The sequence below is a fragment of the Heterodontus francisci genome, chromosome 42, assembly GCF_036365525.1.
Source record: "Heterodontus francisci isolate sHetFra1 chromosome 42, sHetFra1.hap1, whole genome shotgun sequence".
NCBI classification, from domain to species: Eukaryota; Metazoa; Chordata; class Chondrichthyes; order Heterodontiformes; family Heterodontidae; genus Heterodontus; species Heterodontus francisci.
In genome coordinates, this window is record NC_090412.1 from 3508739 (window position 1) to 3645511 (window position 136773).

General features: G+C 43.5%; 2 protein-coding genes across 2 annotated transcripts; one reads left to right on the plus strand and one right to left on the minus strand.

Annotated features, from left to right (window-relative positions):
- Nucleotides 1-3599: 3599 nt before the first annotated feature.
- LOC137355304 (broad substrate specificity ATP-binding cassette transporter ABCG2-like) lies at nucleotides 3600-38139 on the minus strand. The gene is made up of 15 exons (XM_068020289.1): nucleotides 37988-38139; nucleotides 32414-32473; nucleotides 32200-32317; nucleotides 28631-28786; nucleotides 27257-27414; nucleotides 26105-26256; nucleotides 24858-24950; nucleotides 16742-16926; nucleotides 12498-12649; nucleotides 9130-9219; nucleotides 7900-8024; nucleotides 5813-5967; nucleotides 5630-5719; nucleotides 4825-4877; nucleotides 3600-3747 (listed from the first exon to the last, which is right to left on the minus strand). The coding sequence occupies exons 1-15, from the start codon at nucleotides 38137-38139 to the stop codon at nucleotides 3600-3602; spliced, it is 1887 nt and encodes a 628-aa protein (XP_067876390.1).
- Nucleotides 38140-62645: 24506 nt separating this feature from the next.
- On the plus strand, nucleotides 62646-63296 carry LOC137355305 (neurogenin-1-like). The gene has a single exon (XM_068020291.1). The coding sequence runs from the start codon at nucleotides 62646-62648 to the stop codon at nucleotides 63294-63296; it is 651 nt and encodes a 216-aa protein (XP_067876392.1).
- Nucleotides 63297-136773: the final 73477 nt, after the last annotated feature.

Sequence of the window (136773 nt, forward strand, 5' to 3'; positions counted from 1 at the left end):
GAATCAGTCAGACTTTGTTGTGTGAACTACTAACTGGTGTTTAGGAATTTGTGTTTGCAATGAAGCCAGTAGCCTTGTCTATAATGTACAAAGCAGTTGCTTTCCTTATAATCAAGATCACTGGTTTGTCATGACAGAATAACTGAAATTTTGTTTTCTTGGATGTTTGGGCAATTATATTCTACAATTATAAAAGCAAAATACTGCGGATGCTGGAAATCTGAAATAAAAACAAGAAATGCTGGAACGTTAACTCTGCTTCTCTTTTCGCAGATGCTGCCAGACCTGCTGAGTGGTTCCAGTATTTCTTGTTTTTATATTCTACAATTGTTGGTTTAAGAAAAATGAAGGCCACTAGCCTTGTTCCTGTTGTATAACTTGCCACGATGCTTACTATATGTAAGGAGTGGTAGATTTTCGAATGAACATCTGAATTGTAAGCGGGCACTTTTCGTTTTTGTGACTGGGAAACAATATATAGAAGGACAACAAAAAACAGAAGTGAAAAAGGAAATGGTAAAGTTGCACAGCAGTGTGGTTTCCTTCTGAAAGAAAGGGCTAAATATTTTGGATATATCTTTGCATTAGAAGTCTGATGAGCCCCACTAAAAATGTCAATCCATCTTTCTCCTTCAGATGCTGACTCATCCACTGTGTATTTCCCACACATTCCTCATGCAAAACACCAAAAATGCTTTTTATTGTAACATACTGGAGAGAAGTGGATCATTTGTTTCTATCCAATCTCTATTAAAGCAGATTTAAAATCTAGGCCAACATTCTCAGTGTAGTACTGCACTATTGGAAGAGCCTTCTTTCAGAGGAGACGTTAAACCGATGCCCAGTCTGCCCTGCAGGTGGACGTAAAAGATCCCGTGGCACTATTTCAAAGAAGAGCAGGGGAGTTATCCCCGGTGTCCTGGCCAATATTTATCCCTCAACCAACATCACTAAAGTCATATTATCTGGTCATTATCACATTGCTGTTTGTGGGAGCTTGCTGTGCACAAACGGCTGCTGCATTTCCTACATTACAACAGTATCTACACTTCAAAAGCACTTCATTTCTTATGAGCATTGGGACATCCCAAGGTTGTGAAAGGTGCTATATAAATGCAAGTCTTTTGGATTGAGCACAATAAATCCCTACAAAAACAGGATCTTATCTTTAAAATATTTTGGTATTTATTTGCAGAAAGAAGGAAGTGGAACTGGACTGCTGTTCTTAACAACTGCACATTTGCTCATATGCTTGCTGTCAGTTTCATGAAATGATCCCTATAATTGACATGAGACTCACCAACACCACACAGAGAAGTGAGAGATGATGTATTTTGGCAGAAGGAATAGGGAGAGGAATGTAGACTTAATGACACAGTTCTAAAGAGTGTGGGGGACAAAGGAATTTTGGGGTCCATGTGCATAGATCCTTGAAGGCAGCAGGACATATTGAGAGTGGTCAGCAAAGCGTATGGGATCTTGGGCTTCATAAATAGAGGCCACAACTAGAATATTGCATACAGTTCTGGTCACCATATGTTAGGAAGGATGTGAGGGTCCTTGAGAAGGTGCAGAGGAGATTTACCAGAATTATTCCAGGGATGAGGGCTTTTAACTACAAGATTAGGTTGGAGAAGCTGGGGTTGTTTCCTTGGAGCAAAGGAGGTTGTGGGGAGATTTGATAGACGTGTACAAGGTTTAGCCAAGGTAGACAAGGAAAGGCTGTTCCCTTTGACTGATGGTACAAAGACTAGGGGACACTTAAGATTTGGGGCAAGAGATGGGGTGGAGTGTGGGTGACATGAAGAAGAACCTTTTTTATGTAGCGAGTGGTAATGACCTGGAACTGTGTGCGGAGATGATGATTGATTTTGAAAGGAAATTGAATGGGTACTTGAGGGAAATAAACTTGCAGGACTACAGTGATAGAATGGGGGAATGGGACGACTGGATTGCTCTATACAGAGCCAGCATGGATTGAATGGACCGAATGGCTTCCTTCTGTGCCATTATGACTCTATGATATTTAAAAACAGGAAAAGCTCTGTGCCTGGTGCCTCTGCAGCCTCTGTTGGAGTAGCAATTTTTCTTCCTCCATTTTTGATAGTACGCAAGTCACATTGAATCTATCTCCCTCATTCCTTCTAAGAACCTCAAAACTTTGGACCCTTGTACCTCCCTCAGTCTTCCCTTCATCTTAGTCTACAGGTTTTAAAACTCAAGGCCACTGTCATCAATGCTTGTTCATTTATTTTCTAGTGACTTGCACTCTGCTCAGCTTTGCTGTCATTTATTGTGAACATCTGTTCTTTACTCAAGTTTCCCAATTTTAAAACAATAATAGTGAGAAGGAATCGAAATAGAAATTATCTGTGGAGAGAGAAACAGCTAATGTTTCAGATTGATCTTTTGTCAGAACATGATGTTTGTCCTGCTAAGTATTTAGATCATAAAGCTTTTCTGAGGTTGAAGTTAAGAATAGAACAGGTCATCGACTGAAAACATTAACACTGTTTCTCTCTCCACAGATACTGCCTGATCTGCTGAGTATTTCCAGCATTTTCTGGCTTCATTTCAGATTTCCACATTTGTTTTGCTTTTATAATCATGAGAACAAAACAGCTTTCATTGTGTCAAATTGACAGCTGCCAAATCAAATGTTGCAAATTTCTTGGACCAATCGTATTGCTGTGCACGATAAATGTTTGTATGTTAGCTTCATGTTCTGGTATCTATAATGGGCTGAATTTTTGAGAGTTTATTATAATACTGCCATCAATTTAAAAGTAATGAAACTGAACTCCCAGTACGTGCTTCAGTTTGCTCCTCCCATTCATGTGTTTTACTTTGGCATAAATTATTAGCTTGCTACCTTAAACACCAAATATGAAAATCAATGGATGAATAACCCTGTGGTCATGAGGACAAATCTCACCAAGGCAAATTGTGAAGTTGAATTTAATAAATCTGGTCATTTGTGAACTGGTGTCAGAAGATGGCAATGAAGGATACCTGATGGTCATAAAACCCAACAAGTTCATTAAAGACTTTCAGGGAAGGGATTTGCCACTTGACCAAGTCTGCCTACATGTGACTCTAATATTTGATACTTGACTCTTAACCTCCTCTGAAATGACCCAGTAAACGACTGCTTTGTGAAAGCCATCATGGGAAGAAGGCTCACCATCACCTCCTCAGGGTGACTGGGGATGGGCAGTAAAGGTGGCCTTGCTAGTGCCATCAACATCCCAAGAATTAATGGTTCTTGGTAAAGGAAACAGCTCTGCGTTTGGATATTTGCACCGCTCCCCAACTGCTGGTAAAGTTGTTAAGATTGGGGAAGGATTAATGAGATAAGATAGCTCTTTAACATTGGAACTTACTTAATGGGCAACTGCTTGTATTCACCAAATTCGGTCACTTAGCATTCGCATTAAAGTAAATTTCAACGTTGCCAGTTGGACAGCAAGCAGTGGGAACTGGATTATCATTGTTTTCAATTGTTATAGTGAGTTGCTGATGATGTGTTTTTTCAGAGTAATGAGAGTTCAAAGTACACCAGGTATACAGCCAAGTACTCTTACAAAATTAACCATGTTCTACTTCCACTTGTTAATTCTTAAAAGTTGTATGAAAGCCAGGAACATTAATATTGTCATCATACACAGAAGTGCAACTTCATTTTGCCAGAAGCCCCAGGTGCTGAAATCGATACCTTGCTCAATCATGTATATCTCTCCAGGGATCCTGCAAAATACAGAATATGGATCATTGCAGAAGGAATGGGACACACCAATCAGATATTAGTCTGCCTCGTAAGAAGCAAATGTTTTAAAAATTACCCAAACAGTAAATATCCCCGAGGACAATACTTAACACCCATATCCCATATGAAATAAGTGTCCTCCCTGAACATTTATATTTGAATTTTAAGATTATCTCTTGTTCTGGATTAATTCCCCATTAACTATCAATTTCATTCATTATTTTATGCATCAAATAAAATCAAATCCCTTGATCCCATCTCTAGGGAATATAACCCAAATCCCTCTCTCAGCCAAGTTCCTTCTATTCAACTAGAGTGCACTTTGTAAATGACTACCTTGATTTAGGGTTTGGCTTGTAATGTGTTAAATGGGAATTGATTGCCAAGTTAGTAAGGGTATGCTGGAGAAACTCATCAACAATTCACACAATTGGCAGACCTGAAAGCCTGGATAATTGCATCATATTGACTAGATGTGAGAATAGGAGATTTGATCAGGATGGAGCGATTTAAAATAGTGAATGGAATAGACAGAGTTGACAGAAAATTACTCTTTGCTTCCCCCCTTCAGAATATGAGATAAAATTTAAGAAAGCGAATCCAAAGCAAAAATTGTTCACATAAAGGATTACAAGAATGTGGAATCTGCTATTTTCAATGGCAATGGAGGGTACTTTGATTGAGGTCTTCAAAAGGGAGATACTAAGAAGTATGGGAACATGGAAAAAGAACAGGAATTGGGATTGGAAAGATTAGAGTTTTTTAATGTATTCTTTAATAATATATGGGCATCATTGGCAAGGCCAGCATTTGTTGCCCATCCCTAATTGCCCTTAACAACTGAGTGGTTTGCTAGGCCATTTCAGAGGGCAGTTAAGAGTCAACCACATTGCTGTGGGTCTGGAGTCACATGTAGGCCAGACCAGGTAAGGACAGCAGATTTCCTTCCCTAAAGGACATTAGTGATCCCGATGTGGCTAACTTATTGGACAACGCACAGATTTATTTTTTAAATTTTGAATTAAAAACATAGCTTCAGTTTTTAAAAGTGCACTCACTCTGTTGAATTCATGTAAAATATTTGTCCTTTTAGTTCATTGATCATCAGTGCCTATGGAAAGATGGGAAAAATGAAATATTAATGTTAATCCGTATTGTCATTTTTAAGGGTGTGGATACTTTGATTAAGCTTTTAAAACTAAAGCTTTATGACCTTTTCTAAAGTACATGAAGCGTACTTACTTACAGTGGCAGATCTGGGTTGAGCTTAAGTGAAAATATTTGTCTCATTACTCATCTGCCTATCTTCCCTAATTAAAACCCAAGGAACAAACTTGATGTCATATTTCAAGGCCATCTGGAATTATATTACCTGTACCCCCAAGTGACCTAATCATAGGCAATGCTTCATCATTGGTTTTCAATCAACAGTAAATGTAATAGCAAATATCAACTTGTTTCTATTTGCCCATTATTTGTTCCACGCTTTTGATCTTTTGCTCCCTATGCTCCTATCGCCAGTCCCTAACTCACTTTATGCCTCTGCCTCCCATCACAAACCACATCAGCATGCTTCCAAGTCTTCACCCACGACTGCATTTCCAAGGCTTTCTTGCTGTAGCTCACAACTCACCATCCACATCAATCCCCATTCCCCCCGACCTCCCAAATGTGCTGCAGCCTTTGAACAAACATCCCCAGCTGCTACCCTTATTCTGACCTTGATTTCAAGGTGACCTGTCTGCAGGGCTTTTACCAACTCGGTCAGAATAATTAAATTAATCCTCAGGTGGTTTCACAGCTTTCCTCTGGATAGCCATATTCACACTTATTCTAAAGTTTTTTTGAAAAAAAGTTTCTTACGTTCAACCCATAACGGAATATACTGATCCACTTCAGCCAAGAAAGCCACTGCAACATTCTGTTTAAGTTTACCAGAAATCCTCCAAAAACCTGCAACACAAGTGAACCATTCTTCAGAGTTTCCAAACAGGTAACAGGAACCAATAGAAGGTATAGGGAAATGGCTCAAAAACAGGCTCTTACCATCATGAAGACATATGGGATGGCGATCAGTGCATTGGCTATTGCAAAGGTGCTAACGCTCGCACTCACTAGGAAGGCCAAACTCACCGCCGATAAACTGGTAAGGCTGAGAGTCAAGCAGAACAAGAAAAAAGGTGCAGCATCTCTTTTCAACCCTGTATTGAGCACATTGCAATCAAGGGTTGAAAATGCATTGCGCAATGTTAGTTGACAAGCTAGTTCAATAAACGATTTCAAATAGGAGGGCTGCTGATTTTGTTAAAAGAAAGGAATTCTGCAGAAACATATAATTGTGTTCTCTAAAAGTATCATGGCGATTTCAGTGAAGTTTGTTAAAGATTTGGTTGCTTATAGTAATTGACTACCTGAAATACCACAAGTGGGGTGTGAAACACTAGAAACTAACAGCTTCCGTTGCGATTTCCAATCTTTCCAACACAACAACATTAGAATGTCTTCCCAGAATTTGAAATTAACTTTAGCCAAGCTTGGCCAAGACAATCTCACTGAGCAGAAGACAATGCTCTCAATGGACCAAATTGCACTGGACAACCCTTACACGCATTGCATTGTGACAGTGCACACCATGGTTGTGTGAAAAATATTAATATATGCATTGTGCAGAAGTAATGAAACAATTGTTTAAAAAGTCACTAGTTTTGGTGAAAAATTGAGATATTATTGAGTTGTCAAGCAACAAAGATCATGCCCCTTTTGTCCTTTTGAAGTATTTATTGATGGCCTATTCTCTAATGTAATTTGTGTTTTACAGTCCAATATTTTTATACAATGCACATGTGTCTGGTGGTCAATGAGGCACAGAGGAGGGACGTAGAGGCTGCAAAGTAGAGTGACAGGGAGACAAAGAGTAGATTACTAAGGAGAAACAGCAAAGGAAAGAACTACAAAAATGGTAAAGGAGAGTGAATGAGATAGAGATTGCTGAGGAGTGAGATGGATTGGGAAATGCCAAAAGAGACAGAAATAACTTCAGTGATAGTATAGGGGAGTGAGCGAAGGAGAGATGAGTGGAAGATGGAGGAAAACACACTGGAGTGAGATAGTTGAGCTAAGGGAAAATTAACCCTCAAGAAGGGAGAGGGATGATTCTTACCCGAAGGTGGTTAAGGGAGAGAAGCAAAGTGAAAAATAGAGCGGGTGAAATTGGTCTTGGGCAGTCGTGCAGAATTGGCTTTTGTGGCAGCTCGTTTTATACAGTGGGACTTCTGTTCCACTGAAACTGGTTTTGTGCTCCCACCCCCCGGACCAATGTCCTCCCCATTGAACCTGAAATCAAATATAATAAATAAAAATCTACAGCAACAGCTCCACTTGTGCTCTGCATGGAAAGCGATTACAAACTGAGCATGCCCAAAGGTTTCACCCTTCGAATCCATGCAACTTTATAGAATTATCCCAAGTTCATGAGTAGTCGATGAATGTCGGTCAGTTATGATTTATGTGATAAAATCAGGTGACTTGGCAGCGCCAAATCCTGCCCATTCATTTCACAGATAAGTATCCCATTGAGATAGTGGAGCAGGGGCGTGGCTAGAGAACTGTAAAAGATTCGGGCCGAATAGTTCCAATTTGCTTTCTATCTTTAACCTCTGCGTTAGAACTTGGTCTATCAGAGGCATCCCAGTATTGACCTCTTCCAATCTCAACCCTTGATTAAAATACTCCAATGGATTTATCCCCAGGTATCCATTATTGAATAAATAAGACTTTTAAATATTCTACACTACTATCTATAATTCAACTGAGGTATCAATTATATATTAATAAAAGTAAGGAATCAGTCTTATTGGTTTCTCAGTTCTGATGAAAGGTCACAGACCTGAAAAGTTAACTCCGCTTCTCTCTCCATAGATGCTGCCAGACCTGCTGAGTATTTCCAGCATTGATTGTTATTTCAGATTTACAGCATCCGCAGTATTTTGCTTTTATTCCTTGGTTTCATACCTTGTCACTGTATGGTTAAACTTGCCTGCCTACAGGTAAAGTCTGGTTATATTCAGGCACAGCTGTGTAGTTAATAATTATAACTTATTTTGATAATGGGCGAAAGTTACTAATGCACTTACCCATCATAAAGTAGCTAATAGCTGCAAGAATAAGAACTGGTATGATGCGATTGGGTATCACATCGGCCAGGATCTTGGACAGGAAGTATGCTGAAGTTCGATAATAGCCGCTCGCCTTTTCATGGCTGATGAAAGAATTAGAATTAAAAACTTCTACATCACCGCAGTTGCGAGGAATAACATGGTGGGATTTGAATGTCAAAATAATTCGCAGAACATAGTTTTTCAAATTGGGGGCCACATGGACCCATGAGTGCCCTCTGGCTCATTGCACATTGTTTCTGCATTGCTATATAACAATTAAATTAATCCTCGAGTGATTTCACAGCTTTCCTCTGGATATCCAACATTGTGGGAAATCTTAACTCAATCCACCTGGCAGGAATCTAACTTCAATGGAAAGTGAAATTGGGCAAAGTATAAACAAGACAGCCCAATCTCAGTGATGGTGCTACAACCACCAAACACTGGGGAGTAACATGTTACTTGCTTGTAGTGACATTATTGTGAAGCAGTTCATCTGTTAGCGTGCTTTCAGTTTGGTTATGACACTTTTTTTAAGTAACTGCAGAGCCACGCTAAAAGAGCCAGTGTTCCAGTGAACATCAACGCAAGCTCGAGGAACAGCACATCATTTTCTGATTGGACACTCTACAGCCTTCCGGACTCAACATTGAGTTCAATAATTTCAGAGCATGACTGGTCTTTTTTATTATCTTATTTTATCTTTTAACCATGTGCCTGCCTTAAACTTGTTTCTTCATGTTTGTGCGTTTGGACAGAGCTGTCTATTATTCTGTCATTCACACTCTCTCTGGAGGAATGCTTTGTCTTTTACAACTACCGTTACCACTCCCTTTGCCTTTGTCCCACGACATTTTTGTCATTTAATCTCTCCTGCCCTCTGCCCTATTACCCACCTTCCCTTTTGTTCTCTTCCCCCTCCCCACCCCTACTTCACTTAAAACTTATTACATCTCTAACCTTTGCCAGTTCTGATGAAAGGTCACAGACCTGAAATGGTAACTCTGCATTTCTCTCCACAGATACTGCCAGACCTGCTGAGTATTTCCAGCATTTTCTGTTTTGATTTCAAATTTCCAGCATCCACAGTATTTTGCTTTTATCTAAAAGACTCATGTCCCATTCTGAGGAGGCAGGGAACGCAATTTCCTCATTTTAATTCACTTGTTCATTAAATACTCGGGAACAATATACTTAGCTGCATACCTAAAGAGTGCTTTTTCTTGTATGAAAAGTTCCACAGCAGAAAGGTTGCCAAAAACCTGATTGATTATCAAGAAGAAGAATGCGCCGATTCTGAAATCAAAAATACACACTGAGACTTCAGAGTAAGGTAACTATTTGATAGAAATGCTACTGGAAATGTAGACTCCAGGTGCAATTCATCATGTCAATCCTACAAACTATTAGAGTTAATGGATACCAAAGTTCCTCTGCATCCTTCTTTTCACTTTCCTCTGACCCCATCCCTTCTTCCAATCACCCTTTGCCATGTTTTCACTATCCCTCTGACCTTCCCCTCTTTGATCCTGAATGATCTGTCTTCAGCAAAGGCCTCAGCTTCATCCCTTTACACCTCCACCTCAACAAATTCCAAGCTCAGCACAATGCTGACCTCTTCTGTCACCTTTGCCTCCACACCCACTTCTTTGACCAGGAGTCTTACCCCACTCCCCCCCCCCCCCTCCCCCACCCCTGACATAGCAGATCCTTTCTCCTGTCTTCAGAATTCTCATTCCACCTGGACCCCTCCCTCTGGCCTCGTACCCTCTCTAGGTTTTTTCATTGAGAACGGCTGGTGTAACATCAGTCGTCTCAATTTCACTGCTCTTCTCACTCACTCTAACCTGTCTCCCTCTGAACCTGCTGCACTCCGTTCTCTCAGGTCTAACCCAAACATTGTCATCAAATCTGCAAACAATGTTAATACAGTTGTTGTTTGGCAAACCGAGCTCCACCCGGCAGAGGCCCTAACGGCAACTCTCCAACACTTCCTCCTACCTCCCCCAGACCATGACTCCCCCACTGAACATCAAGCCATTGTTTTCCAGAATGTTGCTGACTTCATCTCCTCTGGAGATCATCCTTTCAACCTCATAGGCATATCCCTAAACAGCCTGCTTTGACCTCCTTCCGAAGATCCACAAACAGGACTGCTCTGGGAGACCCATCATTTCAGCCTGCTCCTGCCCCACTGAACTGATTTCTTCCTCTCTCAACTCCCCTTGTCCAGTCTCTTCCCACCTACATCCATGACTCTTCCGATGCCCTCTGTCACTTTAACAGTTTCCAGTTTCTTGGCCCGAATCGCCGCCTCTTCACTATGGACGTCCAATCTCTCTACACCTCCATCCCCCACCAGGACAGTCCGAGGGCTCTCCGCTTCTTCCTTGAGCAGAACCCAACCAGTCCCCATCCACCATCACCCTCCTCCACCTGGCTGAACTTGTTCTCGCATTGAACAACTTCTCCTTCAACTCCACTCACTTCCTTCACATAAAAGGTGTTGCTATGGGTACCCGCATGGGTCCTAGCTATGCCTGCCTTTTGTGGCATATATGGAACATCCCTTGTACCAGTTCTATTCAGGCCCCTCCCCCAACTCTTTTTCCAATATATTGATGACTGTATCGGTGCCGTTTCCTGCTCTCGCCCCGAAGTGGAAACTTTATCAACTTTGCTTCCAATTTCTACCCTTCTCTCACCTTTACAGGTCCATCTCCAACTCTTCCCTTCCCTTCCTCGACTTCTCTGTCTCCCTTTCTGCAGATAGGCTATCAAGAAATATTCATTATAACCCCATAGACTCGCACAGCTACCTAGACTACACTCCCTCACACCCTGCTTCCTGTAAGGGCTCCATTCCATTCTCCCAGTTTCTCCTTCTCCATCACATCTGTTTTGATGATACAGCCTTCCATCCTAGCACTTCTGATATGTCGTCCCTTTTCCTTAACCAAGGATTCCACCTCACCGTGGTTGACAGGGCCCCAAACTGTGTCTGTTCCATTTCCTGCACCTCTGCTCTCACCCCTTCCCCTCCCTCCCAGAGCCATGATCGGGTTCCACTTATTGTCACTTTCCACCCCGCCAACCTTCGCATTCAATGGATCATCAACCGCCATTTCCACCACCTCTGGTGGTGATCATCAGTCCACCAGACTGATGCTGCCATCATATTCCCCTTCTCTCTCAGCCTTTCGAATGGACCATTCCCTCTGCGATAGCCTGATCCACTTCTCAATCACCCCCAACCACCTCTCCCCTTCACATGGCATCTTCCTGTGCAAGTGCAGGAGATGCAACACCTGCCCTTCCACCTCCTCCCTTTCCACCGTCCAAGGTCCTTCCTGCTGAACCATGAATTTACCTCTACTTCTTTCAATTTAATATACTATATTAGTTACTCCTGATACAGTCCCCTCTACATTAGGGAAACCAAACACAGATTGGGTGACCGTTTTGCGGAACACCTCCATTCAGTTCCTAAGTGTGACCATGAGCTTTGGTCATTTTAACTCTCGGCCCCACTCACACTCTGATCTCTCTGTCCTCAGTCTTCTACATTTCCAATGTAGCTCAATGGAAGCTTGAGAATCAGCACCTCATCTTTTGATTAAAGACTTTACAACTTTCCAGACTCGATATTAAGTTCAACAATTTCAGGTTACAACCACTGCTCCCAATTTTTTGGACAGTAGCTGTTGGTAATGATTCTGCTGTTGCCATTTACACCTCCTCCAGACCCATCTTTTGTTTTTTTACTTGTCCCATTACCATCTCTTTTTGCCTTGCACTCTCATCCCTTTCGCCATTTAATCTCTTTGACCTTCCACCCTATCACAGGCCTTCACTTTTTATCTTTCCAGCCTCTGTACTTACTTAAAACCTGCTGCATCCTCTAACTTTTTTCCAGTTCTGACAAATGGTCATCAACCTGAAACATTAACTCTGTTTATCTCTCAACAGATGCTGCCAGACCTGCTCGGCATTTCCAGCATTTTCTGATTTTATTTCTGATTTCCAGCATTTGTAGTGCTTTGCCTTTGCACTTTCACAGGTCACAGTTTAGCACCAGCAGTGATTCTGAGCTTGGCTGTGCTTGTGTGTTTGGGAAAGATTGCAAGTGGAGGCAGATGGAGGGAAAGGTTCATTGGGTGAGCCACTTTAAGGTCTGACAACCTGCTCACAGGTGCAATTGACAGTACCTTTGGAGCAAGACGTGCCTACCTCCTTATTGGCATTGCTTTGCACTTGCAATTATCACCTGCTGAGTTCCTGATCCCCTCCTTACTAGGAGGGAACTCAGAGAAGTGAGCAGCCAGTTCCCTAATGACAAGGGTGAATTACACTTATCTAATGCTGAGTGGGTGTGTTGGTGAAGGACTAACTGATGCTCGGGACAGTTTATCTATTGAATTTGATTTAGTTATATAGAGTATGGAGACTCAATACATGCAAACAGGGAAATAAAATAGCAAAGAAGTAACCTACTCAGAAATTCTATAATTTATAATGTTGAATGAAATACATGTAATAATGTGTGGATTCAGCTATTCCTGTACTCCTCCCACCTGTTCTGCAAAGCTTCTGGCATTGTGTGCGGTATTTGATAATATATAAGTCCATTCAGTAGACCAAAGAGTATCATCATGAAGACTTGAGCCACTGAGGTCTGCGGATTTCTGATTAAGTTCTTTATGGTGCGGCCACACACAATATACAGCTGAAAGTACCAAGAATAAACAATGAATGATTTAGGTAAACTTAACCAGGAAACACACACACACAATGATCTTGCCTGTCACAACTTGTTGGTTTGTATTTAATATTCTCCTAGGTTCAGTACAGTGGTCCCTCCCATAAGTAGCCCCCTTGGTCTCTACTATCTGAAGTACACTTTTTGCTTTCCCCCATATCTTGCTAAATGACAGCATAACTCAGAGATTGTAACAGAGAAACCTGTGTCAGGTGAATTCTTGACAGCATGTGGACTGAAGAACATTCTATGAAGGTCACTAGTTTATTTTACATTTTTTGGAAAATCATTTATGGGAATTGGGTGTTGCTGGCCAGGTCAGCATTTATTGCCCAACTGTAATCGCCCTTGAGAAGGTGGTGGTGAGCTGCCTTCTTGAACCCCTGCAGTCCATGTGGAGTAGGTACACCCACACTGTTGTCAGGGAGTTCCAGGATTTTGACCCAGTGACGGAAGGAATGACGATATAGTTCCAAGTCAGGATGGTGTGTGACTTGGAGGGGAACTTGCAGGTGGTGATGTTCCCGTGTATCTGCTGCCCGTGTCCTTCTAGTTGTAGAGGTCGCGGGTTTGGAAGGTGCTGTCTAAGGAGCCTTGGTGCATTGCTGCAGTGCATATTGTAGATGGTACACACTGCTGCCACTGTGCATCTGTGGTGGAGGGAGTGAATGTTTGTAGATGGGGAGCCAATCAAGCGGGCTGCTTTGTCCTGGATGGTGTCGAGCTTCTTGAGTGTTGTTGGAGCTGCACCCATCCAGGCAAGTGGAGAGTATTCCATCAGACTCCTGACTTGTGTCTTGTAGATGGTGGACAGGCTTTGGGGAGTCAGGAGGAAAGTTACTCGCCACAGGATTCCTAGCCTCTGACCTGCTCTTGTAGCCACGGTATTTATGTGGCTACTCCAGTTCAGTTTCTGGTCAATGGTAGCCCCTAGGATGTTGATAGTGGGGGATTCAGCGATGGTAATGCCATTGAATGTCAAGGGGAGATGGTTAGATTCTGTCTTGTTGGAGATGGTCATTGCCTGGCACTTGTGTGGCACGAATGTTACTTGCTACTTATCAGCCAAAGCCTGGATATTGTCCAAGTCTTGCTGCATTTCTACATGGACTGCTTCAGTATCTGAGGAGTCACGAATGGTGCTGAACATTGTGCAATCATCAGCGAACATCCGCACTTCTGACCTTATGATTGAAGGAAGGTCATTGATGAAGCAGCTGAAGATGGTTGGGCCGAGGACACTACCCTGAGGAACTCCTGCAGTGATGATTGACCTCCAACAACCACAACCATTTCCTTTGCGCTAGGTATGACTTCAACCAGGGGAGAGTTTTCCCCGATTCCCATGGAATCCAATTTTGCTCGGGCTCCTTGATGCCATACTTGGTCAAATGCTGCCTTGATGTGAAGGGCAGGCACTCTCATCTCACCTCTTGAGTTCCGCTCTTTTGTCTATGTTTGAACCAAGGCTGTAATGAGGTCAGGAGCTGAGTGGTCCTGACAGAACCCAAACTGAGCATCACTGAGCAGGTTATTACTCAGCAAGTGCCGCTTGATGGCACTGTCGACAACACCTTCCATCACTTTACTGATGATTGAGGGTAGACTGATGGGGCGGTAATTGGCCAGGTTGGACCTGTCCTTTTTTTGCACAGGACATACCTAGTGTTGTAGCTGTACTGGAACAGCTTGGCTAGGGGTGTGGCTAGTTCTGAGCACAGGTCTTCAGTACTATTGCCGGAATGTTGTCGGGGCCCATAGCCTTTGCAATATCCAGTGCCTTCAGTCATTTCTTTATACCATGCAGAGTAAATCGAATTGGCTGGGGACTACAGGAGGAGGCTGAGATGGATCATCAACACAGCACTTCTGGCTGAAGATTGTTGCAAATGCTTCTGCCTTATCTTTTGCACTGATGTGCTGGGCTCCCCCATCATTGAGGATGGGGATATTTGTGGAGCCAACTCCTCCAGTTAGTTGTTTAGTTGTCCACCACCATTCACGGCTGGATGTGGCAGGACTGCAGAGCTTTGATCTGATCCGTTGGTTATGGGGTCGCTTAGCTCTGTCTATTGCATGCTGCTTACGCAGTTTGGCATGAAAGTAGTCCTGTGTTGTAGCTTCACCAGGCTGACACCTCATTTTGAGGTATGCCTGGTGCTGCTCCTGGCATGCCCTCCTGCACTCTTCATTGAACCAGGGTTGATCCCCCGGCTTGATGGTAATGGTAGAGTGGGGGATATGCTGGGCCATGAGGTTACAGATTGTGCTTGAGTACAATTCTGCTGCTGCTGATGGCCCACAGCGCCTCATGGATGCCCAGTTTTGCATTGCTAGATTTGATTGAAATCTATCCCATTTAACAGGGTAGTAGTGCTACATAACATGATGGAGGATACTGTCAATGTGAGGTCAGGACTTTGTCTCCACAAGGACTGTGCGGTGGTCACTCCTAGCTATCCTATCATGGACAGATGCATCTGTGTCAGGCAGATTGGTGAGGATGAGGTCAAACATATTTTTCCCTCTTGTTGGTTCCCTCACCACCTGCCGCAGACCCAGCTTAGCAGCAATGACCTTTAGGGCTCGGTCACTATGGTATTACCAAGCCACTATTGGTCATGGACATTGGAGTCCCCCACCCAGAGTACATTATGTGCCCTTGCCACCCTCAGTGCTTCCTCCAAGTGGTGTTCAACATGGAGGAGTACTGATTCATCAGCTGAGGGGGGGCGGTAGGTGGTAATCAGCAGGAGGTTTTCTTGCCCATGTTTGACCTGATGCCATGAGACTTCATGGGGTGCGGAGTCAATGTTAAGGACTCCCAGGGCAACTCCCGCGCGACTGCATATCACTGTGCTGCCACCTCTGCTGGGTCTGTCCTGCTGGTGGGACAGGACATATCGATGGTGGTGTCTGCGACATTGTTTGTAAGGTATGATTCCGTGAGTATGACTATGTCAGGCTGTTGCTTGACTCGTCTGTGGGACAGCTCTCCCAACTTTGGCACAAGCCCCCAGATATTAGTAAGGAGGACCAAAAAAAATTAATGAACAATACACAATTTTCACATTGACAGCAATCAATTTCTACACTCCTTCGTTATGAAGAACAATAAAAACACCAACTTACTAATGTTGGCTCACCCCCTGACTCTCGCTCACTGGCCTCAGCTTTTGAAACATGAGGGCACAGCTTGACCACTGTGTCTGAGGGAGATGGAGACCTCTCTGTGTGATTCCATTATCAAGCTGGAAATCGCAGCTACTCCTGTGAGTCAATGTGTGAACAGCAGGGTCCTGGATACCAATATTTGTTCAGCACTCGGCCTTACATTTTACATTATTTACAGCACAGAGATAGGCCATTCAGCCCAACTGGTCCATGTTGGTGTTTATGATCCACACGAACCTCCTCCCATCTTAATTCATCTCGTCCCATCAACAAATCTTTCTATTCTTTTCTCCCTCGTGTTTTTCCAGCTTCCTCTTAAAAGCACCTATTCTAGTCACCTCAACCACTCCCTGTGGTAGCGAGTTCCACATTCTCACCACTCTCTGGGTAAAGAAGTGTCTCCTGAATTCCCGATTGGATTTATCAGTGACTATCTTATATTTATGGCCCCTAGTTCGGGACTAATCTTCTCAGTGTCATGGACTGTGCAAGAGTGTAGATAACAATTCTCCCATTAAATAACTGACTTACACTTTAAAGGAAGAAAAAACTTTGATTTTTATCAAGCCTTTTATAACACCGGGATATCTCTAAAGTACTTTACAGCCAATTAAATACTTTTGAAATGTGGTTGCAGTTGTAATATCATTGTTCAAGCGAGGTTCAGACGAAGTTCAGACTGCTGGCTTATTCTGGAGATAAAAATGCTCTGTGACACTTTGAAAATTAAGCAGCTAAAGGCTGAATCAAACATCATATAACCATCATAACTTAAATTATTCAGCTAAAGCAGGTATAATTAAATGCATTACAATATCTTTGTTGTTGCCTGGTGCATTTACTAATATAGCTAACAAGAAAAAAACACAAGACAGTTGTATATACCTGATACCAAAAAGGAGTTGCATATGAAGATTTTATTTTGATTGAAAGTTTTGGCTCATCTGACACGAACGAGGACTTCAGTTCCTCACTGATTTGGTGATAGTACTTCGACTGTCGGAAATGATGGGTCAGGCGATTCTTTTCCATGGGCGGATCCACGGCCGTTTGAGAAATGATCACAACCTCTTTATTAAAGAAGAAACAAGTTTTTCGATTCAGATACCACACTGACTGGGTAACAGTGGCATTGCTGACAATGTCAACAACACCTTGGATCTATCTACTGCCTTTAGTGTATAAAAACATTCCAAGACCCATCAGAGACAAAGAAGGAAATATTTGGAGGGGTGGCCAAAAGCTCGATTAAAGAGGTTGGTTTTAAGGCAGGTCTTAAAGGAAGAAAGGCATGGGGAGATGTGCAGAAGTTTAGGCAGGAAATTCCAAAGCATCAGGCCAAGGCAGCTGAAGGCACAGTCACCAATAGTGGGAGGACGAGAAAGGGTGCACAGGAGGCCAGTGTAACGAGAGCAGAGAGTTTGGAAGGGGGGGTGGGGTGGTGCGGGGGTGGAGGTGACCGAATTGTAGGGCTGGAGGAGATTCTAGAGATGGGGAAGAACGAGGTCATGAACTGACTTAAACACAACATATGAACAAACAAATTAGAAGCAGGAGTAGGCCACTCAACCCCTTGAGCCTGCTCTGCCATTCAATAAGATCATGGCTGATGTGATTGTGGAACCATAGAACCATTGAAAAGTTACAGCACACAAAGAGGCCACTCAGCCCATCGTGTCTGCGCTGGCTGAAAAAACTAGCCGCCTAATCTCATCCCACCTTCCAGCACCTGGTCTGTAGCCTTGCAGATTATTTCAGCTCAACTCCACATTCCTGCCTACCCCGATAACCATTCACCCCCTTGCTTATCAAGAATCTATCTACCTCTGCCTTAACAAGGACAGCACAGTGGTTAGCACCGCAGCCTCACAGCTCCAGCGACCCGGGTTCGATTCTGGGTACTGCCTGTGCGGAGTTTGCAAGTTCTCCCTGTGACCGCGTGGGTTTCCGCCGGTGCTCCGGTTTCCTCCCACAACCAAAGACTTGCGGGTTGACAGGTAAATTGGCCATTGTAAATTGCCCCTAGTGTAGGTAGGTGGTAGGGGAATTGAGGGAAGGTGGTGATGTGAGAGGGAAATGGGATTAATGTAGGATTAGTATAAATGGGTTGTTGCCCTAGTGTACGTAGGTGGTAGGAAAATGGTGGGGATGTGGTAGGGAATATGGGACTAATGTAGGATTAGTATAGTTTAGTTTAGTTTAGAGATACAGCACTGAAACAGGCCCTTCAGCCCACCGAGTCTGTGCCAACCATCAACCACCCATTTATACTAATCCTACACTAATTCCATATTCCTACCACATCCCCACCTGTCCCTATATTTCCCTACCACATACCTATACTAGGGGGAATTTATAATGGCCAATTTACCTATCAACCTGCAAGTCTTTGGCATGTGGGAGGAAACCAGAGCACCCGAAGGACACAGGGAGAACTTGCAAACTCCACACAGGCAGTACCCAGAATTGAACCTGGGTCGCTGGAGCCGTGAGGCTGCGGTGCTAATCATTGCGCCACTGTGCCGCCCGTGGTTGTTGGTTGGCACAGACTCGGTGGGCCGAAGGGCCTGTTTCAGTGCTGTATCACTCTATGACTCTATAACAATATTCAAAGACTCTGCTTCCACAGCCTTTTCAGGAAGAGAATTCCAAAGACTCACAACGTCAGAGAAAAAAATTCTCCTCATCTCTGTCTTAAATGGGTGACTCCTTATTTTTAAACAGTGACCCCTAGTTCTAGATTCTCCCACAAGGGAAAACATCCTTTCCACATCCACCCTGTCAAGACCCCTCAGGATCTTATATGATTCAATCAAGTCGCCTCTTACTCTTCTAAACTCCAGTGGATACAAGTCTAGCCTGTCCAACCTTTCCTCATAAGACAATCCTCCCATTCCAGGTACTAATCTAGTAAACCTTCCCTGAACTGCTTCCAATGCATTTACATCCTTCCTTAAATAAGGAGACCAATACTGTACACAGTACTTCAGATGTGGTCTCATCAATGCCCTGTCTAACTGAAGCATTATCTCCCTACTTTTGCATTCAATTCCCTTTGCAATAATTAGCTTTCCTAATTACTTGCTGAACCTGCATACTAACCTTTTGCGATTCATGCACTAGGACACCCAGATCCCTCTGCATCTCAGAGCTCTGCAATCTCTCACCATTTAGATAATATGCTTTATTATTCTTCCTGCCAAAATGGTCAATTTCACATTTTCCCACATTATACCCCATTTGCCAGATCTTTGCCCACTCACTTAACCTCTCTCCCTTTGTCCTTATGTCCTCTTCACAAGTTACTTTCCTACCTATCTTTCTGTCATCAGCAGATTTAGCAAACATACCTCCGGTCCCTTCATCCAAATCATTTATATAAATTGTAAAAAGTTGAGGCCCCAGCACTGATCCCTGCAGCACACCACTCGTTACACCTTGCTAACCAGAAAATAACCCATTTATGCCTACTCTCTGTTAGCTAGCCAATCTTCTATCCATGCCAATATGTTACCCCCTACACCATGAGCTTTTATTTTCTGCAATAACTTTTAATGTGGCACCTTATCAAATGCCTTCTGGAAATCTAAGTACAATATATCCACCGGTTCCCCTTTATCCACAGCACATATAACTCCCTCAAAGAACTCCAATAAATTGGTTAAACATGATTTCCCTTTCACAAAACCATATTGACTCTGCCTGATTACCTTGAACTTTTCTTAATGCCCTGCTATAATGTCTTTAATAATAGCTTCTAACATTTTCCCTAAGACAGATGTTAAGCTAATTGGCCTGTAGTTTCCTGCTTTCTGTCTCCCTTTTTGAATAAAGGAGTTATATTCCCTATTTTCCAATCTAACGGAACCTTCCCTGAATCTAGGGCATTCTGGACAATTAAAACCAACGCATCAACTATCTCATGAGCCACCTTTTTTAGGACCCTAGGATGAAGTCCATCAGGACCCGAGGACTTGTCAGCCCGCAGCTCCAACAATTTACTCAGTACCACTTCCCTGGTGATTGTAATTTTCTTGAGTTCCTCCCTGTCTTCCATTTCCTGATTTACAGCAATTTCTGGGATTTTACTTGTATCCTTTATGGTGAAGACCAATGTGAAATACCTGTTCAATTTATCAACCATCTCCTTATTTTACCGTATTAATTTCCCAGACTCACTTTCTATAGGACCAACGCTCACTTTGTTAACTCTTTTCTTCTTTAAATATCTATCGAAACTCATACTATCTGTTTTTATATTTCTGGCTAGCTTTCTCTTGTACTCTAATTCTTCCTTCCTTATCAATCTTTTAGTCATTCATTTCTGCTTTTTATATTCTGTCCAATCTTCTGACCTGTCACCCAGCTTTGTGCAATTATATGCTTTTTCTTCATGTTTGATACTATCTTTAACTTTTTTAGTTAACTGGATGAAAATTTTAAATTGGAGGCTTTGGTGGACTGGGAGCCAACATAGGTGTGCGAGCGCAGTGGGTGATGGGTGAGCGTGACTCGGTGTGAGCAAGGAAATAGGCAGCAGAGTTTTGGTTGAGCTCAAGTTCATGAAGGGTGGAAGGTGAGAGGTTGGCCAGGAGAGCATTGGAAGAGTTGAGTCTGGAGATGACAAAGGAATGGATGAGGATCTCAGCAGCAGATGGGCTGACACAGGGGCAGTGACAGGTGATGTTATGGAAGTGGAAGTAACCTTCCTGAAGGAGAAAATATGGTCTGAGAAGCTCTGCTTGGGACTTGAGGAGGTTGCAAACAGGGTCCATCAGCCTGAGAGAGTGACAGGAAGGACAGATGGAATCAGTACCAAGGTTATGGAGCTTGTGGTGGGGCCAAGTTGATGCTTTCAGTTGTTAATGATTAGTTGGAGGAGATTGCAGCTTATCCCAGTGGAGTGGTTTGCAGAGGTAAGGGAGAGGTACAACTGGCTGTCATCAGCATGCTATTTGTAGATGATATCACCAAGGGGTAGCATGTAGTTGAGGAGAAAGGGGAGGTCAAGGATGGATTGGAGTCCAGGGGTGACAATGAGAAGGCAGGAAGATAATCCATTGCTCGAGATATCCTGACTACAGTTATAGAGAAGAATGAAACCAAATGAGGACAATCTCATTCCACAGAACAATGGAGGAGAGGAATTAGAGAAGGATGGTTTGATGGACCCTTTCAAAGACTGCAGACAGGCAAGGAAGATGAAGAGGGCTAATGCACCACAGTCATAAAGCTGTCATTTATGACTTTAGAGTCGTTTCAGTGCTGTGGCAGGGGAGGAAATCTGATTGCAGAGATTCAGACATTGAGTAGTAGAAAAGACGGTACACGTTTGGGAGGTGACAACATAGATTCATAGAGTCATAGAGTTATACAGCACAGAAACAGGCCCTTCAGCCCATCGTGACTGTGCCAGCCATCAAGCACCTAACTATTCTAATTCCATTTTCCTGCACTTGGCCCGTAACCTTGTATGCTATGGCATTTCAAGTGCTCATCTAAATACTTCTTAAATGTTGTGAGTGTTCCTGCCTCTACCACCTCTTCAGGCAGTGTGTTCCAGATTCCAACCACCCTCTGGGTGAAAAAGTTTTTCCTCAAATCCCCTCTCAACCTCCTGTCCCTTACCTTAAATCTGTGCGCCCTGGTTATTGACCCCTCCACTAAGGGAAAAAGTTTCTTCCTATCTAACCTATCAATGCCCCTCATAATTTTGTATACCTCAATCATGTCCCCCCTCAGCCTTCTCTGCTCTAAGGAAAACAACCCCAGCCTATTCAGTCTCTCTTCATAAGTGAAATGCTTCAGCCCAGGGAACATCCTGGCAAATCTCCTCTGCACCCTCTCCGGTGCAATCACATCCTTCCTATAGTGTGGTGCCCAGAACTGTACACAGTACTCTAGCTGTGGCCTAACTAGCGTTTTATACAGTTCCATCATAACCTCCCTGCTCTTATATTCTATGCCTCGGCTAATAAAGGCAAGTATCCCATATACCTTCCTAACCACCTTATCTACCTGTGCTGCTGCCTTCAGTGATCTATGGACAAGTACACCAAGGTCCCTCTGACCTTCTGTACTTCCTAGGGTCCTACCATCATTGTATATTCCCTCGCCTTGTTAGTCCTCCCAAAATGCATCACCTCACACTTCTCAGGATTAAATTCCATTTGCCTCTGCTCCGCCCATCTTACCAGCCCATCTATATTGTCCTGTAATCTAAGGCTTTCCTCCTCACTATTTACGACACCACCAATTTTCATGACAACTGCAAACTTACTGATCATACCTCCTATATTCACGTCTAAATCATTAATGTACACTACAAACAGCAAGGGTCCCAGCACTGATCCCTGCGGTATGCCACTGGTCACAGGTTTCCACTCGCAAAAACAACCCTCGATCATCACCCTCTGCCTCCTTCCACTAAACCAATTTTGGATCCACATTGCCCTGGATCCCACGAGCTCGTCCCTTCTGAACCAATCTCCCATGCTGGACCTTATCAAAAGCCTTACTGAAGTCCATGTAGACCACATCAACATGTTCAAGGACTTTAGAGAAGAAAGGATGGTTGGAGAAGGGGTTGTAGTTTGCAAAGTCAGAGGGGTTGAGGGTGGGGTTTTTTGAGGAGGGCATGATGATAGCAGATTTATGAGAAGGGGCAGTCCCTGAGGAGAGGGAACCATTTATACAGTTGGCTAGCATAAACGGGGAGGGAAGCTGTGTGGTCAGCTCTCTAATAGGAATGGAGTCAAATGAGCAATGGTGGGTTTAGTCGACAAGATGAGCTTCGAGAAGATATAGAGGAGATGTGATTCAGGGCTAAGTTGCAGGGAGACTGGGAACATGTGGCTTAGTGAATAAGGGAAAGGGGAAGCAGCAGAGGCAGGTGAATGACTGCTCTCAATCTTAGTGACAAAGAAGTTCATGAGTTCCCTGCATTTTATTGGAGGTGAGGGTGAATGGGGTAGGGGGTGGGGTTTAATGAGAGGATTGGTCGAAGGGAAAAAATGCCCTGGTTTCTTGTTTGTGCTCAAGAGCAATTTTGGCAACTGAGAGTAAAATCCAATCTTGCTTGATGTGGTCCAGTCAGATCTGGTGATGAATGGTTAAACCATATGTCAGATACCCTCATTCATGTCTGTGTATCCTGGGATGGAGGAAGCAAAGGTGGGGGCCGTACCAGGGAGAACGACTGGGATGGGAAAGAGGAAAGGTTTTGCTGGGACAAGGGAATCTAAGAGTGTAAGAGAGGGAGTGATTGAGCATACGGCAGCTGCAGAAGTATTGTGATGAATGGAAGGCCAAAAGCTAGGCAGTTGGCAGTTTCAAAGTCAGTTATAAGTGACAACCAATTGCCTCGTGAATATCTTAAATTTCCACCTCCACTAATGTACTCAGAAGCCAATCACTCAGTGTGACAAAATGCTTCCAGACAAACTGTCCAGAACTTGTCATAGAGTCATATACAGCACAGAAGGAGGCCATTCAGCCCATCGAGTCCATGCTGGCTCTCCACAGAACTATGTAGTCAGTCCCACTCCCCGACTCAATCCCTGTATTCCTGCAAGTCCATTTCTCTCAGGTGACCATCCAACTTTCTCTTGAAGTCATTGATCGTCTCCGTTTCCACCACCTTGTGGGCAGCAAGTTCCAGGTCATTACCACCCGCTGTGTAAAAACGTGCTTCCTCATATTCCCCCTGCATCTTTTGCCCAAAACTTTCAATCTGTGTCCCCTAGTCCTTGTACCATTTGTTAATGAGAACAGTTTTTCCTTGTCTAACATATCTAAGCCTGTCATAATCTTGTACACTTCTATAAAATCTCCCCTCAATCTCCTTTGTTCTAAGGAGAACAAACCCAGCTTTTCCAACTTAACCTTGTAATTAAAATCCTCCATCCCTGGAACCATTCTGGTAAATCTCCTGTGCACCCTCTCAAGTGTGGTGACCAGAACTGGATGCAATACTCCAGCTGGGGCCTAACCAGAGCTTTATAAAGGTTCAGCATAACTTCCCTGCTGTTGTACTCAATGCCTCTATTTATGAAGCCCAAGATCCCATATGTTTTACTAACTACTCTCTCAATATGTCCTGCCACCTTCAAAGATTTATGCACATGAACCCCCAGGTTCCTCCATTACTGTACACCTTTTAGAACTGTGCCATTAAGTATATATTGCCTCTCCCTATTCCTTCTGCCAAAATGCATCACCTCACACTTGTCAGTATTAAATTCCATCTGCTACCTCTCTGTCCATTCTGCGAGCCTATCTATGTCCTGTTGCAGGCAGTTCACATCATCCTCTCTGCCACACCTCCAAGTTTGTCGTTGTCAGCAAATTTTGGGATTCTACTCTGTATTCCAAGTTCCAAAAAAAAGCAGTGATCCCAGTACTAACGCTTAGGAACACCACTGTCTACCATCCTCCTGTCTGAAAAACAACCATTTACTACAACTCGCTGTTTTCTGTCCAAAAGCCAATTTTGTATCCAATTAGATACCAACCCTCCTATTCCGTGAGTTTCAATTTTCTTAACCAGCCTTTTATGTGGTACCTTATCAAATGCTTTCTTAAAATCCGTATAAACAATATCCACCGCATTCCCTTCATCAACCTTCTCTGTTACTTCATCAAAAAATTCAATTAGATTAGTCAAACATAATCTGCCTTTTACAAAACCATGCTGGCTCTCCTTAATTAACTTGAATCTCTCTAAGTGTCTGTTGATATGTTGCCTGAATATAGTTTCTAAAACCTCACCCACCAGTTATACTAATTTGTCCCTCTATCTCCTGCAGTGTAGTTTAACTCGAAACAATGACTAAGGCTTAACTTCTTCTGCTGCAGGTGAGTATAGATTAGGTCATTCACCCCTCTCTCATTCTTACTTTTCTTCTACCCCTTCAGTCCATACCCTACAGTTAAATTAGATGCCATGTAGGTTCATGCAACTAAAAGATAATCATCAATAAATCACAATCATCAATAATACCTGGATTAGGAGTTTCAGGCGAAGATGGAACTGCTTCATTAATGACATCTAGGAAGAAATCTGAGGGGTTGTTGTAAGGCTCACATTCATACCCTGCAAATTAACAATTTACCAACATTATTACCAGTAACAGTATGGATACTTGCATAAAGAAGCCAGGTGAATACAAATACAAAAGCAAAATACTGTGGATGCTGGAAATCTGAAATAAAAACAGCAGGTCTGGTAGCATCTGTGGAAAGAGAAACTGAATTAATGTTTCAGGTATGTGTGACCTTTCATCAAGAACTGGAAAAAGTTAGAGATGTCACAAGTTTTAAATTATTACAGAGACAGGCAAAGGGGTGGGGTAAAATCAAAAGGGAAGATCTGTGATAGGGTGGCAGGCGGATTGACTGTCAGTGATTTTACAGGTGTGAGGCTCAGATCCACATTGTGAAACAAATTTGTACCTGGAGCTGGTTTTTCTTTTGGTTGTTAATGTGGAGTATAGTGCTGGACTCCTGCGATAACTGGGAGGGACGTTCAGGCTGTGGAGCACTTTAAGTAGCTGATTCATCAGTTGATGTCTCTCTCCTCTTATTTAGTGAAATTCATTTATTACCACAGACGTACTTCCATTTGTCAAATCCCCAATTAGCACAGTGAGTGAAACTGCTCAGGCCTAACTGAGCATGTCAGATCTTTAAATAACCAGTTAGCATTGAGCACAACTCATGGGGAATTAGTTATTAAAATTGGTGGGGTTACTCTGATCATTTGGGCTACTGGATGAGTGAATCATTATAACTGATTTTACACCATATTCCAAGATTCATGAACGTGTTTAAACCAGTCAAGAAAAGAGCTGCAGTGGACTAGATACAAGCTGACCAATGCATAACCACTACTGAAACTGCATTTACATGACTCATGTTTTGTAGAACTGCCCTTGCATTTGCTGATATGCAAACAGATCTTAAATGCAAAACTTGACATAATGACCATGCACATAAATACCCTGAACTGAGGGTTAATAGCTCATCATTCAGACTTTGAGAGGGTAAAAGGGGATAATGTAGGGAAATAGGGAACTATATATTATTGGACCAACATGGATGATAGGTTTTGTATTCTGAAAGGCTTTCTGACCCTACGAGTACTTCAAATAACAACTTGGTACAAAAAGGAATGGGGAACTTCTTCTCCAGATGACCCTTAATCCACACAAATATATTAAAGTCTAGCATTAAATGTAACTTCCTTACCAAGGTCTTTAAAGTATTCGATGGTTTCGGTTCGTGGACCTTGATATACAATGTCTCCTTTGCTCATCAATGTTATATAATCCAGCAATTCATAGATGGAATACCGAGGCTGGTGGATTGAGAAGATTATGGTCCTCCCATGTCTGGCCAACCTAAAATTACAGAATCAGTTTCGACTCATCTCAGCCACAACTCAGTTCAGTTGATTTGGAAGACAAGGAAATTCAATACAGAGTGAATCACGACAGTGAGAATGAATCATTCATATTCAACATTCTACATGTCTTAATGCACATGGTCGCAGTTTTCATGTAATGATAGAGAGTGGGTGGTAAAAGGGAAGCTACAATATCAATAAGTCCCATCATTGATATGCATGTGGTATAAGGGCTGGTTGAAATGTAATTGGAGACATCATGAGATTCTGACCATTGCTTGTCCCAATCGATATCCAAAGCCAATCAGAGACAATAAGGCAATGCTGTTTTGTTATATGCACATACTCAGAGTACTTTCCCTCCTCATTTCAATTAAGAAACAATTATGTCAGGGTCAGTTGGGCACAATAATGAAGGTCTGGTGAACAGTATATTAAATATTATAATACAGGAGTGTTGGGTTCCAGGATATATGATAGCTATCAGATAAATGCTGCTAATGCGCACTCATTCTGTATTCGGTCTTCCAAAATCCATACATTACTGTGATGATGAGCTGGATTTATGTTCATGACATCACCATGAAGTAACTTGGACAAATGTTAAGAGATGGGTCTAACACCATAGTTCAATCAAGGTCACCAATTTTGTACTTTAGTTGGTGAATTCAACACGACACCAGATTCATTCTATTTTAAAACAGCTTGTCCTGTTTAAGATTCCAACACAAATCTGAATCACAAAACAATGAATGAATAGAATTTGTTAAAGGTTTCACTTTTGCCAAATCCTTGAAAACAAAAACTAACACCGATAAATATGATTAAACTATTGGTCACCTGACAAGTTGTATGAAGAGGGAAGAAATTCACAGCTCCCATCCTAAAATAGTACAAGCCCATCAAAACTTACATTTCTAAGGCAATATCATTTCATAGTTGATACCTTCCCTCTTTTTTTAAGGGCAGGAACTGTGACCATCACAAAGACTTACATGTGAAGCAGCTGCATGATGGAATTAGCTGTGTTTGCATCAAGCCCTGTGGTTGGCTCATCGAGGAAGAGCAGGGAGGGTGAGGTGATCAACTCCATTCCAATACTGCAACGCTTTCGCTCTCCGCCGGAAATCCCACGAATGAGTTCTGTGCCAATCTGGCATGACAACAATAGATTGTTAGCTCAGAATAACTAACACAAACGCACAGCAGCATCTTCCACACAGTCAGCTCCTGCCACCACCACCATCAGCCCTACAGCTGGTACCACAATCTCCAACTGCACATTAGTATGTGGACGTACCAAAATGTCCTCCCAGTTTAATGCTGGCAAAAGTGAAGCCAACCCTTTTTTCTCTCGCAATCACCAAAGTGACCATGGCCTTAATTCTGTCCATCTCTCGGGCTGTCGCCTCAGGCTAAGTGTAAAGGTGCAGAGCTTTGGTGTAGAGCTCAACTCTGAAGCTTACTGCCCACATCCAAGCTAACACCACAACCATTTTCCTCCATCTTATTTCTCTCCCTCTGCCATTGCAACTCCCGTCCACACTGTCTCATCTTGCAACTTTCCACTGCAATCCAATCCTTGTAGACCTGCCCAGTTCTACCATCAAAACACTTTCTGTGAAATATGTAACATAAAAGTATGAGAAATATGGTTTGAAAAGGATAATTGCACCTGTCACTGCAATAAAACAAAACAGAGAATAGTAAATATCATTAGAACATATACAAAATGTAGTACCTCTGCAAAACAGGGTGTATTATTATATAAATTAAATTAAAATTGTACACTGACTGCAGGAATACACAGAACACTTTTAGAACTCTGTGAAACACAGGGGAGTGGTATATAATATAACATGAGTATTATGCATCTGTAAAATAGAGCACATACATTATCTGTTATATCAACAATGGTGATCTCAATCATAGAGCTTAGTACAAGCAGAGGGAGTATCACCCTGAGCTAACCCTAGTGATTGGCATCACATCAATGTATTGATAGGAGTCTGGAAGCAGATTATAGAATTGAAACTAAAAGACATCTGTTTGTCAACATAAATAAAACTGTTCTGGATTTCAACACTCCGGGGCAGAATCTGATTTACAAGATCAGCAACTTGTTCCAGGAGAACTCAGGGAGCAGTGAGAATGTGGAACTCACTACCACAGTGGGTGATTGAGGTGAATAGCATAGATGCATTTAATGGGAAGTTGGATAAACACATGAGGGAGAAAGGAATAGAAGGCTATGTTGATAGAGTGAGATGAAGTGGGGTGGGAGGAGGCTCATGTGGAGCATAAACACTGGCACGGAGTAGTTTGGCTGTATGGCCTGTTTCTGTGCTTTAAGCTCTAGATTAAAATACCTTGGTGTTTGCGCAGTCTTGTAACCCAAGTTCATCGATGACTTTGTTCACCTTAAGTTGTTTCTCCTCAAATGTATATTCTTTCTTGGATAGCCGCAAGTTTGCAGAAAACTCCAGATTTTCCCTTACAGTTAATGTTCCCATCAGAATATCATCCTGTTATTGAAGAAAGTTGTCATTTGTAAATTGCTCAAAAAGTGTACGTCATATAGTTTAGAATTTGAATATCCTTTTAATTCACATGATAGTCTTGGATGAACAATGTCATTCTCAGCTCCTCCATCCAATCAGAACCTTACAGTCCTCACAACATCCAACTGTTCTTTAAAGAATTGCAGGGTTTTACCTCTGTAATCTACATGTATCTGTTCCATGTGTTTATCACTCTGTGTGAATATAAACTTCCTGATATCAGTCCTGAATTAATCCTTCACTAGTTCAATTAGGACACACTGGCTCAGCTTTAGTTGGCCAAATAATGATGAGTTTGATGCCGCTTGCTGTTATTTACGCACAAGTGCGAAAGCAACGTCAGGTGAGGGACAGATGTGTGATTAAGTGCGGAAATCCGAAACCTGCTGTCCGAGTTTCTCCTCTCCACCGTTAGCTTTGTGAAAACAGTGTCTTGCCACCAGACTCACCATTGACAGGTCTGCCGTTGCTGTAGTTGCAACAATAGATACAAACAAAACAGGCCACAGAAAGTGATGTCATTTCAAGTCTAAGAACCCTTTTAACCATGTGATCAGTGTTAATTACTGCCAGTCAAACTCTCTGGCATTGAATATTAACTATTACAAGTGTGGAGTCTCATTCCTTCAGGTATTAATTGGTGGAGATTTTGAGAACGTCAAATTTTTAAATCATCTTTTTACTTTTTCTTTCTGTCTCTTTTTTCTCTCTCTATCCAATCTTTAATTTCCTTTCTGTACCTTGACTCGACATTGAATTCACCCATTCTAATTTACATTTCCTTGTCAGCCTGTGCTGTTAATTTCACAATCCTTCAATCTGATTGGTTATGGAAATACGCACTTGCTTTCCCTGTTCGTTCAGGTTTCGGATGCCTGGTTTCCCTCACTGTGAATTTTTCAGCTCGTGCTTCCAGTAACTTGGGCCGGAAAATATTACTACATATCACAAAGCAGACAGTGCTAGCCGATCTGCTGCAACATGATCTGACCCTTTAGCTCAAGTCATAACTGTGAACTTAACTCAGTAGCAGCACACTTACCTCAGACCCAGGAAGTTGTGTTTAAGTTCAACTCCTGGACTTGAGCACATTAGGAGCATATGAAAAGAAAGACTTGTATTTATGTAGCACCTTTCACAACCACTGGATGTCTCAAAGCACTTTACCGACAATGAAGTACTTTTTGAAGTGTAGTCATGATTGTAATGTAGGAAAAACAGCAGCCAATTTGCACATAGTAATTTCTGCCAAAAAACAATCTGTTAATGATCAGATAATCTGTTATAGTGATGTTGATTGAGGGATAAATATTGGCCAGGACACCGGGGAAAATTCCTCTGCTCTACTTTGAAATAATGTCATAGGATCTTTTACATCCACTGAACAGCAGATGGTGCCTCGGTTTAAAGACAGAATCTCTGACAGTGTAGCACTCCTCCATTACTGCACTGGAGTATCAGCTTTGAGTTTTATGCTCAAGTCCTGCATGGGACTTGAACCCAGAAGCAACAGTGCCACCAATTGAGCCACAGCATAGGAACATAAGAGCTAGCAACAGGAGTAGATATATGGCCCATTGAGACCTGATCCACTATTCAATAAGAACATAGCTGAACTTCTCCATCAACTCCACTCTCCTGCCTGATCCCCATATCCCTTGATTCACTTTGTGACCAAAAATAGTGTTTGCAGTTTAATCGCGTTAACAAATGGTGAGAGATATGATGAGCTTGACATGCTGGAATCTGCAGCCAAACCTGAGCTCCTCGAGGCTACATCTCACTAGCATCTCAAGGGCCCTTGACCAGTCCGCAACAACCTTCCAACTCCCAGACTGCAGCCACTGGTGGAAGCACCTCCATAAAAACACTAGTAAAATCAGAGAGAACTTCAGCCAGAGATTAGAGACATTTCTGTAAGCCTGTTAGATATTGCTTTTTGAAATCCTTGTGTGCACAAAGTGTTCCTGTAGTAGCTACTGACATTGCAATGTTGACATGAATATCAGCATTGCATTTTTGGGAGGATGCGGTTTATTTGACTGAGGACATATTGGAAGAGATGTTAACACAGAGAAGCAGGGATTGTTCAGCTGAAACATCCTTCAGTGAGCTCTGTATACAGGTAACTGTTAGACTCAGCTCCTGAATCCTCACCATCATCTTCTGGCAACGGTTTCCTCTCCCTCCCTCATCTTGCTGAAGGTTCCCATTCAACGGTGACTCCAAGAGTTGTTGCTGTTGCGGAACAATCTTTTGCAGCTTACTACAAACCACAGTCATCCAGGACTCTCTTTCTGGGCTGCAAACCACCAGAACATGTCCAGGCTTTGGAACTGTTGCTTTAGGATTCTGGTGGTCAGCTCAGGCTCAAGTTAATTCATGAATCTGAATGTAGCACAGTTCAGTTGCTTGAATATAGGAGTCATGAGTCAAGTGCCTCTGAGTTGCTGCAGGAGAAAAGAATGGGGGTGAGGTAGGAGGGGGTGGCTGGTGCAGGAGGATTGCTGCAATATAAAAGTGTCATGGATTCTAAGGTAGGACCTCAATAATGGAGTGAGCTGGTTGGATGGGTTAAAGGGCCATTACTCTCCAGATGAATCAACAGTTGTAAGGAATGTTGGTTGAGGCAAGGACACCACACACACATTTAAGAAACAACTAGATACTTGGAAGGTGACAGGATCAGTAATTCGGAAGGTTCAGATCAAATGGGCCAAATGGATTTACTTCATCCAAACCAAACTTGTGGTCCTCTCTTGTGTCAATATGCAATCCATAATTTTCAAATTAGGGAAAACATATTGAATGACACTGCACCAGATTCGTATTGTGCTATTTCAACTCTGACAGAAGATTTATTGCTGACAACCAATTTAAGATTGTCAGTCGGGCTCACAGTGGGGCACATTTGCACATACTGGAAGCTACATATATTAATACACAGGGCCCTGTTCTTTGCAGACAGAAAGAACATGTATACACGTTGCACCTGTTTCAGCTGAGCAAAATAATTGACAGCCATTCACTGGTTCATTCCTCAGGGCAATGCCTTGACCAATCAGAGTAAATTTTAAACAAAGCTTGGCAGTTAACTGTCATTCACTGTAAACTGGTGCATTTGCCATGGCAACATCTCTACCAATCAGAGTTCACTTGCCAACCAATCAGCACTCTCTTCTCATGCACTATAAGTTGTTGTTTTCCCTTACATTGATTATTCTTGAGAATGTCCTGATGAGTGCAAGACGAAAAGCTTCGACAACATGTCTCTATGTTCAGCAATACTCAAGTTCTGTACTTCTAAACGACTAGAAGATTTATCAATGAACTGACAATAACTTGAAGCCTACACCACACTGTAGAGCATCTCTTACCTGCACAACATAAGCAGACTGCAAATTAAAGTGAGAGCCCAGAGGTTGGCCATTCAGTCGAACTTGGCCGGACTTGAGTCCTTTTGGGTCCTTGCGGTTGGCTAACACATCTAGAAGCCTATAAAAGAGACAGTTTTCAAACCAGTACCAAGAATAAACATTCTGGTAGTTACTAGCAATTGTGATACTTCATGACTCTTCTGGTATTACTCACGATGTCTTGCCGCTTCCCGTCGGACCAAGGATAGCATTCATGCCGGGTCTCATCAACCCACTGAAATAAAGGACGCACAGTGAATGGTTTACAGCTAAATCCAATACACGTTGCCCATCTCTTTTACAGAAACTCTCGAATCGAAACATCAGATCATTACAACTTGAATCACAGCTAAACGATCTCTAAAAATATTGCAAATATTAGTTAAGAACCTGTAGACTCATTCTCAGATTCACACTTCAGATACTTCAACTGAGCTTAGTGCACACCCTGACTCCCATGTAGTGCTGTGTATTCCCATTGACAAAATTGTGCTTTAATCCAGGGATAAATTAAAATACCTGATGTAGACAATAGGCAATAATTCCCAAACCTCATGTGAAAGGAAGGAGTCCAGAGACCAGGTGAGTGACAGAAAAACACAGAAAAAAAGTGCATTTGCAATCATTTTGAATTACAGGCCAGTTAGTTTATCACCTAATCTGTACTAATGCTTTGTCTTTCAACATACCACTAACATATTGTTTGCCTGTTCTCCGTGACCTTTTGGTCAGCTATGTGGCCTGGTCCAATCTGCACCTTCTCCTTTGTTATCTCTTGCCCAACCCCCACCTCACTTGTTTATAATCTGTGACTTTTCTAATATTTGTCAGTTCCGAAGAAGGGTCACTGACCCGAAACGTTAACTCTGCTTCTCTTTCCACAGATGCTGCCAGACCTGCTGAGTGATTCCAGCATTTCTTGTTTTTATTTCAGATTTCCAGCATCCGCAGTATTTTGTTTTTATTTTAGTGTTTAATTCACTGCCACTTCTCTTCCAGGAATGCCTACCTTGAAGAAGTTCTGCTCTTCTCTCCGACGGGATTTTCGTTTGTCTCTTTTACCTTGTTCACCTTCATTGCTTTCTATTTCCCTCCTGGTGTTTGATAAGGTATCTACCAAAACTCGTTTTCACAGCCACATCTCCTTCCTCAGTGACTGTCTCCGGCTCCGACTGATTCCACGTGGATTCCAACTGCAGTTTCACCCATCATGCTTTGAAACCACCCAGGATCACAGGTATCTCCGAGAAATACAACGTTCCTCGGACTGCTACTCTCGCCGCATCCTGAGATCCACACTCAGTGCTATGCGCCGCCATATGCACACACTGGACCTCTCTCTCCAGCAGCACCGTCTCACCTTATCTCAAAGCTGTTCTACTCCGCAGTTTCATCTCATCTTACGTCTCATCCGACGCATTAACAAAAAACTTTTTTTCTTCCTTTCAGGTGTTAAGGAACGCAAGCTCCAGCAGCTGATGGGGACTAATGCCCCTCCAGATCCTCCCTCCGCTTCACTTCCCTCTGACCCCACCCCTTCTGATCTGACCCCTTGCCGTGTATTCACTATACCCTCTGACCTCCCCCTCTCTGATGCTGAGCATTCTGTACTCAGCAAAGGTCTCAGTTTTATCCCCTTACGCCCCCACCTCAATGAATTTCGTGCTCGGCATGACGTTGAGCTCTTCTTCCGTCACCTCCGCCTCCGGGCTCACTTCTTCGACCAGGAGTCCTCCCCCCGACCAGCAGACCCATTCACCCGCTTCCAGCATTCTCCCTCTACCTGGACCCCTCCCCCTGGCCTCTTACCCGCTCTTGATCTCTTCATTGAAAACTGTCGGCGAGACATTGGTCATCTCAATTTCTCTGCCCCCCTCACTCACTCTAACCTGTCCCCCTCTGAACTTGAGGCACTCCGTTCTCTCAGGTCTAACCCCGACATGGTCATCAAACCTGCAGACAAGGGTGGTGCTGTTGTTGTATAGCGTACCGACCTCTACCTTGCAGAAGCTCAACGCCAACTCACGGACACTTCTTCCTACCTCCCTCTGGTCTATGACCCCACCACCGAACATCAAGCCACCGTCCAAAGGACTGTCACTGACCTCATCTCCTCTGGAGATCTTCCCTCTACGGCTTCCAACCTCATAGTCCCACAACCCCGGACAGCCCGCTTCTACCTCCTTCCCAAAATCCACAAACGGGACAGTCCCGGCAGACCCATTGTGTCAGCCTGCTCCTGCCCCACTGAACTTATTTCTTCCTATCTAGACTCTATCTTTTCTCTGCTGGTCCAGTCTCTTCCCACCTACATCCGTGACTCTTCTGACGCCCTACGTCATTTTGACAATTTCCAGTTTCCTGGTCCCAACCGCCTCCTCTTCACTATGGACGTCCAATCGCTCTACACCTCCATCCCCCACCAGGATGGTTTGAGGGCTCTCCGCTTCTTCCTGGAACAGAGGCCCAACCAGTCCCCATCCACCACCACCCTCCTCCGCCTGGCTGAACTTGTTCTCACATTGAACAACTTCTCCTTCAACTCCATGCACTTCCTTCAAGTAAAAGGTGTCGCTATGGGTACCCGCATGGGTCCTAGTTATGCCTGTCTTTTTGTGGGATATGTCGAGCATTCTTTGTTCCAGTCCTACTCAGGCCCCCTCCCCCAACTCTTTTTCCGGTACATTGATGACTGTATCGGTGCCATTTCCTGCTCCCGCCCCGAACTAGAAAACTTTATCACCTTTGCTTCCAATTTCCACCCTTCTCTCACCTTTACATGGTCCATCTCTGACACTTCCCTTCCCTTCCTCGACGTCTCTGTCTCCATCTCTGGGGATAGGTTGTCTCCTAATATCCATTATAAGCCCACTGACTCCCACAGCTACCTCGACTACACTTCTTCACACCCTACCTCCTGTAAGGACTCCATTCCATTCTTCCAGTTTCTCCGTCTCCGACGCATCTGCTCTGATGATGCTACCTTCCATGACGGTGCTTCTGATATGACCTCCTTTTTCCCCAACCGAGGATTTCCCCCCACTGTGGTTGACAGGGCCCTCAACCGTGTCCGACCCATTCCCCGCACCTCTACCCTCACCCCTTCCCCTCCCTCTCAGAACCGTGACAGGGTTCCCCTTGTCCTCACTTTTCATCCCACCAGCCTCCATATCCAAAGGATCATCCTCTGCCATTTTCGCCACCTCCAGCGTGATGCCACTACCAGTCGCATCTTCCCTTCCCTTCCCCTGTCAGCATTCCGAAGGGATCGTTCCCTCCGCGACACCCTGGTCCACTCCTCCATTACCCCCACCACCTCGTCCCCGTCCCAGGGCACCTTCCCCTGCAATCGCAGGAGGTGTAATACCTGCCCATTTACCTCCTCTCTCCTCACTATCCCAGGCCCCAAACACTCCTTTCAGGTGAAGCAGCGATTTACTTGTACTTCTTTCAATGTAGTGTACTGTATTTGCTGCTCACAGTGTGGTCTCCTCTACATTGGGGAGACCAAGCGCAGACTGGGTGACCGCTTTGCGGAACATCTCCGCTCAGTCCGCAAGCAGGACCCTGAGCTTCCGGTTGCTTGCCATTTCAACACTCCCCCCTGCTCTCATGCTCACATCTCTGTCCTGGGATTGCTGCAGTGTTCCAGTGAACATCAACGCAAGCTCGAGGAACAGCATCTCATCTACCGATTAGGCACACTACAGCCTGCCGGACTGAACATTGAGTTCAATAATTTCAGAGCATGACAGCCCCCCATTTTACTTTCATTTTTAGTTATTTTTTTCTTTCTTTTTTTTTACATTCCTTTTTACATTTTTTACAATCTTTTTTTGCATTTATTTCATTTCATCTTAGTTTGTTCAGTTTGCTTACCCACTGTTTTTTTCAGGTTGTTTTTCTTCAGGTTTGCACTTGCTGCTGTTCAATATTCAGTGTATTCACACCTAATCTGTACTAATGCTTTGTCTTTCAACACACTATTAACATATTGTTTGCCTTTGCTCCGTGACCTTTTGGTCAGCTATGTGGCCTGGTCCAATCTGTACCTTCTCCTTTGTTATCTCTTGCCCCACCCCCACCTCACTTGTTTATAATCTGTGACTTTTCTAATATTTGTCAGTTCCGAAGAAGGGTCACTGACCCGAAACATTAACTCTGCTTCTCTTTCCACAGATGCTGCCAGATCTGCTGAGTGATTCCAGCATTTCTTGTTTGAGTTTATCATCAGTGACAGGGGAAAATTAAGATTCTCAGATGAAGAATTAAGGTATCACATATTTAGATAATAAAAAAGCCAAAGTTTTCAAAAGGGTCAATCATCCTTGACAAACCTCAGAATTTTTGTGGGAACATAGGAAGAGGAGGAGGCCATTCAGCCCCTCTAGCCTCTTCTGCCATTCAATTAAATCTGTATCTTAACTCCATTCACCTGCCTAGGTCCCTTAACCCTTAATACCCTTAAACCTAACAAAAATCTATCAATCTCAGTTTTGAAATTTTCAATTAAACTCCAACCTCAAAAGCTTTTTGGGGAGAGAGTTCCAGATCTCAGTCCTCTTTGTGTGAAGAAGTGTTTCCTGACATCACTTTGAATGGCGAGCTGGAATTTTAAGATTGTGCCCTCATGTTCTGACTCCCTCACCAGAGGAAATAGTTTCTCCCTAAATAATCCTTTAATCATCTTGAAGTTAAGACCCGTTTCTCAGAGTGGTTGTGAAGTCCCACAAGGTTTTTGTGTCACTTCTGTTCACTATTTGGATATAAACCTAGAGGCAATGGTGTTGAAATGTAAGTGACAGATGGCATTCAATATCAGTTAGTGTGTGGTGAGTGTGAGACTGTAAAAAGCGCTAATAGCAGTAATTATATTGGGAATGACAAACGGTTTGTGATGTGGAAGAACAGAGGGACTTGGGGCAAAGGTCCACAGGATATTAAAGACAGCACCTTGGGTTAATACAGCTTTTTTTTAAAAAAAGCTAATGGAATTCTAGGTTTTTAATCACAAGCGGTATAGAATATAAAAACCTAGATATACTGATGAGTCTGTGCAAAACCTTATTAAGACTTCAATTTGAGGACTGTGTGCGATATTGGGCTCCACACTATAGGAAAGATATTGAGGTGTTAGAGAGGGTGCAGCATAGATTCATTGAGGACTGATTGGTGGGGAGAAATATGAAGACTTGAAAATTGTGTCTTTTATTCTTTGAACAACACAGATTACAGTGTGATAAAACAGAAGTGTTTAAAATTCTGAAAGGATGGGACAAGGTAGATAGAAGCAGACTTGTTTCCATTATTTGAGGGGTGAGAAATGAGGGATCATAAATAGTACAGAGCGCAGAAGAAACTCCTTCAAACAGAGAGTTGTAAGGTTGTGGCATTCACGTCCAGGGTTTTTGGTTGAGTCTCCATTCAGGATTAGATTGGGCAGGTGGATGAAGCAAAAGGATAGAAAGAGAGTGAGTGAATGTGATTCAGATTATCTGCTCATGTATCACCTTGTGGGGAATAAAGCAGGGTAACAATTCAAACCAAAATCATCAGCTCCCATGAAAGGAAGATGCACAGGTCACTGTGTGGTCTGACTGACAGCTGAGAAGGTATGAATGGCCGACCAGCTTTAGTAACTGTTAATTCCATTGCTGACAGTAAACGCACAGAGTGGAGATTGCTCACTCCACTCTGGATCCAGTTGTCAATGGACACAAAGAGAGTAAACCAGAGCTGGCAGCCTTACCTGACGTTGCACAGGATTTCTTTCTGCTCTCCTTGCATGCAGACAACTCTTTTGAGATTCACCACATATCTGATGTTATTAAAAGTCAGAATCGGACCAGAATGGTGAAAATTGGAGGTTTTCTCATTTCTGCTCTGCGCTGATGATTCCATTTGCTGCATTTCCTTTAATAGTCAAACTGAGCAAAGGTGTAGTTCTTGTGTCACACAGTGAAACATGTGATCACAGTTTACAAGCTGCATTTCCGGTATTGCTATGTAACTATATTTACAGTCTTTCCAAAAGACAGTTGCTTTTGTAATCAGCAAATAACAGTTGTGCTAAAAGCTTTTATTTCCAATATGCTTTCATTCCTTGTCACTTACATTTTTTGTGCCACAAGAATTAGGGTGGAAATGTGATCGAATTTGAAATAATTATTTACTGACTGAATTGAGTTCCAGTAATCTCCTCGCAGATTTAAGTTAGAATATTGGTTGGTCGAACAAGTTGGGGTCTCTATTTACTTCAATAATTTGTTATTATGCAGCAGAATGCGTTGTGAAGATGTTGTCAGACCAGGCGATGTATTAAACACTTTTCATCTCTTTCGTTTTCCAACAACAGTTCAGAATCTGCAATGCCGTGATTCCTGAGAGTGTCCAATCACTTCACGCTGTAGGAGCCCGTATACAATCTCTTAGAATTTATTTAAATTCCCCTTTCCAGTGGCCGGACAGGTTTGGGGGAGTTGCTTGTTCAATGTGGATCCAGAGAATGGTGAAGGTTCATGCAGTACATGATGAGCTGGTTAGCGACTGTGTTTAAGTTCCAGGGTAGATAGACTGGGGTATCTCCTGCCTGTTGTACTGGGGTATCTCCTGCCTGTTGTACTGGGGTATCTCCTGCCTGTTGTACTGCGGTATCTCCTGCCTGTTGTACGCCTGCCGCTTATACACTCTCGAAAATGAAGGAGTTTACTGAATAGCGAATAGGTTACAAGTTCGTGCATAATAGGATTTGTTAATAAAAGCAAAGGTTTTATTCTTCACATAGCCTGCTGAGTACTGTACATCCCAATGGATTGCTGTAATAATGTGCAAGTCTCAGAGAATTGCCTCAAAATTTAAAAATGTAAGATTGTGCAGTACAATAATTTTGCAAAAACTGTGACTTGTGTAAACTGAAAGGGCTGAATCTGTATTGGATATGGTGATGTAGTGATTGGGTTACAGGACTGGTGGTTTAGTAAATCTGGACTAATAATTTGTATTAACCAGTTTTTAATTAAACTGAATTTAAATTGGAAATTGGGATTTGAAGTCACCCTCTCTTGACTGTTAGCCAAGGCTTACTGAGGATTAACTATGAATTACCAGCCCTATAACATAGCCAATATACCAACTACTCAATACCCATTCAGTTCTTTGAGTTTTCACAAGTATCAGTTTTTATAGAATTATTGTACTACACAATTTTACTCAATCTCACCAGACATACAAAAGAAATTGGAAACTTTACTAAAACTCCCATCAAAACAACCCAAACCTAAAAAATAAAATCAATTTTCTGTTCTCTAACAATATTTAACTTAATAATCTTTACTCATGTACATTTTCCCCAGGGCTATGGGGAATGAGCAGAACAGTGGGACTAATTGGATAGCTCTTTGAAAGAGCCAGCACAGGTATGATGGGCTGAATGGCCTCCTGTGTGAGTGTATGGCTTTAGTATTATATTAACTGTTGTAAACTCCTTCCGTCCGAATTGCATAACCTTTTTAAACCACAGACTTTGATAGTATTTCCAACATTGGATTTGTATGAAAATGCAAATGTGATTATTGATATGGTGTGACTTTCCACACTCGCTGTGTAAGGTGAGACTTGCTGACCATGTAACATAGAGTTTGACAGTAAAGAATTCCTGAAACCAGAAAAATGTCCCTCTCAGAGCAATAATCCACTTGGCCTGCGTCTAGAACCAATTACTGGGCAAACCTTTGTCACAAGTTATGTATGTTAGAGAATTAGTATCAAATATTCAGGCCAGGCTCCAGGGGTTGCGTGTCGTGTACGACACCAGTCATAGAGTCATTATGACACAGAAGGAGAGCATCCGGCCCATCAAGGCCATGCTAGTTCTCTGCAGAGCAATCCAGTCAGTCCCATTCCCCTGCTCCATCAGTTTTTATATTGATCATTCTTTTTTCATTCCTAGTCTCTGGTTGGCCTTGTTTAAAAATTGTGGGCCTGGCATGGTTTCATGTCAACGTTTTCAAAGCAATGAAGGGGAGATCAGGGGTTTGACAGAGGCAGGGGGGGTGGTTGCGGTGTGGGTATGTGGGGAGTGGATTGAGCTCCAGAGCGAGCCTGGAGATTGAAGACAGTGACAGACGATCCTGGGAGAGAGATGCAGGCTGTTTCTCTAAAGCTGCAAACTCACAACCTGACCCCCTAATTGGCTTTAGGTACTGTTGCCTCTGGAGTGGATATTTCCCCAATCAGAACTCCAGTATCAGCAACTTGCAAATGAATAGGAATGTGGATTTAAATATTACCCTGGAGTTTTTTCCCTTGGCAACTTTGGGAAGGTCCACCCAAAATACGCCCATTTTGCTGAGGAGAAATTGCACCCCAGATTCTGTGGAAACTAATTAACATAAAATCTCCCTCTAATCACCGCAACCAACAGGCGGAATCGAAATGTAACTGGAACAGAGTCAAGGGGTCCTGAAAAATGATTGCAGTCTCTTTCATGTTTAAATGTTAAAGTTTAGCACCAATTTAGCACAGTTGTAACAACATTTGCATTGTTTGATCTTATAAATTGTTAAATTAAGCTTTTGCAGTTGTATCTCTCTGTCTCTCCTCCTTTAAGATGCTCCTTAAAACCTACCTCTTTGATGCAACACTTGCCCTAATATTTCCTTATGTGGCTCAGTGTCAAATTTTGTTTAATAAGGTTCCATAAAATGCCTTGGGACATTTTACAATGTTATATAAATGTATATATTTTAAGAACTGCAGAGAAGTTTAATTTTTTATATGTTTTTATATGTTAACAACTGGAGATGTAAATTTCCTGGAATAAATGTACGAGGCTCCTGGGACTTCATCTGAGGGAATTTTAGTAATTCATGAAGACAAAACATTTAACATTTAAACAGCAACCACGAAAAAATATCCTGCAATACAACAGAGCTCCACGGAGTGGCGCCTGTGGATCACTCCTGCAGATGTTGGCAGCCTCATTATTATCAGTCATTGTTTCGCACTCAGAATCCACAAAATAAAATTTCCTATCACAGGTTCATGCTGATTCACATTTAAATAAGAATTTGATTTCATGAGTGGTTTTTGTATGAATGAAATGGTATCCAGATTACATTATCCATTGTGCAATGTTCTGTTTATATGAACTTTAAACAAAAATGATTAACTGGGCTTCAAGTCTAGAGTCATAGAGTTGTACAGCATAGAAACAGGTCCTTCGGCGCACCGCGTCCATGCCGACCATAATGCCTATCTATACTAATCCCACCTGCCTGCATTAATTCCATATCCCTCTATGCCTTGCTCATTCAAGTACCTGTCCAGATGCCTCTTAAATGTTGCTACTGTTCCTGCCTACACCACCTCCTCAGGCAGCTCATTCCAGATACCCACTATTCTTTGTGTGAAAAATTTACCCCTTTGATGCCCTTTAAACCTCCTCCCTCTCACCTTAAATCTATGCCCTCTAGTTTTAGTCACCCCTACCATGGGAAACAGACTCTGGCTATCTACCCTATCTATGCCTCTCATAATTTTATATACCTCTATCATGTCCCCTCTCAGCCTCCTTCGCTCCAGGGAAAACAGACCCAGCCTATCCAATCTCTCTTTATAACTCAAGCCCTCCAAACCAGGCAACATCCTTGTGAATCTTTTCTGCACCCTCTCTAGCTTAATCACATCTTTCCTGTAGTACGGTGACCAGAACTGCCCACAGTATTCCAAATGCAGCCTAACCAACGTTATGTACAACTGTAACATGACATCCCAACTCTTGTACTCAATGCCTCGGCCGATGAAGGCAAGCATGCCATACGCCTTCTTCACCACCCTGTCTACCTGTGTTGCCACTTTCAGGGAACTATGTACTTGCACCCCAAGGTCTCTTTGCTCAACAACACTCCCCAGGGCCCTGCCATTCACTGTATATGTCCTGCCCTGGTTTAACTTCCCAAAATGCATCACTTCGCACTTGTCTGCGTTAAATTCCATTTGCCAATCCCTTGCCCACTTTCCCAGTTGATCTATATCCTGTTGTAACCTTAGACAACCTTCTTCACTGTCCACTATACCACCAATTTTGGTGTCATCTGCAAACTTACTAATCATGCCCCTTACATTCACATCCAAGTCATTAATATATATGACAAACAACAGAGGGCCCAGCACCGATCCCTGTGGTACACCACTGGTCACCGGCCTCCAATCTGAAAAACAACCCTCCACTACCACCCTCTGCCTCCTATCACCAAGCCAATTTTGTATCCAATTGGCTAGCTCACCCTGGATCCCATGTGCTCGGACCTTCTGGCCAGCCTACCATGCGGGGCCTTGCTAAAGTCCATGTAGACAACGTCCATCGCCCTGCCCTTGTCAATCCTCTTGGTCACCTCCTCAAAAAAATCAATCAAATTTGTGAGACATGATTTCCCATGCACAAAGCCATGCTGACTATCCCTAATCAGACCATGCCTTTCCAAATGCATATAAATCCTGTCTCTCAGAATCCCTTCCAATAGCTTTCCCTCCACTGATGTAAGGCTCACCGACCTGTAGTTCCCTGGCTTATCCCTGCTGCCCTTCTTAAATAAAGGCACAACATTAGCTATCCTCCAGTCTTCCGGTACCTCACTCGTGGCTAACGATGATACAAAAATCTCTGCCAGGGCCCCAGCAATCTCCTCCCTTGCTTCCCATAGCATCCTGGTCAGGCCCTGGGGATTTATCCACCTTAATGCGCTTCAAAACCTCCAACACCTCCTCCTTTGTAATGTTGATATGCTCCAGGATATTGCTGTTCCCTCCCTTGAACTCACTAGCTTCCATGACCTTCTCCACGGTAAATACAGATGAGAAATATTCATTTAAGACCTCACCCATTTCCCGTGGCTCCACACATAGATTACCACACTGATCCTTAAGGGGACCTACTCTCTCCCTAGCTACCCTTTTACTCTTAATATACTTATGGAATCTTTTAGGATTCTCTTTTATCTTATCTGCCTGGGAAATCTCAAGGCCCCTTTTCACCCTCCTAATTTCTTAAGTGTACTCCTACATCCCCTATACTCCTCGACGGACTTGCTTGACCCCAGCTGCCTATACCTGACATATGCCTCCTTCTATGTTCTGACCAGACCCTCAATATCCCTCGTCAACCAAGGTTCCCTAAACTTGCCAGCCTTGCCCTTCCACCCAACAGGAACATGCCGGCCCTGAACTCTTCCTATCCCACTTTTAAAAGCCTCCCACTTGCCAGACGTCCCTTTACCTGTAAACAGCCTCTCCCATTCAACTTTTGAGAGTTCCTGTCTGATGCCATCGAAATTAGCCTTCCCCCAATTTAGGACTTCAACCTGAGGACCAGTCCTATCCTTTTCCATAACTATCTTGAAGCGAACAGAGTTATGGTCACTGGTCCCAAAGTGCTCCCCCACTGACACATCAACCACCTGCCCAGCCTCATTTCCTAAGAGGAGGTCGAGTGTAGCCCCTTCTCTAGTAGGGTCATCCACATACTGCTTCAGAAAACTATCCTGGACACACTTAACAAATTCTTCCCCATCTGATCCCTTAGCACTAAGGCAGTCCCAGTCAATATTAGGGAAGTTAAAATCACCTACTATTACAACCCTATAATTCCTACAGCTATCTGTGATTTCCCTACATATATGCTCCTCCACTTCCCTCTGACTATTGGGGGGCCTATAGTATAATCCCATCAAAGTGATCACCCCCTTTCTTATTTCTAAGTTCTACCCATATGGCCTCGCTGGACATTCCCCCCGGGATATCCTCTCTAAGTACTGCCGTGATGTCCTCCCTAATCAATAGTGCAACTCCCCCTCCTCTCCTACCTCCACCTCTGTCACGCCGGAAGCATCGGTACCCTGGAACATTGAGCTGCCAGTCCTGCCCATCCCTCAATCACATTTCCATAATAGCTATAATATCACAATCCCATGTACCGATCCATGCTCTGAGTTCATCTGCCTTACCTGTAAGGCTTCTTGCATTAAAGTAAATGCAGCTTAGCCTACCAGACCTTCCATGCTCCCTGTCCTGCCCCTGCCCGGCCTACCTACTGGACTTGCTTGCTTTAACCTCTACATTTGCCTCAACTATCTCATCGGAGAGACTTTGGGTCCCACCCCCCTGCAAGACTAGTTTAAACCCTCCCGAGTAGTACTAGCAAACCTCCCCGCAAGGATATTGGTCCCCCTCCAGTTTAGATGCAACCCGTCTTTCTGCACCAGAAGAGATCCCAATGATCCAAGTAGCTGAAGCCCTCCCGCCTACACCAGCTCTTTAGCCATGTATTTGCCTAATCCTCCTATTCCGAAGAAGGTCATTGACCCGAAACGTTAACTCTGCTTCTCTTTCCACAGATGCTGCCAGACCTGCTGAGTGGTTCCAGCATTTCTTGTTTTTACCTCCTATTCCTACCCTCACTAGCACGTGGCACAGGGAGTAATCCTGAGATTACAACCCTAGAGGTCCTGCTTTCTAACCTTCTGCCTAACTCCCTATATTCACTTTGCAGAACCTCATCTCTCTTCCTGCCTATGTCTTTAGTCCCAATATGGACCACGACCTCTGGCTGCTCACCCTCCCCTTTCAGAATGTCCTGCAGCTGCTCCGAGACATCCTTGACCCTAGCACAGGGAGGCAACATACCATCCTGGAGCCTCGTTTGTGGCCACAGAAACGCCTACCTGCACCCATTACGATAGAATCCCCTATCACTATAGCTCTTCCACCCCTTTTCCTCCCCTGCTGTGCAGCAGAGCCCTCTGTGGTTCCACGAACTTGACTGTTGCTGCTTTCATCTGGGAGGTCGCCCCCCACAGTATCCAAAGCGGTATATCTGTTTGAGAGGGGGATGGCCACAGGGGACTCCTGCACTACCTGCCTGAGCCTACTACTCTGTCTGGTGGTCACCCATCCCTTTTCTGCCTGTGCTGCCATTACCTGCGGTGTGACCACCTCACTAAACGTGCTATCCACGATGTCCTCAGCATCGCGGATGCTCCACAGTGAATCCACCTGTAGCTCCAGCTCCGTAATGCGGGTAGCCAGTAGCTGCAGATGGATACACTTCCTGCACACATGGTTGTCAGGGACACTGGAAGCATCCCTGATTTCCCACATAGTGCAGGAGGAGCATATCAGGGTGCTGAGCTCTCCAGTTATGACTTACCCTTAGATTAATTAGTTACTCCCTTAATTAAAAAATACTAATTACACTAGGGGCCTTGTTCTACCCACTCCAATCTAAAGTCCTTAATAAGCTACACTGAATTAAAAACAAAATTTTAGTAGTACTCATCTTATCACCAGAGGTTTTTTTTTCAGCAAAAAAAAACTTTCCCCTATTTAAATACACTAACAGCAGTGTCTCATCAACCAATCACCTTGCAGCTCTCCTCTGACATCACTGTTGGCTTTTTTCCTTTTTTTTCAGAACTCCTGTAATGGTAAGGAACACAGACAAACTGCTTGGGCGCTAAAGTTCATGTTACTGTCGTACGCTTGACAGCTTAGGAACATCGGGACCGAAGGAGGCCATTCAGCCCCTCGAGGGGATTTGAGGAAAAACTTTTCACCCAGAGGGTGGTTGGAATCTGGAACGCACTGTCTGAAGGGGTGGTAGCAGCAGGAACCATCACAACATTTAAGAAGTATTTTGATGAGCACTTGAAACGCCATAGCATTCAAGGCTACGGGCCAAGTGCTGGAAATGGGTTTAGAATAGGTAGGTGCTTGATGGCCGGCACAGACACGATGGGCCGAAGGGCCTGTTTCTGTGCTGTATGACTCTATGACTCTATGAGCTTGTTCTGCCATTCAATGAGATCATGGCTGATCTGTGACATAACTCCATAGACCCACCTTTGCCCCATATCCCTTCATGTGTTTGGCTAACAAAAATCTATAATTCTTGGATTTTAAATTAACAATTGATCGAGCATCAATTGCCATTTGTGGAAGAGAGTTCCAAACTTCTCCCACCCTTTGATTATAGAAGTATTTCATAACTTCAATCCTGAAAGGTCTGGCTCTAATTTTTAGACTATGCCACCTAGTCCTAGACTCTTCAACTAACAGGCATAGTTTCTCTCTGTCTACCTTATCTGTTCCCCTTAATATCTTGAAAACTTTGATCAAATCACCCCTTAAATCCTTCTAAATTCCAGGGAATATAACGCTAGTCTGGGTAGTTGCTCCTCATAATTTAACCCTTGGAATCCATGTATCATTCGAGTAAATCTAAGCCTCCATTTGTATGTAATTTTCTTACACACGGTGCATCTTTTCACAGAAGAAAGACAGACTTGCATTTATTTAGCACCTTTCATGACCAGAGGATGTCCCAAAATGCTTTACAGCCAATGAAATACTTTTGAAGTGTAGTCACTGTTGTAAAGTAGAAAACGCAGCAGCCAATTTTCACACAGCAAGATCCCACAAACAGCAATGTGCTAATGAGTAGATAATCTGTTTTTGTGATGTTGATTGAGGGATAATTATTGGCTCAGGACACTGGGGAGAATTCCCCTGCTCTTCTTCAAAATAGTTCCATGGGATCTTTCACATCCACCTGAGAGAGCTACGTGGAACAGACAATCCTGGGATTTGGAATGGAGAGAAGAAGGACAAGAGAAAATGGGATCAAATTCCTCCCATTTCCTCTCCCTCAAAGTGATTGTGTCAAAGATTGATGGCAAATCTTTGGGAATGTATTCAGAGGCGATGTGTAGACTTTTGTACGGGACAGCAATAAATTCAATGACAGTGGTTTTGCCCTATTCACTTTTCAAAGTCTCATAAATATAACTCCTGGGACATTGTCAGAGATTTTAGCAACCAAAGCTCTTTATCATTCTCAGGTTTTAATAACGGAATCCATATGTTAGGGATGTCTTACGTTTTCTCGACAGCTTCGCTCAATCTCATTTTAGAATCTGTGTCAGTGTTTTTTTTTCTGTCTTCCCATTTTTCATTCTTTAACTCACTATCTCTTTATTTGGGATTTTACTGTTTCTTTTATCCTCCTTCTTTATAAATCATTTGGGTTTCTCCTGACCAAAACCTCCATATTAGTGGCTGTGGAATCGATTGCTTAGCAACAGAAATGCACCCAGTCTGAGTGAAGTGAGGAATGCTGAAAGAGGCATTGATAGTAGAAATTGGACATTTAACTCAGGGACAAGGTACTCAACCTCTGTGAGAAGCTGATTTCTTTAAAAAAAAAATTCTGCTTGGTGAGTTCTTCCTCTTTTTGTAAATTCAGACGTCTGTAAACCTCTCTACTGCTGATGAGGAGTCTTGTCACCAAACTCTCCAGAGAGAATACAGAAGTAACACAATTAGTTATCACTTTGTTTTACTAAAAGCTTCCATCTTGCTTCCTGTAAGAACTCTATTCAATTCTCCCAGTTTCTCCATCTCCTTTGTACATGATTTGACAACGACACCTTCTACACCAGGTGTCTTCACACTTTACAGCCTTCTGGATTCAACATTGAATTCGACAATTTCACATCAGAACCAATGCCCCCATTTTCTCAGACAGCTGTTGGTGATAATTCAGTTATTCCCATTTACACCTCCTGTGGACCCATCTTTTGTTTCTTTACTTGGTTCATTAGCACTCACTGGAGTCTTACACAGTCATCCCTTTTTGTCATTTCATCTCTCTGCCCTTCGACCTATCACAGACCTTTCCCTTTTTTAATTTTCCTGCCTCTGTATTTGCTTAAAAGTTGATTATCACCAGAATCTTCTCAGTTATGATGAAAAGTCATCGATCTGAAACGTTAACTCTCCTTCTCTCTCCACAGATGCTGCTAGACCTGCTGAGTATTTCCAGCATTTTTCTGTTTTTATTACATTATTTTTATTACTTTTTATTCTATCTCTTCAAGTTTCTTTTTCTCTCTCAATTTCAGTCAAAGATATTTTCTTTAGCACTTGTAGACTCCAAATGCTGCTGAGCAACTTGGTCATTGGCAACCTGTAGGAAATGTGGGTGCATCCTACCCCTAACTTACAGGGGTTGAGCTCAACTTGGCTTATAGTTCCAGCACACCCTTCTGCTTCAGGGCTCCATCAAGCAATGAGAAAGATTTGGGGACATTCAGCAGGTACAGAGATAGGAGTGAAGACCCAGTGACAGATTAACGTCACTATTCCGAAGGAGGTGAACTCAGTGCAAGGTCAAGATCGGGTCACCTGCTCAGCACTGGCTGATTGAAAAAGCTGTTCTAGCACAGTTGAAAGTTGCCCAAGGACAGGCAGGCTGGGGTCAGAGACAGCAGGAGGCCACTCTCAATCTTGCACAGCAAGAGCCCAATCTAGGCTTCATCCAGGATCTGATTTGAGGGGCTGTAGCTCCCCCATGGCTTTGACTCTCGCGCAAACTGGTCACTGCTGGTTGGTGGGATAAGACTATGGGGACACAGCCTAAAAAGTAGAGCCAGAATTTTCAGGAGTAAAGTTAGGAAACACTGCTACATGCAGAGGGTGGTAGACATTTGGAACTGTCTTCTGCAAATGGTAGGTGATGTTAATTGTTAATTTTAAATCTGAGACTAATAGATTTTTGTTAATCAAAGATATGAAGGGATATGGGACAAATGTGGGTATATTTTCTATGATCTCACTAAATGTTAGAATAGGCTTGAGGGGCTAAATGCCCTCCTGCTGTTCCTATGTACTGTAAAAGATCGGGAAATGAGCCAGCCTGCTAGTTTTTTAATGAATTGATGATCTCTGCAGCGAGAAGGCAGGCCTGTGGCTTAATTTCACTGTTGGTCAGGTGATTAGTGCTGGATTCATGTGACCATGGTGCCTGTGCACCTAAGAATTTGGGCGCAGTCCCAATTCAAACAATGCAATTGGAGGAAACTCAAGTTTCAGGCCGGGGGGTGTGGCCAGTTTTGTGCACGAGGTCTGGTTCAGGCGAAGAGTTCACTGGATGGACTTTGAAGATTGTGAATACTGAGATATAAAGTAGTTCTGGTGTAACTCATTTATGCCTAGATATCCATGATCCTTTAGGCTGATTTCTGGGTGGAATTGGGAGGAATCTCAAGGTTTAATATTGCGTCTTACACTCAAATTGTAATGGAACTAAAGGAAGGGCCAAGGATGGAGATCTCTACTGGCAAATGTGCTCTCAAGAGGTGGTTAAATAAAGGATAGAAAGTATGAGTTTGTGAATTTAGAAACATAGAAACAGAAAAATAGGAGCAGGAGTAGGCCATTCGGCCCTTCAAGCCTGCTCCGCCATTCAATACGATCATGGCTGATCATCCAACTCAGTACCCTGTTCCTGCTTTCTCCCCGTATCCCTTGATCCCATTAGCTCTAAGAACTATATCTAACTCTTTCTTGAATATATTTGATGATTTGGCCTCAACCGCTTTCCGTGATAGAGAATTCCACAGGTTCACCACTCTCTGGGTGAAGAAATCTCTCCTCATCTCAGTCCTATGGCTTACCCTTTATCCTTAGACTGTGGCCCCTGGTCCTGGACTCCCCCGCTATCGGGAACATCCTTCCTGCATCTAGTCTGTCCAGTCCTGTTAGAATTTTGTAGGTTTCTAGGAGATCCTCTCTCATTCTTCTAAACTCAAGCGAATACAAGCCTAATCAACCCAATCTCTCTTCATAAGTCAGACCTGCCATCCCAGGAATCAGTCTGGTAATCTTCGCTGCACTCCCTCTATAGTAAGAACACCCTTCCTCAGATAAGGAGACCAAAACTGCACACAACACTCCAGATGTGGTCTCACCAAGGCCTTGTATAATTGTAGCAAGACATCTTTGCTCCTGTGCTCGAATCCTCTCACTATGAAGGCCAACATACCATTTGCCTTCTTAACTGCCTGCTGCACCTGCATGCTTACCTTCAGCGACTGGTGCACAGGGACACCCAGGTCTCGCTGCACCTCCCCCTTTCCCAATCTATCGCCGTTCAGATAATAATCTGCCTTTCTCTTTTTGCCACCAAAGTGGATAACCTCACATTTATCCACATTACACTGCATCTGCCATGTATTTGCCCACTCACTCAACCTGTCCAAATCACACTGGAGTTTCTCTGCATCCTCCTCACAGCTCACAATCTCCATTTATTTCAACAACAACAATTAGATTTATATAGCATCTTTAACGTAGTAAAACATCCCAAGACTTTTCAAAGGAGCATTAGCAAACATAATTTGACACCTAGCCATGTAAGGGGATATTAGGACAGGTGTCAAAGAGATAGATTTTAAGTAGCAACATAAAGGAGGAGGGAGAGGCTGAGAGGTTTCGGAGGGGAATTTCTTCGTTTGGGGCTTAGACAGCTGATGCTACCAACGCCAGAGTGATTAAATCAGGGATGCTCAAGAGGTCAGAATCAGTGGAGCACAGAGATCTGAGGATTGACATGAGCCTCCTCCTCCCAACTTATCAACATGTCCTTCTATTCCTTACTCTCTCAAGCTGTTATCTAGCTTCCCCATAAATGCATCATTTGTGTGTAATTTTGGGTCCCTCCCATTCTTTTCTTATCTGTTGTGTCAATTGCCAATGTGTCCTGCAGATTAAAAATGATCTTGAGCTGTTATAGGTTTAATAGGCACATACAATAACAGAGATGTGTTCGATCTCCAGCTCCTTGTGTGTCAGTGATTGTGCAGCTCGAAGGATTTGTCGTGTAACCCCGTTTAGAATTTCAATGGATATTAGTTTCAGAGTGAAGACGTACCGCTGTAATTCAATAAGGTGGAAGATTGGTGGAAGCTTTTGAGAGGTGCATATGTTGTGCTGCCTGCATTTTTGGGGAGATCCTTGTTGCAGGAATCTGTTGATTATCATCATCAGCACCTCTGCTCAGGCTATCATTTTCCATTAGGAGACACACTGGATGTTGCAGAATGTCATCATTTTATCAATGATCTCATGCCAGGCATTTTGATGAACCTTCTCTGTGTCAGAGAAACACTTCTCTGCCTCACTGCATGTACTAGCACCTCAAATACACCACCTGGATATACGCTAGTAGAGCACATGGTACAATATATCATGGAAATAACGTAAGACTTTAATCCTGCTCCTTTTTGTCTAATTTCTTGTAAAGGTCGCTGAAGACCTTTAAGTCCAGAACTCAGGTGTTGCTGAAAATAGAGACATGTTGTCAGGACCTGTGATTGTCCTAATGAGCGCAAGACAAAAAGCTTCGACAACATGTTATTATTTTCAGCAATACCCTTTAAATATCTGCAGTGATATTTTAAATATGCTGCTTAATGAGTGAGAAATTCTACCAGTCACCTACGATGCAGATGGAGGTCTATCATTAACATGCAAACTAGTTTCAAATCCCCAAAACTTCACCACTGCAATGAGCTTGAAAGGGTATTTCACTGAGAGTGACAAAGGCAGCCATGAGCATTGGTTGAGTTAAAATGGTGAAGAATATCTAAAAGACCTCAAAGATTATCTATAAATTATCTGCTGGATAAACTCATCTGCTCCAAACTGACCAAATGTATGATCATAATTAATAATATGAAATCAAGAAACCCTAATAAAACTGAAGTCAATGGGGATGATGGAAGTTGGGGGTGGGGATGATCTCCACTGGCTGGAGTCATATTTAGCACAAAGGAAGATGATTATGGCTATTGGAGGCTAATCGTCACTGCAGGAGTTCCTCAGGACAGTGTGCTATGTCCAAATATCTTCAGCGGTTTCATCAATGACCTTCCCTTCCTCATAAGGTCAGAAATGGGAATGTTCATTGATGATGCCACAGTGTTCAGCTAAATTCCCAATTCCTCACAAAAATGAAACAGTCCATGCTGGCTTGCAATAAGACTTAGCCTTCATCCAGGTTTGGGAAAATCAGTGGAACATAAGATTCACTCCACACAAATGCCAGGCAATGAGACTCTCCAACAAGAGAAAGAGGATTTAAGCACCTCCTCTTGACATTCAGTGGCCTTACCGTCACTGAATCCCTCACCATTAACATCCTGGGAGTCACCATTGGCAAGACATTCAACTGAGCCAGCCATGTAAATACTGTGGCTACTAGAGCAAGTCAGAGGCTGGAAATTCTGCAGCAATTCACTCACCTCCTGACTCCCCAAAGTCTCTCCATCATCTACAAGGCACAACTCAGGAGTGTGATGGAATACTCTCCACTTGCCTGGATGGGTGCAGCTCAACAACATTCACTAATCTCACCACTATCCAGGAAACAGCAGCACAGCTGATCACCCCATTCACCACCTTAAACATTCACTCCCTCCACCACCGACGCACAGTGGCAGCAGTGTGCACTGTCTACAAGATGCACTGCAGCAACTGCTCATTTGACAGCACCTTCCAAACCTGCGACCTCTACCATCTAGAAGGACATGAGCAGCCGGTGCATGGGAACAACACCACCTGCAACCTCCCCTCCAAGCTACACACCATCCTGACTTGGAACTATATCGTTGTTCCTCCACTGTCGCTGGGTCAAAATCCTGGAACTCCCTTCCTAACAGCACTGTGGGTGTACCTACCCCAAATGGACTGCAGTGGTTCAAGAAGGCAGCTCACCACCACCTTCTCAAGGGCAATTAGGAGGTGGATAATAAATGCCCAGATCATGAGAATGAGTAAAAGCAAAGCTCCATGTTTAGAAGACAACAGTGTATCCCTGGCTTTAAATATATCAATAAGCCAAATGCTATTTAAAGGCTTCATGGACATTTATCTTTTATAAAGTAGTTTTGTACAAAGGAAGCATTGGTCAGGAACACAGCCATCATGTTTTCAAATGCTACCTCTCACTTCCTGCTATTTCTCACTTTCATCAGAATCCTTAAAAAGCAAAGAAATGTTCAAACAAACTCTGAATATTTGGGGGGAGTGATTTCATTTAGTGAATGTGTCATTACTGAAGAACACTGTGTTAATGTATTATTCCTTTTGGAATAAGATGAGACTGAAACCCAATGATCCAAATCCTGGTGAATTTCATTCCTTTACTAATGATCACCAAAAAGCCTGATAGAATTGTTTCACTCAATGTATGTTAGATATATGAACAACTACAGCTACCTTACTCTCCACTCTCATTGTCCTCTCAGATTTGGTCATTGTTGTGAAAGTGATTCTTATTTGTTTAAAAAAATTTTTAAGGAATTTATGGTAAGCTGAATAAATGTTGGACCAGTTTTTTTTTAAATGGAAACCATCAAGAGGGTACTGAGGGAGCTGGATGGGCAACCATGTTGCTGGTTGTTACGTGGCTCTGGTTGGAGATGGAGTGGAAACCCTGGTAACAGGGAAAGAAAAGTGACAAATGCTCCTTTGATTGGACAAGGCCAGTAGTAGCAGAGAGCACCTGGAAAGAGCACCAGAAAAACTGACAAGCTCTTTGGTTGTCGGTCAGTGCATGTGTGTTTTACCTTCTGGAAGGAGATAAAGTCAAGTCTGAAGAAAAAGTCAAGAAAGGACAGAAGACCACAACCCAGCTCGCTTTCCAGAAACTCCTAAAAGACCCTGTGAAGTCCACTGTGTTTATTTGTTTTGTTTCCTGTATTTCAAGAAAGCCTGCTAAAAATAATTCTCAATGCTGCCTGAAGAGATCTGTTCTAAAGGTTTCAGTGACCTGTCTGCGTGTGCTCAGAAGTTAGACTGTATGCCAGTTTGGAACAACATATCTCATCCGCTGCTTCCTTCAAAATGAGAAAGTTGTTAACACAAATGCTTTTTCTCTGTAACAGAGCTCAGATTGTAAAAATATTTTTTAAAATCTTTTTTTGGGTTTACTGGTGTATATGTGTATGTTAGTGTGATGGATTAAGGTAAAAAGGGACACAGTGGCGCAGTGGTTAGCACCGCAGCCTCACAGCTCCAGGGACCCGGGTTCGATTCCGGGTACTGCCTGTATGGAGTTTGCAAGTTCTCCCTGTGTCTGCGTGGGTTTTCTCCGGGTGCTCCGGTTTCCTCCCACAAGCCAAAAGACTTGCAGGTTGATAGGTAAATTGGCCATTATAAATTGTCACTAGTATAGGTAGGTGGTAGGGAAATATAGGGACAGGTGGGGATGTTTGGTAGGAATATGGGATTAGTGTAGGATTAGTATAAATGGGTGGTTGATGTTCGGCACAGGTGGGCCGAAGGGCCTGTTTCAGTGCTGTATCTCTAATCTAAAATTTGGTTAAGGTAGAAAGGGGACTTTTAAAATTTAATGTTGGATTTTCAAAAATTTGATCTGTGTGGTATTGTTTTACTCCATTGTTAGTTAAGTCTTGTTTTATAATAAACTGTTAATTTTGTTGTTCAGTAAAGAACCCTGGCTAGTGTGTTCTATTCTGGGGAAAATAGTGTATCTGATTGTTTCAGTAAGTGGGAATTTTAAAAAAAAATGTTGTGACCTGTGGAGAAGTGGGACTGAATTAACAGTGCACTCCTTCTACCTCAGTCATAACATCAGTCCCTCTGAGATACCTTTCCACCTCTCAGTTAACTATTTTTGATAGGAAGAATAAAGCATCACATACCCCTTAGAAAGTAAGTATCTAAATGTGTTCGAGGAACAGAGAAGTACAGATACACAAATCATGAAAAGTACCGACATGGGTTAATAAGGATATAAGAAAAGTTCTTGTATTCATTTCTAGAGGAATAGAATTGAAAAGCAAAAAAGATGTTAAATTTTAGAACCTTGGTAAAATCACACTTGGAGTACTGCAAACAGTTCTGGTCTGTATATTATAAAAAGGATATACTGGAGAAGGTGATAAAAAAGATTTACTAGAATGAAAGCAGAACTAAGAGGTTACACCTATCAGGAAAGATTGAACAGCCTGGGACTCCTTTCTTTAGAAAAGGGGTGACCCAGCAGAGGCCTTTAGGATTGTGAAAGGGTTTGATAGGGTAAATGTAGAGAAGTTTCCACCTGTGGGCAAGACCAGAAATAAAGGATATAAACTGAAGATAGTCACTAATAAATCCAATAGGGAATTCAGGAGAAACTTCTTTACCCAGACAGTGGTGAGAATGTGGAACTCGCTAACACAGGGAGTGGTTGAGGCAAATAGCATAGAAGCATTTAAGGGGAAGGCTGATAAACATTTGAGCAGAAAGGAGTAGAAGGATATGTGGATGGGGGAGATTTAGAAGGGTGGGAGGAGACTCGTGATAAGCATAAACACCAGCATAGACCTGTGGGGCCGAATGGTCTGTTGCTGCGCTGTAAAATTCTATGTAATCTGCAATGAGTTACATTTTGGTAGTTCATTCCTTCCAAACTCCCTGATACCTGGTGAAGGAAAGGCAGAGTGTGGCAGTAATAGGTTTGAGTGTACAGACTCTCGGTTTCAGTCTGACCGACCCTGTGTTGTCCCAACATGTTTGGATCTCGGGACTGTTGCCCTGTGCGTGGGATGCTGAGTGGGGACAGGATGCGAGTGACACTGTGATTTATGACATTGTACACTTCCTGCCGCAGCTCGGGAGTTTGCAATATGAAGAGTTTTATTGTACAACACCTGGAGAGGAGCTTCCAACCGAAATGCACATCAACATCGAAAAGATCAAACAGACTACAAACATGATTCCAGCTTCCAGTAAACTCTGAGATTAAGAATTTATGGCGCAATTATTCCTTCAATGATAGAATCTTACCAAAGAAGGCCGTTCGACCCGTCTTATCAGTACCGTTTCTTTGAATGAGCTCTTCAATTCGTTTCACACCCCCAACGCTTTTTCCCTGCAAATCAGTCCTCAGGTACATGACAAATTACCTTTTTCAATCCACCCGCCCTTTCAGGCAGAATGTTCCAGATCTTTAACAACCCTCTGTGTGCAGAAATATCTCATTTCCTCTCTAGTTCTTTTGACAATTATTTTAATTCTCTGGGTAGGCGGAAATTTTGAAATCTTCAAGTTTTCTATCATTCAAATATTCGTTTCTTACTGTCCAAAGCAGTGAATATCACAGCTTACAAAAGAGGATAAAGCTTACAGTCCAACCTTCCGAAATAAAACTTTATTCCAGTAGATGGAGCAACGGTTCAGTCACAGGATGAGTGGCTGGCGATCACTTCCTAACATTGAAAATACAGAGTTGTTTCTGTACAACATTATCCACATCAAACTAGTATTGTATCTGTGCCCGAGCAAACACAAACAGTCATTGTTTCAGAACCGCCCCTCATCAGAATTATAACTTCAAATCTTAATATGTCTAACAAACTGTAAATATCACAACTACAAAACAACAAGACATTGAGGCACATTATTAATGACATCATTAATGACATCGTTTGCTCAATAATTCCACTCAAAACAGACCAGCATTTAAAAGTTCCGAAAATGCTGTGAATGTCGATGGTGTTTATGCAACACTTTGCAAAGTGAATATCAGAGCGAGTGAGCAGTTTGTAAATTGCTTTCTCCCCCAGACAATATTGACCTGGTATAAAGATTGTTAGAAATGTGCAGTCACGGGGTGAGGAAGAGAAAACAATTTCCTCAATGAACCGAAAAAGCGGTGACATTTCAAACTATTTAACAATTCTTAGTTTGCAACTGATGAGTGAGTTTGTGTTTGTGTTTGTGGGTCTTTGCACTTCCTGCACCTAAACACTGGGCACCTCCCCACCATCCACCCCCCAGCCTTCCCCCTCCCCCAACTCCCTCCTTTCCCTCTTCCCCCCCACCTCCCTCCTTCCCCCCCTCTTCCCCCCCTTCCCCCACCCTCTTCCCCCCTTCCCCCTTCTTCCCCCTTCCCCCCACCCCCTCTCTTCCCCCTACCCTCTTCCCCCCACCCTCTTCCCCCTCTCTTCCCCCTCTCTTCCCCCCACCCCCTTCCCCTTCACTTCCCCCCACCCCCTTCCCCCTCACTTCCCCCTCACTTCCCCCCACCCCCTTCTTCCCCCCACCCCCTTCCCCCCACCCCCTTCCCCCTTCCCCCTTCCCCCACCCCTTCTTACCCCCACCCCCTTCTTCCCCCCACCCCCCTTCCCCCCTCTTCCCCCACCCCTTCTTCCCCCCACCCCCCTTCCCCCCTCTTCCCCCCTCTTCCCCCACCCCCTTCCTCCCCCCACCCCCATCCCCCACCCCTTCTTCCCCCCACCCCCTTCCCCCCTCTTCCCCCCACCCCCCTCTTCCCCCACCCCCCTTCCCCCCTTTTCCCCCACCCCTCTTCCCCTCCTCCCCCCCTCTTCCCCCCACCCCCTTCTTCCCCCCACCCCCTTCTTCCCCCCTTCCCCCCACCCCTTCTTCCCCCCTTCCCCCACCCCTTCTTACGCCCACCCTTCTTCCCCCCACCCCCTTCTTCCCCCCTCTTCCCCCACCCCCCTCTTCCCCCACCCCCCTCTTCCCCCCTCTTCCCCCCTCCCCCCCTTCCCCAACCCCCTCTTCCCCCCACTCCTTCTCCCCCTCTTCCCCCCCCACCCCTTCTCCCCCCCTTCCCCCCCACCCCTTCTCCCCCCCTCTTCCTTCACCCCCTTCCCCCTTCCCCCTTCCCCCTTCCCCCTCTCTTACCCCCACCCTCTTCCCCCCTTCCCCTTCTTCCCCCTTCTTCCCCCCACCCCCTACCCCCTCTCTTCCCCCCACCCCCTTCCCCCTCTCCCCCCACCCCCTTCCCGCTCTCTTCCCCCCCACCCCCTTCCCCCTCTCTTTCCCCCACCCCCTTCCCCCTCTCTTTCCCCCACCCCCTTCCCCCTCTCTTTCCCCCTCTCTTTCCCCCACCCCCCTTCCCCCTCTCTTTCCCCCACCCCCTTCCCCCTCCCTTCCCCCTACCCCCCTTCCCCCTCCCTTCCCCCCACCCCCCTTCCCCCTCCCTTCCCCCACCCCCCTTCCCCCTCCCTTCCCCCCACCCCCCTTCCCCCTCCCTTCCCCCACCCCGTTCCCCCTCCCCACTTCCCCCTCCCTTCCCCCACCCCACTTCCCCCTCACTTCCCCCTCACTTCCCCCCCACTTCCCCCCACCCCCTTCTTCCCCCCACCCCCTTCTTCCCCCTCACTTCCCCCCACCCCCTTCTTCCCCCCACCCCCCTCACTTCCCCCACCCCCCTTCTTCCCCCTCTCTTCCCCCACCCCCTTCCCCCTCACTTCCCCCCACCCCCTTCTTCCCCCTCTCTTCCCCCACCCCCCTTCCCCCTCACTTCCCCCCACCCCCCTTCTTCCCCCACCCCCTTCTTCCCCCCTCTTCCCCCACCCCCCTTCTTCCCCCCACCCCTCTTCCCCCCACCCCTCTTCCCCCCTCTTCCCCCACCCCCCTTCTTCCCCCCACCCCCCTTCCCCCCACCCCCTTCCCCCACCCCCCTTCTTCCCCCCACCCCCTTCCCCCACCCCCTTCCCCCACCCCTCTTCCCCCACCCCTCTTCCCCCACCCCTCTTCCCCCACCCCTCTTCCCCCACCCCTCTTCCCCCTTCCCCCCACCCCTCTTCCCCCCTTCCCCTCTTCCCCCAACCCAGACCAGAAACGTTAACTTTGCTTCTCTCTCCACAGATGCTGCCAGACTTGCTGAGCTTTTCCAGCACTTTCTGTTTTTGTTTGGGAACCCCTTGGATCGTTTGGGTAAATTATGGTTTGTTTCTGCAGCTCATTCGCCCCGTGCCCCGTTTGTAAAACACTCAGTGGATTTTGAAGATACCGCCCAAAGCACACGAGAGCTTCTCGAATATTTCGTAATGTTTCAATTCTGTCCCATTCGTAGTAGATGTTAAAATTGTTTTAAGCTTTGAATTTCCAGTAGTAAATCGGCGTAATGAATGCGATGCGCAAAATTCTCAGTCGGGAAGATAGTGGAACAAATTCCATTTCGCCATTTCTATCAATTCCAGTTGAACTATAGATTTAAATAGGCTGTCAACTCTGGAGATGAAAATAAATGTGTAAGATCTTTTGGGGGGTTTAGGTTACACATTATATTCTGTCTGTAAATGTTAAAGTTATTTCTATACAATGATATATGCCGGTTAATACTCAGACTGGGAAGCTGCATTCAGAGAGAGACAGCGATGTCCTCCTGGTACACATTGGAGAAACAGACTTTCATTCAGTGCTTTGCTAAAGACGAAGCCTTACTGTGGAGACTGTCCAATGCGACAAGAGAATCCGGGCAAGATATATCGACGGGGCATTGTTACAATTACTCAATTTACACATTTCATTCAAAAATGTTTGTTTGCTTTGGCTACATGTCCCTATTGTTTCTCTTTGGGAGACAAAACCCCCACAGAAAAGGCGCATATGTGGGTCTTGTGCCGGCCCATATGGGCCCATTTGTACCTTACGAGTAATATTTTTGTGTGATTGTATTTTGCAACGATCTGCATCTGTTTTAAGACGACAATAAGTGCATGAAATACAGCCCGCAAGATAATGCGGACCTGCGTCTAAAATGCGCGATTCTAGAGCCAGGTATTATGTTGTCAGAAGGTAAGAACGCGCAGCTGCTCTATCTAAAGAGTATTCATATAATCGCTAAACATATGTCGCTACAAATCACTGTATCTTCCTCCAAGTGTTTCCCATTTGCTGGGAGTGAGCAGCGCGCTTGAGAGCAACTCTCACTGGCAACAGGTGTCATGTGGTGTGCGTAATTCACCTTTATTTCGTGATTCAGATCCCACAATCTGTACATTCCTCACAAAGGCAGGGGATCGGAGGGTATTTTTGCTAAAAGATGTGACAAGCGACCTTTTCCCCATGTTAAATAAAAGGATGATTTTTTTTTTGTGCTTCTTATTTTCCTCCCCAACATCACCCATAACAGCTGCTCTTGTCTCCCACCTGTCTAAAGGCCACAATAACGCGTCCAATTTTAACACACACACACACACACACACATCACACAAAAGTTTTTTTCATTGTCTATTGAGGCGGTTGGGGAAGGGGTTTGAATGTTTATCTAAAGCACTCAGTCTTACAAACTCTGCTACTTGTCCTCGTTGTGCCATTTCACAGTATTGCAAAACGCCTCCATTACCATCAATTGACAAACTAAATATGGAATGGAGAAATTATCTGCAGACCATATGGTTTCAATAAAAAAGACAAATAGGACAGGCAGATAGGAATTGCAGTTTGCCTGTTATAAAAAGCATTTGAATAACCCAATGTAAACGAAATATAACCAGCTTTGAAAGGCTATTAAATACCGAATCGACATATGAGCTATTCAAGCAGGTGTAAGCTTAAACCAATTACTTTTTTCTCTGATTTTATCAGGTTTGTATGCAATATTGTGCTTGTTATGTTAAGTGAGAGTAAACACAGGCGAGCAGTTGCTGTGGGAATGGAGGAGTTATCAGAAAGTGTTAGTCTGAAGGTGATTTAACAATAAACCTCCGTATACTACAGCAGGTGATACCTGCTCTAGGTTCCGTGATTAATGCATCCCAAAACACTCCACTTTACAATCTCTTGTAATTATTTATTAAAGGAAATCTATTTATTATGATTTTAGCAAACAGTGGTACCAGGTGGGGCTTTATTTTCGGCTTTAGCTTTTGTTTGAAGGACGATTGAAGAGGGCACTGTGAGCTTGGAAACTCGCTTACCAGATTTTTCGCTGCATGTGGGTCGTGTTAAAAACTGCCAGAGTGCTGTTCAGTAAATAATGCAGGAAGCCAAAGGGGGAGGGGAATTCACATTTAGGTGAACAATAAAAAAAACTAAGCTTTAGAAACATTGTGAGGGACTAGCTAATAATTGTTAAGCGAAATGATTGTGAGCTTCATCCTACACATTTGAATCATGCGCCCTCGGTGACGCATGCGTTGCTGAGCTCTCCTCCAAGACTGGGACCAGCTCCTGGTTCAGTCTGAGCCGCTTTCAAACTCTTAATTCGTCTTTTTCACACCGGTTACGGACGAGCTGCTTCCAATTAGCCCGCAGCCCGAGCATGAAGGAACTCCAGGTTTTAAATACTCTTCCAGCCACTGCAGACTCTCGCTTATCCAAATTGGAACTTGCTCATTGCTTTATTTTCAGGTGTTGTCTGCACCTATCCATCACTCTCTCTCGGATCCCCTCTTCCCAGAGAATCCGCCACTATTTAAAATGCTCAATTCCTCACTTTAACAATAAAGGCAATCTACTGACAGAAAGTTCCCCGCTGATTACTTCAATGCAGAAGCGCAGTGCTGTTAACTGGATTGTGATCACATTGCGGATCTGCACTGTTTGCTCGGTGATGTTTAACCGGGTCGGGACCATTTTTTTTTTAAAAAGGCCAACAACATGTCGATTTCAGCCGATTTCTATGAAGCAAAGTTTTCTTTCAGAAGAAAGATATTCCGCCGTTTGATTACACCGATGTTTAAATACTGGGCTAGCCACTGTTGGAATTTGCGATATAAAAGAAATTTGCAATTTGAAGTGAATTTGCAAACTTTAGCACTTGTTGTATTTTAGTCATTTTAAAAGGTGTTAGATTCTTGCACCGAGGTTGAAATGTAGAATCTGATATAATTTCCTTCTATTTGGACAGACTGCCTGCAGAGTGTTTGGGAACCGCTCTTGTTGCTGGGGATGTTGCCCTTGGCGTGTGATACTTCAGCAGCAGCAGTCAGTGACCCTGCTTTTGTCTCCAGCCCCGGTCACTGAATCAGCCTCAAAGCGGAGGGGCTGCGGGACTCGCGTGGCCTCATTAATTCGGGGCACGTTCCCGGCGCGCGCGGCCCGCCCCCTCCCCGGGGAGCCGGCCAGCCGCGCACACGCTCTGCCCATTGAGAAGCGGGGAAGGTGGCCCCAGTCCCAGTGCATGCAGCCAGCTCCCTTGCCTCTGCAAGATCCCCTGCCCTGCCAGCTCCACCTTCCCCTGCCCCAGTCCCAATGCATGCACACAGCTCCCCCCTCCCTCTGCCTGCATTCCACCCTCAGCCCCACCCCAGGGGAGCTGCATTGTCCCTCCTGTTATATAAATCCACCCACCTTGCAGTCGTGTGCCAGACGCGCGTAAACGTCACGAGGAGGCCACTTCACAGCTCAGCTCATCCAGAGGCCCCGGGGCAAGGACAGGTGCGTGTCAGTGCCCGGGACACCCTGCACCCTCATCCAGCACCCACCCTGCACCCTCATCCTGCACCCTCAGCACTGCCCACTGAGCCCCCATTGCGAACTATTTGTCTTAGTTCTGTTGCGTTCTGCCTTGTTAAGTTAAAAGTTAGTTGTGGGACTTGCTTGTCCTTTGTATTGCAGTAAATCCTAGCTTATTACGAATAATGCATTTTGTTTTATTGCCACCCTTCCTGGCCTCGCCCTTTGCAACAATAAATTCGCATTTATCGTTGCTTTTATTGAGAAAATGAAGTGGGTTTAGTCTTTGTGTTGTAGTTTGCTTTCTGCTCGGTTAAGGTGCTAATACTTGTCTCTCTCTCTCTGTCAGAATGCCTCCCAAGACCGACTGCTGCCCCGGGTCATTGAGCAGTGAGCCGGATCAGTTCCTCACTGTGTCCGAGGATGAAAGCAGCTCCTTTCACTCCAGCAGCCTCCTGTTATCCCCGGAGAGCGCCCTGACCCCGGAACAGCCGAGTGACCGTGTGGCCTCCGGGGATGAAGCGGGCGGATTGCGCTCCCGCAGAGCCGAGCCCAGGAGGAAGAAGCCGAGGAACCGCCCGAGGCTCAAAACCGAAGCCACGGCCACCAAGCAGAGGAGGAGTCGGAGAATGAAGGCGAATGACCGGGAACGGAACCGCATGCACAACCTGAATGATGCCCTGGATGCGCTGCGGGCGGTGTTGCCCACATTCCCGGACGATGCCAAGTTAACCAAGATCGAGACTCTCCGCTTCGCCCACAATTACATCTGGGCATTAACGGAAACGCTGAGGATGGCGGAACAGGGGCGCCAGGACTGCGAGCAAAGCGGCAAGGGAGCCCTGTACGAGCTGAGCCTCTGCTCGCCCCCGTCCCCAGACTGGGATTCTTCCCCGTCCCCGTCCCCGCATTCTCCCAGCTCCACCGAGGAGATTTTTCTGTCTGTGCAACCGGAGCGCATCCATAGCGTGCACACTCCCCGGTTCAGCGGCTTTGTCTGACTGACTGACTGACCACACTCTCTGTGTGTGCTGATGTATCTCAGAAAACCCCCTTCCCCAGGGGCTACTCTGCTCCCGATGCTTTCTCACAAGTTTTGCCTTATTTGCTTTGGAGTATCGAGACTCGTTAATGTTGCACTTTCTCAATGCTGTAAAAAGAATACCAAGCTGGTTTTAGATTGTGTGTTGAAGAGGGAAATTTGAATTCACAAAACCCCCTCTATTGGAGTTAAATTAGGAAAGGTTGTGAAATAAGTTTCCAATGTTACTGACGATCTGCTCAAACTCTGAGCACACAAACATAGCGAAACATTTTTGTCTAACAAATCAAGCTTTCATATCCGAATTTCTGCCTAGTTTTGTAATTCGCAATGATAAATTATAGCCTGCATTTTTATATTTATTGATAAATTCCTATGAAATATATATTTTCTAAATAAGAGATTATTCCGTCGCGCCTCGAATGATTGTACAAAGACGGACTGTAGTCGGCAGTAATTTTTTTTTACAACTTAATAAAAAAGATTTACTTTATGCGGTGGCCTTCGCAGTTCTCTCCGGCTCTGGGGCAAATAAAACAGCAAAAGCTCAACCAAACAGGGGAAACACATCATCGTGTCCGTCAACTCTTTGATCTGTGACTGTACTAATATATTTACTAAGAGTCATTGGATAGGGAAAGACATGTTATGTGTTCAAGTCTGAAGTGTCCTATCTCCAGCGGATAGCGGTGAGTGTCGGTACTGCCAGACACACGTAGTTACCCCGCGAATTGGGCAGAAGCGAAGGAGTTCAGAACTCGGAGAAGTGTGAAATTAAGGAGCTCAGCATAAGGTCTAAACTGGATTGTGTGAGTACCTACACAGGAAATGTTCCCTCTTTCCCCCTCCCGGATCTCTAGCGCTTTCGTTGCGAACTTTGCGCAAAGAGACTCGCGAGCCATCCGTCTTGGAAACGGATTGAGTGTCAGGTTTGTGTAAACGGGGTGTCTGACTGTGATAACTCCAATCATTCACCCGTTAACAGGCAGACATCACCCTGGGTTGTAGGAAGGAGGGAGTCCTTACTCTCAACCCACCGCAGTCGACGCGATTGGTCCGTTTGGGTGACTTTATCCTTTCCTAAATACTCACTTTTCCAGAAACTGTGATGATGTGGTTAGCACCGCAGCCTCACAGCTCCAGCGACCCGGGTTCAATTCTGGGTACTGCCTGTGTGGAGTTTGCAAGTTCTCCCTGTGACCGTGTGGGTTTCCTCCGGATGCTCCGAATCCCTCCCACATGCCAAAGACTTGCAGGTTGATAGGTAAATTGGCCATTAGCAATTGCCCCTAGTATAGGTAGGTGGTAGGGGAATTGTTGGGATGTGGTAGGAATATGGGATTAATGTAGGATTAGTATAAATGGGTGGTTGATGGTCGGCACAGACTCGGTGGGCCGAAGGGCCTGTTTCAGTGCTGTATCTCTAAATAAATAAATATGTAGATATTTCAGTAAATTCGGAGAGGCGCGGAAACTGGATACCAGGCGCAGCAGAATTTGGGGAGTAACCTCACAATGTGAATGGTGATATTCCTCAATCTGCTTGCGAATCCACACACACACACACAGATCAAATATACTGTTCACACACACACTGTTCACACACGTGCACTGTTCACACACACAGTTCACACACACACATCAAATATACTGTTCACACACACACTGTTCACACACGTGCACTGTTCACACACACAGTTCACACACACACATCAAATATACCGTTCACACACACTGTTCACATATACAGTTCATACACACACAGTTCAGACACACACACTGTTCATTCACACACATACACACTGTTCACACACACGTGCACTGTTCACACACACACAGTTCACATATACAGTTCATACAGACAGTTCAGACACACACTGTTCACACACATACACACATGCACTGTTCACACACACACACAGTTCACATACACACAGATCAAATATACTGTTCACATATACAGTTCATACACACAGACAGTTCAGTCACACACACACATACACACTGTTCACACACTGTTCACACACACACAGTTCACATATACAGTTCATACAGACAGTTCAGACACACACTGTTCACACACATACACACATGCACTGTTCACACACACACACTGTTCACACACACACAGTTCACATATACAGTTCATACAGACAGTTCAGACACACACACTGTTCACACACATACACACGCACTGTTCACACACACACACTGTTCACTCACATGGGCACGGTTCACACACACACAAACTGTTCACACACACACTGTTTACGCACACACACCCTGTTCACACACACGTGCACTGTTCACACACACACAGTTCACATATACAGTTCATACAGACAGTTCAGACACACACACTGTTCACACACATACACACGCACTGTTCACACACACACTGTTCACACGTGTGCACGGTTCACACACACACGTGCACTGTTCACATATACAGTTCACACAACTTCAGACAGTTCAGACACACACACAGTTTATTTAATAATATATCTCTGAACCAGGTTACCCAGGGAAACACACAAACCAACCCAAGTTTTGGGTTGTTAACTCCAAATACTTGAGCCCGGAGGACAAATAGGAAGAAATAATTTTTCTCCAAACCCACCTTCTGTAAAATAATCTCTTGTTTTATTGATTTTTTAAAGTTATGAGAAAGGGAATTGCCGGAACTGTTCTCAGCCTGAAGCGGCTTCCTTACTGAAAGTTCATAGTAGAATGAGATGTTCAAACAGGCGGAGACTTTTATACTCTCTGTCTCCACGGAAAAAAGGCGATTGAAGCTGATTGTAATGTTAACTTCATTTAAAGCGGTGAGTTCAGGGACGGAGGGGAATCAGTAATTTCATAAGAAGTTGCTTTTCTAATACATGTGAACGGATCCTTTGTGCGATGACAGATAGCAGCAGGGTTAAAGTAGCCAGGAGATCAGGCCGGGAACTTCTGATTTCTTGTGTGTTTGAAGTTTCCAGTTTTTGGCCCGGAATGGTTGGGGTTAACTACATACATTACAAACTTGGAGCAGGAGTTGGCCACTCGGCCCTTCGAGCCTGCTCCGCCATTCAATAAGTTCATGGCTGAACTGATTACTCCACATTTCCACCTACCCCCGATAACCTTCCAACCCCTTGCTTATCAAGAATCTATCTACCTCTGCCTTAAGAATATTGAAAGACTCTGCTTCCACCGTCTTTTGAGGAAGAGAATTCCAAAGACTCATGACCCTCTGAGAGAAAAAATTTCTCCTCATCTCTGTCTTAATTGGGCGGCCCCTTATTTTTAAACAGTGACCCCTAGTTCTAGATTCTCCCACAAGGGGAAACATCCTTTCCACATATACCCTGTCAAGACCCCTCAGAATCTTATATGTTTCAATCAAATGGCCTCTTACTCTTCTAAATTCCAGCGTATACAAGCCTAGCCTGTCCAATCTTTCCTTGTAAGACAACCAGCCCATTGCAGGTATTAGTCTAATAAACCTTCTCTGTACTGCCTCCAACGCATTTACATCCTTCCATAAATAAGGAGACCAGTACTGTACACAGTACTCCAGATGTGGTCTCACCAATGCCCTGTATAGGTGAAGCATAACCTCCCTACTTATTTATTCAATTCCCCTCAAGATAAGCGATAACATTCTATTAGCCTTCCTAATTACGTGCTATACTGCATACTAATGTTTTGCGATTCATGCACTCGGACACCCAGATCCCTCTGCATCTCAGAGCTCTACAATCTCTCACCATTTAGATAATATGCTTCTTTTTTATTCTTACTGCCAAAGTGGACAATTTCCCACTTTCCCACATTATACTCCATTTGCCAGGTCTTTGCCCACTCACTTAACCTATCTACATCCCTTTGTAGCCCCCTTATGTCCTATTCACAAGTTACTTTCCTACCTATCTTCGTGTCATCAGCAAATTTAACAACCATACCTTCATCTTGCTAACCAGAAAATGACCCATTTATGCTGACTCTCTGTTTCCTGTTAGCTAGCCAATCTTCTATCCATGCCAATATGTTACCTCCTACACCATGAGCTTTTATTTTCCGCAATAACTTTTGATGTGGCACCTTATCAAATGCCTTCTGGGAATCTAAGTACAATACATCCACTGGTTCCCCTTTATCCACAGCACATGTAACTCCCTCAAAAAGCTCCAATAAATTGGTTAAACATGATTTCCCTTTCACAAAACCATGTTGTCTCTGCCTGATTACCTTGAATTTTTCTAAATGCCCTGCTATAACGTCTTTAATAATAGTTTCTAATATTTTCTCTAAGACAGATGTTAAGCTAACTGGCCTATAGTTTCCTGCTTTCTGTCTCCCTCCCTTTTTGAATAAGGAATTATATTCACTATTTTGTTGGGGAACACAGGGCTTAGTGAGAGAGAGGAACTGAAAGAAATCAGTATTAGTAGAGAAATGATGTTGGGGAAATTGATGGGATTGAAGGCCGATAAATCCCCAGGGCCTGATGGTCTGCATCCCAGAGTACTTAAGGAAGTGGCCCTAGAAATAGTGGATGCATTGGTGGTCATCTTCCAAGATTCTATAGACTCTGGAACAGTTCCTACAGATTGGAGGGTAGCTAATGTAACCCCACTATTTAAAAAGGGAGGTAGAGGGAAAACGGAATTATAGACCAGTCAGCCTGACATCAGTAGTGGGGAAAATTCTGGAGTCCATTATCAAAGATTTTATAGCAGAGCACTTAGAGAACAGTGGTAGAATCGGACAGAATCAGCATGGATTTACGAAAGGGAAATCATGCTTGACAAATCTACTAGAATTCTTCGAGGATGTAACTAGTAGAGTTGATGAGGGGGAACCAGTGGATATGGTTTATTTGGACTTTCAGAAGGCTTTCGACAAAGTCCCATATCAGAGATTAGCATGTAAAATTAAAGTGCATGGGATTGGGGTAGTGTATTGCGATGGACAGAAAATTGGTTGGCGGACAGGAAACAAAGAGTAGGGATAAATGGGTCTTTTTCCGAATGGCAGGCAGTGACTAGTGGGGTACCGCAGGGATTGGTGCTAGGACCCCAGCTATTCACAATATACATTAATGATTTAGATGAGGGAACTAAATGTAATATCTCCAAATTTGCAGATGAGACAAATCTGGGAGGGAGGGTGAGTTGTGAAGAGGATGCAGAGAGGCTTCAGGGTGATTTGGACAAGTTGAGTGAGTGGGCTAATGCATGGCAGATGCAGTATAATGTGGATAAATGTGAGGTTATCCACTTTGGTAGCAAAAACAGGAAGGCAGATTATTATCTGAACGGCTATAAACTGAGAGAGGGGAATATGCAGCGAGACCTGGGTGTACTCATACACCAGTCGCTGAAGGTAAGCATGCAGGTGCAACAGGGGGTACAAAAGGCAAATGGTATGTTGGCCTTCATAGCGAGAGGATTCGAGTACAGGAGCAGGGATGTTTTGCTACAATTATACAGGGCCTTGGTGAGGCCACACCTGGAATATTGTGTGCAGTTTTGGTCTCCTTATCTGAGGAAGGATGTTCTTGCTATAGAGGGAGTACAGCGAAGGTTTACCAGACTGATTCCTGGGATGGCGGGACTGATGTATGAGGAGAGATTGAGTCGGTTAGGATTATATTTGCTAGAGTTCAGAAAAGTGAGGGGGGATCTCATAGAAATCTATAAAATTCTAACAGGACTTGACAGAGTAGATGCAGGAAGGATGTTCCCGATGGTGGGGGAGTCCAGAATCAGGGGTCATAGTCTAAGGAAACAGGGTAAACCTTTCAGGACTGAGATGAGGAGAAATTTCTTCACCCAGAGAGTGGTGAGCCTGTGGAATTCACTACAACAGAAAGCAATTGAGGCCAAAACATTGTATGTTTTCAAGAAGGAGTTAGATATAGCTCTTGGGTCTGAAGGGATCAAAGGGAATGGGGCGAAAGCGGGAACAGGTTACTGAGTTGGATGATCAGCCATGATCATAATGAATGGTGGAGCAGGCTCGAAGGGCCGAATGGCCTACTCCTGCTTCTATTTTCTGTGTTTCTATTTTCCAATCTAACAGAATCTTCCCCGAATCTAGGGAATTTTGAAAAATTAAAACTAACGCATCAACGATCTCACTAGTCACTTCTTCTAACACCTTCCGATAAAATCCATCAGGACCCGGGGACTTGTCAGCCCGCAGCTCCAACAATTTGTTCAGTACCACTTCCCTGGTGATTGTAATTTTCTTGGGCTCCTCCCTCCCTGCCATTTCCTGACTTCCAGCAGATACTGGGATGTTACTTGTATCCTCAATAGTGAAGACCGAACTGGAGTGACTGCTTCAGACTTGTGTAAAATGTTGTCAAATGTAATAACAGAACAAAAACATTCCATGGTTTTCAGAATTATAGCAACATAATATTCACAAGTAAAATACCTTACAAAAATAGATGAAGGGGTGCAGTGGCATTTATTGGGCACAATCCAGGCTGTACCTGCAGAGAACAACACAAAACCATTCGAGTGGGATGTTTAACCACGGCAATAATGTCTCAGTCTCAGCGTGAGCAGGATATCTAAGATCACTCTTTAGAATTGTGTGTGTGTGTGTGTGACAAAGAATCAGGAGAAAAATAGAACGAGAGAGAAAGCGAAAAGAGAGAGAGGAATGTTAATGCAGACTGTTGTCATCTCCACCACTCACTGAGGAATGGGCTAACCAATCTCTCATCTCTGGGAATTCAGGCTCATGGTTACAGGAATCGCATCTGGAGTTTTGTGGAATTCCCAAACAGACCGAAGAGGCACCGAGTTCCCAAAGCGAGCGGCAGCTTTTATTAACGGAGAATAGATTTAATAACAACCCAGTCAAACGTGCAGAGAGGGGTCGCCTCACATCCCAGAATTTGATTGGTTAAACCGGCCCCGTTTTCACCTTATTGCTGAATGAGGCAGTCAGTCACTAATCCACAAACACTGGTTTGTTGTGTTTTTTAAACTCACTGTTCAGTCTTGTTGCAAATGCAAACCAAACAGGTAAATTCCCAATTAAACAAAGAGCGGGTGCCTCAGTTGTCATCCTGTCATCCATTCAAAGTGAGTCAATATCCTGGAATTTCCTGTCTTCCTGCACATGGACTAGCCGCTTCATCCAGAAACCCCACCACCATCCCCAGGGCAACTCCACAGGGCAACAAGTGTGACCTCACTGGACAATAATAAAAATACTATTGTAATGTACCGATCAACCTTTCAACAAACACAAGCTACAAAAAAAAATCAAATAGTAAAGTGTATTTGGGAAGCTATGTACAGAAATATTTGCAAATTGAGTTTGTATCCATGTCTTGTCCTACAACCCAGCTGTACCTTCAGCTGTCCGGCCCCGGGGCCCGAAACTCTGGAATTCCCTTTCGAAACCTCTCCCTCGCTCTCCTCCTTAAAACCTATCTCTTGTCCCAAACTTTCCTTTTGTGGTCCGGTGTCAAATTTTGTCTGGTTATGCTCCTGTAAAGGGCCTTGTGACATTTTACCATGTAAACGGCAACTATATAAATACAACTTGTTCTGTGAGAGTGTGTGAGTGTAAGAGAGTGAGTGAATGATTGATCGTGTGTGTATGTGAGAGACAGACCAAGTGTGCACAACAGTGTATGAGTGAGAGTGTGATTGTTGGTGAGTGTGTAATAGAGTGTGTGTGGGTGAGAGTGCGGGTCAGTGTATTGGGTTCTGTGTGTGAGTGTGAGTTTGTGTGAATGTGTATGTATGTGAGAGCAAATGTGCAGGTGTGTGAGAACAGTTTATGTGTGAGAAAGGAAATGTACGTTTGGAAGTGTAATGTAATAGTGTGTGGGGGCTGAATTTTCCCAGCCCATTGGAGGGTCAGAATATGGGGATGGAAGGTGTCACAACCAGATATTCCAAAGGGCTGTTGGCGTGAAGGGATGACCTCGTGCTTGCACACTGCACGCAGGCAATTAAACCTGTTAAACAGGAAATTAACTTCAATTTTACCAGGGTTTTCTGATTTTTATGGAAGTGCACAGGATGCACGGGCTTCACAGCCTCACTCGCTATAAGGAGGCAGTGAGCTAGCAGGAGATCCAAACACAGCAGCCATCGTGAGTCCTAGTGTGTCTTGGCAGGGAGGGTGAAATGGCATAGTGAGTGGGGAGAAGGGGAAATGGTGCCAAAGCTGTAGGGGCATACTGCCAGAGTGGCATATTGAAGCTGGCACCTGTGTGGGTAAAACAGGCTTGGTAAGAGGCCCTGGAGACTGAGAGAATCTGTATGCCATGGGCCTTGCTCACTCAGGTTTCAGTTCCTTCAATGAGGAGGAGCAGCAGAGAGGGAGAGAGCTGCAGCCACAGGCAGCAGGGCTTCGGCAACCAGAGGGGCAGCAAGAGTGCCAGCCTCGGGGGAGGGGGGGCGGGGTTGAGGGGGGGAAGGGTGGAGGGACATGAGTAATCTCTTCTTTGCGCAGGAGGCTGGTTGCAAGCCCCTCTGTGCCCGAGGCTCAGCTACCTCCAGAAGGTGGAGCAGCAGTATTGCTGAAGACTGCTTCTCCAGGGAGGCCATCATTGAGCTTTATGCCATGAAGGAGGGTGAAACCAATACCTGTGGCGCTGAATTTCTACACCTCCGGATCATTCCAGGGACCCACTGGAGATATGTGTGGGATCTCCCAGTCTGTGGCTCACAGCTGCATAAGATGGTTACCAAAGCCATGTTCAAGAGGGCCAGCCAATACACATGCTTTCATATCAATCCGGACAGACAGACTGAGAGGACTATAGGGTTCGGGGCCATTGCTGGATTCCCCCAGGTGCAGGGTGTCATCGACTGCACACATGTAGCTATCTAGGCTCCCATAGACCAGCTTGCAGCCTTCATCAACAGGAAGGGCTTCCACTTGCTCAATATACAATTGATCTGTGACCACTGCAAGCACTTGCTGCAGATGTGTGCACAGTTCCTGGGAAGCAGCCACGACGCTTACATACAAAGGCAGTCCCACATGCCTGACCTTTTCAGGCCCCTGCATGCCTTCAAGGATGGATACTGGGTGACAAGGGCTACCCATTTAACACGTGGCTACTGACACCTGTGAGGAGCCCTCGCACTGCAGCAGAGGAGAGATACAACAACTGCCATGTCACAACTCGAGAGACCATTGAGCAAGCCATTGGCCTTCTGAAGATGTGGTTCCGAAGCCTAAACAGATCTGGTGGAGCCCTTTTGTAATCCCCAGCAAGGGCCTCATGTAGCGTTGGGGTCTGCTGTGCCCTGCACAACCTTGCAATACAGAAGAGAGAGTATTTAAACAATGAGGATATTGTGGAGTGTGTAGCCTCCTCCGACAATGAGGAGATGGAGAAAGATGATGACCAGGTGCAGGATGCTGAAGAGCCCCAGGGACCACAGGCAAGGCTCCATGAGATACGCACAAGGGACGCTTTGACACATTAATACAGGCACGGTTCACGTGATACTTATTGACACTTCCATGCACCGCAATAAATCCTCAGCCTTCTGAAGCCCTGTTTCTGCCTCCTTCATTGATCTTGCCATTTACCTGCAACCTATAAGATGTAGTGCTGACAACCTCATGCAGTGTGCACCCATCAGACACTTTGATGGAGTCAGGGTACTCTTGAAGTCTCAGCCGCCCACAAGAGATGCAAGGAGACCTCAAGTCTTTGCACATCAGACATTTAATATGAAACAAAAAAATTGTAAGTCTGCGTGCTTCCTAAAAAAAGTAACCTGTGCAGCCAGGTGCTTTTCTTAAATCTCTTCTGTGCATTTCTAGATGGTGCACTGTCAGCTAAGGTGGAGACAGGCTGCTGACCTCGCTGTCCCATGGCTTGGGATGACTGTTGTCCTCTGGGTGCTGGAGGCCTGGAGGGCTCTGGCATTTTGAGGGCCTCCTCCTCTGTCATCGCAGCTAAGTGAGGAGCTGGTTTCACTGATAGAGGGACCAGTGTATTTTTAAAGAATAACTTTGCATTTAAATGGTGCCTGATGATGTCTTTCAGAAACGTCCCAAAAGCGAATCCTATCCAGAATGCAGCGTTTAAAGGACACTTAGACTTTGGTTTAGGAAGCTGTATCGCTGACACATTCCTACCTTGTTAACTTGCACATCGGCAAGACAAACTGTTACTCAAATAATTTCAATGCAGAGTCATTACATTCCAGAGTGGTACAAACAAACACACATGTAGCGAGCTCTGTGACTCTAGGCCATTAAATTAACAAAACTGCCCAAAATATCATCTAAATTATCGAACTTATCTTTTGGACACAGTGAACTTCACTGCACCCAGAATAAGCTAGGATCACGCTGCTTACAGAGTGTTAAACAAAACTCTGCTTTTAATTTAGAACAGCCATTTCCCACCAATACATTCATTTTCCAGAAACCAATTGGACTCCCCGATCGATCACAAATCAGGCAAAACTATCACACAGTAGTTAGTTTAGCTGCAGATCACTGACGAGGATTAGTAGCTGAGGTTTAGTGAACAAGATCAAACAAAACATAACCGTCACACTGATGGGAAGGTGAGCGAGAGATGATGTCAGAAATATGAAAATAAAATTAAAACTGGGATTATATCTATTTAAATTATTTTGTAGAACAGTGATTCGTTTGCGCCTTTGACTGAACCAGTTGTGTGTAGCTTTGAAACAGATGAACCCAGCGACATCACTTTAACTATCAAACTGCTTTGAACCGTATTGATGTAAAACACGTTACAGAAAAAGTGTTTGATGATGTTGAGGTGGGAAGTGTCAGGATATTTTCCAATTTGTGCTTGGGAGGGGAATGATAGCTCCCTGGATGAAAAAGTGGTAGAGATTATGATAAAGAATAAAAAGTGTGCTTCTGACAGATGTCAGGTAGAAAATACTATTGAGAATCTGGCTGAATATAGAAGGTCCAGAGGGGAAGTGCAGAAGCAAATAAGAGAAGCAATGAGAGAGCATGAAAAGAGACTGGCAGCTAACATTAAAGGGAATCCCAAAGTTTTCTATAGACCTATAAATGGTAAAAGGAGGAGCTGGCCCGATTAGGGACCATAAAGGGGATTTACGCATGGAGGCAGAGGGCCTAGCTGAGGTATGAAATGAATACTTTGCATCTGTCTTTACCACGGAAGAAGATGCAACCCAGGCAATGGTGAAAAAGGAGGTAATTCAGACACTAGAGGGGCTTAAAATTGATGAGGACATAATGGATAAGCTGTCAGTACTTAAAGTGGATAAAGCACCAGGACCGGATGAGGTGCATCCAAGGGAAGTGAGGGTGGAAATCGCAGAGGCACTGGCCATAATTTTTCAGTCTTTCTTAGACTTGGGGGTGGTGCCAGAGGACTGGAGAATGGCAACTGTTACACCCTTGTTCAAAAAAGATAAGCCCTGCAACTACAGGCCAGTCAGTTTAACTTCGATGATGGGGAAACTTCTAGAAAAAACAATTCAGGACAGAATTAATAGTCACATGGACAAATGCAGGTGAATTCAAGAAAGCCAGCATGGATTTCTTAAGGGAAAATGATGTTTGACTAATTTGCTGGAGTTTTTTGAGGAGGTAACAGAGAGAGTTGATGAGGGCAATGCTGTTGATGTGGTGTACATGGACTTTCAAAAGGCATTTGATACTGTGCCTCACAACAGACTTGTGAGCAAAGTTATAGCTCATGGAATAAAAGGGACGGTAGCAACATGGATACGGAATTGGCTGAGTGACAGGAAACAAAGAGTAGTGGTTAATGGATTTTTTCGGGCTGGAGGAAGGTTTGTAGTGGAGTTCCCCAGGGATCAGTGTTGGGACCCTTGTTTTTCCTGATGTATATTAATGACCTAGACCTTGGTTTAGTATTTTTTACAGTGAAAGTGCCAACCAGAATGATAGACAATTTGAAGGAGTTATGCAAACAGAGAGCTCCCCTGTGCAGCTTAGTAATATTGATTCAGAGGCCATTACCTTGGCAAAGAACACCAGGAAACCTCAATCTAAGGGTAAGGTGACAGGTCGAAGATCCACCGCGGCCGAGGTGACAAAAACACCTTGGGCTGAATTGCCAGAGACATATTGTTCACCATAGTGACTGGGGCTAAGAAAAATGCATAATATTCGAGATGTGTTGTGGGCTAACCCCCATGAAAGAGGTGGAATGAAAGGAGCTTTACCCCACCCTCATACTGCTCCAATAACAGCACTTACTCTGGCCAAACATCATGCTATTTACAACCTGAATATCAACAAAACTCTGCAACATTTGGACATCAGCCTGTGAGAGACTCCCTGTATTGCTGCACGGTGAGAACTGCCCATCCCCTCACCCCTAAAACTTATTTAACTTAATTACTGATCAAACTCTCGGGCAGTTTTAACCCCAGATTTGGACTGTTTACCACCTGCAGTCAAAGTACCGACCCTAATGAACTCAACCCAGTCACAAATTTAAAAAAAAAATTATTTACAGGCATAAATTGATTTTCATCAGAAAATTCTATCTCAGGTTAGTCTCAGAATAAGGGTTGGCCATTGAGGCCTGAATTGAGGAGACATTTCTTTACTCGGAGGGTTGTGACTCTTTGGAATTCTCTACCGCAGAGGGTTGTGGAAGCTCAGTCGTTCAGTATATTGTGGGAAATGATAGTTTCTCAAGATCAACAGATTTTCGGACACTAAGGGAATGGAAGAGATAGAGATCAGGTGAAAAGATAAAGTTGAGGTAGAAGATCAGCCATGATAGTACTGAATGGAGGAGCAGGCTAGAGGGGCCGAATGGCCTACTCCTATTTCTTAAATTCTATGTGGAACTTGTATTTAAAAAAAAAAAATCTGTTTTAACTAGGGAATGGAAGAAAAACACAGCCAAGGTTTCCTGTTCTCAATACTTTGATGAAATGAGCTGGGAAATGTATGCAATGGATTAATGTAGAGGCACCCGCCTCCCCACATTCTCAGGAAGAACAGTGACCCTGCTCAACAAGTCTTGAAAAGCAGATGGTGAGTGTAAAACCATTTTGCAGCACAAGTAAGCAGTGCTCAGAGGAAAGGAGAAGGTGTGGGTGAAAATGGGAAATGATTGAGTGGATATTTAACAACCACTATAACTTGTATTTATATAGCACCATTAACATGGTAAAATATCCTAAAGTGCTTCACAAGAGCATAATGAGACAAAATTTGACATCAAAGCATGTAAGAAAATATCAGGACAGGTGACCAAAAACTTGGTCAACGAGGTAGATTTAGAGGAGCATCTTAAAGGAGGAGAGAGAGCCAGAGAGGTTTAGGGAGAAAATTCCAGAGCTTAGGGTCCAGGCAGCTGAAGGCAGAGTAATGGAAATCAGTGATGCATAAGAGAATTGGAGGACTGCAGAGATCTCAGAGGATCCACGCTGGACTTGAATTATCTTGACTTTTATAGTATCTTTTACCCTTCTATTTATTAAACATCTTCTTACCCCCAATCTGACAATGTTTCTCATGTGTTTTAATGTGTCGAGACTGATAACGATTCTGTGATGGCAATGTATGATGTCTGTGTGTGAGCGAGTTGTTGCACCGGGGGTCTGCCGTTAGGGATCTGTAAAAATGTTAAATGTTGAAGGTTAAAAGGTTGCCATGGTTATCTTTAATATTTGGCCTTTGGATAATTGGGTGCCTGATGCCCCATTTCATTCCCCTTTGACCCATTAATGCTGTGATTCTCTTTATAGCCTCTTGGTAAAAACGTACAACTGCTACATACGAACATACGAATTAGGAGAAGGCGGCCATTCGGCCCCTCTAGCCTGCTCCGCCATTCAATAAGATCATGGCTGATCTGTTTCTGACTCGAATTCCACACTCCTATCTACCCCAATTCCCATCCCTAACAAGAATCTATTTACCTCGGCCTTAAAAATATTCAATTACCCCCACCTCCAGCACCTTCGGAGGCAGAGAATTCCAAAATTGGCCAACCCTCTGAGAGAAAAAACTTCTCCTCAGCTCTGTCCTAAAAGGACGACCCCTAATTTTAAAACAGTGCCCCCTAGTTCTGGACTCCCCCACAAGAAGAAACATCCTTTCCACATCCACCTTGTCAAGACCATTCAGGATCTTATATACTTCAATCAAGTCTCCCTTCACTCTTCTAAACTCCAGTGAAAACAAGCCCAGTCTGTCCAACCTTTCCTCATAAGACAACCCGCTCATTCCAGGTATCAATCTAGTAAACCTCCTCTGAACTGCCTCCAATGCATTCACATCCTTCCTTAAATAAGGAGACCAAAACTGCAGAAGTATTCGAGATGTGGTCTCACCAATGCCCTGTATAACTGAAGCATAACATCCTCACTTTTATTTTCTATTCCTCTTGTAATAAAGGATAACATTTCATTAACCTTCTTTATTACTTGCTGTACTAACCTTTTGTGACTCATGCACTAGAACTCCTAGATCCCTCTGCACCTTGGAGCTCTACAATTTATGGTGAATTGCTTATATTAAAAAAATGTTTTTTTGCAGGCAAAGGGATGAGTTCAACAAAACCACAGATTATGGGTCGGAGTTCATTAAAAGATACAAATTAAATAGCGTGCTCACAGACACTCACTATCTTATAACCCACATGCCCCTGTGTACTTACAGACAATAAACGTTGCCATCATATTTAAGAAGAAATACCATGATTTAGTGATTACTGTGCAGGTGGAAGTGGGTTTGTTGCCTAAGGAGCATCATCTGAATGGCATTGGGAAAAAGAAACAGTCTTTCTCGCATGGGTGAGATTGAAAAGTGCTTTTGGTAGCTGTAGAAAGTGCAAAGAGTTCCTGATAGGCTTTTAAGATACAGCAATGATTCAGTTCCCTCCAAGCATAAAGATCACTTCCTTTCATTTTGCATTTTCCATGCAATCGTCCACACTATTGCAACAGTGTTTCAGTCATAACACTCCTAGTGTCACCTCCCACTGCTCCCCACACAGAATCAGTGCTGTGACGAGATGGAGCAGAGTCCATCTTCAATTTCTCTGCTGATGTCTGATTGGTGAAACTTAATGTTTCCGCTATGATATATACATGTACTACACACACACACACACACACACATATGAGCACGCACACACATACACACGCACACACACACGAGCACGCACACACACACACGAGCACGCACACACATATACACACACACACACACACAAACACATATACACACACACGAGCACGCACACACATATACACACACATGAGCACACACACACACACACACACACACACACACACATATACACACACACATATACACTCACACACACGAGCACGCACACACATATACACACACACACACGAGCACGTACACACATATACACACATGAGCACGCACACACATACACAAACACATATACACACACACATATACACACACACACACGAGCACGCAAACATATACACGCACAGATTTAAGGTGATTAACAAAAGAACCAGAGACGACATGAGGAATTTTTTTTTAATGTAGCTAGTTGTTGTGATCTGGACTGTGCTGCCTAAAAGGCCGGTGGAAGCAGATTCAATAGTAGCATTCTGAAGGGAATTGGATAAATACTTGAAATGAAAAAAGATTACCGGGCTACGGGGAACGAGCAGGGGAGTGGGATTAATTGGCTAGCTCTACTGAAGTACTGACACAATACGATGAACCAAATTGCCTCCTTCAGTGCTGTTTGATTTTGATTCCATAATTCTATATATTGTAGATGGTGAATTGCTTATATTTAAAAAGTCAACATATCCTGGTATCCCATGATGTCCTGTTTATATCATATATCATGCAGGTTCTTAGGTCACCATGTTACTGAAGAGAACTACTGCAGATTCTCCATTACTGACACAACAACAACTTATATTTATCTAGTGCCTTTAAAGTAATAACATGTCCCAAGGTTCATCACGGGAGCATTATAAAACAAAGTATGACACTGAGCCACGTAAGGAGATATTAGGTCAGATGACCAAAAGCTTGGTCAAGGAGGTAGGTTTTAAGGAGTTAGCACCGCAGCCTCACAGCTCCAGCGACCCGGGTTCGGTTCTGGGTACTGCCTGTGCGGAGTTTGCAAGTTCTCCCTGTGACCGTGTGGGTTTCCGCTGGGTGCTCTGGTTTCCTCCCACAGCCAAAGACTTGCAGGTTGATAGGTAAATTGGCCATCTTAAAGGGGAAAGTGGGGTAGAGAGATGGAGAGGTTTAGGGAGGATATTCCAGAGCTTGGGGTCTAGGAAACTGTAGGTACCACCACCAATGGTGGAGTGATTTAAATCAGGGATGCTCAATAGGCCAGAATCAGAGTGCAGATATCTCAGAGGGTTGTGGGGCAGGAGGAGTTTATAGAGATAGGGAGGAGGCGAGGCCATGGACAGATTTGAAAACAAGGATGAGAATTTTAAAATCAAGATGTTGCTTAACCAGGAGCCAATATAGGTCAGTGAGCACAGGGGTGATAGGGGAACAGGACTTGGTGTGAGTTAAGACATGGGCAGCAGAGTTTTGGATGACCTCATGGAGGATAGAATGTGGGAGACCCGTCAGGAGTGCATTGAGATAGTCAAGTCTAGAGGTAACGAAGGCATGAATAGGGTTTCAGTGGCAGATGAGCTGAGACAGGGGCAAAGTCAGGCAATGTTACGGCGGTGGAAATAGGTGGGCTTAGTGATGGCACAAATATGTCAGAAGTTCATCTCAGGGTCAAATGTGACATCAAGGTTGCAAATAGACTGGCTTAATTACAGACTCTTGCCGGGGAGAGGGATGGTGTCAATAACTAGGGAATAGAGTTTGGAGCTGGGACCAAAACAATGGCTTCAGTCTTAGAGAGATACAGAACTGAAACAGGCCCTTCAGCCCTCTGAGTCTGTGCCGACCAACAACCACCCATTTATACTAATCCTACATTCCCTACCACATCCCCACCATTCTCCTACTACCTACCTACACTCGTGGCAATTTACAATGGCCAATTTACCTATCAACCTGCAAGTCTTTGGCTGTGGGAGGAAACTGGAGCAGCCGATGTAAACCCACGCGGTCACAGGGAGAACTTGCAAACCCTGCACAGGCAGTACCCAGAACCGAACCCAGTACGCTGGAGCTGTGAGGCTGCGGTGCTAACCACTGCGCCACTGTGCCGTCTTCTCAATATTTAATTGGAGGAAATTTCTGCCCATCCAGTACTTGATGTCGGATAAGCAGTCTGAGTTTAGCAACAGTGGAGGAGTTGAGAAAGGTGGTGATGAGATAGAACGTGTGCACAAAAATCTAGGCTGATACTCCAGTGCAGTAGTGAGGGAATGCTGCACTGTCAGAGGTACTGTCTTTCATATGAGACATTAAACTGAGGCCCCATTTTTTTGCCCAGGTGGATGTAAAAGATCCCACAGCACTATTTTGAAGAAGAGCAAGGGAGTTATCCTTGGTGTCCTAGCCAATATTTATTCCCCAATCACCATCAGAAAGAACAGATTAGCTGGTCATTGTCATGATTGTAGAATTCCGAGGTGCAGAGGGATCTAGGTGTTCTAGTGCATGATTCACAAAAAAAAGTATACAGGTACAGCAAGTAATACAGATGGTTAATGGAATACTATCCTTTATTACAAGAGGAATAGAAAATAAAAGTGAGGATGTTATGCTTCAGTTATAAAGGGCATTGGTGAGACCACATCTCGAATTTTGTGTGTAGTTTTGGTCTCTTTATTTAAGGAGGGATGTGAATGCATTGGAAGCGGCTCAGAGGAGGTTTACTAGATTGATACTTGGAATGAGCAGGCTGTCTTATGAGGAAAGGTTGGACAGACTGGGTTTGTTTTCACTGGAGTTTAGAAGAGTGAGGGGAGACTTGATTGAAGTATGTAAGATCCTGAACGGTCTTGACAAGGTGGATGTGGAAAGGATGTTCCCTCTTGTGGGGGAGTCCAGAACTAGGGGGCAGTGTTTTAAAATTATGGGTCGTCCTTTTAGGACAGAGCTGAGGAGAAGTTTTTTCTCTCAGAGGGTTGGCCGACTTCGGGATTCTCTGCCTCAGAAGGTGGTGGAGGCGGGGTGATTGAATATTTTTAAGACAGAGGTAGATAGATTCTTGTTAGGGAAGGGAATTGAAGATTAGCGGGGGGTAGATGGGAGGGTAGAATTCGAGTCAGAAACAGATCAGCCATGATCTTATTGAATGGCAGAGCAGGATCGAGGGGCCGAATGGCCTACTTCTGCTCCTAATTTATGGTCCTATGGTACATTGCTGTTTGTGGGATTTTGCTGTGCCCCCACACTGGCCGGCGTGTTTCCTACATTACAACAGTGACTACACTTCAAAAGTACTTCATTGGCTGTAAAGCACTTTGAGATGTGATGAAAGGCGCTTTCTTTATGTAGCGAGATCACAAACCAATTCAAAAATAAGAGCTTGAGATTACACCATTGAATATCAGTGTTTCAAATTTAATGCATTCAACTGAAATTTCTCTTTTTACTACTTTAACTGAGGAATTAACGCTATAAACTGGTTAGGTAGAAAGTTCAGTTGCGACAATGCACGAACTGGCATTAAACACGCTGCTATTGCATTCCAACATATGACCCGCTAACCCATGTATTGCAAAAGGCGGACCGGGAATTTTCGGGGGGGGGGGGGCACTACGTGGAAGTTCCACCGAAATTACACCAATTCCCATTCTGTCTATTACAAATTACACTCAAATTTTCTACCAATCCCAAACGTAAATCTGTGTCAATAATTGGGGCGGAAGGACAGTGCCAAACGCACATCTTATATTTCTCCTATTCATGAATATTTGAGTTTCAACCCGTTTAACCATCCGTGCAATTACACACAGTATAGTGTCTAACAATACAGTCGGTGCATAAAGATACAATAAACAAACAAAAGACACAAAGGAGGTCTCAGTGAAGGTAAACCTGTTTTTTTGAAAAAACTGAGAAATGACTTTGTGTTATGCCCGAAAATCTGGTCGTAATTTGAGAAAAGCCTCCGAGTAATTGCAGGAAATTTGGGTGTAAAACTGTGTACCTGGGGGTGGGACCATGATCTTGAACTGAAGCAGGAACAGACGCTCGGAACAGCTCAAGGTGTGGGACTGACTGACACCCAAATTTCCGCCTTCTTTAAGGCTGAACTATTTTTATGTTCTCCGCAGTGCAGTTCTTGCCCGCTCAGACACTGACAGCGGGAGGGACATACGGTCAGTTTTCTAGCTGCTATTACTGGGAGTCGGCCAGTCGTCAGAAGCCCGTCCGCACAACGCGTTTCCCCTTCTTGTTTGAAATACAGCTCAGCTGCTGCTGATAGCACACTGACATGGGGGGAATTTGGCTGCTGAACAGCTTCATTCTGTTGGACATAAACGGCAGCCTCATTAATGCAAACATCCAACGTGAACAGACTGTGCCCTGCTTCTTTAATTCCTATTTTAGATTTAATTACTCCCCTGTCCTGCAATAACCAGAGCTGAATCACTTATCGAGGAACCGTGCGATGCGATTGAAGCTCTTCCCCCCCACCCTCCCCAATTGGGGTCAAGTGACCTAGCAGGTGCGACATGTGTTCACCCAGCCTGTGAGTCAGGGTTTGCTCCAAACTGCAATTGGTGCTTTTGTAGGGCAAGAATACGAATTACCGAGCAGTAATCCCAGTAATAAAATCAAAATCACTAATTCCCGCAATAATATCAACAGTGCCTTTATTCCAGCCAATTCCATATGCAAAAACCGTGCTATGGAGACTCAAATCCACAGCTATTCTTTCTCAAAGCAGAAATAATTGAACCCATTTCTTTGACAGCTGCTGATGTTAGGACTTATTTGATCGGTTGCCTAGGGGGCGTGTAAGGAATAGAATACATAATGCTAAAGTTAAATAAACAGCACAGAGAGATTTCACTCTCTTCGTCCCACCGAACTCTAGGGCTGTTGAGCAGAGTCACGTGGATTTGAGTGCAAATGCACTTTCTCAGTGTGGAACTAAAGTGTCCCATTGTCTTGGGGCCCTGTTATGTCTCGAAAATCCTTCAGAAAACCGACATTCAGTTGTTCCTTTTCGAAGCTGCTTTCAAACAATGTATTTAACCATTTCCTCACATGGAGTTACGGTGCTGCTATTGTCACTGAAGAAAAGTGACTTCGGGTTCTTATCAAAGTAGAAGTGGCAGTTTATTATTCAGGGTCTGAGGGCACCAACATCATGAAGAAAGAAAGAACTTGCATTTATATAGCGCCCTTCACAACCTCAGGGCATCCCAACATGCTTTACAGCTAATGAAGTACTTTCTGAAGTGCAGTCACTGTTGAAATGTCGGAAGCAATGGGATGACCTCCTGCTCCAAACTTGTCCACACCAGTTTAAGTTTGTACAGTAACTGTCAGCCTTGGCCTTCCTCTCCTCCAAGAATCCAGACCCCAATCTTTTGTTGCTTCTCCTAATTAAGAGTTGAGGTTTGAGGTATATGTTGGATTTTTAAGAGAGGGCAGATCTGGTTTCGGTTAGAATCAGGATAGATCAGGGTTAGGGTATGATAGACCTACCATGGACAGTTCATTACACTAACAATTTCTTTGTTCACTCAGTATTCCCTCAAGCTTTCTGTGGAAAAGTCACATCACTTTCTGTAGCCCTGTATCCAATATTATCACGTATTTTCCAGTTGGATAACGGCTATTTTGGTAAATTCGTAAATTGGTGGCACTATATAACTCACTGATTGTAATAACATCTTGATAACAGGAAAACCTGCTAAATAATCATATCATGTCACTTTGTGAAGTCAGGCTTTGTCTATATGTTATTTTCAGAGTTAGTCCTTCAGTGATGAAAGCAAATTAAACCGATTACATTTAAAATACAAACAGCATAAATACATCTAATACCCAGTCACACCTAATTCAGCTGGTATGTAAACCAATATATACGCCCTTTAAATGCCTGGCTCTTGTATGGTCACGGCCTGGTGAAGGAAGGCTGCTGTTGCATTACCACAAGAAGAAACTCTTAAAAACAAAAGTCTCACCTTCAGGAAACTTGAGCAAATTATTCATTATGCTGTTAGGATAGAAGACATAACAGACATTGCAACACAATAATCTTACATCATAAATTGTAAACATGACATCCAAACAATTTATAATGGACATCTAACCCTGAGATCTGATCCTGCACTTAAACTCTCAAAACCAGTTGTTGTCTTTTTTGTAATAGTTGCGATGAAAGAAAGACTTGTGTTTATAAAGATCCTTTCACAACTTCAGGATGTCCCCAAGTGCTTTACAGCCAATGAAATATGTCTGAATTATTGTAATGTAGGAAAAACTGCAGCCAATTCTCACACAGCAAATTCCCACAAACAGCAATGTGATAATGGCACAATAATCTGTTTTGTGTGTTGATCAAGGGATAGATATTGGCCAGGACTCTGGTGAAAACTCACCTGCTCTTCGAAATAGTGCCATGAGATCTTTTATATTGACCTGAGAGATCAGATGGGGTCTCAGTTTAATGTCTCATCTGAAAGATGGTGCAGTGCTCCTTCAGTACTATACTGGAGTGACAGCTGGATTTTGTGCTCAAGTCTTTGAAGCGGGATCCACAATCTTCTGAGTCAGGGGTGAGAGTGCTACCCACTGAGCCACAGCTGACATCTAAATTTCATCGGGTCCTTTGAGCCTGTGTTTTTTCTGAGAATTTATGAGAATGTACCTTGCTTTACGGCAGCGAGGCCTGGACAACGTATGTCAGCCAAGATTGACTTCTCAACTCAGTCCATCTTTGTTGCCTCCGGAGAATCCTTGGCATCAGGTGGCAGGACAGTATCTCCAACACAGAAGTCCTCGAGGCGGCCAACAGCCCCAGCTTATACACACTACTGAGTCAGCGGCGCTTCAGATGGCTTGGCCATGTGAGCCGCATGGAAGATGGCAGGATCCCCAAGGACACATCGTACAGCGAGCTTGTCGCTGGTATCAGACCTACTGGCCGTCCATGTCTCCGCTTTAAAGATGTCTGCAAACGCGACATGAAGTCCTGTGACATTGATCACAAGTCGTGGGAGTCAATTGCCAGTGATCGCCAGAGCTGGTGGGCAGCCATAGAGGCGGGGCTAAAGAGTGGTGAGTCGAAGAGATTTAGCTGTTGGCAGGAAAAAAGACAGAAGCACAAGGAGAGAGCCAACTGTGTAACAGCCCCGACAAACAATTTTATCTGCAGCGCCTGTGGAAGAGTCTGTCACTCTAGAATTGGCCTTTATAGCCACTCCAGGCACTGCTTCACAAACCACTGACCACCTCCAGGCGCTTACCCATTGTCTCTCAAGACAAGGAGGCCAAAGAAGATGAGATGAAGATGTATGTGATGTACACACTGAAAGATGACTGATTATTGCCTGGAGTTTGCATTGAATGATGCATAGTAGTTTTACAAAGCTGCTGCCTGAGATGCTGAGCTTCTAGCAGGCTCCCCCACCTAACCCCAGTCACAAATGGTGTTTGAACACTGAGCCCCAGCATGGTCCCATTAAGGGTAGAGCTCCTGCTGTGTCTATCACTTGTGTATATTCAGAAGTGGTAGAAAGAGACTTACATTAAAATGGATTAGAGTGTCATTGAAGTGAAGGGGCAAGGGATGGGGAATTGGGTGGAATTGGGTTTAAAAATGTATATAAATAGATTTTGAATCTATTTAAATTATTTATAAATTATTATTGGTGTGTTAAATGATTAAATTACGAAGTTAGCATTTCAAAATTATTCCTCAGGAAATCCATGATGTAGAAAAGGAGGTTACAAAATCAAATAAAGACACAGGTCACATCAAATCAACATTATAATTAAAAAAGACAAACTACTGAAACCAGCATTAAATTAATAAGACATTTCAATGCAGTCAATTAGGAACTTTTAAAACATTAAACATTTGCACCAAATATCACACAAGTCCTGCTTCATTGGAACTGTTTACATCAGAATTTCTGCTCATTCTTAGCAACATTAATAATTGATCTGCAGATATTGATAGTTTAAAGGAATGGTCAGTGAGGACGAGCATTGATTTTTATTTTCAATGGTTTCAACCTCAGGGACTTTCAAAGGCTATAAACTAGACTTGTGCTGAGGCTCTCAAAAGCAGAAAATTCTCTCCTCATAGAATCATAGAAATTTACAGCACAGAAGGAGGCCATTCAGTCCATCGGGTCTGCACTAGCCGACAAATCGCCATCCAGCTTAATCCCACTTTGCAGCTCTTGATCTACAGCTTTGTAGGTTGTGGCACTGCAAGTGCATATCCAAGTACTTTTTAAACATTAGGAGGGTTTCTGCCTCTACCACCCTTTCAGACAGTGAGTTCCAGATCCCCACCACCCTGTGGGTGAAAAAGTTTCCCCTCGAATCCCCTCTGAACCTTCTACCTCTTACACTAAATCTAGGCCTCTTGGTTATGGACCCCTCAACCAATGGGAATAGAGCTTCTTATCCACTCTATCTAGACTCCTCATAATTTTAAACACTTCAGTTAGGACTCCCCTCAACCCCTTCTGTTCTAAAGAAAACAACCTTAACCTATCCAATCTTTCCTCATAATTAAAATTCTCCAGTCCAGGCAACATCCTTGTAAATCTACTTTGTACCCTCTCTAGCACAATCATATCTTTCTTATAGTGCTGTGACCAGAACTGCACACAGTATTCCAGCTGTGGTCTAACTAGTGTTTTATACAGTTCCAGCATAACCTCTTATATTCTATGCCTCGGCTAATAAAGGCAAACATCCCATATACATTCTTGTCTGCCTTATCTACCTGTCCAGCCACCTTCAGGGATCTGTGACATGTTACATATGAACAAACGAACATACGAACATACGAATTAGGAGCAGGAGTAGGCCACTCGGCCCCTCGAGCCTGCTCCGCCATTCAATAAGTTCATGGCTGAACTGATTACTCCACATTTCCGCCTACCCCCAATAACCTTCCACCCCCTTGGATATCAAGAATCTATCTACCTCTGTCTTAAAAATATTCAAAGACTCTGCTTCCACCGCCTTTTGAGGAAGAGAATTCCGAAGACTCGTGACCCTCTGAGAGGAAAAATTTCTCCTCATCTCTGTCTTAAATGGGTGACCCCTTATTTTTAAACAGTGACCCCTAGTTCTAGATTCTCCCACAAGGGGAAACATCCTTTCCACATCCACCCTGTCAAGACCCCTCAGGGTCTTATATGTTTCAATCAAGTCGCCTCTTACTCTTCTAAATTCCAGCAGATACAAGACTAGCCTGCCCTGAGAGAGACTAATTGTCTGGAACTCTGCCCTCGGAAGGTCAAAGGCAGGTTTAGCCAACATTGGATGAACCATCAGTGCAATAGGTGCAATTAGGAATCTACCAACTTCCCTGCAGTGCCCAGTATCATTGCTCCTCTGGCAACCTCATCCTTTTTAAGTGGTTAAACAGCAACAACTATTACTGTTTGCATGTTAATTGTTCTCCCTTATGATACCACCTGATTTTGAATAGGATTTTGGAGGAGAATTCACTTTATGATCCTAACTTCCAAAATGAAAAAAAGAAAGACTTGCATTTATATAGCACCTTTCACAACCTCAGGATGTCCCAAAGCAGTTTACAGCCAATGAAATGCTTTTGAAGTGTAGTCACTGTTGTAATGTAGGAAACGTGGCAGCTAATGTGTGCACAGCAAGATCCCACAAAGAGCAGTCCGATAATGACTAGATAATCTGTTTTTCTATGATGTTGATTGAGGGATAAATATTAACCAGAGCATCAGGGCCAACTCCCCTGCTCCTCTTCAAATAGTGCCATGTGATCTTTTACATACATCCAAGAGCAGACAGGGCCCCAGTTCAACATCTCATCCGAAAGACAGTGCCTGCGACAGTGCAGCACTCCCTTTGTACTGCACACAAGTGTTAGCCTGGAAGTTGTGCTCAGGTCCCTGGAATGGGAAAGATGAGAGTGCACCCACAGAGCCACAGCTGACACCAATGTTCTAGCAATACTTTCAACAATCAGATTTTATCTAGTGTAAGGAATTAATTCTGTTCGTTACTGTTACAGTTCGATCTGTAATTACACACTACAGCTCCTAGTTGGCCTCTTGCCTTTTTTATTAACATTTCAAACCATTGGCTTGATAAATCAAATCATGGAGCTCAAATTTTATAGCAATCGTGTTGACATGCTGGAAACACTCCACCTGGTCAAAACTATCTCTATGAATTTCATGTTTCATTTTTCATACCTTTTTTTAAAGATTGGGAGGTGTGCTGACATTACAATAATACATAAATATTGGCGTTAACAGATGAGAAATGCTTTCATCAGATGGATGTTTAATGAAAAGTGTGGCTAATTGTTTCATAACCTGTGGTGTGATGTCTCTGGTCACTTAATGCAAACCTTCTCTTAGAGATAAGATAATGCCTTTAGTTCTGGACCTTATACTGAAACCCCAATCACCACCATCACAAGGCACCATAGGATTTCATAGAATCTTACAGCACAGAAAGTGATCATTCAGCCCATCATGTCTGTGCTAACGCTTTGAAAGAGCTATCCAATTAATCCCACATCCCTCCTCTTTTCTCCACATTCTTGCAAATTTCTCATTTCGAGTCCAAATCCCTTTTGAATGTTACTTTTGAGTCTGCTTCCACCTCCCTTTCCAACAGTGCATTCCAGGTCATAACAGCTCACTGTGTAAAATAACTTCTCCTCACCTCCCCACTGGTTAAATTGATTTTAAATTACCCTCTGATTTCAAAGTAACAGTGGCCTTGCCTGTTGATGCATTAACCTTCAAACCACTAACCTTGTTCATATTCCTTTTTCTACTCCAATGTGAAAATCTAACTTAATCTTTTTATATTTTTTTAAACTGTGAAATTTCTGAAAGGTTGTTGTTTAGTTTGTTTTACAGTGTCTCAGGTCAGTCACTGATTTGATTGTGCAAATTTCAGGAACATACCAGTGGTTAATAGAGATTTGTCAAACCATCACTCAGTAAGTTTGTTATCACTTTAAACTATGATCTTAATTATAAGTTTCTCTCTAATGTTGAGGATCAATTCAAAATTGATTTAAGCAGATAATCCAGCCCGATGTTGGATTCAAGGTTCACCTATGTCAGTCTGTACTCTCTCAAGTAGATGTAAAGGATCCCATGGCAGAATATAAAAAAGAGCAGGGGAGTTCTCTCTGGCATAAAAGCAAAATACTGCGGATGCTGGAAATCTGAAACAAAAACAAGAAATGCTGGAATCACTCAGCAGGTCTGGCAGCATCTGTGGAAAGAGAAGCAGAGTTAACGTTTCGGGTCAGTGACCCTTCTTCAGGACTCAGAGTTCTCTCTGGTACCTGGCTGATATTTCTCCCTCAACCAACACTTTAAGCAGATGCTGCCAGACCTGCTGAATATTTCCAGCATTTCTTGTTTTTATTTCAGATTTCCAGCATCTGCAGTATTTTGCTTTGACCTTAAGCAGATTATCTGGTCATTTATTTCATTACTGTATGTGGGATCTTGCTGTGTGCGATTGGCTGCCAAGCTTCCTACATTACAATGTTGACGACACTTCAAAAAGTACTTCATTGACTGTGAAACATGTTGAGATGTTCTGAGATAGTGAGATGGATGCTATAAATCCAAGTTCTTCCTTTCTGTATAAATGACTTTCTTTAGAGTATGACAGTTACTAGTCAGTAACTGGCTGTGTAAATCTGGCATCTTCTTAATTTAGAGACAATGAGTGAATTGTAATCCTGGAATTGTAACCAGACCTTGTGCAATTTTAATGAAACCCTCCTGAATCCTCACTTTTATTTCTTTCCTGGTGCTGCCTAGAAATCAGACATTGCCATTTAAAGACAATTGCACAACCTTATTTACCTTTTACAAGCATTTCGTATATTTAAACCAAAACATTTTCAGAATTGCCAGGATTAATTACTCACTGACTGCGACGACACCTGTCTAATAAAAGCCAATCTGAGCACTAATTTTGTTTTTGGAGATTCTAGACGAGTATATTAATTAAGTTAGGGGATATCTGAGGGACATTAATTCTTTCGTGATCCAGTAGGATTCCCCCTAATGCAATCTTTCATCACCAACGATATCATTTGGACACGGGTAACTCAGAGTAGAGAATGAAAGAGATTTCTGACCGGAGGCTCTGGAATACTGAATCAGCACTAAGGGAACATTTGGAACATTCCCGGAGGACATCAAGAGATTTGCATTTCCTAGCGGTCAGTTTCCTCCGGCAGAAAAGGTCGCTGAGCGGGTCTTGTCGATTGTCAGGGGATTGGTTAAAAAGCCCCACTGAAAATGGTGTCATTTGCTGTCCGCCAGGTGGAGGAAGCGTGTTTTTTGCTAATCAGGGAAAGGCAATTTGATGCAACGATCATTGTTAAAATGTTGCTATTGTCTGGAATTCCTAGAACACAGATAACGAGAAAGTGAAATTTACTAACATGGAAAACAAGATCAAAAGATAAAATGATATGGATTTAAAAATAATTGCAAAAACAAAATGAAATCTCCCGAAAGAAATTAACTGGACGTGCTCATTCGGCCACGCGCATTGAATGTAGAAAATGGTTCATCTTTTGGGTTGCACAGCGAATTTTAGGATTTTCAAACATTCACCGAAACTAAGAGCAAGACACTGTAAACATCAGTGTAGGAATTACTGTGAGCGATGAACTGGACTCCATTAAATAGCGGAGGTTCGGAGGAGTGCGCTCAATATTTGTACAATTAATCTCACAAGTAATTCCTCGCTCAGCGTCACGAGAAACCGTGTAACACGCTTCACTGTGTATCTTGTGTTGTTAAAGTCAGTCCCAATTGCGGAGGCCTTTCTCACCAGTTCTAAAGGGAATAAACGTTATAGCAACATGAGTCGATGGTATTTTTTATTCTACCTGGAGAGAATTTTGGAAGGAGTTATATTTAACGTCTGTGCTTTGAATTGGTCCCAAGTTTAAAAGCGCCACCGAGGTTGCAGCACTGAGATAGAGAGGGAGAGCTGGCCTTGCCTAAAACTGATGTTATTCAGTAATATGTTCTCCTTTCTCCGATGCTCAATCTGTAACCGACAGGAGACCGGCGGAAACACTAGATTCCGAGATTTACAGCACTGTCTTGCGAATTCCGCTGGTCTCTCGCCAAAGTTACGACGAAAGTACCTCCAGGGAATTTCAGGGCAACATGATAGGAGGCCACTGTGAAGGAGCCTGTGACAAAAAAATCGAATTTATTTCCTTGTGGGCCTGGCAGATTTTGAAACTGTTCTGCAAATGTTTGAGTATTCTTTTGGGCCTCCTTATCTCGAGAGACAATGGATACGCGCCTGGAGGTGGTCAGTGGTTTGTGAAGCAGCGCCTGGAGTGGCTATAAAGGCCAATTCTGGAGTGACAGGCTCTTCCACAGGTGCTGCAGAGAAATTTGTTTGTTGGGGCTGTTGCACAGTTGGCTCTCCCCTTGCGCCTCTGTCTTTTTTCCTGCCAACTACTAAGTCTCTTCGACTCGCCACAATTTAGCCCTGTCTTTATGGCTGCCCGCCAGCTCTGGCGAATGCTGGCAACTGACTCCCACGACTTGTGATCAATGTCACACGATTTCATGTCGCGTTTGCAGACGTCTTTATAACGGAGACATGGACGGCCGTTGGGTCTGATACCAGTGGCAAGCTCGCTGTACAATGTGTCTTTGGGGATCCTGCCATCTTCCATGCGGCTCACATGGCCAAGCCATCTCAAGCGCCGCTGACTCAGTAGTGTGTATAAGCTGGGGGTGTTGGCCGCTTCAAGGACTTCTGTGTTGGAGATATAGTCCTGCCACCTGATGCCAAGTATTCTCCGAAGGCAGCGAAGATGGAATGAATTGAGACGTCGCTCTTGGCTGGCATACGTTGTCCAGGCCTCGCTGCCGTAGAGCAAGGTACTGAGGACACAGGCCTGATACACTCGGACTTTTGTGTTCCGTGTCAGTGCGCCATTTTCCCACACTCTCTTGGCCAGTCTGGACATAGCAGTGGAAGCCTTAACCATGCGCTTGTTGATTTCTGCATCTAGAGAAAGGTTACTGGTGATAGTTGAGCCTAGGTAGGTGAACTCTTGAACCACTTCCAGAGCGTGGTCGCCAATATTGATGGATGGAGCATTTCTGACATCCTGCCCCATGATGTTCGTTTTCTTGAGGCTGATGGTTAGGCCAAATTCATTGCAGGCAGACGCAAACCTGTCGATGAGACTCTGCAGGCATTCTTCAGTGTGAGATGTTAAAGCAGCATCGTCAGCAAAGAGGAGTTCTCTGATGAGGACTTTCCGTACTTTGGACTTCGCTCTTAGACGGGCAAGGTTGAACAACCTGCCCCCTGATCTTGTGTGGAGGAAAATTCCTTCTTCAGAGGATTTGAACGCATGTGAAAGCAGCAGGGAGAAGAAAATCCCAAAAAGTGTGGGTGCGAGAACACAGCCCTGTTTCACACCACTCAGGATAGGAAAGGGCTCTGATGAGGAGCCACCATGTTGAATTGTGCCTTTCATATTGTCATGGAATGAGGTGATGATACTTAGTAGCTTTGGTGGACATCCGATCTTTTCTAGTAGTCTGAAGAGACCACGTCTGCTGACGAGGTCAAAGGCTTTGGTGAGATCAATGAAAGCAATGTAGAGGGGCATCTGTTGTTCACGGCATTTCTCCTGTATCTGACGAAGGGAGAACAGCATGTCAATAGTCGATCTCTCTGCACGAAAGCCACACTGTGCCTCAGGGTAGACGCGCTCGGCCAGCTTCTGGAGCCTGTTCAGAGCGACTCGAGCAAAGACTTTCCCCACTATGCTGAGCAGGGAGATTCCACGGTAGTTGTTGTAGTCACCGCGGTCACCTTTGTTTTTATAGAGGGTGATGATGTTGGCATCGCGCATGTCCTGGGGTACTGCTCCCTCGTCCCAGCACAGGCATAGCAGTTCATGTAGTGCTGAGAGTATAGCAGGCTTGGCACTCTTGATTATTTCAGGGGTAATGCTGTCCTTCCCAGGGGCTTTTCCGCTGGCTAGGGAATCAATGGCATCACTGAGTTCCGATTTGGTTGGCTGTATGTCCAGCTCATCCATGACTGGTAGAGGCTGGGCTGCATTGAGGGCAGTCTCAGTGACAGCATTCTCCCTGGAGTACAGTTCTAGGTAGTGCTCAACCCAGCGGTCCATCTGTTTGCGTTGGTCAGTGATTATGTCCCCCGATTTAGATTTGAGGGGGGTGATCTTCTTGATGGTTGGCCCAAGAGCTCTCTTCATGCCATCATACATTCCTCTGATGTTTCCGGTGTCTGAGGCCAGCTGAATATGACTGCATAGGTGTTGCCAGTAGTCGTTTGCGCAACGCCTAGCTGTTCTTTGTGCAGTACTTCTGGCTGCTTTAAGTGCTGCGGATGTTAAATCGCTGGGGGCTTTCTTGTAGTTCAAAAGTGCAATGCGCTTAGCGGCTATGACAGGTTCCAGCTCTTCATTATGAGATTGAAACCAGTCTGCATTTCTCTTCGCACTTTTGCCGTAGGTGGTCAAAGCTGACTCATAGATGGCGTCTCTGATGTGGGCCCACTTGGTCTCAGCATCCCCTGTGGGAGTGTTTTGAAGGGCTGTTACAAGTGAATTTAGAAATTTTTGTAACAGCTGTGGGTGAGAAATTCTGCTCGTGTTGATGCGCGGGTGGCCCTTCTGCTTGGAATGATGCAACTTCTTTGGTCTGAGTCTAACCTTGCTGCACACCAGGGAGTGGTCGGTGTCGCAGTCCGCACTGTGGAAGCTGCGTGTGATTTGAACACTGTTTAAGGCGGCTCGCCTTGTGACAATGAGGTCTAGCTGGTGCCAACGACGTGATCTTGGGTGCCTCCATGAAACCTGGTGACAGGGTTTAGTGTGAAAGAACGAGTTGGTGATGCAGAGGTTATGATAGGTACACAACTCAAGCAGTCTCTGCCCGTTCTCATTCATCCTTCCAACGCCATAGCGCCCAAGGCAGGAGGGCCATGAGTCATGGTCGGCCCCAACCCTGGCATTAAAGTCCCCCAGCAGGAATAGGTGTTCGGTGTTGGGGATGCTGCTAATGATGTTATGGAGTTGTTCATAGAACTGGTCTTTAGCTTCAGGTGCGGAACAGAGTGTTGGAGCATAGATGCTGAGTAGGTGTACTGGACCAGAGGTGGTGAGCAGTCGGATGGACAGTATGCGTTCCGAGCCATTTGAGGGAGGCTCTATCATGCTGAGCAAGGAGTTTCTGATGGCGAAGCCCACTCCATGCTGTCTTGGTTCTTCAGGATCCCTGCCCTGCCAGAAGAAGGTGTAGTCTTGCTCTGCTAGAGAGCCACTCACGGGGAGGCGAGTCTCCTGAAGTGCTGCAATGTCCACATTGAATCTACTGAGCTCGTTGTTAATGATGGCGGTCTTCCGAGAATCGTTGATTTGTGTAAGGTCTTCCGACAGGCCAGGACACATAGTTCTGACGTTCCAGCTTGCAAAGCGAAGGGCTGGTACCTTCTTTCCTTTTTTCATGTTGTTTGGTGCGGTGTATCAGTCCACCTTTCGGGCAATGACCCTGAGCTCCAAGCACCCATTGAAGCAGGCAGACTGTGGCGGGACAGAACCTTATTGACCGGGGGCTGCCCGGTTTGAGGCGGGCGGTAGCTGTCCAGTGAGGTGCAATGACCTCTCCCACCGACAAAGGCAACCCGTGGCGCCCAGTTTCTACGCCAATTTATCTGGACTTATAACCCGTAACTGCTGCCTTCCGTGTTGTTTCAGTCGCTGTGAGGCAACTATGGAGTGACCTCTCCATGGCGCATGCCTGGGCAAATTTATGGAGGTTGAGAGTTGCCCAGTCGTCAAAACCCCCCTCTCGGCCTTTCTGGTGGGGTCCAAAGGAGTGCAGGACACGACGTTTGGCACCAGTATGGCTGCAGGAACTGCCGGAAACATGCCAAAGGTGACACATGACCGCCTACGGGGTTCCGCTCCGGATTTTCTGTTAGGGTTTACTCCCTTAGCCTTGGTCTCTCCCGAGACGCCCACAAGGCAGTGGGGTTGTTGGGGCCCCTACACAGGTGTAGGATGGTGCCGGTGGGAGGAGGGGATGCAAGGGGGAGGGGTAGAGGGAGGGGGTGGGGGGGGGGGGGGGTGCAGGGGAAGGGGGTGCGGGGTGAAGATGGTGCGAGGGGGGGGCGGGCTGGGACGGGGTTGTGAGGGGGTGAGCTGAGAGGGTGGAGCAGGGAAGGGGACGGGGGTGGGGGGGGGTGGAAGGGGGGTAAAGGGGGGGGGGAGGGGGGGTGGAATCTGGTGCAGGTAATAAGCCATTTCCTCAGTGCCCACCATCGACGTCCGGAAAGCTCATCCACGTCCTTCGGGAGGTGAAGCATCATTTGGCAGACTTAGAGTATTATACGATGCAAAGCCATTCACAGCATTTAACACCTCTGTGAATAAACCGGATATGGATGTGTGATTAGTTCCGCTTATTATTCAGAGAAATAAGATAAAGAAATATTCCATAGTGACAGATTGTGGATCTACCCTGATGGATTTCATGTCTAATGTTGACAGCTTGTCTCCTCGAGAGAATGCAGCCTATAAAATATTCTTATCAAAATCTAACAAAATACTACATGCGCATACCTTATTTCGACTTCTTATTTTAATTATTTTTAAAGTCTCTGCTCATTAAAGTGTCCCATTATTATAGATCATTCTCACCTAATTGCACAGAGGTGTATAACCTTTGACGATGCTACTGTGTAACTGGCCACTAAGAGGAGTACAAGAACCCCTGATCCCTTTCGGACCTTCCCTTAACCCCCTGGGCAAAATCAGGCATTTCTTGTGTGCCTCATTTTATAAGATTTAGCAGAACAAATTCACCCAAAGCTAGAAAATTAATCACTTAACTTGTGTCGTAGGAAATGGTCCCACCAAACTAACCGCGGCACAGTGGCGCAGTGGTTAGCACTGCAGCCTCACAGCTCCAGGGACCCGAGTTCGATTCCGGGTACTGCCTGTGTGGAGTTTGCAAGTTCTCCCTGTGTCTGCGTGGGTTTTCTCCGGGTGCTCCGGTTTCCTCCCACAAGCCAAAAGACTTGCAGGTTGATAGGTAAATTGGCCATTATAGATTGCCCCTAGTATAGGTAGGTGGTAGGGAAATATATAGGGACAGGTGGGGATGTTTGGTCGGAATATGGGATTAGTGCAGGATTAGTATAAATGGGTGGTTGATGTTCGGCACAGACTCGGTGGGCCGAAGGGCCTGTTTCAGTGCTGTATCTCTAATCATAAGATTTTGAAAACACCTCCGGTCTCGTCAAGCTTTGAACCATGAATTTCTATCGAACATATTAGTTATCTTGAATGATCCGAGAACCTTGTTTGAAATGTATAATTTGTATTACACCTGATTTTGTAGATTTCATGAACTTCTATATGAAATTCCTAATTCAATAATATTTTAAACTTTATTGACATTAATTTTATAAAAGCTACTCCGAGTTTCGTTCTAACATTTCCAGCAACTTTGTAACACTCGCTAATCAGTTCATACACACACACATACACAGACACAGAGACAGAGACACACACACATACACAGAGACACACACACATACACAGACACAGAGACAGAGACACACACACATACACAGAGACACACACACATACACAGACACAGACACAGAGACACACACACATACACAGACACAGAGACACACACATACACAGACACAGACACACACACAGACACAGAGACACACACACATACACAGACACAGACACAGAGACACACACAGAGACACAGAGACACACACACATACACAGACACAGACACAGAGACACACACACATACACAGAGACACACACACATACACAGACACAGAGACACACACACATACACAGACACAGACACACACACAGACACAGAGACACACACACATACACAGACACAGACACAGACACAGAGACACACACAGAGACACAGAGACACACACACACACACAGACACAGACACAGAGACACACACACATACACAGACACAGAGACACACACACATACACAGACACAGACACACACACAGACACAGAGACACACACACATACACACACACATACACAGAGACACACACAGAGACACAGAGACACACACACATACACAGAGACACACACACATACACATACACAGAGACACACACACATACACAGAGACACACACACATACACATACACAGAGACACACACAGAGACACACACACAGACACAGAGACACACACACATACACATACACAGAGACACACACACATACACAGAGACACACACACATACACATACACAGAGACACACACAGAGACACACACACAGACACAGAGACACACACACATACACATACACAGAGACACACACATACACAGAGACACACACAGAGACACACACACAGACACAGAGACACACACACATACACATACACAGAGACACACACATACACAGAGACACACACAGAGACACACACACAGACACAGAGACACACACACATACACATACACAGAGACACACACAGAGACACAGAGACACACACACATACACAGACACAGAGACACACACACATACAGAGACACACACACATACACAGACACAGAGACACACACACATACACAGAAACACACACACATACACAGACACAGAGACACACACACATACACAGAAACACACACACATACACAGACACAGAGACACACACACATACACAGACACAGACACAGAGACACACACACATACACAGACACAGAGACACACACACATACACAGACACAGACACAGAGACACACACACATACACAGACACAGAGACACACACACATACACAGACACAGACACAGAGACACACACACATACACAGACACAGAGACACACACACATACACAGACACAGACACAGAGACACACACACATACACATACACAGAGACATACACACATACACAGACACAGAGACACACACACATACACAGAGACACACACACATACACAGACACAGAGACACACACACATACACAGACACAGACACAGAGACACACATACATACACATACACAGAGACACACACACATACACAGAGACACACACACATACACATACACAGACACAGAGACACACACACATACACAGACACAGACACAGAGACACACACACATACACAGACACAGAGACACACACACATACACAGACACAGACACAGAGACACACACACATACACAGACACAGAGACACACACACATACACAGAGACACACACACATACACAGACACAGACACAGAGACACACACACATACACAGAGACACACACACATACACAGACACAGAGACACACACACATACACAGACACAGACACAGAGACACACACACATACACAGACACAGAGACACACACACATACACAGACACAGACACAGAGACACACACATACACAGACACAGAGACACACACACAGACACAGAGAGACACACACATACACAGACACAGAGACACACACACATACACAGACAGAGATACACACAGACACACACAGATACACACACACATACACAGACACAGACACACACACACATACGCAGACACAGAGACACACACAGATACACAGACAGAGATACACACAGACACACACAGATACACACACACATACACAGACACAGAGACACACACAGATACACAGACAGAGATACACAGACAGATACACAGACAGAAACACAGACAGAGATACACAGACAGATACACAGACAGAGATACACACAGACACGCACACACACAGATAGACATACACAGACACACAGAGATACACACAGATAGATACACACAGGTACACACACACACACACAGATAGATACATACACAGACACACACACAGGTACACATACACGTGCACAGATACACAGACAGGCACAGATACACAGACATTTATACATACTGTCAACAAAACATAAAAGCAAAATACTGCAGATGCTGGAAGTCTGAAATAAAAACAAGAAATGCTGGAAATACTCAGCAGGTCTGGCATCATCTGTGGAAGAGAGAAGCAGAGTTAACATTTCAGGTTAACGTTTCACTTCAAGAAGGGTCACTGACGTGAAACGTTAACTCTGCTTCTCTGTCAACAAAACATGTTATGCCAAATAAGGAATATTAATTCATCAGTTGGAAACTTACATTAAACTTTTAATGGAAAAAATCCTGCAGTTAACTTTTAAAAACCTGGCAGCCAAGATGACCACTGTAATTTGCATCTGAAACACCTTTTCACATTCCAAGGCCAAACTGGAGACAGAGTTCTGAGGAGCACGGACCCAGAATAATGGCTTGCTCTGAGTGATTGAATTACCTAAGATTGCTTCATTAGCACAGCATTCAAGGCAATCCTAACACCTTGATTTTGAAAGAACCCCTCCGAGGGTAAATATTGGCAGCCTGGAACCTGGGGAGCCAATTCCGAACCTTGTATCTCATTAGAAGGTTCCAGAGAATACCCTGAGGCAATCATGCGACCATCTGTCCATCTGTGTGAAAGCGGGAGTTTCCTTGAACAAAGGGAGTCAAGCCAGTCACTCAGACTGTGCAGCAGCAGAAAGGGTGTGTGCCTCCCTCTTTCTCTCTCTCCCCCCAGATAACACCACAAGTTTGAAAACCATCCGCGACTGTGGATGCTTCACACCTACAGATTGCTACAGACAGAGACCAAGGGAAGAGCGCCACCTATGAGTCTACCTCCCAGAATGTCCTAAGCCAAGCAGGACGGCCACAAAGTGCACTTTGACCAGCCAAAGACTTCAAGAATACAACTTCAGCCGGAAGACCATTGAATCATCCAAACTCACAGACTGTATTTAATTTCCATTTATTCTGGACTCTAAATGCAACTACAAAATCTACTTTTCACTCTGTAATCTATTTGTGTGTGTGTGTGTCATTCTCATGTGAGTGTGTACGTGAATGTGTTTAGATTAAGTACAATAAACTCACCTCTTGTTTAAATGTAAGAAAACCTGTCAGATTGGTTCTTTTACAATCACATTAAAGGTAAAAGGTAAAACACTCACTGAGGTGGTAAACACAACCACTGTTTAAAAAAAAGGGATAAACTCTGTTGTGGTCAAATAAGAGGAAATGCAAGAAGGGCTCCTGTGACCCCATCCTCACCTGGCAGTAACAACACAGACACAATGACACACAGACTGCATTTCTGTCAGGTATGTCTTACACCTAACCTAAGTACAACCCTACTGCTATTCATAATAAAAGCAAAATACTGTGGATGCTGGAAATCTGAAATAAAAACAGAAAGTGCTGGAAATACTCAGCAGATCTAGCAGCATCTGTGGAGAGAGAAACAGAGTTAATGTTTTAGGACTGTGACCTTTCATCAAAGTGAGAGTTTGGTAGGACAAAACACAGATCTATCCCTGGACAAACTACTCTAGCCCAGTAAGCTGTCCAGCTCTTAGCATGAACTAAGATGTCCAACCATGGTATAACAACCCTAACCAGGATTGGTTCAAAACTTGAATCACTAGTGTGAACTGACACACAGAGGTCAGTGTTCTGAACTATTGGACAAGAGTTTATTTGACTTCCAGAGCTGTTGTAGACAGAAACACTTTGCCAATTAAGTAAGAATCTGAGAGAATTCAAAATGCTTGAAACGTTTAGACATAGAGAAAATGTTTCCACGTGTGGGGAAGTCCAAAACTACAGGATGTAAATATAAGATAGTCACTAATAAATCCAGCAGCGAATTCAGGAGAAACTTCTTTATCCAGAGAGTGGGTAGAATGTGGAACTCACTACAACAAGGTGCATTTGAGTCAAACAGCATAGATACATTTAAGGGAAAGCTAGATAAGCAAATAAGGGAGAAAGGAATAGAAGGATATGTTGATAAGGTGAGATGAAGAAGACTGAATGGGGCTTATGTGGAGTATAAATGCTGGCATAGACCAGTTGGGCCAAATGGCCTGTTTCTATACTGTACCCTCAATGTAACCTGATGTAAGGATCTATTAATGAATAAAAGAACTGTGTGCCTGACCTTGCAGGATGTTTTACTTGTAAAATCTGAATGGGTGCTCAGCATGTCTTTTCAGAGGATTGACGTTAGGGTTAGAGTTAGGGTCAGATACAGATAATGAAGTACTGAAAGGTTCCACTGCATACATTGGTCCAGAACTTCCCGGAAAATGTCTTCAGAAGCTGTTATATTAAAAATAGAAAATCTTGCACAATTGTACTTTCTCAAATATGCTGAACTTAATCTGGATAAAGACTTCAATTTTCATAATGTCAACAAAATCAAAAAAAAGGTGGACAAAGAAGGAATATTCTGGATGTTTGGTGCTTCCCTGGAGCCCTGGTTGTTTCTGCTAATTTATCCTTATTTTGCAGTCTGGCGTAAACTGATGTGATTCTCAGGAAATTTGGCCTTAAGTTCATATTGGCGCGAAGATAGCAGAAACTAGCATAAATGTCAGTGTAAATATCGGTATAAATGCAATCCAGAAAATTCCAGGCCATTGTTTCTGGAATGTTCTCAGCATCAATCCTTGTTGGACATTGATCATTAATATAATCAAGAAACAAGTGGCAAATATACTTCGTGAAGTAGATTAATTAGATCTAATAAACAGGTGGAAGACATCCACCATATTTTGATACAAATATTTACAGTCTTTAAGGAACCTGGCTATTGATTTTACAGACCTACAAAATTTGATATTGTCAGGTTTCATTCATCTGTTTAATGACCTGGAACATCAACAATTGCTGATGCCTATTCAGAATGACATTCAAGTCACAAACTTTTAAACTGCAACAATCAAGTTGAACGCATGTAGCATCCTGTGTTCAGATGCTCCTAAACTGGACATGTACATGTGCTACTCCTTCAGAATTTTCCATGTTCACCCAGAAATATTTTAATTTTGGGTAGAAGCCTTGTAGACATCTAAACAGAGATGACCTACTTTCCATTCAATAGAGTGACAACTGAAGGAGCCCCTGCTCATAATACTGAAAATTCCGAAATGATTTGAAATAGTAACAACTAATTTCTTTAACTTGAACTCTGAACTCCCTGTCCTTGGCCTTGTTAGCTGTTCCAGTGAAGCTCAACACAAGCTTGAGGAAAATCCCCTCATTCTTCTACTTTACAAACCTCTGGCCTTTACAAGAATGATACCGGAACTGAGGGGTTCTAACTATCAGGAAAGACTGAAAAAGGCTGGGGTTGGCCTCTAGAAAAGAGGAAGTTGAGGGGTGATGTGATAGAGGTCTTTAAAATTACGAAGGAGCTTGATAGGGTAAACATAGAGAAGAGGTTTCCACTTGTGGGGATGTCCATAAATATACAACAGTCACTAATTAATCCCAACGGAAATTTAGGAGAAACTACCCAGAGAGTAGTAAGAAATGGAACCTGCTACCACATGGTGTAGCTGAGGTGACTAGGGTAGGTGTATTTAAGGGGAATTTAGATAAGCACAAGGGAGAAAGGAATAGAAGGACATGCTGATAGGGTGAGGTAAAGTAGTGTAGGAGAAGACTCGTGTGGAGCATAAATTCCAGTACGGATCAGTTGGGCTGAATGGCCTGTTTCTGAGCTGTAAATACTTTATAATTCTGTGTAATTTCTGCACCATGTGCTGATATTCTGTCTGTTTGTAATCAATGGAGGGGAAATCTCTTCCTTAATGAGAAGAGGTTTGTGCCACCTTTGGTAGTATTTAGAATATTAGTATTTCATAGTCCAGAGAGATGAAAATGGGAAAGGCTACCAGGAAAAAATCTATTGAGGTGAAGGTAAAATAAGTTTGGGCTAAAAAGGTGTATTCAAGGCAACTAATTGGTTGTCTCTGCACAACCTCTCTATGACACCCAGTAAATTATTCAATTAAGGGGGAGTGGGACTAATTCGATAGTTCTTTGATAAAGCTGGTACAGGCAGAATGGGCTGAGTGGCCTCCTTCTGTGTTGTACCATGGTATTTGATTCAAGTGTGTTACTCTGTCAGCCTTGTTAATTTCATCAATACAATTTGTGGTCTAATCTATTTTTGTTCTAATTGCTATAAGATTTTCTGCTTGATGAGTATTGTAATGCCAGAAGTTTGTAATCACTACAAGACTCCTGAGCTGTGGTGTGATTTACATAATTTGCACAGGTCTAAGGTACAAGAAAATACTTTACAGCAAATTAGCATCAAAAGTGGGTGATGTTCAAAAATCTCTTTTCCAGTTTACATCACAAAACTGTTGTTCTGAATGTGTAAATATAGAAATTTCCAAGATATAAATATTTCAACCATTTGTGCAGTTTGCTTAATAAGTGTTCTTTAAATGCAGAAAAGAAAATGAAAACAAAGGTCTTTATTGATACAGTTTTGATGAATGGTGACTGAGGAATGTGATGTTATATCTTTATGGAAACGAGGAGAGTAAAAATAGTAATTACGAAACATGTTTATAAGTTGTCCATTTGCTATCAATGTCAACAACTGTCTTCAGTCTGGCCATGTTATCAATCTTCTACCTGGGATCAATACAATAAATATTCATTAAAAAGTGATCAACTGGTCTTTTGTGACACAAATTAAAGGATGTAAACAATAATTTGCTGCATTGCCCCTTTGCACCTGCTATCTGTAGTCGATCAACTTAAAGTGCAAGCTCACTGTTTACAAATCGTATTCGGTCACAAAGACCTTAGACCCTTTTTTGGGTCAGGTTCTTTTAATTAGGAATTATTAATTAGTGCTGGTACCTGATTGTTGGTTAGAAACACTGGCAGCAATCAGGCTCATCTTTGCTGTAGACTTGAGGGCTGACCTTGTAGATTGTTAATGATTTAACCAACTAACATACAGGTTTGTAAATATGTCAGTGGACTAGCAGCAGATGGCACTCCACCGTCGCTAATGACTGTGTGTTAAAATTTCTTTAAACCAAATACTGACCTAAACAGAGTCTCCACCTGGCTGCTGTCCAACCATCTGTTGCTAAACAAGTCTATTGATCAAACGTCATTCAATATTCCATCTCTTGTGAGTTCATCTTGGCCTAGGCCCTGACCTCTTTTAATAATATTCTCAGTGGGCCATTGCCATTGCATTAATTAAAACTTGTTAAAGAGCTGTTCTCAATTTATTAGACTCTTGGCTTTGCGACACAAATCTTTTTTTTTTAACGTATTTTCTTTTTCATTGGAAGAATGAATAGGAAAATCAGGAGTTCAACAAAAAAGTTCAGTAGGTCCTATTCATTCCCTCTCTCACAGCCAGTGCCACATTCAGGAGAGTCCTTATTGCTGGTACCTCATCTATATACACATTCTTACCAATCCTTACAACTAACTACTGTCATCATTAATTTTATTCCCCTTTTTCCTGATCGTTCTGTTGGTTTTTAGTCAGGTTTGATTCCATTACACTATTAAGTCTGATACAGGTTCCTATTGAAAATATCACTGGTAACTAAGTTGGAGACAAGGACTCAATTTCGTCTCCAATGATTTGATCAATTCCAAAAGACAATGAGGAGTATCAGGTTAATAACACTGAATCCTCAGAGGAAGGCTCCATTTCTGATTTCAACATCACAGGCTCACGCTGTCACTTGAGACCTCATCACCCTTCTGGCTCAAACAAGTGGCGACAAGGATGCTGTAAAAAAATGCAATTAAAACATGAAATGTAGCAATGAGACATTAATCAAACTTATCCTAGCCAAAAGATGGGCCCAACTCAGAAAAGAGCCATGGCTCAGTTGGTGGCATTCTCTCCTCTGGATTCAAGTCCTACTCCAGAAACATGACTGCATGGTCTAGTCCGATACTCCAGTACAGTCTGAGGGAGTTCACTATTGGCAGTGCAATCTTTCAGGTGAAGCATTAAACTGAGGTCCTGTCAGGTGGGTGTAAAAGACCCCAAGGCACTAATTTGAAGAACGTCAGGGGAGTTCTCCCTGATGTCCTGACCAATATTTATCTCCCAACAAACATCACTAAAACGGATTATCTGGTCGTTATCACATTGCTTTTTATGGGAGCTTGCTGTGCACAAATTGACAGTTGTGTTGCCTACATTACAATTGTGACTATGCTTCAAAGTATTTCATTGGTGGTGAGTTGCTTTGGAATGTCTTGAGGTAAGTCTTTTTTTTTTCATAATGCTCAGAACTCAAACAGTACTTTGGAAAGCAGCTCCGACAGTGAAGTCAAAGCTGGAACATTCTAGAACTGTCTTCCATTTCTGTCTGCCCAGCGCATCAGCACTGCAAAGTTTCTAGAAACCTATTTTATTTTTGAAGCAATCTGGTATGTGAACTGTTTTCGTTGTTGTCAGAGTTACTAACCCTGGTTGGACATATTCCTGGAGGTTTCATCACAGTGACTCACTCCTCCAAAGGACTTTCTCACCCCTCGGCATATTGTCATAACTAATAAGCAAAAGTGTTCACAGAAAATGAAAGAAGTACAATTATTTTTAACAACCCTGTGATTTTCCTCCTGGGTTTGCTCACAGCCGTGCCCTGGAGATTAATCTTCAATTCCTGAAGATTCCAAGACAATTCTGGAAGGTTGGCAAACTCTAATTGTGATCATGATGTTAAGTATCGTGGGCTCTGGCAATTCTGGCACTGAACAGCATTTATCACAACATTCACCTCTCCAAGGCTGGACCTTTGGAGAATTTTTCTGATACTAATTCATAGCTCGAGATATCACAGCAGATCCATAGACCCCACACCCAGTCCTGTGGCAAGGAGCAGACCTCAAAAGTTCAGCACAGAGGAATTGTTTTAACTCCATCCTGGAAGCAACTTCGGCTACACTTTAGTCTGAGGAACCCAGTGAAGGTAAAGTACATTTGAAAGGGATCAACCTGATTTGTGGCAACGTCTTTCCATTCGCATGGAAGGGAAGGGGGAGGGAAGAAGGGGAAAGAGCAGGAAGGAGGGGGAGTGAAGAGAAGGAGCAGGGAGAGGAAAAGAGGAATGGGGCTGATAGTACTCCAGAAAAGGACTATTACTTCACAAGATTAAAAACGCACCTTGGATCAACACACAGAAACATTGAAATCTGTAACACAAACAGCACTTCACAGTTTCAATCTGTTTAATCCGGCAAGTTTTGTACTGGAATGAGTCCATTTCGAGGCCTTCTCCAGTCACTGATCAGTGTAAATCTCTGCCCGCAAACCTTTCTCTCCCCAGAAGCCACAGCACCCACTAGGATGAAATCTTCCTGGTGCTGGGATTCCTGTCAGTGTGAACGGCAGCTTTGCCAGATCGCTGAAGGAATCACTGATCCCTTCTACATATTTACAGGCAACAAAGGAAGCCAATGTAACGGCAAGAGCTCACACCTACAGAAGTGCAATGCAAAGACGCGCCGCAATATTTCACAATTGTTCCCCTCTGTCTACGCTTTCCACACAACCTCCGCGTATCTTTCTGCTGTCAACATATCCGAGCAGAACAGGCCACGGAGTCAGTTTCCTGACTAAAGCTCTTCAGCAAATCTCTGAACAGGGTGGATTTTAATATCTCTCACTGCCAACTCTGTCCAGGAATTAAAGGCAGCCAAAGAAAAGTAAATCAGATTTATTGGAGTGATGCTACGAATTTTAAAGCAGCCTTTTCAATTCCAGCTGCTGAATATTCAGTGGGTTTGGCTGCTTTTGGATTCGACCCAATTAATCGTGTGAGTAAAGTGTGAGAAGATTAAGAAATTATTTACAGACGTTAGGCTTTTAACGCACAAAGATCTTTTTTTCCAGAGTTCTCCTCTCAAGGTGCAATTAAACTGGATGTTGAAAAACATGCACAGAATGAGCAATGGTCTATTAGTTGTTTTGGAGACCTCTCCAGGCATTGGGTTCAATACACAGTCTTTCCCTGCACTTATGTAGATAATAGACTTGACACTGGTTTTCAAAGCCTTGCCAGGGGCTCCCAAAGCACCGCGTCAGTGTCTGACAATGGTGCAGGACAAGAAATAATACACTTTCATCACCTGTACAAGGCCAGATCATTAGCCCTGAGTGGGATCAAGACAAGCTGCCTGGGGAACTACTGAGGCGGACTTTTTGCTGCAGGGGATCTGGGCTCAAACCTAAAGCGCAGACTGAAGTCAAAAGAGCAACACTGTGATCTGAGCTTTCATTGGCTGAGGGTAGAGAACCATTGGATCACAGCCAGAGATGTAATTTGCCGGAGCTCCCAGGAATTCTGGTTGGGAATGCTCAGAGTAGAGTGATGAGGAACCCAGAGCATGAGGAAATACAAGTGTTGGAGAATCACCTGATGCTGAAACCATCAAATTTCAGATTTTGAAAAGAGACTACACAGGGTGAACATGGTTTCCAGTATGTATTGTGCTGACAATGATTCAGTATGTTAAGAAAACATTAGTGGGGATATAAACAATGATGGCCTTTCTCTCTCACTCTCTCAGGGACGGGGCAGAATTCAATTGTCTGCGGTTCACAACTTGCTAAACTGGATCAGCTATTTCAGACGTAAATTTAACAGTCTCACTTTTAAGGCCCTCACAACTCCTGAGATGTCTTGTTGAACCACATGAGATGCAGAGTCCAGACTTATCCAGAGCATCAGAGGACTGAATTAGAAGAAAGAATGCACTGTCGGAGGCAGTACTGAGGGAGTGCTGCACTGTCGGAGGGTCAGTACTGAGGGAGTGCTGCACTGTCGGAGGGTCAGTACTGAGGGAGTGCTGCACTGTCGGAGGGTCAGTACTGAGGGAGTGCTGCACTGTCGGAGGGTCAGTACTGAGGGAGTGCTGCACTGTCGGAGGTGCCATGGTTCAGATGAGATGTTAAACCAAAGGTTCTGTCTGCCCTCTCAGGTAGATGTAAAAGATTCCATGTCACTATTTCATACAAGAGCAGGGGAGTTCTCCCCGGTGTCCTGACCAATATTCAATCCCTCAACCAACATCACAAAAACAGATTATCTGGTATTATCACATTGCTGTTTGTGGGATATTGCTGTGCACAAATTGACTGCTGTGTTTCCTACATTACAACAGTGTACAACTTCACACAGTACTTCATCGGCTGTAAAATGCTTTGGGATGTTCTGTGGTTGTGAAAGGTGTCACATATTGTACTTTCTATCAACTTTCCAAACTTAAACCACACAATAGTAAATCAGCAGTCACACTGTTACACAGAACATAATCTATTCATTGAAGCAGTCCACAAAGCTAATTCTGTCGCTATCTACCTATATACAGTGACAATACCCAAGAGTTTTCCCAGGCTGTTTTGAAATCTGAGATTTAGAACTGAGCAGGAGAAATGTCCTCACACGGGGAGGGAGTTGTGAGACTGTTTAATTTACTTCCAGAGACGAAGCCCAACATTCAAAATTAGTTTGGACAGGTGGATGAAGGAGAGGGAGTTGGGCAGGTAAATGTGACTGGAACCATCTGCTTGTGTGAAGGATAAATGCCAGCATGGGCTGCTTGGACTGAATGATTTATTTCCATATTGTAATCTCTAAGTATTTCAATGAATGTTGTTATGTATATACTGTAATTAAACTGTTGTTACCTTATACAGTGAAGCATGGTGTGTTTTTATAGAATGAACCCAATTCTCTGGCAGATTGATTTTCAATAATTATATGAACAATACATTATGAAGCACAATTTGGTGTGATTTATGTCCCATGAGAAAGCTAGCTCACAGTCTTATGTAACGGTTATGGTCAGCACTGTAAATGGGTAATAAATCGTATCCCATGAGTCTTCTTAATATAAACTGACCCATTCCTCACCTGCCCACCTCTCGTCACTCAGTAAATCTGCTGTGATCCTTCTCTGTAGACAGGGGCACGTGTTGTCAGGGGCAACAAGATGAGAAGGAAACAAAATGAGCTGCTCAAATTCACAATATAGAGAGTCAGAAAATAATGGGAGTCACTTCCAGCCTGTTACCTTACTGCAGGGTTTCTGCTCAGGGTGGGGAGGGAGGGGCATCTCTGAAATACATTTTATTCAAATACTTCTGGCTACTTCTTCATAAAACTTTCTTTGTTATCTTTTGCCCTGTAATTTGTACAGGAGTATTGTGACCCAGAGAATGTCAATACATTTTTAGTAGAATCTCTGGAAACTGTCACTCAAGAACAGTTTCTTCCATTGCCTGAAGGTAGCTATTCAGCTACTGGCTGTCCTCAGTACCTTGCCCAAATGACCATATGACCATCCTTCATGCATGAGCTTAAATGAAAGTTGACTGTGTGAGGCATCCTACCAACACTTAATTAATTTCTCAGCCAATACCCACAGATGTACAATGTTTATTGGAGTGAGGCGAGAGTCACTGATTGGTGACTTGGACCAGGATACCTGGCTGCTCCTCCCTCCACCCTTGCCCATCGCAACTAGTGCAACACAGATCTAAGAGTTGAAACTTGGACTATCTGCTGTGGTTCAGTGACCACGTTCAGAGCACAATGATCTCTCACCGAGGGAAGTTTGAGAGGATTATTTTACATACTTACAGTAAAATGTTCTCGACTAACATAAGAACTGTGAAATAATCCTCACCCTAACTCCCCTTGTGATGTTGGCTAGTAAATCATTTTGGATATTATGGGGTTGGTTCATGCCAGGCTGGAGAGTTTGGGGTCATGATTAGAAAACCTGGACTCTTCTAAAGTTCTAAGATTGGTTTACAACCTGCTGAACCATCCATCATATCCCCTTGTTCTTCATGTGCATTTCATTTCAACACACGAGGCCATTCAGTCCATTATGCCTGTGCTGGCTCCACAACAGAGTCATACTTTTTTAAATACTCATTCATTGGATGTGACCATCACTGGCAAGGCCAGCATTTATTGCCCATCCTTAATTCCCTCCCTAAACTCTCAGCTTCTCTACCTTTTTCTTCCTTTAAGACACTCCTTAAATATTACCTTTTTGACCAAGCTTTTGGTCTTCTGCCTCAATATCTCTTTATGTGGCTCGGTGTCAAATTCTGTTTTATAACGCCCCTGTGAAGCACCTAGGGACATTTTTACTACATTAAAGGTGCTATGTAAATAAAAGTTGTTATTGTATTGACCCCAGCCCCATGATACATTCAAAGGTGTGATCTTTGCAGGAAGGTGGGGGAGTGGAGGTGAAAGGTTCTACACTGAGCCTGTTTCTGACTGTTCCCCATTCACAGGATTGTTTTTTGTTGCTTGAGTGTCTGTTGCAGTAACCGCCTGGTGACTGTCCTATCTGATTCATCAGGAAAAAGAGGGTTCTTCCAGGAATGTGATTGCAGTGGTCTATGACCCCAAGGATTTAATTTACCTTCAAAGCCAACAATCATTATTAATGTTACACAGAATTGCACAGAATGTATAGCACAGAACTAGGCCATTCGGCCCAACTGGTCTGTGCCAGTGTTTCTGTTGGTCAAGGGTCTCCTCCCACTCTATCAGCATATCCTTCTATTCCTTTCTCTCTCATATGTTTATCTAGCTTTCCCTTAAGTACATCTACGCTATTCACCTCAACTACTCCCTGTGGTAGTGAGTTCCACATTCTCACCACACTCTGAGTAAAGTTGTTTCTCCTGAATTCCCTATTGGATTTATTAGTGGCTATCATATATTTATGACCCCTAGTTTTGGACTCCCCTCACAAGTGAAAACACCTTCTCTAAGTTTACCCTATCAACCCCTTTCATACTTTGATAGACCTCTCTATCAGCCCTCAGCCTTCAGAAAATGTGATACTGGACTGAACAGTGTATTCACACCTGTGAGGCTCCTAAAGATTATTGAGCACTTTCGAATGACCTCTGACTCCTTGGCCAAGCCCAAAAATGTATTTGTATTCTGATCAATAATTTCATTGATTTGAAACAAGTGATTGTGCTGCTGTTTTCAATGTTCCTGCATTAGTTACAGGCATAGTGCAGAGAGTTTTCATCTCCAGTAGCTCAACGTTTTGTTACAGCTCCTTAAACATGCAAATACAACTGGACCTTTCAACCCAGTGTTTGTGCTGTTACTCCATTAAAGCAGCATTAACCCTAATGCTTTGACTGTTTGAGAGTGAACTTGTGGGCACAAAATGATCCAACACATTACACAGTTTGTGGAATTCTCTCTAAGAGGTTTTGTCACTCAGATGGAAATTGTGCATCGTTGGCTTCTCCTCCATGCAACAAGAAAATCGAGGGAGCATCCTACTGGGTCTCAGATTTGTGCAATATACAGAAGTTTATTGGACCATATAGCTAATTTAACCATTACTAACCTATAATTTTAGAATCGCTGAATGATGGAACATTAATTCTTGTTTTTAAAATTCATTCTGCGATGAAGAACTGCTAAAGATAAAAGTTGCATTGAAGTGAAACAACCTGACACCAAACCTAACGCTAAGCCTAATACTCTAACGCTAAGCCTAATACTCTAACCCTACCCCTAATACCCTACTCCAGCCCTAATACCCTAACCCTAATACTCTAACTCTACTGCTAAAACCCGACCCCTAATATCCTAACCCTAATACTCTAACCCTACCCCAATACCCTATCCCAACCCTAATATCCTAATCGTAATACTCTGACCCTACCCCTAATACCCTAACCCTAATACTCTAACCCTACCCCAATACCCTACTCCAACCCTAATATCCTAACCCTAATACTCTAACTCTACCGTTAGTACCCCACCCTAACCCTAACAGCCTAATCCTAACACTAACACACTAACCCTAACATCCTAACCTTAACCCCAACACTAACTCCCTAACCCTAACTCTAAACCTAACCCTAATGCCTAAGTCCCTAACCCTAACATCCATAGACTCTGAATCTTATATAAACTTATACAGCTAAAGTGTGTCACAGCGCAGAGCCTGTGACATGCAGAGTCTCTTAACTCAATATATTTGGAAAAGCATAGGATGAAGAAGCCTGTAGTTTATAAAAGGCTTTGCAAATGTAATGAAAAAATTTTCTTCAAGGTTTAAATTGCATATTACAGGAAGTTTTGTCTTTTTTGATCTAGAAAGTGTGGAGTTAGTCAAGAGTGTTGTATTGTTCTGTACTGGAAGGGCAAAGTATGGGCTCCATAGTCATCCCATTCTCCTTCTCTGTCCAATTGTGCAAACAAAAGCTTGAGCAAGAGTCAGGCCCTGATACAAAGCCAGGCAGTATGTTCAGAATAGCCAGCCACCCTGGCGAGAAGGGGAGGAGCTGGAACTGAGACTGCAGCTGAATCCATTATCCTCTCTCATAGTAATTAGGCCTTTTTCCTAACTATTCAGCTTGCTCACCGAGCCATCCAGTGCCAAATTCTACCCCCTATTAAAAAAAATTTTTACTGGTAAATTTGCATTTGTTTGCCTATCCCTACGGTGAGCAAATCAGCACTTCAAAAGGTGTCAAGGGCAGGGTGATCACAAACATTATGAATTATTGCTTTGTCTTTTCAGCTGATAGACGACTGAACTAATTGAGCTGCCTCTGTTCTGAATATATTGGCTTTACTCTGAAGCCTTGATATGATGGATGATCCATGCTTCAGAGGGCAGTAAAGGGTCAGTGGATAGCAGCTATGTTCTGCCACTCAGCAGCAGAGACTGGGTGCAGTTAAATGTGCCTGTTGCCTACACTATAGTGCCAAGCACAAGGATGTTTTGTCTTTGGCCAGACCACTGACTGTTTATAAAAGAGAGTCAATCCTCACCGATTTGAATATGCTTCCTTTCATGAAACAACTGCATTTCCACAGTCTTAACAGAGCAAGAAATAAATTCTGCAACTCCATTCTCGTAGGCCTCCCACACTTGGCGTGACTCAAAAAGACCGCATCCTTGATTACCATCTTTATACCGAACTAATTGTTGACAAATTGTGACTGGACAATAGGACATTCTCCAATTCAGATGGAAAGGACTTTGTGGAGTGAAGTGTAAAATCTTACCCAATGCTAATAGGATTCATAGGGTTAATGTTCAGGTACAGAACAGATTCCTAGAAATCAGGCCCTTCAAATGTCAGCGCTTAACACATTTGTATGAAATTCCTTTGTGTTGCTATTTGAACAGGCGTTAACCCATTTAAGCCATTTTAAATGGGTGAGCACTGCTATTAAAATAGCAGACCAAGGGGATTGTTTATGATACATTATGTGCAAACATTCAATGATCCTAATTTCAAAGTTGAAGTGTGCAACTGATGGTTTTTTTTTGTGGGACCTCTTGTGATTTCAAATGAAAACACCTGATCTCAGTACTGTTTTGTTGGGGTGGGTGCACTGGGTGGGGGCTGGAATGGGGGGGAGGTTGTGGAGATAGAGACCATCAGCCAGAAATTGGTCCTCATTGCGTCTGTTATCTGGTTATTTCTGTTTATTTGTTAGAGTCCAGATTGTTTTAAAAAGAAAAATTATGTTTGTCTATGGATGTCCTTCATATTTTCTGTTAAGATGTCAAAAAAGGATCCAACATGACTTTTAAGGAAGACTTGGGTAATAGTTCTTCAACCCTGGTTTCAAAATGCTCTGATGTCAGTAATGAATATCTGCAGATTGGCCAACCTATTCTTTCCTGGTATGTTTTCCAACCAGAGGTAGTGTTTTATTTCTAAATCACTTTTCAGAACTCGGATCCTCCTCTGGGTATGGCTGGAGAGGAAGCATAAATATTCAGTAGCCAATCATTTTCTGGAGTTCTTTGCTACTTACATGGAAGCGCTATCAGTTATGTCTGTTACCATCTGCTTCAGTTTCTGTTACTAACTGAAGCCTTTATGACTGTTTATACTGAGGTATCCAGGCCCATCTCTAGTACGAATGGTAACATTCATTCTTCTTTTGAGTAGGTTTCTCCAATTCATCACAGAGTCATTTCATCTACACTTATTGAAAGGACTCGCATTGATACAACACCTTTCACAACCTCAAGACTTTCCAAAGCATTTGCAACTCTAGTCCATGTTGTAATGTAGAAATCACATCAGCCAATTTGCACACAGCAAGCTCCCACAAACAGCAATGTGACGACAATCAGATAATCTGCTTTAATGATGTTGGTTGAGGGATAAACATTGGCCAGGACACTGGGGAGAATTCCCCTGCTCTTCTTCGAATTGCAGCTGTGGGATCTTTTTATGTCCACCTGAGCCTCAGTTCCGTGATTCAACCTAAAGGTAGCACCACTGACAATGTAGCATTCCCTCAGCACTGCACTGGAGTGTCAGCTTAGATTTTATAGTTAAGCCTAAAGTGGGACTTGAACGCACAACTGTCTAACTCAGACAAGAGTGCTACCCACTGAGCCAGAGGAGCACATTCAGGATCAAGTGGCACCTTTGAAAGGAGTTGGATCAGTATCTATTGTGAAGGAGAACTGAGGTTTGGAGTAGATATTAACAACATTGCTTGGGGCATTAAACCCACTTCATCGAGAGACTGATTATTCTATCATGAACTTCTCTCCCCTATTTAAAGGAAGAATACAACTCCTTTTCTCAAGTTTACATCATTGGGGAACAGCTGCATGAGGCAGATACATGGAGTCCTTGACTCGATTTTAATATTCCTGTGTGACCTTGCCCCTCCCTATCTCCATAACCTCCTTCAGCCTTACAACGCTCCACGAGCTCTGTGATCCTCCAATTCTGGCCCCTTGAGCATCCCTGATTTTAATTGCTCCACCACTGTCAGCCATATCTTCAGCTACCTGGGCCCCCAAACTCTGGAATTCCCTCCCTAAACCTCTCTGCCTCCCTGTCTTCCTTTAAGACACTCCTTAAAACCCACTTCTTTGACCACGCATTTGGTCACCTAACCTAATATCTGCTTATATAATAAATAAAAACAAGAAATGCTGGAACCACTCAGCAGGTCTGGCAGCATCTGTGGAAAGAGAAGCAGAGTTAACGTTTCAGGTCAGTGACCCTTCTTATCAGAATATGAGGAGTGAGAAACTGAGTTTGGAGGTGAATGAGGCAACGTTTCTGTCCAGGAATCACCTCACTGTCCTTCGAAAGACTCCTTTGGAAACGGATCCGTTTTTCCGTCCTCAAAGAGTTTTCACAATTGATGAGGATTCAACTCCGCCACACCCCCCCCCCCCCCCACTCCCAACTCCTCAGCTCACAGTTTATGTTCACAAAAATCAATGAAGTTGAAATCAGAATTCCAGTTTTCAGAAAGAGGAGTTAGTTTCCAGTTGCCAACCCTCCAGGATTGTCCTGGAGTTTTCGTGAATTGAAGGTTGATTTTTCCGGACAATGCTTTGAGCAAAACCCAGGAGAAAAAGTAATTGGTTGTTTTTTTTTTTAAAAGGTGTGTTTGCATTGAATACTTTGGTTTATTAGTTATACATTTTTTGGAGTTGGGGGGAGGGGTGAAAAGTCTGTTTGATCGATAATCAAGAAACATCCAGTCGGATAATGAAGAGTCTATTCGCTTTCGGATTGGCTATGGGAAGACAGGACTGGGAGGATGTGTTTCAGGTGACCAATGGCGAGAGGGTGGGGGTGGGAAGACTAGGGGGTGGGAGGTTATGTGATGGATAGAAATCCCCAGGAATGGACTGAACCAGGTCAGAATACAGGGAATGCTCTGGTATATAAAACCCGGGAATAGACTGACCAATGGCGGGAGGTTATGTGATGAAACCTCCAGGAATACATCCAACCAGATTTGACAACCCTCGGACAGCTCCAACAGAGGGAAAATAAATCCACTTTAACTTGTTATTCATGCAACAAGATTTATTGCGTTTCTCAAAACTGGTTTCTCTTTTCCTTTAGCTGCCTCACCTTCTTGTCTGGTTGAAAGGAGAGCAACTGACTTACATCAAAGACCTCGATTATCGCTTCTCTGCAACCATCCAATAGGAAATATCCAGGATAAAATGGGGAGGGGGATTCACATACCTACTGGGGATGTGTAAACTCTGATTACCTGCTCCGTCTAATTTAGGTCCGATGAAGATTCTAGTCAGAGGAATATTAACTGATCATTTACCTCTACAAACCTATTTATAGAAACACTGAATGACCCAACCGCAAAAACAGCTGAATAACAAAAAAAAACTTGGGTCGTCTATCATCTTTATAGTTTAATCAGTACCTTACATTTAACTATCGGAAGAGGTTGCATATACTAGATCACCATGGTAACTAGTGCCATCGCACTAGCCCCGCCCCTCCTTTCCCAGGAGGAGACTGTCCCTTTAAGAGAGGAGACTGTCCCTTTAGAATGCAGGGCAGATTTAATTTTCTTCAGACTAGCTTCTTTAAACAACTGGAGATTGTATATTATTCCATCTGTTGAAGCTAAGTGAACCTGTATTCCCCTTGCAAATGTACAAAATAAATTACAACAGGGCTTGAACTTTTTATTTGGTCTTTAACTTTGTGTTTTCTCATGTGAAGAATTAAAAAAATATTTTCCTTTACCTTCTGTGCTCTCTGATGGATGGGCGGGTGGCTTTTATATGCAAACCAGGCTGGAGACAAACCCTATTAGAAAGAAGCTTTCAGCTATAATTGAATTTCTTCACTTGTTAGTTTGCAATGAAAATGTCATATATATTGGTGCCTCTATTCATCCCGAATTAGATCTCGTTAGAAAGAAATGGTTTCTTTGGCGAGGCATGAAACTTCTCGGAGTTGGCCCTGTAACTATGGAGGGCAGCTGGAGACAGCTCCTCGACACACATGTGCTTCAGTTTGTAGAGCTGTATAGACTTGTGAATTCCTATTCAGTGTGGCCTCCCCTCTGTGTCACTGGAGGTTAAGTCTGGACCTTCTCTGGAGCAGCCAAGCTGAAAATTTAGAGTGACACTTGAACAATCTGCAGAGAAGGCCCCGAGTTGTACACGAGCTATATTGTTATGCAGTTCCATTTTGTGAGCACGCAGATCCGGTATGTCGCGATGTGGGTAAGACACCTTTTCTGTAGTAAGGGTTTATTCTCCAGGCCAGGCTGCAGGAACAATCTACAAATGCGATTAGCTTCGTATTCTGTGTGGTGAATGGAAACCGCCTGCATTGATCTGCACTCAGTGCCACAGCACATCTCCCCAAAACACCCTCACTGAGTCAGAAGGGACCCTTCGTACTTACTGACTCTTTTTAATAAAGAAACAGTGCAGTGTTTAAATTAAATGTGACAAGAATGAAATAAGTTACAAAAATCTTCTTTATTCTCCTCATACTGTGGCAATGTTGTGTGTCACCACTTCTGGTCAAACTGAACTTTTAACAATGAGGCAGAAAGAGGCATCGATTAAACTTAAATCCAGGAGGTTTAAATTTACAAATCGTCATTCAAAAAGTTTAAGGTCATTAAGAAAACGTGTTAGCCACTAAAGGAGAGTGAAGCAATGTGACTGTATCTGCCTAAAATCCACATACTTAAAAACAAAATGTTAACGGTTTCAGTTACAGTCAGAGCAAGTATCTGGTTTAGTTAGTATTTTATATCCTGACCTACATGGTGAGATTTTGGATTAGATTGTTCCTAGCTTTGCTTTGAAACTGAAACTACCCCCTCAAACTGCCCAGTGAAGTGATAACATATTTGAGTTACAGGGCACCACTCTCACTCTCTGAGTTTTGTTAGTAACTAAATCACACTGACCAGGAAGGTTTGAAGGTTTGGTCCATTCTCTCCATTGAATGAGTCGATCTTAGTTATAATAATATAAAAGCAAAATACTGCGGATGCTGGAAATCTGAAATAAAAACAAGAAATGCTGGAAATACTCAGCAGGTCTGGCAGCATCTGTGGAGAGAGAAGCAGAGTTAACGTTTCAGGTCAGTGACCTTTCTTCAGAACTGGCAAATATTAGAAAGGTTATAAGCAAGTAAAGCGAGGGTGGGGCAAGAGATAACAAAGGAGAAGGTATAGATAGGACAAGGTCACAGAATAGCTGACCAGAAGGTCATGGAGCAAAGGTAAACAATATGTTAATGGTGTGTTGAAAGACAAAGCATTAGTACAGATAGGGTATTAACGGACTGAAAATTGAACAGCCACAAGTACAAACATGAAAAAAAAGTGGGTAAGCAAACTAAACAAACTAAAATAAACACAAAAAAAGGAAAAAGAAAAAAATAATTAAAAATAAAAGTAAAATGGGGGGCCCGTCATGCTCTGAAATTATTGAACTCAATGTTCAGTCCAGCAGGCTGTAGTATGCCTAATTGGTAAATGAGATGCTGTTCCTCGAGCTTGTGTTGATGTTCACTGGAACACTGCAGCAATCCCAGGACAGAGATGTGAGCATAATAGCTGGAGGGAGTGTTGAAATGGCAAGCAACCGGAAGCTCAGGGTCCTGCTTGCGGACTGAGTGGAGGTGGTCCGCAAAGCGGTCACCCAGTCTGCGTTTGGTCTCCCCAATGTAGAGGAGACCACATTGTGAGCAGCGAATACAGTATACTACATTGAAAGAAGTACAAGTAAATCGCTGCTTCACCTGAAAGGAGTGTTTGGGGCCTGGGATAGTGAGGAGAGAGGAGGTAAATGGGCAGGTATTACACCTCCTGCGATTGCAGGGGAAGGTGCCATGGGAAGGGGATGAGGTGGTGGGGGTAATGGAGGAGTGGACCAGGGTGTCACGAAGGGAATGATCCCTTCGGAATGCGGACAGGGGAATGGAGGGGAAGATGCGTTTGGTACTGGCATCACGCTGGAGGTGGCGGAAATGGCGGAGGATGATCCTTTGGATATGGACGATGATGGGGTGGAAAGTGGGGACAAGGGGAACCCTGTCGCGGTTCTGGGAGGGAGGGGAAAGGGTGAGGGTAGAGGTGCAGGAAATGGGCCGGACACGGTTGATGGCCCTGTCAACAACAGTGGGGGGGATTCCTCAGTTGAGGAAAAAGGAAAACATATCAGAAGCACTGTCATGGAAGGTTGCATCATCAGAGCAGATGCGTCGGAGACGGAGAAACTGGGAGAATGGAATGGAGTCCTTACAGGAGGCAGGGTGTGAAGAAGTGTAGTCGAGGTAGCTGTGGGAGTTGGTGGTCTTATAATGAATATTAGTAGACAGTCTATCCCCAGAGATGGAGATAGAGAAGTCGAGGAAGGGAAGGGAAGTGTCGGAGATGGACCATGTAAAGGTGAGAGAAGGGTGGAAATTAGAAGCAAAGTTGATAAAGTTTTCCAGTTCGGGGTGGGAGCAGGAAATGGCACCAATAAAGTCATCAATGTACCGGAAAAAGAGTTGGGGGAGGGGGCCTGAGTAGGACCGGAAGAAGGAATGTTCGACATAATCCACAAAAAGACAGGCATAACTAGGACCCATACGGGTACCCAGAGCAACCCCTTTTACTTGAAGTAAGTGAGTGGAGTTGAAGGAGAAGTTGTTCAATGTGAGAACAAGTTCAGCCAGGCGGAGGAGGGTGGTGTTGGATGGAGACTGGTTGGGTCTCTGTTCAAGGAAGAAGCGGAGAGCCCTCAAACCATCCTGGTGGGGGTTGGAGGTGTAGAGAGATTGGACGTCCATCGTGAAGAGGACGTGGTTGGGGCCAGGAAACCGAAAATTGTCGAAATGACGTAGGGCGTCAGAAGAATCACGGATGTAGGTGGGAAGAGACTGGACCAGCAGAGAAGAGATAGAGTCAAGATAGGAAGAAATAAGTTCAGTGGGGCAGGAACAGGCTGACACAATGGGTCTGCCAGGACAGTCCTGTTTGTGGAGTTTAGGAAGAAGGTAGAAGCGGGCTGTCCGGGGTTGTGAGACCTTGAGGTTGGAAGCTGTAGAGGGAAGATCTCCAGAGGAGATGAGGTCAGTGACAGTCCTGTGGACAGTAGCTTGATGTTCGGTGGTAGGGTCATGGTCCAGAGGGAGGTAGGAAGAAGTGTCTGAGAGTTGGTCGATCTTTGTCATGCTGTTTTGTGAGTTACAATTGTGTTCAATACTCTAATCGAAAGCTCACTCCTCATTGCTGTCTCTCAGCCTCGGTGTGATGTACTTATCCAGGTGGCGGGCGAGGACAAGATTGAACTGGGAAGTGATTCCTTCAATAATCTCATATCCCACTGACACCTGCTGACCAAGCTCACACAGAGAGAATGATCATGCAGCTACCTCAGAAACTGCAGTTTAGCAAAAGAACAACACCTTCAGGATAGCGGGCAATTTTAACAGCAAATAAATAAATAATCTGCAGTGCATCAATGAGAAATAGCTCATATCACCATCAGAAATACATCACTGTACAATTCTTTACATTAGAGGTTGGTAATGCAAGTAGTAAATTATAGAAAGAAATGACAAAAAGATTTGTATTTATACAGCACAACCTTAGTTCAATGGAGTGCACAGAAAGCGCCCACAAAAGGCAACAAGATAATCGGTTTTAATGATTTTGGTTGAAGAATAAACATTGACCAGGATACCAGGGAGAACTTCCCTCCTCTTCAAGTAATGCAGTGGGATCTTTTATATCCACCTGAGAGGCAGACAGGGTCCTACTATAACTTCTTACCTGAAAGCTTGCACCTCTGACAGTGCAGCACTCCCTCAGTACTGCACTGGAATCTCTGCTTAAATTATACATCCAAGTTTCTGGAGTGGGAATTAAACCCTCAATCATCTGACTCAGAGACAAGATTATTAACCGCTCAGCTGCAGCTGACATTGTGCTGTGCTGTTACATACATACAAACATACGAATTAGGAGCAGGAGTAGGCCTCTCGGCCCCTCAAAACTGCTCCACCATTCAATAAGATCACGGCTGATCTGATTGTAACCTCGATGCCACATTTCCGGCCTACCCCCGATAACCTTTCACCCCCTTGCTTATCAAGAATCTATCTACCTCTGCCTTAAAAAGATTCAATGACTCTGCTTCCACCGTCTTTTGAGGAAGAGAATTCCGAAGACTCGTGACCCTCTGAGAGAAAAAATCTCTCCTCATCTCTGTCTTAAATAGGCGACCCCTTATTTTTAAACAGTGACCTCTAGTTCTAGATTCTCCCACAAGGGGAAACATCCTTTCCACATCCACCCTGTCAAGACCCCTCAGAATCTTATTTGTTTCAATCAAGTCGCCTCTTACTCTTCTAAATTCCAGCGGATACAAGCCTAGCCTGTCCAATCTTTCCTCATAAGACAACCCGCCCATTCCAGGTATCAGTCTAGTAAACCTTCTCTGAACTGCTTCCAATGCAATTACATCCTTCCTTAAATCAGGAGACCAATACATAAGGAGACCAATACTGTACACAGTACTCCAGATGTGGTCTCACCAATGCCCTGTATAGCTGAAGCATAACCTCCCTACTTTTGTATTCAATTCCCCTCGCAATCAACAATAACATTCTATTAGCTTTCCTAATTACATGCTGTACCTGCATACTAATCTTTTGCAATTCATGCACCAGAACACCCAGATCCCTCTGCATCTCAGAGCTCTACAATCTCTCACCATTTAGATAATACGCTTTTAAAAAAATTCTTCCTGCCAAAATGGACAATTTCACACTTTCCCACATTAAACTCCATTTGCCAGATCTTTGCCCACTCATTTAACCTATCTATATCACTTTGTTACCTCATTATGCCCTCTTCTCAACTTACTTTGCTACCTATTTTTGTGTCATCAGCAAATTTAGCAACCATACCTTCGGTCCCTTCAACCAAGTCATTTATATTAATTGTTAGAGGTTGAGGCCCCAGCACTGATTCCTACGGCACACCACTCGTTACATCTTGCCAATCAGAAAATGACCCCTACTCCCTGTTTCCTGTTAGCTAGCTAATCGTCTATCCATGCCAATCTGTTACCCCCTACACCATGAGCAATTAGCTTTGATGTGTCACCTTATCAAATGTCTTCTGGAAATCTATGTACAGTACATTCAGTGGTTCCCCTTTATCCACAGCGCATGTTACTTCTTCAAAGAACTCCAATAAATTGGTTAAACATGATTTCCCTTTCACAAAACCATGTTGACTCTGCCTGATTACCTTGAATTTTTCTAAATGCCCTGCTATAATGTCTTTAATAATAGCTTCTAACATTTTCTCTAAGACAGATGTTAAGCTAATGGGCCTGTAGTTTCCTGCTTTCTGTCTCCCTCCCTTTTTGAATAAAGGAGTTACAGTCGCTATTTTCCAATCTAATGGAACCTTCTCTGAATTTAGGCAATTTTGGAAAATTAAAACCAACACATCAACTATCTCATGAGCCACTTCTTTTAACACCCAAGGATGAAGTCCATCAGGACCTGGGGACTTGTCAGCCCGCAGCTCCAACAATTTACTCAGCACCACTTCCCGGGTGGTTGTAATTTTCTTGAGTTCCTTCCTCCCTTCCATTTCCTGATTTACAGCTATTTCTGGGATGTTACTTGTATCCTCTATGGTGAAGACCGATGCAAAATACCTGTTCAATTCATCTGCCATCTCCTTATTTTCCCTTAATTCCCCAGACTCAGTTTCTACAGGACCAACGGTCACTTTGTTAACTCTTTTCTTTTTTAAATACCTATAGAAACTCTTACTATCTGTTTTTATATTTCTAGCTAGCTTTCTCTCATACTCTAATTTTTCTCTCCTTATCAATCTTTTAGTTATTCTTTGCTGTTCTTTATATTCTGTCCAATCTTCTGACCTGCCTCCCATCTTTGTACAATTATATGTTCTGGAGTTTCTTTCATTAATGCAAGTTTCTGGCGCAACAGTTTCATATGCTTTTTTTCTAGAAAATTCTACAGACTATATACATTAAACATTTGTATACAAAAAAAATCTTACTTTTATTAACCAGTTACTTTCTTTTACAACCCTTCTGTTTATGGAAGAAATTCTGGAGAAGCAGACTATGTGTTACTTGTAAATGGAAAATGTGGGCAGGTAAAGGGAAGAATTGTTGGATTTTCAGCCTCTTGGCTGAGTGTGTGCAGGGGATTTAGGTACTCCAAACTGAAAGTCATATCATGGGGAGGAGTATTGCCTTTTGATGAGGGTTTAATCTGCGCCCAATAGACGACTGGAGTTTAATCGCAGGCAACAGATGGGCTTTTACATGCGTTCAGTGGTAAATTGAGGAGACATCTGCACACGAGAGTTACTGGTGGTCCAGGCCATTGCAAGGGGATTGAAGGAGGATTTGTGTTAGCTCTACGCAAAGGAGAACACTTATTAGGTAGAGTTCAAAATGGCTAATAAATCCTCTCAGTCCTTGAAGAAAAATAATCTGAACAGAAAACAAAAAAATCAAGGGTCAAGGTAGATGTTCTCTTGCTGGTGAGCTGCTGAGGCTGAGCTCAAACCCCTCCTTTGTCTCGGGAACCTCTACAGTTTCTGTCTGTGAAAAGAGCATTGCAAGTTCCGATCTGTTGATTGCATTCAAATCATCACCCCTGGCATCCAATCCATCATTAAAAGGACAGTGGGGTAAAGCACCACTTCAGCTGATTGGAATAATCCTCTGTAGAGTCATGTGATAATGGTGCTCCCGAACTGGGAGGCTCAGATAATTATGGTAATTCGCAGCCATTCAGAAAGCAGGATAAGCTCAAAAGCTTTGGAGGTATGAGGAAATGGCCAGTGCACATGGCGATTCTGCGTATTTCTGCACAGCTACTCACTGAAAAGAGTTTGCAAGCATTAGTTTGTTATCAACATACTTTTTGTTGTATTGTGGGAGCCTGTACTCTAAACGCCACAAGACATTGGGACTATTGCTCTAAGCCTCACTAGGGATTTTGAGCCTGTATAAATTTATCTGAATAGGTTTTAATTTAAATACACTTAGAATAAAAATGGGTTCAGACAAGCTTTAATAAGCTTTTCATGGAGAAGGTTCTAACAGACTAGATGATGATAACTGAATTGTGATAAACTTCTATCCAATATTTCTCTTGGTGTGCACAAGCAATAACAGATAACAACCAGGGAACAGAACCTCTTTATTGATTCAATCGTGAAGCTCTGTTTTATTACAAATGATTATGAAATTCTACTGCTGTTGTGGGCAGTGTATTCTACTATCCCATCCATTTGTCCATAGACAGAAACTGTGATAATGACAATGCATGAATAGGCCATTGAGTCAAAGAGCAGAGAAGGAGGCCATTCGGCCCATCATGCCTGTGCCAGGTCTTTCAAAGAGCTATCCAGTTAGTCCCACTCCCCCGTTCTTTCCCCATAGCCCTGCATTCTTTCCACTTTAAGTATTTATCCAACTCCCTTTTGAAAGTTACTATTGAATCTGCTTCAACTGTGCTTTCAGGCAGTGTTTTCCAGATCATAACTGCATGAAAAGATTCCTCTTCATTCCTCCTCAGATTCTTTTACCAATTAACGTAAATCTGTGTCCTCTGGTTTATTGACTCTCCTGCCACTGGAAACAATTTCTTCCTATCTACTGTACCAAAACACCTCATACTTTTCAATACCTCCATTAAATCTCCCCTTAACCTTCTCTGCTCGAAGGAGAATGATCCCAGCTTTTCCAATCTCTCCATATAACTGAAGTCCCTCATCCCTGATACCATTCTAGTAAATCTCCATGCTTTTGTACTCTGTGTCTCTATTGTTACGACCAGGTGTGAAAGGTTTCTAGGGACCCCTGTCAGCCTTCACCTGGTCTTACCATAACAGGATTTTCTTAGGTTTAAAGCAGAAAAGTTGAAATTTATTAAACTTGAACTTAAACTCTAATTCGGTTGACGCCTATTGATACACGATGTGCCCACACTAGCATGCATACGCGATACACACATGCTAATAGAGACAGAAAAGAGCAGAAAAAAAATAAAGAGGAAAGGTTTGAAGCAATATCTGAAGAGTTTTTGTTACGGTTCTTTGAGTTCACTGTAGAGTCGTTGATTGTAGGTAGATCTTGCTTTTCATTGGCGCCCAGTATTCTTCTTAAACCTTGTTCACTGTAGGAGACTTTTCTCTCTTGGGGTTCATGTGTCTTCAGTGGATTGAGAGGCTTATGAGAAAGAGATGGGATCAGATAGGAGAGATCTCAGTCCAGGAGCAAACAGTCTTTCTGAGTTCAACCTCTCTGTGGCTAGTTCAAAAGACGCTGGAAAAGCCAGTTAATCATGTGACCAGCTTGGATTGTATCACCTTAGCAGTCTCTGGAATGCTCCTCTTCCACACAGTACTGGTGACCAAGATCCACTGTGGGTTGAATGTGTCAGGGAATGGTCCTTTGTCCTTCCAAGCACTGCCTGTTAATAGTCACGGCTGATCTGTTTAACAAGTCATTTCCTCGCTCCAGCAAAATTTTAAAATCAATGTTCATGACAAAATTAATGTGCCTCATTCTTGGCAGGTGGGGGCCTAGCATGACACTATTTATAAAGCAAGGTACCATATCCTTTTTTAACATCCTTTTCAACTTATCCTGCCACCTGTAAGGATTTGTTATGTAAATCCCCAGGGCTCTCTGTTCCTGCATCAGCTTAAAATTGTACCAGTTAGTTCACATTGTTTCCCCTTATTCTTTTTCCCAAAATGCATCATTTCACACTGCTCTGCATTAAATTTCATCTGCCATGTGCCAGTCTCTCTATGTCCTCTTGAAGTCGGTTGCTATTTGCCTCACTGATTACCACATTTCTAAATTTCGTACCATCTGCAAACTTTGAAATCATGCCCTGCATACACACACCCAGTAAAGGCCTTCTTGGGTCTGCAAAAAAAAAACCTGACCCAAGCCCAACAGAACCACATCCGACCCGAGCCCGACCCGACCCGAGTCCTTCCATTTTTTCCCGCGCCCGACCCAACCCGACCATTAGTTAACATACCTTCCGTTTTTCTCTTTGTTGCTGATCTGCATAAGTCTAAAATAACTGTCACAAAACCACCTTTCTAGTCCAAAAATTAAATTAACATTCAAGCCACTTACCTGTGATAGAGCGTGTCTGACCCCGCCCAATCTGAGCCCGAATGCCGGACCCGGAAGTGCAACCCGACCCGACCCGAACCCGACACATGTTGTCGGGCCATGTCGGGTTCGGGTCGGGTAGCAGGCCTTTAACACCCAGTTCATTAATAACTATGAAGGAGCACTTTTCTTAATACTGACCCCTGGGGGACACCACTGTATACTTCCCTCCAGTCTGACAAACAATTGTTCACCACTGCTCTCTGTTTTCTGTCCATTAGCTAATTTTGTATCTGTGCAGCCACTGCCCCTTTAATTCCATTGGTTTTCATTTTGCTAGAAGTCTATTATGTGGTACTTTATCATTCACCTTTTGAAAGTCCACATACACAACAACTCATCAACACTTTCTGTTACTTCATGAAAGAACACAATTAAATTTGTCAGACATGATTTGCCTTTAACGAAACTGCGCTGTCTGTCATTTATTAACCTTTATTTCCACAAGTGACAGTTAGTTTTGTCCAAGATTATTTTTTCTAAAACTCACTCCACCATCGATGTTAGGCTGAGTGGCCTGTAGTTACTAAGTTTATCCCTCTCTCCTTTTTTGAACAGGGGTGTAACATTTCCCATCTCCAGTCCTCTGACACCACTCCCATATCTCAGGAGGATTGGAAGATTGTGGGCGGAGCCTCCTCTATTTCCACCTTTACTTCCCTCAGCAAACTAGAATGCATTCCATCCAGACCAAGCAACTTTTCTACTTTGAGCACTGTTAACCTTTTTAAGGATCTTCTCTTTATATATTGCTATTCTATCCAATAATCACCACTGCCTCCCCCTTTACTGTTATTGTTCGCAACATCCTCTTCTTTAGTGAAGACAGATGATGGTGAAATGCATTAATGGAGGATTAAAACACTTTGGGACATCTTGAGGTTGTGAAAGGCGCTACATAAATGCAAGTCTTTCTATCCTGATGGGTTTCGCTTGCTGAAAAAAAATCCCAATCAGAAATGTTGCTGCTGGTGTCACTTTGAACCAACAGAAGCTCCATCAGGAATCTGACCTGGAATCTGCCATCCCTCCACCCAGATACCCTCCACACTTCCACTCCCCTACCCTCCATGCCTCCACCCCACACCCCTACCCCTACCCCCACCCCCAACCCTCCATGCCTCTACAAGGAAAGAAACAGGAACACAGAAACAGGCCATTCAGTCCAACAGGTCTCTGCTGGTGTTTATGCTCCACACGAACCACCTCACCTTTTCTCATGTAAGCCCATTAACTAAACCAGTTAAGGGAGAATCCAGCAATTCCTTTTCACTCAAAGGGGTTGAGTAAACTTAAATGCAATGCCTAGAAGCGATCGATCCAGCATCAGATTGAGCTGTTTTGTTAATATGTGTAATATGGGACATGAAGAAAGGATCAGGATTTGGGATTAAAAAGACCAAAAGGTAACCTAACTAACAAAAAGGTAGAGCTTGTTCAATGGGCTGAGTGGCCTGCTCAGGTCCTTGTGCTACTGTCTACTCATAAATTTAGCAGAAGCAGGCCTGAGTGATTCTATCAGTTTCTAGAAGATCAAGCAATGGACAGTCATTCCATTTAATTGTAGTTTGTCAATATAATGTCATGTGAAGAACTTATATCCTGTAAATAATCGACAAACACACTTAGCAGACAAACTTAACTGCTTGCATATATTTTAAGATAAATTGATGATAAATGTACCTATTTTTGCCAACTTCAGTGATTTGCTTACGTTGTTTCGTTGTAAACTTTAAAAGGCTGACACTTTACAACTTCTAGAACTTTCCATATTATTTTGTGCTCACAAATTAAACAAGGTGTGGAACAATCTTTGAGAGCAAATAGTTAAAACAAACTAGTTGTGAACAAACTGGTATGATACAACTGTTTCAGTAACGAGCTACATATTGATTTATTTTCAGTTTGTGAAATAGTTTGGCCAGCTCTAAGAAAATGCTGCCTCCTAGTGGAATTATAGTCAGGAATTAGATTTAAGGAACACTTTAAACCTCCTGATAAGCATCAGAGCAAAGGCTGCTACTCCAGTGTATTAAAGCAAATATTTACTACTTGGGATAAGGAATAAACATTGTAACTCAGATGTGTCTAAATTGGAATACAGCTATGCATTACATGACTGAATATAATTGTACTATATTGTGAGTGTCAGTTCTGATGATTGAAATATTTCTTGCAGCAAAGGGCTAGTCAATGAATTGAAGCATCAGAGTAGACTCTTTCAATACCTGAGTCAAGCCTGCAGGACATAGCAGATTGCAAGTCAATGACCAGAAGTCCCGACTGAGGCAAACGTCACAATTAATGTTCCTTCTAAAGGAGTGGAACAATTACAAACCCATTAAACTATAAGCAAAAGCACTTGACATCCCAGTGATCAATATTAGTTTAGAGATACAGCCCTGAAACAGGCCCTTCGGCCCACCAAGTCTGTGCCGACCATCAACCACCCATTTTATACTAATCCTACATTCCTACCACATCCCCACCTGTCCCTATATTTCCCTACCATCTACCTATACTAGGGGCAATTTATAATGGCCAATTTACCTATCAACCTGCAAGTCTTTTGCTTGTGGGAAGAAACCAGAGCACTCGGAGAAAACCCACACAGACACAGGGAGAACTTGCAAACTCCACACAGGCAGTGCCCAGAATTGAACCTGGGTCGCTTGAGCTGTGAGGCTGCAGTGCTAACCACTGCACCACTGTGCCGCCCTAATATGATACATATTAATTACGCACATCACCTTGCTGTACTTGAAACAAACTACCATTTTGCCATATGACAAGATCAGTCTGAAGCATATGGCATCCACTTGAACAATCAACTTGACTTTCTATGAGTAACTGGGGGGAGGAATCATTCCCTCTCTGTACAACTCATTCCACTTTCTCACAAACTGACCCCACTCTGCTGTCATCACTCAATTTACAAATGCTATGATGCTCACAATCTACAAATTCCCAGAAATATACATCATAGAGAGATTCATCTGGTCTGAAACAAGACAAATCCTTAATCCATCACAGGAGACTCACACAGCATCTCAAAAGAAAATGAGTTCATTCAATTAGACACACTGTGACTCATTTTCAATAAGATTTCGAGAGGCTTTTGTTATTCTGTCTTATCCTTAAATCACAGCTACAGCTTCATTTCCTGATTGATATCTGAAGGTAGTTGCACGCAGACTGAAGGAAGTCGGAACATAGGAACAGGAGAAGGCCATTCAGCCCCTTGATCCTGTTCAGCTCCCATTCAATGAAATCATGGCTGATCTGCGATCTAGCTCCATTTACCCGCCTTTGCCCCATACCTTTGGTTAACAAAAGTCTATCAATCTCAGATTTAAAATTAGCGATAGATATAGCATCAATTGCCGTTTGCAGGAGAGAGTTCCAAACATCTACCACTCTTTGCTTGTAGAACAGTTTCCTAATTTCACTCCTGATAGGTCTGGCTCTAATTTATAGTCTCTGCCCCCAGTCCTAGATTCCCCAACCAGCGGAAATACTTTCTCTCTATCTACTCTATCTGTTCCCCTGAATATCTGGAAAATGCAGATCAAATAACTCTTTAACCTTCAAAATTCCAGGGAATACAGCACTAGTTTGTGTAATCTCTCCTTGTAGCTTACCTCTTGGAGTCCAAGTATCATTCTGGTAAATGTATTGCAATCACCATCTACAAACAGAGAACAAACAATTTATGACTAAAACCCCAGCTATGATCCTTCTCTCCTGTTCTGATCTATTTTCACATTTGACCTTCTCTACCAGCAGGATCCTTTAGTTAAGACACCAAACAGACATCTGTAACAGAATAAAAAGTGCTGCTGAATTTCAGTAAAACTATATTACTAATTTTGTAATATTCTTAGATGTACTGTAAACATGTACTGATAGGGAATCCCCAGTAACACAATTCAGTTTATTTAAAGGAACAGTAACACACAAAATGCATCAACTGTTATGAAAATGTGTTTCAAGAACTACTTTATCTTCAAGGGGTATTTTTGACCTATGCTTACAAACGTGCAAAACACTCAGTTCTGTTTAAGTGAAGTCTGTCATTGGAAAGTGTTGCTTGATTGGTTATATCAATCTCTCATGTGAATCAGAAAGTTGCTTGAGCTGTTGTTTGATAAGACAAAGAGACAATCTGAGAGCTACCCAGATGAGTCTGTTTTGATAGCACTGGAGTCTAGAGCAGGAACTTTGGGGCAGTAACTTTCGAAAGCTGGCAGCCTCTGCTCCCAGCAGAGGTTTGAGCTGGAATTGGAACAAGTGGAATCACCTCCCAGTAACTGAAAGAGAGAACTTGCTGTTAATGTGCTGCTGTGAAAAATTTCAGCAAAGTGATTAATACATAAAAAATTAATGGGATAAGATTTTATTAAAATAAGAGCTAAAAGATATTAAAAGAATATGTTAAGTTTGTTACTTATATTGCATAGTGTTTATGATCATTTTAATTTTGCTGCCCATTGTCCTTTGTTACTACTTGTTTGCAGATAAAATTCTTGATAAATTTCTGATCTAAGGAGCAGGAACTATGTTGAATACAATAAGCATCTTACAGTAAGTGGGATGATTGTCATCCCACGTGGTCAAGGCTGAGGGAAAGGTAAAGTTTCAAGAGCTTGAGCTTCATAAGCCCCCTTACAGGAACAAGCATTAAACCAATGAGTGAGAAGATAAGGATCCAAATCCCTGAAATATTAACAACTTAGGGACATTGTAACACCTCTCTGCAGGATACCCGATGGAATCTGTCATGTGGGGAGACAGTTACTTCTCGGTATTAGCAGTGAGTGTTCTGGTGACATAAATAGCCTAGCTTGTTCTGACATCCCCTCTGAAAGAAGATACATGGGAGAAATTAGGACCCCCAAGAGAAGGAATAGTTCATTCGGAGAATGGTTTTGTTGTGAACGTAGGGGCAGGGCGAGACTGGAATCTCAGAGCTGCTGATGGTAGATAGCAGTAAGGTTGGATTTTAAAAATACATTCATCATATACTCACCCACAGTACAGTGACAGGTCCAGAGAACTTGCTATAACCAGCAAACAGCTGCTGGATAGAGAGAGGAATCTGCATCCCCACATTCAACCTCAGTGTGATACAAAAGTCGTCTCAAAGGGACCTGAGCATTTGCATCATGTCTTGACACAGCTGAAATTAGACAACAGCATTAACTTGCATTTATATAACGCCTTAAAGTAGAAAAGTATCCCAAGTGATGGTCAAACAAAATTTGACACTGAGTCACATAAGGACACAGGTGACCAAAAACTTGGTCAAAGAGGTAGGTTTTAACAAGTGTCTTAAATGAAGAGAGAGAGAGGTGGAGAGATTTAGGGAGTGAATTCCAGAACTTAGACCCAGGCACCTGAAGACACAGCCTCCCATGCTGGACTGATTAAAATCAGGGATGCACAAGAGGCCAGAATTGGAGGAGTGGTGAGATCTCAGAGGGTTGTGGGGCTGGAGGAGATTACAGAGATAGGGAGGGACGAGGTCCTGGAGGAATTTGAAAACAAGGATATTCCAGTTCTGAACAATTCAGAGAGGATAATGAGAGGTGCCCACAGCAAATAGGAGAGCTTTTTCTCAATCAAAAGAATGATCCCAGCACACTAGTGTTGGTTAGTAGAGCTGATCTCATATACTGAAGCACACAGACATAGGACTCAAGTTTCCACCAATTACAGATGTGCTGTGAAGCCAGCAGTATAACTTGATGTCACTAACATATGGTAGTGTGCACACCTGCCTGCAGTGTAACTGCAGCATAAAATGATCTGTGATCGAGGACCATTTAATCATTCTGCTATAATTCCCCAATGGCCTTCGCCCACTGTTCCCAAATAATACAGCACATATGTTGGTCAGTAGTCCAATACCTTCTGAGGAAAGACTCACTTCTGGGATGTGGCATGGTGGAAATGTCAGAGGAGATTAAATTCAGTTTGGATCAATAGATTCAGCCTGTTAAGTATTGAATGCAATTTCAGACAAATGAACCATTTATAATGAGAAACCTGTATCAAGTGGTTTACATTCTGCATTGGGAAACTGGAGCTTAAGCGCAATAGAATGCAGTGTGCATGTACAAGATGCAGTTGCTGCAAGATTTTAAAAAATTCATTCTTGGAATGTGGGCATTGCTGGTATTTATTGCCTGTCCCAAATTGCCCTTGAGAAGGTGATAGTGAGCTGCCTTCTTGAACCACTGCAGTCTGGATAGTAATGAGGGAGTAATTCTGTTCCAGCATTCCCAAAGCATGAATGATTGACAGTGAGACCTCGGGATAGATACAAAGCTGACTTCCTCAAGATGTTAAAGGCTATCACTCTGCAAAAACAGCCTGATGTGGCCACAATTTGATAACTGCTGACAGGGATAACACTCTATGTGGAATAATAATGATCCTGAATCAAGGTTTTGATATAACGTACTAATATTTCAACGTGAATTACTTGCATTAATGAACCAAAAAGCAAACAGATTCATTCAGCTGAGTGGAACATAACACTAGAAATTTCATTTTAATATCAAACAACTTAATATGCTACATTAATGGAATTGGTTGCATAAACTTGGCTTGTATTCCCCTGAGTTTAGAATGTTATGGGGTTGATCCGATCGAGCTGTTTAAAAGGCTTGAAGCATTTGATGAGGTCGAGGCAGAGAAACTATTTCCTCTGCTGGAGTAGTGAAGAGCGAGGGGGAATAGTCTTAAAATTAGAACCAGGCCATTCAGGAGTGAAATCAGGAAGCACTTTTCTCATACAAAGAGTAAGAAGGAGTTCGATATAGCTCTTGGGGCGAAAGGGATCAGAGGATATGGGGGGAAAGTGGGAACAGGTTCCTGAGTTGGATGATCAGCCATGATCATATTGAATGGTGGAACAGGTTTGAAGGGCTGAATGGCCTACTCCTGCTCCTATTTTCTATGTTTCTATGTAATGGAAATCTAGAACTCTCTTCCCCAAAAGGCTGTGGATGATCTGGAGTTTTCAAGGCTGAGATTGATATATTTTTCTGAGGTAAGATTGAATTGAAGTACAGATCAGCCAGGATCTAATTTAATGTTGGAACAGGCTCGAGGGGCTGAATGGCCTCCCCCTAATGTTCCGAGAGCCATGTGTTTTCTGAGGACATTGTTTTAATATCTGTGAAGTGATGATGATGAACTTTTTGCTTCACACTGGAATACATTAAAAGTAACAGATCAGAGGCCAGATTTAGCACAGAATTGTTCCGAATCTCTGCAAGAGCAAACGATCTGAAATTTTAATTACATAAAAGACATTGCTCCTCAATGCATTCTCTTTTAGCAAATGAGAAATAAGGATTTCAACATCATTTCCTGCTTTTTGAGGGTTTGTTTTGAATTTTCGAGTGTTCTTACAGCCCCATTCATTGCTCAATTGGTAAGGTCAAGTTTTATTATCACAGTTGTTGAACAGAATCACAATGCATACATACACTCGATTTTAATTTCCTGCTCACATACATGACTCAGTTATATAAAGTCAGTGCACATAGCTCCTAAGTCTCTCTGCTTATAAGGAACATTAAGGAGTTATCTGTCATAGAGTCATAGAGTCGTACAGCATAGAAACAGGCCCTTCGGCCCACCGCGTCCATGCCGACCATAATGCCTATCTATACTAATCCTACCTGCCTGCATTAATTCCATATCCCTCTATGCCTTGCTCATTCAAGTACCTGTCCAGATGCCTCTTAAATGTCGCTACTGTTCCTGCCTCCACCACCTCCTCAGGCAGCTCATTCCAGATACCCACTATTTTTTGTATGAAAAATTTACCCCTTTGATCCCCTTTAAACCTCCTCCCTCTCATCTTAAACCTATGCCCTCTAGTTTTAGTCACCCCTACCATGGGCAACAGACTCTGGCAATCTACCTTATCTATGCCTCTCATAATTTTATATACCTCTACCATGTCGCCTCTCAGCCTCCTTCACTCCAGGGAAAACAGACCCAGCCTATCCAATCTCTCATTATAACTCAAGCCCTCCAAACCAGGCAACATCCTTGTGAATCTTTTCTGCACCCTCTCTAGCTTAATCACATCTTTCCTGTAGTGCGGCGACCAGAACTGCACACAGTACTCCAAATGCAGCCTAACCAACGTTATGTACAACTGTAACTTGACGTCCCAACTCTTATACTCAGTGCCTCGGCCGATGAAAGCAAGCATGCCATACGCCTTCTTCACCACCCTGTCTACCTGTGTTGCCACTTTCAGGGAACTATGTACTTGCACCCCAAGGTCTCTCTGCTCAACAACACTCCCCAGGGCCCTGCCATTCACTGTACATGTCCTGCCCTGGTTTAACTTCCCAAAATACATCACTTCGCACTTGTCTGCATTAAATTCCATTTGCCAATCCCTTGCCCACTTTCCCAGTTGATCTAGTTGTCTTGATGTTCTGTGAGTTTAATTAGTTAGAGTAAATACAGCTTCAACCAGCCACATCTCTGGATGTTGTGCATGTGAATCACATTGTTTTAAGCTTGGTGTAGGTAATCAATATAAAGAATTGATAGTTGCAGTAAGATATAATTTTTGATGGAAGTATCTGTCCTGAATGGGCTTTATTTAATGTTACAAAATATGTCAGACTGCACAAAATACTGAACCATTCAGGAGATTCATTCTAGGAACCTGGTTTTGCCTGTATCCTATCCTGCACCGTCTCACTCATCGCAACACTGCTGCAGGAGTAGGCCATTCAGCCCCTCAAGCCTGTTCTGTCATGGCTGATCTGTATCTCAACTCCATCGACCTGCCTTGGTTTTTATAATCCTTCCTACTCTAGTGGAACAAAAATTCATGGTGCCAATTAGCCCTCAGTCCCCCATGTCGCCAATGTAAAATTCTCATCCTGAGGGTTAAATCTGTTCATAGTCTCTGTGAGCTCCTCCAGTTCTGCAACCCCTAAACACTCCACTCCTCTCAGTCTGGCCTCTTCTATCCCATCACTGATAAAGTGCCTTCAGCTGCTCAGTCTGGAATTCCTTACGGTACGATTTGTTGAAGCAGAAATGATTAGTGATGACATTGTGGTCCCAGTTTGTAATTACACATCTTCGCCTTCCCGGCCCAATCACAGGGAACCTTTAAAAGAAATAGTAGGGTCGGGTTTAGGTTTTAATGTACAAATGTGTTGTGTCTTTTCATGTGAGACCACCTACAATCAGCTGGCAGATTCCCTCAGGACGGTATGCAGCTGAAAAGTGAATTCTGGTATGAATGAGGGAGCTGAGTTTCTGTGAAGATTCTCCCGGTTGATCGCCAAAGTAACGGTGGTCGATTTGGGACAAGCGCCATAGAAATTGCACCATGATATTTTGGTAAGGTGGGGGGTCAATGTTCTGAGTCTTTGGTCATCCGCAGCTCATGGTATCTGGATCCTCACTCAGGACGCGAGAAATCTGAAGATCTACCGTCAGGTCTTCTTCAGTGGAAAAATGCACCTTCTCTGAGATTCAAAGCAGACTGCTTCGCTGTAATAAACGCAGCTGAACCTCCAGAGACTTCTGCTGGCGGATAATTCTCACCAGGATAGGTTTTCAAACCAGGCTCTTACCCCAGTGGCGTCCACATTGGGATCTGGGTTCCCTGACACTTCCCAATAAGGTCTTCAGAATTCAGCCTACCTGGGTTTAAGGGATATTGTAGGTTTTGAGTGAGGTATTTTTTGAGTTCTGTATTCTATATTTTGTTTGCTAAATCCCCGCTGCCGCCGAGAGTCAGGTGAGACTCTCTAGCTAGGAGCCGGGCAGTCTGATTGCTATGAGATCCTCTATATTTCCCATTTTGCTGTGACTGGGCTCCCCGCATGGCTCCTTCTAATCCAGGCCCTATTGCTAATGCCACCTATTAATTAAAACAAAAACAATTTCTAAAGTGATCGCACTGTTTTCCCTTTAAGCAGCTGACAGTGTTTTAAAGAAATTATATGGAGAGGCGGCTCCGGGGATTGGATGACTATTTACAGGGTTCACCTCACATAATAAAGTTTGAAAGCTGCTGTGATAAAAGTTGGAACGTGACTGAATGAACATAACTCCACGAGCTGCAGCAACCTCAGGGTCAATTTGTAAAGGGCAGCTCCATGGAGCCTGAAATAATCTCACTCAAGTTCCCAAAACTGAATTAAAAGTTATGCACAGAAAGCAAAAAACGAGAGGGGAGGGGGTTTGGGGGGAATGGGGGAAGACAGCATTCATGAAAATAACAGAACAATGAGCTGAACTTCAATTTGAAACATCAACATCTCACAGACCTGCGTCTGTCCCAGTCTGTGTTTGCAATTGTAGTTTATAGAC

What these genes read in the sequence shown, in the direction of transcription:
- LOC137355304 (XM_068020289.1), bottom strand. Translation starts at nt 38,139, where the DNA reads ATGGAATCATCAGCGCAGAGCAGAAATGAGAAAACCTCCAATTTTCAC. An exon ending in AGTCTGCTTATGTTGTGCAG is followed by an intron (nt 28,787 to 32,199) that starts GTAAGAGATGCT and finishes CTTCAATAACAG; the next exon opens with GATGATATTCTGATGGGAAC. An exon ending in TATTCCGTTATGGGTTGAAC is followed by an intron (nt 4,878 to 5,629) that starts GTAAGAAACTTT and finishes ATCTTTCCATAG; the next exon opens with GCACTGATGATCAATGAACT.
- LOC137355305 (XM_068020291.1), top strand. Translation starts at nt 62,646, where the DNA reads ATGCCTCCCAAGACCGACTGCTGCCCCGGGTCATTGAGCAGTGAGCCG.